General features: G+C 40.8%; 1 protein-coding gene across 1 annotated transcript; it reads right to left on the reverse strand.

Moving 5' to 3' along the window:
* Positions 1-23,650: 23,650 nt before the first annotated feature.
* LOC136877663 (pro-resilin-like) lies at positions 23,651-94,111 on the reverse strand. The gene is made up of 4 exons (XM_068228695.1): positions 94,093-94,111; positions 73,946-74,115; positions 31,164-31,325; positions 23,651-23,953 (listed from the first exon to the last, which is right to left on the reverse strand). Exons 1-4 carry the CDS (start codon positions 94,109-94,111, stop codon positions 23,651-23,653), a joined length of 654 nt encoding a protein of 217 aa, XP_068084796.1.
* Between the last annotated feature and the right edge of the window lie 50,068 nt (positions 94,112-144,179).

Raw genomic sequence — 144,179 nt, forward strand, 5'->3', positions numbered from 1 at the left:
ACAATTGCAAACAAAAAAATGCCCCTGTTCAGCAATACATTAAAAATTTACAATATAAACAATTGTCTTCTTCTTGTCCGCCTTGTGGTGTAGGGATTAGCATGACTGGGTGCCATCCTCGGAGGCCCGTGTTCGATTCCCGGCTCTGCCACTAAATTTGAAAAGTGGTACGAGGGTTGGAACGGGGTCTATTCTGCCTCGGGAGGTCAACTGGGTAGAGGAGGGATTCCATTCCCTCCTCAGCCATCCTCGAAGTGGTTTCCCACTTCTCCTCTTGGTAAATATTGGGATGGTACCTAACTTAAGGCCACGGGCGCTTCCTTCACTCTTCCTTGTCTATCCCTTCCAGTCCTCCCATCCCCCCACAAGCCCCTTATTCAGTATAGCAGGTGAGGCCGCCTGGGAGGGGTATTGGTCCTCCTTCCCAGTTGTATTCCCGACCCAAAGTCTCACGCTCCAGGACACTGGCGGTAGAGATGGGATCCCTCGATGAGTCCGAGGGAAAACCAACGCTGGAGCGTAAACGGATTACAAAAGAAAGAAAGAAAGAAAAAAAGGAAAGAATGTCATCTTCTTTATAGTACATAGAATTATGGTATTAAAATATATTATGCCAGGTGATTTTCTCGAAGTTATACTGCGTGAACGCGATTAAAATTCGATTAATCGATTATAGGCATTCAGTTAACCGATCAACATTTTTAATCGATCCACAGCTCAAATTATAATAATAATAAAAATACCGCATCTAGCGTGTAGCTGTATCAGTGGATCGGTGGTAGAACGTCCGAACCATTATCCCTTGGCTGAGTGCTCGAACCCGACGGAGACAGTTACATTTTTGAAGGGCGCAAATGTCCATACGGCACTGCATGCCGTACGGTGTCGGCATGTAAACGATTTCTGGTAACACATGTAATGTTTTTATGGCTAACAACTCAGTCATTGATTCCTCAAAAAGTCTATTTGTCACCTATATCACAGAGTAAATAGAACGTCTAAAGTGACACGCAGACATCCGAAATAGTGCCAAATCAAAATCCCTGCACTCGGGAAGTATGTCCATACGTCTATTATTGTTATTATTAGTATAATTTTATTTACAATATTCCTCATTATTAAATTTGGTATTCACTACCTCTTCGATATCATACAATGATATGGCACGGTGTATAATTACATACACTTATTTGCATACAAACTATTTACAAATATCTGGTGATGTCATGCAATGGATGTTCCATCCCCAAGAACTTCCATACGTTGTGATAGAAGACTAATATGACTGCTCTTCGAAATTCTATGTAGGTGGCGGTGTGAAAATTGAGATACACAACGCCTTTGAAATAATAACATTGCACGTTATATTTATTGGCATCATGGTTAGCTTCTTGGCTCGCCACATTGCTTTAATTTCCCCGAAAAATCAGTTGATTTGGATGTTATTATTACAATATATTTTTGAGATTTTTGAACAAATACCCGTGAGTGGACCGGACATAGGGTTCGTTATTGTCTAGACAGCCATAACAGACATTATTAGTGTGTCTGTTATGGTAAGACTTATATCTCCCAACCTCTGTCAGATTAATGTCAAATGTCTCATGCATGGTGAGAGGTGTAAAGTTGTGAACTTGTGTTTCTAGAGATAACTCCTCAACAGAGAGTGGAAGAGACTCTTGTGAAATACTTCCTACATACATCAGGCAACTTAGTGTGAGGATAAGTGATGTTCTTTAGAGTAGAATTAGCGCATTTAAAGTGAATGGTATTGATGACCGATGTTCTTCGTCTTGGATTCCTCTGTCAGACGAAACGTATAGCACAGGTTACCATCTTCGCTGGTTACAACGTGCCTCAGTAAGTTCTAAAAAATGTTTCCCGACTTCCAATTTATACCACTGAACCGAACCGAACCGAACCGAACCGTATTATTTATATTCCTACCCGTTTGGGTAGGTGGTCAGCGAAACTAGTGGCTCTTGGGCCATTGTAATGCGAGTATTGTTGTTTAGTTACTTTTTGATATTTTGTATGTTTGTACATACGTAGTGCCTTCTTATTTATTGAGTTTATTTTATCCTCTGGCGCAGCGATCACCACCCCTAACCAATGAGCACACCCAGGGAAAAACCGCGTAACACCCCACCGACCATAGAGGACGCCACTAGCCACCCGTTTCTCGAGCCAAAATGTATACATTTTTACACTATTTTTATTTATAAAGTTATGTACTGGTTTGTATTTATTATTTGTTTTCTTGTGAGATTATCTTTGTCTCTTCTTCAGATATTTCACGTTAATCAAAATTTACATATGTACAATCTTGTTGTTTTTGAATTATACACATTGCGGTATTTCCTTAGGTATTCTGAAGCTGAGTCTTTAGTGCCCCTTTTTTTGGCAATATTATTTTATAACACGTGAATTGGCAAATATTTAATTTGTGTTACAATTATATACATATTTTATACGTTATTTAATTAACATGTTATTGACACAGATATAATTTGAAATCGAATGAATGAAGAAGAGCATAAAGAATAAGAAAAGGAAAGAAAGAAAGGAAGAAAGAAAGAAAGAAAGAAAGAAGGAAGGAAGGAAAGACGTTTCGGTCTGAGTCAAAAGAGAGTTTGTCAGTTAATTTGTGTACAGTACAAAGGTTTGTTTGAGGGAAAATTGGGGTTTTGAAATTGCTATATACTGAGTCTAACTGTGTTTATTCTTTCTAATATTCTAACCCTTTTCTTAAATGATGGAAAGAAGATGCAAATCTATTGAACATCATTCTTGGTAAATTACTCCAATCCCTAATTTTTGTTCCTATAAACAAATGTTGGGCCCAATTTGTCCTCTTGAATTCCAACTTTATTTTCATATTGTGATTTTTCTTAGTTTCAAAACTGCATTCAAGCTAATTTCCCTGGTAATGTCACTCCATGCCATTTCTCCTCTGACAGCTCTGAACATACCGCTTAGTCTTCCTAGCCGTAAGTTTTGTAACTTTTGTAACACTACTATTTTTTCCAGAGTCCTCCAGAAGAAAAGTGTGCTGTTTAATCTGGATCTTGTCCAGTTTTCAAACCACCAAAATACACCTACATGGTATAAGAACATAGAATGTAGATTAATCTTTATAAATAGTAGAGCGTTGGCCTTGCGAATCCAAGTTCGAGGATTCGATATCTGCTCGGCCCGGTGGTATTTTATGACGCTCAGATTAGCAACATCGCGTCAGTACGTTTATTGACACATAAGAGCACTCCTGCGGGACAATATTTCCGGCACCTTAGTGTGTCTGTAAACTGTAAAAATGGTCAGGAGATCATAAAACAAAAAAATTATCATTATTTGACAAGATGGCTCTATGCGAGCTTGTTATTAGCACTCTAAATGCATAAGAAATTTTGGTTTCACTTCATACAACAGTAGTTCTGAAATTTAACTTTGTTATACCATGGAAAGTGATGAATATTAACACAGTACTTTATAACTGTAATCACTATATTACCATGTACGGGATCGTGGTTTCAATATTCTTTAGAATTTGTGAGAGCTTCTATTTTCTATGACTGCTTTTGTTTTGTTTAATACTAGGCTTTACGCCTCACAGACACAGATAGGTCTTATGGCGACGATGAGATAGGAAAGGGCTAGGTATGGGAAGGAAGCAGCCCTGGCCTTAAGTAACGAACAGCCCCAGCCTGATGTGAAAATGGGGAATCATTTAAAACAGGGCTGCTGACAGTGGGGTTCGAAACCACTATTTCCCGAATGCAAGCTCACAGCTGCACGCTCCTAACCGTACGGCGAGCTCGCTCCGTATGACTGTCAACAAAAGCAGAAAGGCAGGCTGCTTGGATCATGTATACCTCGTAGCAAAAAATACTACTCGTATGTTGTGCAACTTATTCTGAAGGGCAAGTGCGAAGGGGGAGAAGACGAACAACTTGCCCTAGCAATAGGCTATCAAAGACTGGACTGTTATACAGCAACTGAGTCGTGCTGTAATAACTGTGGTAACCACCATCTTCCGGGAGACTGGGTATGGTATGAGGAAGAAGAAGAAGAAGACGTCTTTGTCTCAAATTCTGCCCGAAGAGACATGTAGCTTGGTAACTAGAGATTGTTAACCTCCAACCTACTTGCTACATAATTCGTTCTAAGCTCTTCCTTCTTCGTGCAGCGACAGTGTTGATCTGATTGTCACAGTGACAGCTGATGGGCCTACCACCTTTCTCTGCGAACTTGAACAATCTCAGACGGCTTAAGGTTACGAACTAAAGCGTGTTCCTTGTTATATAATAACAGGAGAAAGGAAGTAGTTAACGCAGATGTGGTAATTGTTTACGGTCCAAGTGTGAATAGCGAGAGTGTACAGTTTCCTGTTAGCTGTCTTCAAAAGCCTTTCTGTAATGAACGATCTATCAGTTGCATGCTAATGAGTTAGAAGTGCCGCGATAAGAAACTAATAAAGTATTCCTTGTCATTGCGGAAATAAAATATCCTGAGGTCTGTTTACCACCATAAAAATCAACTCCAGTGTCGACACAACATTTAAAGTCTAATCAGTTGTCATTAATTTTCAAGCCTGCTTTCCTCTGGAAGTTTTTCATTGTGTCCGCTTCTGTGGTGTAGTGGTTAGTGTGATTACCTGGCTTTCCCGCAGGTCCAGGTTCGACTTCCGGCCCTGTCAAGAAATCTGCCCACTCAGCCACGAGATAACTGAGTAGAGGGGGTTCGATTCCCGCCTCAGACTTCCTCGAAGTGTTTTTCTCTGTTTTTCCACTTCTCCTCCACGTAAATGCCGGGATGGTACCTGATTTAAGGCCAGGGCCGCTTCCTTCCCTCTTCCTAGTCCCTCCCTTCCAATATTCCCCTCCCACCACAGGGACCCTATTCAGCATAGCAGGTCCGGCCGCCTGGGCGAGGCACTGGTCCTACTTCCCAGTTGTAAAGCTCGACCGAATGTCTCACGTTTCAGGAGGTGGGATCCCTTGCTGAATCCGGGGAAAAAACAACTCTGGAAAGTAAACGGTATTCCTCATTGTTTAGTGATTCCCAAGCAATAACATTATGCGTTTACTTACATTCGGCAATGATGCAGTTAGTGTGTTTTGCTAGTGATTGTGTGAGCGAGTTTTGGCATGTTGGTTATTCTTTCTAGGAGAATGAAAACGATGTGACGCTTCTTTTTATTTTTTTAATTTGCTTTACGTCTCACTGACACAGACTGATATTACGGCGACTATGGGTTGGGAAACTGCTAGGAATGGCAAGGAAGCGAACGTGGCCTTAATTTGCCTGGTTGAAAATGGGAAACCACGGATCTTCAGATCTACCGACAGTGGGGTACGATCCCACTATCTCCCAAATACAAGGTAATTGCTATGTGACAGAAACCGCACGGCCATTTTTTCCGTTCGTTGAAGTCTAAAAACTGAAGAAATAGGAAGACGTTCGTTCATTAAAAGAATAAAGTATTCGCTGATAAAAGGGAAGATAAATAAAGTACTCTGTACGACTCGGTGGTGTGGTGGTGATTATTGTTTTAAGAGGAAGTACAACTAGCAAACCATCCTCTATATAACACTAATCTGGAAGAACAAATGGAAGGGACCCAACACTTCGAAAAATGAAGATATCGGCCAAAGGAAGACAAGGGCCACGAAGGGCACGAAAATGAAAGAATGCCTGGACCTCGGAAACCTAATAGCGTCGGGGTCGGGAAAGAACAAGAGTTGACCAAGGAAGGTCGGATATGGTAGATGAATATGAGGAGCCTGGCAGAAGTAAGTGGAAGCAATGCGAGGACTTAGCTATGGGACCCGTGGTCGCCAACCCACGCTCCAAAGTTCAGAGCCCAAGGGGCCCCTTTAGTCGCCTCTTACGACAGGCAGAGGATACCGTGGCTGTTATTCTACCGCCCCCAACCAGAGGGGGCTCTATATGACTCGTACACCCAACACAATTGGTATTGTAAGAGAGCAAAAGTTGACCAAGGGAGGTGCAGTAAGATCGACAATAGTGAAGAGACCGGCAAGTGGAAGCGAAGGCCCTGCTTGCCACTCCACGCTTTCAATTGAGAGAGACTTGGTAATCAGTAGCGATATTTCTAGTACTGCAGGTTAAACAAGAAATTGCATGATTTAGAGTAAACATTGATTCATCACTTCGGCAAAATATAAAATCTCCTGAGAGGGTCTTTTCCATTATAAAAGCCATAAGTTAAACTACAAGGAACAACTAATGTTACGAAAGTAAGGTTACAAAGCCTGCACATTTTATTTCGTACAACCAATACAGCCAACTGATAGTGCATACATTAAGCTACTTTTGGACATAGTCTCCATAATGGTTTAACCACTTGTAGCTTCGTGTGATGAGTTTGAATATTTCCTCCTTGCAAAAATCCTATCCTTGTCACGTTGTCGCGAAGTGTTTCACCTCCTCGTCATATCCCGTAACGTGATCCTCCTATTGTCGTGAATCAGCTCCTCCACGTCCGGCTCCGTGGCTAAATGGTTAGCGTGCTGGCCTTTGGTCACAGGGGTCCCGGGTTCGAGTTCCGGCAAGGTCGGGAGATTTAATCATCATTGGTTAATTCCTCTGGCACGGGGATTGGGTGTATGTGCCGGCTTCATCATCATTTCATCCTCATTACGACGCGCAGGTCGCCTACGGGAGTCAAATCAAATGACCTGTACCTGGCGAGTCGAACTTGGCCTCGGACACTCCCGTCACCAAACATTTCAGCTCGTCCACGGGAGCTGAGTTCAAATCTGTTGATGCCGTGCTGGATCGACCACTGCAATCCTCGTCGGTGATCTCCTCTCTACTGCCCACAAACACTCGATATGCTGACGAGTTATTACAGTCTCTCAGTAAACCTCTACCAGCTGCCGGTGAATTTCAGCCGCGCTTACATGTTACCCCCATAGATACCGAATCCCTGAACGGATTTCTTTGCGAGACCCGTTTTCCAAACGAGTCGCCATTTGTATTTACCGTGTTTACCTACAACAAGCGCTGTTAGTAGTGGGTGGTTGAAACTTTGCACAGTTGCCAACGGTATGTATTAGATGACCGCACACTACTAATTTATTTCTCTATAAGAGACGAAACTTCAGGAATATCGACCTTCTAACCTTACTTTTTGATCATCGCTCGTAGTAAATTAGGAAACTATTGTTCTTAATCATCATCGCCGTGGCTCCATCTATCGAGAGATTCAGGCGCAGAATTTATGGCTCATCCACCCAATTAGAGTTTTTTTTTTTTGAGTGCTGTTGCTGAATTCTGATGTACAGTATGTTACTGCACTGTTGTGCGAAGTGAGGCCCTCGTTAACTAAATTGCACTGGTCACCTTCTATGACTTAATTAAGTTGACCTTAGGTCTCTTAAATCTGAAACCTTCGGCGGTGTAATTGCCCAGAGATGAAATAAGGGCGTAGGGTTTGGAGAACCGGGCGAGTTAGCCGTGCGGTTAGGTGCGTGCACCTGTGAGCTCGCATCCGGGAGATAGTGGGTTCGAATCCCACTGTTGGTAGCCCTGAAGATAGTTTTCCGTGGTTTCCCATTTTCACACCAGTCAAATGCTGGGGCTGTACCTTACTAATCCTAGGCCTTCCTGTCCCATCGTCGCCATAAGACCTATCTGTGTCGGTGCGACGTAAAGCAAATAGCAAAAAAAAAAGTTTGGAGATTAATCCAGAATAGAATTTCCGGGTAGTCTTCTTGATTCTAGTAATAATCTCTTCGAACTTGAGATCTGTGTGGATTTCGCGATTTCCTTGGAACCAGGAGACACATGAGATGAGGCGCAGTTCACGGTTTTGGATGCGCTGAAGCATATCAAAATTGGTTCTTGCTGCCATACCTCAGACCGGGCTGGCACATTCGAGGACTGGCCTAAGGGAGGATTTGTACAGCGTGAGCCTGCTCTCTAGATTTAGACCTTTATCTGCATTCGTTATGGGGATGATAACTAAAAGGCGTTTGTGCGCCTGAGCAGAAGGATTCTCTATGTGGTCTTCAAAGTCAGTCGTATGTCTAAGGTATTTTGTTTTGTTAGACCTCTGAATCGCTTGGCCGAAAAAGACAAGCGGTGAGGGGTCAGTTCTTAAACGTTTGGAGAAGAAAGATGCACTGCTTTTTTCGACATTGATTTTAATTCTCGTCCTTCGAAGCCGTGTTTCGAAGGCGGAGAAGGCATTCTGGAGGTAATTTTATACTCTGGTTTTCACCAAGAGACGGAGCAGATGGATGTATCATCGACATACATGTAGGTTTTCCTGTGCGTCGGTTTCGGTAAATCTGCCATGTAAAGATTAAAGTGGATGAGTGAGAAAACGCCGCCCCGTGGGACTCCCACCAATACAGGGCGGGGGTCCGACAAGGTTTTGTTAACCTCTACCTGGAATTTACAATCACAAAGATAATTGTATATCAGGTGTATCATTGTTCTGGGGTATCTGCGGAACGCAGAGGTGAAAGAAGGTGCGGGCTTGAATGGCTCTAACTACAATATCAAGAATTGAATTTAAACTTTAACAAAGGTTAGGTTATATCTATATATATAAAATAGGAGTTTTGTCTGTACATTGCTCAAAATTTAAAAAGGTTGGTATTTCTGTATCAGTCATGTCCATAGTAACAAGGAAATGCACTTTTTAATTTTCCGCAATGTCTGTCTGTCTGTCTGTCTGTCTGTCTGTCTGTCTGTCTGTCTGTCTGTCTGTCTGTCTGTCTGTCTGTCTGTCTGTCTGTCTGTCTGTCTGTCTGTCTGTCTGTCTGTCTGTCTGTCTGTCTGTCTGTCTGTCTGTTTGTCTCTATGTATGTACACGCATGACGAGAAAACGGCTGAAGAGAATTTAATGAAAATCGGTATGTAAAGTCGGGTGATGAACCACTATAATCTAGGCTATAAATTATTTTATTCACTCTGAACGAAATGGTAGTTTAGGGGCAGGCCTATCATTTTATTCGCAAATATTTCTGTTAATAGTGGTCCTATCTCAATTAAAATACAGTAGGTGTGCAAAGTCGGCGAATAAGTCGTTACAATCTACACCATAAATAATCTTATTCACGCTGAGAGAAATGGTAGTTTAGGGGAAGGCCTAGCTGCCTCTGTGGATCAGCGGTAGAGTGTCGGCCTCCGGATCCCAAGATAGCGGGTTCAAACCCGGCAGAGGTAGTCGGATTTTTGAAAGGCGGAAAAAAGTCCACTCGACACTCCATGTCGTACGATGTCGGCATGTAAAAGATCTCTGGTGACACATTTGGTGTTTACCCGACAAAATTCATTAAAATCTCAGCCATAGACGCCCAAGAGAGTTTCTGTTTACTCTGTCTGCCACCTAGTGGGGGCCTAGAGTAAAACGGAACGTCGAAATTGACGAGCAGACAGCCAGATGGCGTCAAATTGAAATGTCTCCACACGGTAGCTGAGGCCATACGATTATTATTATTATTATTATTATTATTATTATTATTATTATTATTATTAGGGGAAGGCCTAAAATTTAATTTCAAATATTTTTCTTAGTTATCCTATCTTAAATGAAATCGGTATGCAAAGTCGGGGAATAAGTCGCTACAATCTACGCCATAAATAACTGTATTCACGCTCAGCGAAATGGTATTTAGGGGAAGGCCCAAATTTTTATTCTCGAATATTTGTGTTATTAGTAGTCTTATTGACAAATACTATATAAATAAAGTTACATAGTATTAAATTTCCGATCATTTATGTCTTATACATTTTGACCGTACCGGCTATGATAACGGAGATATTCATGAATATGTGTTTTTGTTGCTAAGATCATATCAGCGCCGTCGCGAGAAAATGGGTAAACAGAATTTTATGAAAATCGGTATGTAAAGCCGGGGAATAAGGAACTACAGTCTACGCAATAATGAATTTTATAAAACGGCCTCATATTAGAGAGTCGAAAGAAAACTGAATGTGAAGGCCTACAATACAGAAAGCTCATAACATTGATCAACAATAACATTACATTGACCATTGTTTGTTATGATTTGCTTTGTGTCTCTGTTGCCACTCATCTCCGATAGATGGGATTACTGCTGTATACCGAGTTTTTTAAAAATTTACTCTACGTCGCGCCGACACAGATAGGACTCATGGCGACGATGGGATACGAATGGGCTAGGAGTGAGAAGGAAGCAACCCGAACGTTAATTACGTTACAGTCCCAATATTTTCCTGGTGTGAAAATGGGAGACCACGGAAAACCATCTTCAGGGCTGTCGACAGAGGAATTCGAACCCACTACCTCCCGGATCCAAGCTCACAGCTATGCTCCCCTAACCGCACAGCCAACTCACCCGGTCGTACCGAGTATAACAGCTTGCCTGAAAATTGGCGGGAAGTAGCTGGGGAGTTCGATAAATTTCTGATACTACTGACACGTAACAAACTGCTTCATCATAGCATTCAAGCTATTCAATTCCTACTCTGAGGGACTGATTGGAATGAGCAGTGTGCACATTTAACGGAATAATGGCAGAGAAGTGTTCACGGTTGTCTGCAGTCTGGTCATTGCAGCACTGGAACTTTCGACTGTTAGATCGGCACTGTAGTATTTTTCGTTAAAAGTGAGAAAATGTGCGGTTTATTAATTTGATCGATTATTTTATATAACATTGCTTTAATCACTACATTCCTTCTGACGACTTCAAGTAGGAAATCCACAAAGGCAGTCTTTCTGAGAATCCCGTAGCGAAGCACAGGTACATCAGCTAGTTTCTTTCAATATGAAAAAACAAATCGGGACCCCTCTGACCAAAGGTCAGCATGCTAACCATTTAGCTATTGATTCAGACGTAGGGTTAGTGGTGGTTGTAGGCGTGAGGTGCATAACTGCGTGATCATCTACACTGGATAATTAGAAAGATAAGAAACACGTGGAAGAAGGAACAAAGTAAATATAAGTAAAAGATAATAAAAAGTGGGGGAGGAGAGAACACTCCTGTTCTCGAATGCTATAATATCACCTAGCCGAAAAACAAACTACGATGACTACATGCCCAGAGCCCCTAAAACGGATCAAAAATAACATAACTCTGACCGAGTGTTGTTATTCGAGGTGCGCGTTGTCACTCTCATCCTCCAGATGGCGTTGGCTCTGCAATTTTTCAGAACCTAACCCACAAAGGACGGCTACAAGAACTAGTCCCACAGTAGAATGGTATTCCATGGATATTCGCCAGGGTGAATGACAGTCATTCTAACTGCTCTCAGCTTAAAAATTTTTCAGGCTTCATTAAAGTCTCCTAAGGAATACATAGAATACATAATCTAAGCGGGGGGTTGATTGTATTGACATTCTAGCGCGGAAACCGAGCCTCCATACAAGATCCCGTGACCAAAGTTACGGAATGTCACATTTAAATCATTTTCTCCCGCATTAATGTGTTAGTTTAGCTTTCCTTTTCATCGTAACAGTCATACGTGTTCACTAAAGTTACTTCAGAAATTCTTTTATATTACTCAGAAAATGTAATGCGTAGAGATACAATCAGGATTACGAGTTGCGGGCCCAAATACCATCTACCGTCGATTTAATTTGTAATGTTGCAAATATCAGAAATATTGAATTTGTATCTGAATTTATAGGCCATGTGATTGCGTGGTAAACTTATTGTAACTTAGTGCACTATTTGTAATGAGATATTTTTTGTAAATTTTGAGTAAATCTCTAAGTGACTGCGTTGCAATTATGTTAAGCTTTCTTGCTCTTGCCTCTCTCTAATCGTTGGATCCTCACGCTGGGAAGAAGTTTGATGAAGAGGAGAACTTGTACCTACGAACTTCCTCAAAATACGTTAGGTATTCAGGAGAACAGCCTTTTAAGGTTTTACATGAGTGGATGGTTGTAGGTTGAATTTGGTTAATGAACTGTCAGAAGTAAAATATTGAGAACGTCTCCTAAACAAGATAAGACTATTCGAAACGTAATTGGTGAGTGAAGTTACTACAACTGTCGTAATCCCATTGCCAGTTGCTTTGTAAGTCGAAAATATTTTTGCTATTGCTGTCTGAAGATTACAAGTATTTGGACGGGAAATCTCTATGAGAAATGCAATCTTCTTTGCTTTATCAAAATAGATGACTTCACTGACGGTGACATGCGTTGTAACATCTCTGTCCCGACTGAACCTTGAATTTTCAAGCTCTTTATTTCTAATACGGTCTAGGAAGCCAAGAATAATGGTCCAAGGGATTCGTCTCACTGACCATACGACGCCTCAAATCTGCAGACCTTCGGTCAATGCAGCGCTTGCTTGGTAGGCCATGGCCCTTCGAGCCTTAAGATGAATTATTTACTTTCACTGCATGCTTCTGTCGTGGATTCGCTACGATCTGACACAAGAGGGAACTGTGTTTGGATATCGGTAGATGAAACAACCGATTCGTGTGGTCGATGCATTGCAGACTTCATAGTGCGTAAATTATGTGCAGAAGAACCTGCAAATCTCATTTACTTTCGTGCGAAGTGCTAGAAAAAACAGCCATGCTACATTCGAAAGATTTGTTAACGATTCCCAGCGACTTCTGTGGCCTAGTGCACCTTTTGGTCATAGATGCATCTTCGTATATCTTGAAAGCTGATCAGTCTCTTCGAATATTTTTCCAAATCTCATCCATGTCACATGTTCGGTCCATAGACTGCATCTGTCAACAAAATAACTTCAAGTGGGAAAAATTGTTCCTAAAAGCACCTGTTCGTGTACAGTTGTACACAACTCATCTGCCTCACCTGTTCTCACAAGATGGGGAACTTTGTTATCCGTAAAAAGAATGAAATGTTATTTGCTTTACGTCGCACCGACACGGATAGGTCTTATTGCGACGATGGGATAGGAAAGGCCTAGGAATTGGAAGGAAGCGGTCGTGGCCTTAATTAAGGTACAGCCCCGGCATTTGCCTGGTGTGAAAATGGGAAACCACGGAAAACCATCTTCAGGGCTGCCGACAGTGCGGCTCGAACCCACTATCTCCCGATTACTGGATGCTGGCAGCACTTAAGCGACTGCAGCTATCGAGCTCGGTTTTGTTATCCGTAGTATGATTCTACCAGGAGAACTTTAATCAAGTGAAAGATGTAATTTAAAAAATATTGATGATAGTCATACCGCGTGTGTTCGTCAACAAAGTGTATATCAAGATATCAGTTTCATCCATGTGCATTATTCGTGGCTGTCGAAGGTGACTAAGGGCCTAGAAACTCGCGGTGCACCCCTACACGAATCCCTTCAGTTAATTCAAAACACCAGTAGTTGTTTAAATGGTGTCCCTAGTGAAACTGGAGAAAACGTTAAAAGGAAACTCATTGCGATGCTGGACTCAAAGACAAGACTGAAGAAGATGCAATCCCTAAGCAACTACGTAAATGGAATCAGGCAGTCTATGCCAGAAGAATATTCTCTGCAGTCAGTACAAGTGTACACTTATTACCTAGTTACGTCCGTCGACGTAGAACGATAGTTTTCAGAGTATAAATTAACTCTGTCCGACAACAGAAAGTCATTGACCCCTGAAAATATTGAAAAACTGTTGATAACCCACTGCCATCCATCATTTTTCAAGGAAAGGAACAGTTTATCAATTTAGCACTGGGTGAAAATTAAATAATGCGTTTGGTAAGTGTATTTTGTTTTAATTTAGAGCATATTTTCAACATAAAAATCGTATGTTATGATATCGCATATATTTCGGGCCCAAGTTAAGACACACCCTGTTTACAAAATAAATAATAATGAAATCGCAAATTCAGGCAGAAGGCCAACTTCTTTTTCCAGAGTCTTTGAAAGTTTTATAAAGCTACGATCCTTCACGTTAAAGAACTCATGTGGAACAAATTTCAACACCTCACCACCTCTTAATTAATTTATTGCAATTGGAAGTACGATAAACATGTCATTCTAATTATTGTTATTTTTTTTTTTTCAAATTAGAAAAACATTGGTAAAATCAAGATAGACAGAGGCGATTCTCAAGACAGTTTCTTGGATCTATTACTGTACATTAATAAATGCTAATGATATTAAATCTTTTTTTAAGCATATCGTGTGTTATGTGTTCGGAAGTCAAGTTGATATTATCTGTTCACAAAGAGCCTATAATTGCACGGAGAAATTTAAAAAGATGATAAAAGATAAAAATAGAAAAGATCTTACTGAAGCAGAGCAGATTAAAGAAAGGTGGAGGAAATATGTAGGCAATTTGTACAGGAAAGATCGGAATACTCCTGATGATGAAGTTACTCTGTTGTCAGAGCCAGAACCAGATATCCTAGAAAGTGAGGTCAAGTGGACCCTAGAAAGTATTGCAAACAATAAGGCAAGTGGTTATGATGGAATCCCAGCAGAACTGTTCAAAATCCTAGGAGAGGATGCTGTGAAAGTGTTACATTCAATATGTCAGCAAATATGGAAAACCCAGCAGTGGCCAAAAGATTGGAAAAACTCTGTGTTCATCCCAATTCCAAAGAAGGACAGCGCTAAAGAATGTTCAAACTACCGAACAATCGCACTTATATCGCATGCCAGGAAGGTTATGCTCAAGATCCTGCAAAATAGGCTTCGGCAGTATGTAGATCGAAAACTACCTGAAAAACAGGCCGGTTTCCGCAAAGGCAGAGAAATCAGAGATCAAATTGCTAATATTCGCTGGATTATGGAGAAAGCAAGAGAATTCCAGAAAGACCTATACTTATGCTTTATTGACTATGCTCAAGCCTTTGACTGTGTCGACCACAATAAATTGTGGCAAGTACTCAATACTATGGGAGTACCAGATCATCTTATTTGCCTTATGAGAAATCTCTACTCTGATGAGGAAGCTACGGTGAGAACCCTATATGGAACAACTGAATGGGTCAAGATTGAGAAAGGTGTACGTCAAGGCTGCATATTGCCACCTTACTTATTCAACTTATATGCAGAGTATGTGATGAGGAATGCCAAATTATATGAAACAGAAACTGGAGCTAAAATTGGTGGGATACATATAAATAACCTTAGATATGCTGATGACACCACCCTGTTGGCAGAAAGTGAAGAACAACTTAAGTATCTACTAATGAAGGTGAAAGAAGAAAGTGCAAAAGCTGGACTAAGGTTGAATGTCAAGAAAACAAAGATCATGGCAACTAAACCTATCACCTCCTGGCATATAAATGGTGAAACAATGGAGGTATTTCCTAGTTTCATCTACTTGGGCTCCAAAATAACTTGCTGACGGCGATTGCAGCCATGAAATTAAGAGACGCTTGCTGCTTGGGAGGAAGACAATGGCCAACTTTGATAACATTTTCAAGAGTAGAGACGTAACTTTAAGAACGAAGATTCGTATAGTGAAGGCTATGGTCTTCCCAGTAGCAATGTACGGAAGCGAAACCTGGACAGTAAGAAAGGCTGAGCGCCGAAGAATAGACGCATTTGAACTATGGTGTTGGAGAAAACTCCTTAGAGTTCCGTGGACTGCGAGAGATCTAATAAGTCCATATTACAGGAAATCAACCCAGGCTGTTCACTGGAAGGTCAAATACTCAGACAAAAACTAAAGTACTTCGGTCATATTATGAGAAAACATGATTCACTGGAAAAGACCTTAATGCTGGTGAGGACTGATGGTAACAGGAGAAAAGGGCGACAACGGATCATGTGGATTGATGGCATCAAGGAAGCCACGGCTCTCAATTTAGAAAGACTTCGGAAAATAGTATACGATAGGAAGAAATGGCGCACTTTGGTCTATGGGGTCACGGAGAGTCGAAAACGACTAAAAAACTAACAACAACAACAACAACAAGAACAACATATAAGGTTCCAGTAATGGCATCGTGATAATTTAACGGAAAGGAGATTAAACTAATTTATATTAACTTCACCTCACACGGTAAGAAATCCACCAGCTATAGGTGGGCTTAGCATTCAATGCATCCATGAAAATAAAACATACGACTGTTCCATTACAGGTCAATTGATCCAGAGCATAATACCCAAGATGAATAAAGTCCATAACAAAATTGACCAATAAGAGAATGGCATAAGAAGAAAAGTCCACTATACAAAATACTCCAGTGTACAAACAAATTCAACAAACAGAAAAATGAATATAAGAACAGTTCTTTCTTTCTTAATCAGTTTACCTTCCAGGGTTGTTTTCTCCCTCGGACTCAGTGAGGGATTCCACCTCTACCATCTCAAGTGTAGTGTCCCGGTGCGTGCGATTTTGGGTCAGAGGGATACAATTGGGAAAGAGGACGGGCGGCCTCACCTCCTATTCTGAACAGGGGCCTTGTGGGGGATGGGAAGAGTGGAAGGGATAAAGAAGGAAGAGGGAGGGAAGCGGCCGTGTCCTTAAGTTAGGTACCATCCCGGCATTTACCTGGAGGCGAAGTGGACAACCATGAACAACCACTTCGAGGATGGGTGGGCTGGGAATCGAACCCACCTCTACTCAGTTGACCTCCCGAGGCTGAGTGGACCCCGTTCCAGCCCTCGTAAAACTTTTAAAATTGGGTAGCAGAGCCGGGAATCGAGCGTAGGCCTCCTGGGGGTGGCAACTAACCACTACACCAAAGAGGCGGACACAAACACTTCAATAAACAAAGCAGTGCAATGTACAAGAAGTTCAATGTATAAAAAGCCCACAAACAAAACAGAGTTATAGAAAAAGTCCACGGTTTTGTTCTCTGTTTACTGCTCTGGGCTGATGACCTTAGATGTTAGGCCCCTTTAAACAACAAGCATCATCATCATCATGTTTACTGCTCTTTTTAAAATATCCCGTGAATATTTGCGAGAACCTCTCTTGTTTGTGCTCCTACTTAACTAGATAGATTTTCATTCGATTGATTCATTACGCTTTCACTTGAAGAACCTGTGATTATTTTGGTTTCGATTGCAGCTGTATTGGCGTCGTATGTTCGTTCCCTCATACCATTCTTTATTCAATAATAATGTAATCTTCCTTGGAATCGCCAGTAAAATTTGCTACCGTTTCTGCTTTTAGAATTATAATGATACGTAAAGGAATCACTCACAGAAGTTTAATGTTAAAATCATTTCTTAGCAGACAAAGTACGAGTCCTCATACTACGAAAAACGTAAAATTAAGCAGCGACCTCAATTTTTCCGAACGTTGAAGGGCTAAAGGTCCCGGATAGATTTCAAATTATGAGTCTTCAATAGCTCTATCAAACTAAAAAACAAATTTCGGAAATCACTTCCGGTCTAAATGTAGTTCCGGAAAACAACCTAAAATCGCTTGTTTCTTTACTCGTTTTCTTTTTTAAATTTAATTCCTAGCCAAATTAACTTAATTACTTTAGTTTTCCTTGGTTCAATACCCTCAGGATATTTTGAAAAATATCCACACCGAATGTACTCATGAGGGCTTAAATGAAACAATGCATTGACTCACATTAACGCTCGTAGTGGCAGGAAAAGACAAACTGCTAATCTAATCGAACACAGCCTATCGAGTTGGCCGTGAATCGACCGATAACGATGATTAAGAAAAGGCTTGTAATTTTTAGGAGTAAATAATATATTATCATACTTTATTATAATTTATTCACCTAAAATTCGTAGCTCGTATCCCTAGAATGTTTTAAACATTGAGTTGCTTGCCTGTTGATGTTTTCTTCTGAGAATATATCACGTTCGCCGAAATTTACAAAAAGTTTTTTTTTTTACTACGGACAAGCAAAGCAAAGCAAAGCAAAGTCACCTCCGTACAGGCCATGAAGGCCCTTGAAGGAGTGGAAGGTAAAGGCTTCCACCATTGTTAACCTCGACACGTGATGGGGTAGAGTGGTTAGCTCTACGCCCGGCCGCCTTTGCCCCCAGGAATTAACCTAGTACTCATTTTTGGTGTAGGCTGAGTGAACCACAGGCCCATATGCACCTCCGGAAGTGGAAATCTCGTTTCTTAAATTTTACGACTTCCTGACGGGGTTTACTACGGACACATAAGCTAAATATATAACGAGGCTTTTCTCAGCTTATCGCAGTTATTTCTGGAATCGCTGGAGCTACCCAGCCTTATTTTGGTTTTTGCCATGGGTTTAAAGCCGGATACCCCTCCTGACGCTACGTGATTTTTGAGATGAAAGACTCAGATTACGATCGTCATACAACGTAGAGAAAGTTTCCTCATGTTTAACACTGGGCAGGATGATGAAGAAAAATTTATATTCCCAACGGTTTGCTTTACGTCACACCGATACATATAGGTCTTGTGGCGACGACGTTTCGAAAGTGCTAGCAGGGAGAGGGAAACTACGATTGCCTTAATTGAGGCACAGTCCCAGAATTTACCCGGTGGGAAAATGAGAAACCACGGGAAATCATCTTCAGGGCTGCCAACAGTGGGGTTCGAATCAACTATCTCCCGAATGCAAGTAAGGAACATTAAACATCTTTGCAGTTCGGAGTGCATTTACACAGACGGTACCTTTAGTTCACACAACTAGTAACATTAAACGGCTAGGTACAATGTATTGCATTGCCACTCATATTTGCTATTACCACCAGGAAAACGGAAGACACTTGTAGCCGTATCTATGAGATTATAAAGACCAATGTAACGCAGTAAGGTAACTAATTGGAACCTAACGCTGTAATTATGGATTTTGAATTATCCGGTGTCCGCCTGTGTGGTGTAGTGGTTAGTGAGATTAGCTGCCACCCCCGGAGGCCCGGGTTTGGTTCACGGCTCTGTCACGAAATTTGAAAAGTGGTACGAGGGCTGGAACGGAGTCAGCTCAGCCTCGGGCGGTCAAATGAGTAGAGGTGGGTTCGATTCCCATCTCAGCCATCCTGGAAGTGGTTTTCCTTGGTTTCGCATTTCTCCTCTAGGAAAATGCCGGGATGGTACCTAACTTAAGGCCACGGCCTCTTCCTTCCCTCCTCCTTGTCCACCCTTTCCAATCTTCCCATCGCCCCACAAGGCCCCTGTTCAGCATAGCAGGTGAGACCGCCTGGGAGAAGTACCGGTCATTCTCCCCAATTGTATCCCCCTACCCAATGTATCACGCTCCAGGACACTGGCCTTGAGGCGGTAGAGGTGGGATCCCTCGCTGAGTCCGAGAGAAAAACCAATCCTGGATGGTAAGCAGATTAAGGAAGTAGCCTGTTTAAATGCAGCAAGTCGTAGTTTAGCTAAAAGAATGAGGCCCTATTAAAGGCTCACTATTAATGATGTTGCTGGGTGGGTTTACAGGGAAAATAAAAAGGACTGAGAGTAGATTTTCTGAAAATTGTAGACCCAATGAATACGCAAGAACTTTTATCTCTGCCTGAGGTCCAGCTCCATGGCTGAATTGTTAGAGTGCTGGCCTTTGGTAACTGAGGGCCTGGGTTCGATTCCCGTCAGAGTCGACAATTTGAACCACCATCGGTTAATTGCGCTGGTACGGAGATGGGTGTAGATGTATTCATCATAATGTTGTCCTCATCACGATTCCTACGTTGCGTACGGGTGTCAAATCAAAAGACCTGCACCTGACGCGCCGAACATGTACTCGGACGCTCCCAGCAATACGCCATTTTGTTTCATCCTATTGAACATTTCAATATTTGTATGATGAAATCGTTAAGGCTGTAGTGGATCTGTCTATATATATGTGGCCGGCTGTCCAACACAAGGGCGTCGCAGAGGCACACCACCACGAAACCCCACCAAATAAAGAAAGAAATACCAAACTCCCAAACACTTAACGCCCTTGAAAGGGCTTTGGACTGCCCAGCGACTGCTGCTCACCTAGAAGGCCCGCACATTACCAGAGGCCGTGTGGTCAGCACGACGCATCCTCTCGGCCGTTATTCTGGGCTTTCGAGACCGGGGCCGTCATCTCACTGTCAGATAGCTCCTCAATTATAATCAAGTAGGCTGAGTGGACCTCGAACCAGCCCTCAGGTCGAGAGAAAAATCCCTGACCCGGGATCTCCGGGCAAGAGGCAGGCACGCTACCCCACCACCTCTATGAAATTAATGTGATACAACACCACAGGCGGACCACAAAACCAACTACATAGTTAAACGTTTCTACTCAAGATGTCAATAGTCTTTTCTCGGCATGTGACACCGAAAGGATACGTTGATGGATAAAATTCAAAAGGAAGCTGATGTGTAGTCAACGAGTCTTCTCTCAACATTATTTAGAACTGAATCGGCAATGTGGAAGTCGGTCTTCATAAAGAGTTGCTGCAAATCAAATTTCCGAGACTGAATACTGCAGAAAAGGGACGTTTCTATGGAGAAACAACAAACCAATGACAAATGCCCAAGACCTTGAATCAAAATCTGATAACTACCTTTTAGAATCAAATTCCAACTTACTATTGGTTCTGGTAACAAACAAAAATGCGTTACAATCTGGCAAGTCAAAGATGAAGTATTCTATATGGAACTTCCAGTTATTCAACTAAATGACGTTGTTATCCCATTCTGTAAATCAGTAAAAAGCCTTGGAGACACTATAAATGAAACTTTGAACTGGGATGAGCATGTCACTAATGTATGCAGGAAAGTTCATTCATCACTTCATCCCCTTAAGATTCACCAAACATTATTACCTCTCAACTTAAAAATAAGACTGGTTCAAACACTGATACTTCCAATTTTTAACTATTGTGATGTTGTGTTGCTGGATGCTACCAGAGAACAAAATAAGAAACTGAAGAGAGCTCTAAACTCCTGCATTAGATTTTTCATTGAATTTTACCTCGCATGTATCCCCTTTTAATGCACAATTTTTCTTGGTTAAAAGTAGAGCAGCAGAGAAATCAGCATGCACGAACCCTTATATATCGACTCTTGACTGAAAATATACCTGAATATCTCTCCAGTAATTTCCGTTTTCTATCTTCCTTTCAAGACCGTGACACACGTTCTGGGTTAACAATTGCAATACCTCCACTTCGCACATCTGCCTGCCCTCCAGTAATTCTTTCCTTATGTCGGGCGCTAGAAAATGGAATGCTTTACCCCCTGAATTAGAAATTGTTCCTCAGATGGACAGTCTAAAGAAATCCTCTTGAATACGTAGGCTATATTATGTAGTTATGTATGAATGCGTGAGTGAATGTCTTGAGTAAATAGTTCCCAAACGTTTACATAAATTACTGCTATATTATATAGAGTACTTAATATTAATATTGAATTTATTTTGTTCATTTTAGACCTACAGTAGGATGTAGATCTTTTAGTTATAGTCTATATTAAGTTATATTATTATATTATATACAGTGCATTAAGTTTGCATATTAAGTTTGTATTCATTATCAAACCGCATAATGTGGTTAAGTGTAAGAGAGGGCCAAGAGTCCTAATTTCGCCACAAATAAATAAATAAATAAATAAATAAATAAATAAATAAATAAATAAATAAATAAATAAATAAATAAATAGAATTATACTACATAGCAATCTCTGGGTGATAAATACATTTGAAGGATTGATGTGGACGTACGAATAATAATTTACATTAACATTATGGGAGCTTGTAAATAGGTATAGGTAGTATTATGCGAGAATTAGCACCTCAAACAATAAAGTGATATCAGTGGGAAAAGTTTTCAAGTCTGGAAAACAAAACTGGGACTGATGGATCCTTCCAGGTATCTAGAAGCTGTATTTTTCTGAAATGGTAGTATAGTAAGCACAACTGAATCAAAGTGCAACTAGATGCTGCTATAAAGAGTAAGAAAGTAGGAACTATCCTTACACCATCCTGCTATCAGATTGTCTTTACTGATCGGAATTGGACGTAACACGAAGATATCCACAATGATTTGCTGGTACAAACAAGGTAGGAACAATGGCAAGAGGGTTCTCGAATTGACGATGTGGCCGCGGTGGTGATTACCTTTTAACAAGAAGTACAATTGGGCAAGCAACCTCTCTTAAGAGCAATAAGACGTACTGGGCTGATGCCCCAATGGTGAACTGCTGTTGAACGCAAGACATCATAAAGTCTGAAGTGCTTTAGTCTCATCCTTGAGATCGTTAGGATGGGAAACCCACAAAGAAGTACACTGTGAATCCTTACTTAAAATTCTCCATCACCGTTTGTATTTCATGTGATAGGGAGTCAATCCTAATACTAAACGATACACACTGATAATACTAAACAATGCAAACAGTTGTGTGCTTGTTTCAGGAACCTCGGCGTCACTTACCTTTTGTAAGCTGATATCTCTCTTGGTGAATAACTAAATAAAAAAGGGAAAATGGAAGAGGTCTGACAATTCGAAGAATGAAGGTATCGGCAAAACAAAGGGAAGGGTCACAAAATGAAAGACCAATCTAAGCATCGCAAACCTAATACCATCGAGGTCAGTGTTGACCACAGGAGATGGAATAGGAAAGACGAAAGTGAGAAGCAATGTTCTACACAGCTAGGGGAACCTTGGTCGCCAACACGCGCTCCCAAGATGAGAGCCCCTGGTCCCCCTTTTAGATTCCTCTTACGACAGGTAGGTGACCGTCCCCACTCACAGAGGGAGAAGAGATAAAGGTTGATATTACCAACACATTTGGTAAATGAAACTTTGCATATTAACTGGCTTTAGTGGTGGAGTCAAGTGAAGCGAATGGAGAAGGATAGATTATATGAGAATGATGGACGCGGTTATGCAGGGTAAGAGCAGTGGAGGGAGATCAAGACGACTGTGGTTAGACTCAAGTTTAAGGAGCAAATTATGAGAGGTGTAGAAGTAAAGAATGCCGCAGATCTAATTTCGAGTTCAGGGATGAGGAGGTGCTTCAGAATAAGAACATCCGTTAAAAGGTCACAAGAATGAAACAATGCAACTTTGTCGTAAATATTTATTATCAGATTTTCGTTTGATATACAATTAGATAATTCACACCCATTCAATCAGACATTTTTCTCATGCATTCATAGTGAACTAGGAAAATACTAACATAAGGAAATAAAATACAATGAGGATATTGTACAACATGCGTTGAATGACTTTTTCTTTCCATGCTCATGTACCTGGGTTCTGAATATATGCTCAGTTTGTCATCATTAACAGAGATCAAGAACAATTAAGAGAACATCATAACATAATTTATGTAAAATGTTACAATACCTACAGTATGGTGTACTGATGAATGGCAATTTCACATCCTCTTATGATGATGATAATGGTAAATCCCTGTTTGCAGTCTGTCTTCAATTAATTTAAAGCTCTTAAATTCTGGGAATTATTGTGATGATATGATGGTGAAAGACAAAATCGTACGGTCAAGTAATGGTGTTTCGTAATTTTTAAGAAATGCCTCCTCAAAACAGCAGTAAGTATAATAATTTAACGAGAACTAACCTTATTTTCTTAATTGTTTTCAGTTCACTGATACTGTAAATTAACACCGCGTTTTTGGAAAATATTCTTTTTTACGAAATGACTGGAAAATAACTTTGAAGTAAATATTTGTGAAATGTTCATGAAATGAAGTAGAAGTGTTCATGAGATGGAAGTGGAATGGATATTGAATATGGATATCGCCCTCAAATTGCCTTCACATGAATTATGTTACACACTTCTTCACATTCCATTGTCGATACATCAGAATTGTGTGTCATCACTGGTGGCCTCTACTTTCTTCCTGGCGGAAGGTAACTTCCTCCAGGTCTTCCTCCAAATCCTCCTCCAAATCCTCCTCCAGGAGCCGCGAACGCTCCGCCACCACCACCTCCAGCACCGCCTCCGGAGTACTGAACGTCAGCTACGTAGCCCGTGGCGTCGTTGGCTGTGTACTTGACGGTCTGTCTACGGCCATCAGGAAGCACCACGTAGTACGTTCCCTGGACGTTAGAACCATCGCTGCTCTCGTTCTGACCAAAGTCGTTTCCACTGGGAGCATCTTGAACGTTGTACTGGAAGCTGTATGGTCGTGGCTGAAACAGACAGTTAGGCACATTACACACGTGATGTTTTATCTGTACGTACGAATACGTTTGTCTGGTTATACAGCACCAGTTTTATGGAAAGTTATAAGGGACAGTCAAATGAAAACCGAACAGCCGCTACAACGTGACCATGGAATGATTTTATTCAAAAGTAATTGTCAAAGGCGTTAATACATTTATCCCACTGGGACACGAGGCCATCAATTCCAGTTATGTAGAAAGAGGTTGGCCGCTGACGGAGCCACAACCACAGCCACACTTGCACTTCCCCGTCCGAAGAAAACCGACGTCCACGAATGTCTTTCTTTTTCCGTAATTCCTTAGTTTTCCCAGATAAATCCATCAATCCGCCCTATCACATGAGGAATAACGGCTCGATGGGCCTGTCTCGGAATCTCCTGTACCACTCGTGCACACTCGGCATGGCCATGCAGTGTTCCCCGTGCGTACTCCTGCATTCTCAGCCTCCAGAAAACATAATCCAAGAACTGCGTGCAGCTGCTCTATGCAGTTCTCCTACCACATCGATGGCAGTATCGATACGTAACAGCAGTGTTCCCAACATTCGGGCGGACGTGTGTTATGGCGGGTGTTCGGTTTTCATTTGATTGCCCCTTATCATTGCTTTAGAGTTTTAAAAATAATATAAACCAGAAATAAAAGCTTTGCAAGATTACTTAAATGGTGGTTATGCAGAATCTTTAGGTAACTTCACGATTTTAGACTATTTTTACCGTTAATTTATTTTAACCCTTTAAGGACAACCTCTCAAACATCTGGAATAGCCTTCCCTCTTGAGATATTCTTAGCTTTTTTTTGAAACTGATTCCTTTATCATACCTAATAATCTCCCATCGCATGTGATCCTAATACATGAATTCTACAAAAGACACAAAATTACATTTCCAGTGCCTCAGTCCGAAATGTCACTACTGTTTGCCGACGAAGAGTCATTCTCTAATTTTCATCGATATCTGACTAGACACTAATAATAGCTCTGAATATTTCTTCTCCATTCAGTAAATGACTTGCAACCGCCATGATCGTTTACAAAACACGATACTTGACATTAGTCTCAGACACTGCCGTAGAGATACAGAAATATTCTCCAGTCCGAATCGATGAATAACATCAACTCGGGGCATAATTCAAAAGCAGAAAGATAGATGTCACCATATGTCGTACTGTAGAAAGGGCCACACATACACTTGAATACCAGTACCAGAAGAACACACCTACGATGACAATCATTCTGGTACGTTTTTAGTAATCAAAAGGTCAAGTACGATATTTTACTACCTGTTTATGTCACGCCACAACAAAGATATCTTATAGCGACGATGGAATAAGACGGAGCTAGGATTTGGAAGGAAGGGGCTGTGGCCTGAATTATGATGTAACCCCATAAGTTAATTTGCCTTGTGTGAAAATGGCGAACCGTCCTGTACTGGTGTTGGAACCCACCATCCCAGTTACTTTCCCGGAAACACGCAGCCAACTTGGTCGGTACATTTTACCCTATGTGTCATGAAAGTCCAATTTCATTGAAGTGGTTTTGGAAGAGAAGCAGATTTCTCATCGTCTTTCTTAGTTTTGTGTGTTACTACACTCAGCATAGTCCGTTGTTATGCTATCAGTGTGCAGCTGCTTGAAGAGTTCCTTATCTATTTCCAAGATCAAGAATTGCTATTTTAATACCAATCATATTGTCCGAGAGGTGGTAAAAGCTTAAATGAGTCGTAAAAACGCGCTGTTCTTGAAACAAGCCATATTATTACTTCCGATTTACGAGCACAACAGATGATATTGCGAAGTTGGACTTATCCGACGTATGAGTGCAAAAGTTTAACCTAACCTAATGGCCATTTTTCCAAACTTTTACTTCAATATAAAGAAATCATGGGTTTGTAATTCTCATTCGAAAGGCTAAAATAAAACCAGATAAAAATAATAATAAATTTCTAGGACACAAGTTGTGTCTTTCTAGATACTGAACGGAGTGACGAATTGAGAGAAAATTTTTTTTTTGCCAGTTGTTTTACGTCGCACTGACACATATAGGTCTTACGGCGACGATGGAGCAGGAAAGGGCTAGGAGTGGGAAGGAAGCGGCCGTGGCCTTAATTAAGGTACAGCCCCAGCATTTGCCTGGTGTGAAAACGGGAAACCACGGAAATCCATTATTTTCAGGGCTGCCGACAGTGAGGTTCGAACCTACTATCTCCCGAATACTGGATACTGGCCGCACTCAAGCGACTGCGGCTATCGACAGAGAAAAGTTGGAAATTATGTACTATTCATCGAAATAGAGAAAAGTAGAATACAATCTGATGTTTAGAACTTGTCATACGCGCCTATAAAGAACAATAATAACGTGTTATCCCCTGATATAAGCAAATATATTTCGTTTAAGAATGATAATTATAAAGTTCAAAAAGACGAATTTGGGAACTCATTAAATTTTGATAAATTACTACAATAACTTATCTTCACATCTTCTTCTATGAATATGTTATTCAATCTTCTTTTCAACGTCTTTATTAGTTGTTTTTGTTGTTTAGTTTTGTAATATATATGTTTTACATTGTTGATCACACCTGTACAAATTTCTTACATAGTAAAACAATGCAGAACTGAAAGAGGGATTATTGTGTTATATTTATATTTATATTTATATTTATATTTATATTTATATTTATATTTATATTTATATTTATTTAATGAAACAATCTCATCCATGTATGCTAGTGGCTTTACGTCGCACCGACACAGATAGGTCTTATGGCGACGATGGGATAGGAAAGGCCTAGGAATTGGAAGGAAGCGGCCGTGGCCTTAATTAAGGTACAGCCCCAGCATTTGCCTGGTGTGAAAATGGGAAACCACGGAAAACCATTTTCAGGGCTGCCGATAGTGGGATTCGAACCTACTATCTCCCGGATGCAAGCTCACAGCCGCGCGCCTCTACGCGCACGGCCAACTCGCTCGGTCATCCATGTATGCTCTTAATAAAATACTTATTGGAAGAGGAAGAGGTTGGAATAGAAATTACTTTTCAAAAAAAATTTCAAACCTTGTATGTTAATTAATTTGCCATGTTTGATGGCTAATCGTTCATACCTTGAATTATCAGAAAAGGAACCAGTCCTTACTATTCTAACTTGCTTTGAAATAGGAAATTGACAAATTGTCAGAAAATTGAAACCTATGAGACCTACAGAGGTTTTCTGTTCGAAAGGAATTGTTGTTCATATCGACAGACTTCCTACGACAGCTAAATTGTGTATGGATTATGTCTTAATGATCAACTCTTAAGGTTCACTTATTTAAACCAGTACATTACTGCTGTATACTTGCTTGTAAATCTCATCCCAGGTCGTTCAAGGAGCAATCTCTGCGTACAGAACTTCAAGGATAATGAGGGTATTAAATGAAATACCATCCGTGTACTGGAGGGGAATGAACTTGTGGAGGAGAAGTTGCTCAGCAGTGTAATGCATGGCTGTACTCCCAGCTCCAGAGTAATTACTAACTCTAACAGTATCGTAAAGCCATCAAGGACGTTTGATCTAACCGACAATACATGAATCACGGCACTCCACTACTGGCAAACGAAGCTATAGTTTACAAACAGTCTTCTAGAATACATTTCCGCGTGTATCTCTATGAGAAAAATATGACATCATTTCCCTTCTTTCCCCATGTATTTATCTAACTGCGTATTCTAGTACAGCAAGGTACAGTTTTCATGTTAGAAACATGAAGCATTAACTTTATAAGCACTTTGTACTTAAGAAACCATATCAAACCAAACCCCATGGCGCAAGAGACCCGAAGAACCCAAAAGTGTCGTATGGTTAGTACGACGAATCCTCTCGGCCGTTATACTTTGTTTTCTAAACAGGCGTGTGCTTAAAAAGCAGCGGAAATAATCGTGACAGATTGCAACAGTAATACTAATCAAATGCTATGGAATTTAAGAGATCGTGGGATGCCATAATTTTGTCCTTCAGGAGTTCTTTAAAATACCAGAAGCCAAAGACACGGATGTTATTATGATTATTATTATCAAGTGAATAATTTAGCCACAAAAACAGAATTTTCGAGGAGTATGCATAAAGTAAGGAAAACAAAAATCACAGAAATTACAGAAGGATAGAAGAATATTTTAGACTGACTGAAGAAAGGAGATAGAGGTTCGGACACTTAGAAACCTCAAATGGCATCGACTTGAAGAGGAACTGAACACGCTGTCTCGGGTGCGTAATGTGAACGGCAGCCGCACTATGGTCGGACGTGATCAGTTGTACTGATGATTGCCTTATTCTGGGCTAACATTATTCGAATTGCACTTTAACCATTCAGAGGAGCCCAACTCTTCAAGTAAATCATGAGACTGTACCTATATCTAGGCTATCTGCACTTTATTCCAAGCCCAGTCGTCTTTCATAGAAATGAACCCGTCGGAATAAACACAGACTGTCAGATACGTAGCTGATGGCTGCAACATCTACAATTTCTAAGCTTCAACAAGCCACTAAAGGACCTTAAATATAATATACGATCCAGCTGAAGCAAATATGGAAAAATAAATTGTGTACCTGTGTCGAAACAGCGAGTATCGTGAAAAATGCGAAAAGCAACATTGGACTTGTAAAGCCACTCGCTGTTGGTTGATGGAGTAGCAGAAAGCAACATCAAGTAAACTTTGGCTCAGGAGGTCTGATGGTAACCAGTACCTTGATTTGTATTAAGACACTGATTTTTTTGATATGACAGCACTGGGAACAAGCACATGGATATCACTGTGTTACTAGTTTCCTCTATAGACTAGGAATAGAAAGTCGGACGTCGGTTCCAAAGTTAGAAATAAGTCCATTCGGCACTCTCTGTCGTAATGTAATGGACTCCTGATGACACATTCGGTGTTCACACCGAAAAAACTCCTGTCATCCTGAGGCACACCCCCATGGAGGTGACAAAACTAATTAAAATGCATCGATAAGTCACGTTTAAGAGTTCCGATTTGTTTGCCATCTGGTAGAATAAAACAGAACTTCGAAATTGATCCGAAGGTAGCGTAAATGGCATGAAATTAGAATGCCTCCACAGAGTATCTGAGACCATACGATTATTATTATTATCATTATTATTATTATTATTATTATTATTAAATAAATAAGTTAGCCCCAAAAAGGGAATTTTAAAGGAGTGTGCATAAAATATGGTAAACAAAAATCAGAGAAAAAACAGAAGTAATAATAATAATAATAATAATAATAATAATAATAATAATAATAATAATAATAATAATAATAATAATGGCGTATGGCCTCCGGAGAGGGCTGGTGCACGTCTTTTTCTAGTAGACGGCCTATTAGGCGACCTGCATGTCTTTGAAGATGAGGGCCCTACCTAGGATGATTTCTAATGCTGAATACGCCACACACACCAAGCCCCCGAACCATTGGAATTAACCAATTAAGGTTAAAATCCCGGACCCTACCGGGAATCGAACCCGGGATCCCTGTGACCAAAGGCCAGCACGCTAACCATTTATGCAGGAGTATGGCTAGAAGAAGTTTAAGTAAGGAAGATGCAGATGATAGAGCATTGTAGTTGAGTGAAGTTTAATATAGGCCTACGGGTTGTAATAATAATAATAATAATAATAATAATAATAATAATAATAATAATAATAATAATAATAATTGGATATGGCCTGTGGAGGGGCCTGCTGCAGGTCTTTCGAGTTGACGCCGCGTAGGCGACCTGCGCGGAATGAAGGCCTACACAAGATGAATTCTAATGATGAAGGTAGAACAAACACCCAAAAGAAGTAACTAAGGAAAGTTAAAATCCCCTTCCGAGCTGGGAATCGAACCTGGAAGCCCTTGAATGAAAGACCAGAATGTTAACCATTTAGCCATGGCACCGGGCATGGGTTGTAAAAAACACTACTGCAATATACAAAATTCATTAAAAAACACATTATTGTTATTATCGGGTTCTGAATCAACTCACTCAACTTTGGCTCCAAACTTCAAGGCCATTTCACTAACAAATGAATTGATAACACATTCATTACTGGTATATATTTCCTCTTCCCTTGCTAGATAATGTATGCGCTTCCCACTAAGGAAACCGACCGGAGCAGACAGGTAATTAAGATACGTTAAAGTGATTATTTTTCAAGGGAATAAAAAGTGTTTCAGGTACAGCGGTTGCCTTCCCCAATCCAAGTCGATTTTCCGCTCGAGGTGACCTTGAATGCAAGGCTGTCCCATTTTCTTACTCACAGGAAGCGAACAATCGCATCTTTTGAAGTATTTATCATTGTGTATGCAGTACAGTATAGGTAGAACGCTTGTAAATAATATTTGACTTGTACAGGAAAATATTTCGAAAATGGCGCAGAATATTTCGTTTATGGGCAAATGAGAAGAAAATATTCTCCTGGGAATTTTAAGTTAAGCAGCTTCATTAGGAAACCCATCAGAGTGCTTATTTATTGATTGTTGAAATACGAATGACAACCAGGAATGAATGTGACATTTTGAACAAGGAATCTCTGGGAGGGAATTACGTTCAATGGAAAACAGTCTAACTTAAGGGCTCTGTGAACTAAGAATATAAAAGCGAACAACACGATTTATTTCTCAAGATACTTTTGAGATAAGAATGGATGTAAGAAGATATATTTTAATCCATGTATTCCCGCGAAATCAAATGAAAGTAGAAATGTAACACTAAAATAAAAACAGTGGTACATATTTGTGGGTAGTTGATATTTCTCCAGAATGAACAGATTTGTCTATGGTTTTACTCAGGGATTATGTAGACAAATGATCTATAGCCCGAAATGTTGTATTTTAGTTTCGTTTTCATTTTCACACTGACAAACTACATCAAAAATGTACTAGCAGAATTAAGCGAGAAAAAAAAAAGGTTTGTTACATATATAGCACCAATAAACACTGATGGTGCATGTGAGTAAATGTGACTAAGTGATGTCATTAAAGTAGATATTTCTTTCATGTTTTCACAACGCAACATTTAAGCCTTCGACCGAGTGAAAAGATATTTTTAGAACAGCATTTTTTAGAAGTTTTCATATGGTTGAGAACCACTAACTCTACTACAGTGAACTATGTTTACTATATTTCCTGCAGTGAATGAGATGCTAGCATATATTTACCGGGCCATCAGCTCCGGCGCCACCTCCAAATCCACCACCACCACCACCACCGGCGGCGTTGAAGAAAGCACCACCTCCAGCGGGTCCTCTGCCATAACCAAGAGCCGCTCGAGCGGTGACGTCCATCACCAGCAGAGATGCCACAAGTGCGACACACAAGATCTGAAACGAGACAAACTCTGTCAGTTAGCTGTCAGCTCTGAAGAGTTCTCTTCCCTCTCCTCTTTGACTGATTCTCTGCACTGAAACTATTATACAAAAACCTATTTGTTAAGTGCTATTTTACTGAGAACACATCATTTTGCTCGCTGTGTTTCAACCTTCTGGTGACTTTCCTTCACCCTGTGTCCAAGTGAAAGTGGCCATGTTTTACAGCCGCATGCCCTTCCCCACGCCAACGCCACGAAGGAGGGTTGTATTGACAGTCAAGTATTTCTGTGCTAATTGGTAGTATGGTCTGTACATTTTATGTAAAGAGGAGTATTCAGAGAAGCTCAAACGCGCAGTTCCCGAGCTGGAGGAATTAACCTTTTCGGGCATCAAACCTGAGCGCCCTGAAACATAGGCCACATGACTGGGCATTCAGCCAAGCAGACAGATTTGTATTAATCTTGAATGATCCAGTGGAAATACATTTCCATAGTACTTCTTGTTCATGCGATAGAAACATGGAAGATGATTACATTCGAAAATGTGTAATGAGATTCAATAGAAAAATATATTAGATTTCTTATATTATATTATATATATTATATATTATATTATAATATATTATATTCCTTATACTTTGGACTAATGGAAACATTTAACTATTTGTTAATTAGTTGTTAATATGTGATTATTATCACATGTGTTACAGCCAATATCAAAATGTACCCTCCACTGTAAATAACTTACAGGACTGTCCCGTTTTTCCACCAGTCGTTCCGGTACCCTGGCACTTAACAACTAGCCCCGCTTTTCCACAGAGTACAATTGTTCCAGTCGTTACACATGGTCAACATAATACACGATTTGCCTTGAAGTACTGAAAATATCGTTGGCTCCTGAAGTAATCTGATCTACATTCTTCTCGAGAAATCAAATCATCGAAAAATATTTCATGTATATTGACTTACGAATCAGGGGCTGCCTGGCCGAGGCAGTAAAGGCGAGCTCGGTTCGCCGGAAATACGTGGGCTCGAATCGCTGTCAGGAAGCCCTAAAATTTAAGAAAGAAGATTTCCACTTCCGGAAGTGCACATGGCCCTGAGGTTCACTCAGCCTGTACCAAAAATGAGTACCAAGCTAACCACTCTACCCCATCTAGTGCCGAGGTTACGGATAGTGGAATCCTTTACCTTCCACCCCTCCAAGGGCCTTCATGGCCTGTACGGAGAAGACTTTGCTTTGCTTTGCTTTTTGACTTACGAATTAGTTTGCCTTTATCTTTGTAATAAATGTGGATATTACTTAATTTGCACCATTAGGAGAGAGTGTTATTGAAAAACGCTTCGTATTCTGTTTTAAATATATATATTTATTGAACGAATCAATGACTTCCCGCAATTACGGGTTGGCGCAATGGACAAAGTAAAGCATATCAAGGCAGAGAATGTTTCATCTCATAGAAATATAGCAATTAAACTATAGTGTAAGTGTAAATCTAGTTTAAATAACTGCTATCACTGAGTTAAAAACTTGTTGAATGTTCAGTTGTGAGACTCACGAGGCTGGAAAACTAGATATTTACTGTTCAATGTTCGGAGTGTTGAGTTCTGTCTCGTAGAAGAAACTCATAGATGAATTAGATATCCAGCCTCAGATGTAGAAAAGTATGCTTACATCTCTGGCTGGTGAGGAAAGGCTGTGTTGTAAAATACGTTTCAGTTGTGATGGGAATATCCTAAACATCACTCACAAAATGAAAAAATGACTTAATTATGATTCTGCTCCGTGATTGGTCTGCTATTTGGAAGCAGAGGCAGTGTCATTAAGCATACACGAGAAACATTGAAAAAGCTTGGATTCCAACACACGACTTTAGAAAAAATTATAGTGATGGTATGACAATCTTAAATCCTTATACTACTCCTAAGTAATAAATCATCAAGTGTTTACTTTCTGTAATGCAATAATTTTAATATTTTCGGTTATCATCGCCTCAATTGTAAAACTTCAGGAGCCTTGAGGCCATTCACGCTTTGTGAACTGATGTCTTTTGAAAAATATATAAATATGAACGGTCACAGTGCTAGCTGGTGAAGGGAGACTGCGTTCAATACTATCTTGTTAAATATGTTCAGTCTTCAGCCCGAAGGCTGGTTTGATCCTCAACAACAACCATTAGTTGGCATAGATGGACTAAGAGTCACTGAAGAGGCGTACTAGGGAAACAAAGAGTGAGTTAAGATTTCCATTGTTTTCCTCATCGAGCCAGAAATTGGTATTATATACCAGTATGCCAAGTCCACTGAAATGCACACGCCAATCGATCCTGTGAATAACATTTTCACATCATTCTTAACAGGAAGTGACTGTATAGGGAATGGCAGACCTGAAGCTGCTATACGAAGCAAAATTTAGTTTCCTTCTTCCCCTTCCACGTCCCATCCCGTAGTACCAGAATGAAGACCCTATTCCATATTCCTTACTCCCGGCTTCCTCTCACCCAAAAGGTCCTTTTCTGTACGCATTTCAGCAATGTTTAATACCAAGAACCTAGATATCTTCGCATCGAATCCTTCATTCTGTCATGATATTTCTCGTATAACTTAATTTTCCTTCTTGTTCTTTCCTGTTTCTGCTCCTGTATTTACTGTAAATATATTTTCCTTTGTTAATGTCGTTCTTTATGTAAATATGTATTATATAGGATTTTACAGTTTTTATTGTGTAGCCTATATTTGTGTCCTGTGTAAATACTGTATTTATATATCTTTATTTTAGATTAATACCTATCGAGGGCCGATGACCTAGATGTTAGGCCCCTTTAAACAACAAGCATCAATATCTATTGTAGATAATTCGGATCTTTGTAATTCTGCGTTATGCTATTGCTGATTCTGAATAAATAAATAAATAAATAAATAAATAAATAAATAAATAAATAAATAAATAAATAAATTAATTAATTAATTAATAGTAGCGTTCCTCATACCTCAGTCACCTTCATATTGCCAAAGCCAAGGACGAGACTGTGACAGAGCTATGAAAGTAACAAAATGTTTCTATCCCACACTGTAAACACTACGTTTCGCCAGCAAAGGCACTTTTCGATATATTTCAATTATTATAGGAATATCCTAAATATTTCTAAGTGTTCAGTTTCTGAAATCGAAGGAAATATTAGTAGTAATTTAATTATGATGATAATTCGTAAGTAATATCTGTGGATACAGACCTTTATACAAGTCATGGTGCTGTCTCTTCTTGGGGGTGAATGTTGCTTGTGTGGAGAGCAGAAGCCAACTGATGTTCTGGGTAAGACGCCGCTGTCCTTATATACAGTGCACATCCTCTCCAGCGTCCTTATCTGTTTCAAGAACGTGGGATGCGCTTTAAGAAGATGGTGTTGCATAGCAAAATAGCCTTGGTGATTGAATCTTGTAAGCTGTGGGAAGGAGGGGAGAAATTTTTACGGCCATAAAAATAATCAGAGCAGGTTGGAAAGGTGTGGGTCAGGTTGAGAGGTCACAGAACGAAGCGTGATGCCTCTCACTTGCTTCATTGCGTCACGGGCGATCGGAGGAGGGAACAATGGGGCGGAGGTTGCGCCATGTCAACCACGGCTACCCGGCTTACGTGCGCCTTCAAACGGTAGCAGTTGCACGTCACGGCCGTGAGCAGTCCGCCACTTCATAGACTGGATATCACTTTTTGTCCTTTCGCAGACATTCCTTGGGCAGTATTGAGATTCCCTAGAGCAGGGATGGCGAAACTATATGATACGCAAACACGACTTCTGCGGCCCGTGAGACAACATACTAACATATTTTAATGCTTTTAACATGTAATATATACAGTAGAACCTTGATATCTCAAATTACCTCGGGAGATACATTTCATTTCGAGTCATAGAGATATATAGAATACCATTTTTGAGCACATAATTGAATCATGTGTATCTGATTACATTATTTTAACAGTAGGCCTACTTAAAAATATACTAAGAAACTCTATTTTAAGACATCGCTTTAATTATAACCCTGATTACAATAACTTTTTCAGAAGACAGGACACAGTACATACAGTAGTGAAACAAGAAACCTACCTCGCTTAACACCTTTGGAAAAAAATCCGTTAGTCTCTTTTGTTTGTTGCTGTTAACCTTTCCTCCCTTCACTTCGAAACTTCTCGTCAATATCACGCACATGAGATTCGTAAATGGAGCTTCTCATGCGCGACTTCGCGGGTTCCTTTCGTACGTGACCGGCAATAAATACACACCCGAGAAAAAGCGAGGCTTCGCCGATTTTCCGATCATTAGAAGTTTTAGTTTTTCGCTTCCCGTCATATTAGCTCCCAGCTTTATTTACTTCTTAAGTGTTGGTCACAAAACACAAATACAGTATTGCACAATTAATTTTGCACAAAATTCGAGTTACAGAGTATTTTTTGCTTCAAGGAAGGAAATGTTTGCTTTGAGAAATTCGTGTAAGGGAATTTCGAGTAATAGAGAAATAACTGCACGTGAAGAATAAGACAAACTTACTTCTAGATACTGAAAATTCGAGTAATGGAGGTTCGAGATATCGAGGATCGACTGTAGCTTATTTTAACATTTCGTTTTAACAAAGAAGTAACTTATGTGTCAATTAATTCTATGGTCATATTTTTTACAAATTTCATTAGGTCAAAGCAAAAATACACCTTATTCTTAAAATTTGCCTGATTTATAAAATGTAACTCTCAGCGATGTTTGCAAAATAAAATGATGAAATATTCAATCAAATGGATAGAAATGTAATGGAGGGTTCCATGATAGTTTTAAAGGAAAAATAAAAGTAATAAATACGCCTTTAATTAACCCGCTAGAGCGCGCCTCAGTTAACAAGTGTTTGTCCAATTCTTGTCCCATATCTCTTCGGGGTCGGGTATGAAATGAGATGAATCTCCATAGCAAGTGTTCACGACTGGATGCCCATCCTAGCGTCAACGTCATCATAGCAGTTAATGGGATTAAAAATGACGCGATATGATAGTAGGAAGGGATAGGGTGAAACCCGGTGCCGGCACATAGCCTACTAGGTTTTACGTCCCCTTCCGACGGACGAATCACCATCAGCAGCGTCAAAAACCCTGACACAACATGAGGAGTGAGGAGAGGTTTGAGATTTAATCTAATCTAGTGATTAGAAATGGTATATTATTACCCCCTTATTCCCTGCCGGTCGACATTGTGCTAGTGAAATATTTTTGACCAACGGAACTCGAACTGTGTCAGACCAAATAGACTTCACGCCTCACGCTTCAAGGCGGGCTTTAACAAGTGAAGTCTTTATTTTGTGAAAAAATAATCAGAGTTCTTTTGCTGTTTTATTTCCTGGCATCGTTACCTAATTGTCCTGGGTCGGCACTAATGTAGGTGAAGAAAAGTTTTATGCCTGGTTACCCTTCCTGACTGTGGAGACATGTATTCACTATTCCTTGTTTCTGTCGTGTTTATGTAATTGAAGACGTGTCTTCAGACGATCATAAAAACCTGGCTGCCTACCTCAGATGGTAGAGCTTATGGTGATGATTATTGTTTTATTTTTTACTAGTTACCTTACAACGTACCGACACAGATAGGTTTTATGGCGACAATGGGACGAGAAAGACCTTAGAGTGGGAAGGAAGCGACTCTGGCCTTAATTAAGGTAAAGCCCCAGGATTTGCCTAGTGTGAAAATTGGAAACAACGGAATGCCATATACAGGGTTGTCGACAGTGGGGTTCGAACCCACTATCTCCCGAATAGTGGCCGCACTTGATTGAGTGCATCTGTCGAGCTTGGTTATTATTATTATTGTTTTGGGAGGAAATTCAATTGGACAGCCATCCTCTCTTACCACTAATCAGAAGGGAGAGTGTAGAGGTCCGAAACTTCGAATAATGAAGGTAAAGTTTTAAAAAAATGGAATGGTCAGGAAGGGCGTGGAAAAGAAAAGAAAAGCACCTTAGGTCTCGCAAACCCGATAGAGTCGGGATCGGAAAGGAACAAGGGAGGTCGGACATAAGCAAGTGGAAGTTGGGGGAACAATTGTTGTCACCCAACGCTCCCATGTTCAGAGCGCCCGATTTCCATTTAGGTCGCTTCTACCGTCAGGTCACTCTGTACATCCAATTACAATACACCGTACCAAAGCATGAAATCGTGGCGCTGGTGAAAATGTCGTAGAGAGGACAAAACTTGCTTAAAATTTCACTCTGAGTATAGCTTCATATAATCTGTTCTGGAGGTGCACACAGCCCTGACGTTCACTCAGCCTACACCGAAAATGAGGACCAGGTTAATTGTTGGTGGCAAATGTTGCTGGGAATCCCACTTATTGACGGCGTTAAAGCCTTTTCTTTCACTTCTCTAAGGGTCGTCATGCCTGCACGGGGGTAGCCTTCATTTCATTTAGATATGTTTCAAGAAAAACACACTTCAAATTTAACTTTCGACATTTTATATCATGTCAGCTTCACTGATGCAGCCAGCACTGACAGACAGAATATTATGAACTTTATTATATAGAGATTTAATCCTAGTTTGAATTGTCCGGCTCAATGGCTGAATGGTTAGCGTGCTGGCCTTCGGTCACAGGCGTCCCGAATTCAATTCCTGGTAGGGTCGGTAATTTTAACCATTATTGGTTAATTTCGCTGGCACGAGGGCTGGGTATATATGTTGTCTTCATCATCATTTCATCCTCATCACGACGCGCAGGTTGCCTATGGGTGTCAAATCAAAGACCTGCACCTGGCGAGGCGAACATGTCCTCCGACACTCCCAGCACTAAAAGCCATACGCCATTTATTTATTTTTGTTTGAATTAATATACCCTGTAGAATTCTCTTCAGATTCGGCTTTCGTCAAAGGGAGATTTCATCTAATGATGTTTCTACCAATCGCTTAACTTGTTCAATGTTTATACAATTAGAAGGTATGTTCACTCTCCCACTCCTTGGCTTAATGATCAGCGTTGAAGCTTTCGGTTCAGAGGGTCACTTGTTCCCACTTGGTCGGGGATTTTGATCGTGCCTGGTTAACTCTTTGTACCAACACTTTTCTCTGCACAGACACACAACACACCACGCTACCAGGCACCACAAAAACACGCAATAGTGAAGATATCTCTGCACATACGGTTGGCATCAGGAAGGGCATCTGGCCGTAAAATAGGGTCATATCCACATGTGCTCCTATCCGCAACCCGACAGGTGTGGACAAAGAACAAGAATGTATGTCCAGTCCGTCGAGCGTAAAATGATCAGTTTTGAGTCACTCGACGGATTGGCTCAGATGGTTATGTGCTGGCCTTCTGACTGAAAGTTCACGAGTTCGATATCGGCTCAGTCCAGTGGTACTGTATTTAAAGCTGATCAAATATGCCAGTCTAATTAAAATGATTAACAGGCACGTAAATGAATCTCTGTTGGACAAAATTCCGCTTAATTGGCGACTCCTAATAAAAGTAGTAAAAACAATAACATTCTTCTTCCTAATCCTGAACGTTTTCCAGCTACCTGGTATTGGCACTACGTGTGGTTAAAGCCCAGTTTTACGGTCAGAAGCCCTTTCTGACTGTAACCTTGAATGGAGGGATGCCATTCTCTAAATCAGAACGAGTGTGTATGTGAACACAATGGCCTAGTCTTCAAGCCAGAAGATTAGTTCTCAGCCCGACTGGAAATCGAACCCTGGACTATCTGAAGCGAAGGTCACTCCGCTGAACATAGAGCTAAGAAACCAGACGAATATCATTGCTATTACTCTTTGTGGGTTTTATCCTAGGTCCAACTATGAAATTTAATTCTGAGAAAATATAAGGAATTCTACTGCAGTTTTCTTTATAAATACGCTTTTTTTTCTGTAAGAAATATTTAGCTTGTCGTGGATTCCCAGAAGAGGCATTAAAAAACTGAAGGATTTTCCTAATGATGAGTCATTGCATGGACAGGAATGGTATAAGAGCAAAAAGAAAAACACGTTTGTGCGGTAATTAATTTCATTCTCCCGACAAAGGTACTCAAGGGCTTTCAATTTCACTACCAGCCCAAGCATGACCTCCTGAATATACGACTACTACAGGTGTAGAACGAAGTTAAGGTCTGTAGATGTGTACATACTCAGAGTACACAAGCTTGGATTGGTTTCTTACTCTCTATTGTGGATGATTCCCTCTAGGTCCAAGATGGCGGTTACAAAATTCGGTCTAGACGGATGGCATGCTTCACTGTTACGTTAAATAACACCTTGTCGATGAAAACACTCACCAAGTCTTTAAAAAGATCGCATCAGTTGATGGGAAACAGGTGTAGTAATAATTGTGAGGGCATTGTATGGGGGGGGGGGACCCTACTGAGTTTTGCAAATTTTGCAATTTTCATCCGATATTCACCAAATTTTGTGAGTTTATTTACCACACCAAAATTAATATTATTATAAAATCTGGAACAATTTGGTATAATAGTTTATGATTTATGGCCCATTTTAAAGAAATAGTTTGCATAATTTTAAAACATCCCTTGCAAGCCCTTCTTGAGTTTGTCATTTGAAACGTTTTTGAGATACTTCTTAGGGGTATCTGAATAATTATTGGTATTATTATTTAAAAAAAATCACATTAGTAATGTTATTAAAGTACTTTTCCTCTCACCTGTTTGCATTTACTTAGAAATTCTCAAATTTTCAATTTTTTAAAAAATGGATACCAACTTTTATGCATATCACATGGTAATATAGGCATGCCAAGTTTAAATACAATTAGGAATGAACTGTTGCACTGAGAGCACTTTGAATACTGAAAAATAAAGTTATGAGAAAAGGCTAATTTTGTACAATGTATTAGTTTAAGTTACAATAGCTGCATTAAAACTTCCCAGCCCCATACATTTCTCCTTCCTTGGCCTTTTTCCTCTCCTCAGCAATAATTTTAGCATTCAACTCTTGTTTCTTGCAGTTTTTCTCTCCACTTTATCCTTGGTGGCATTTTCCCTCTTCCTCGCTCTGTCACGCTCCACACACAGCCTGTATGAAGTGTCACACAGTTCTCTTCCTTCATTTGCCATCTTAAGTTTATTGCAGGCACGTGCACCCATATTGAATTCCCCTACAGCATTCACAACTGCCATATTAATTCTGAATTTGGAAACAAAGGTTTGCTTAGGGAACTTTTGCCAAATTATAGAGTGTAATAGAGTGTAAGCTTTCATTTAGGTTCTGAGTCTACCTCCATGCACACTTTTTCAAGTGTTCATGATTTGCCAGTCTCAAATACAAGGGCATTAATTTTTCCACCAACTTGGGGGTCAACTTAACAGGCATGTTTTCATGACTATGTGGTGTTTTGCCCTTCGCTTTCCTATAGAAACACCACGAGTTTAACAAACACGACAGAATATAAACATCGTCACATGCTTCCTGTTAGATTTCCAATACTCATTGATAAATAAACAATATTTTAAACTAATAATACCCGAAATATCAACACTAATTAGTCTTCAGTTTATAATAAACATGAAAGTCAGCACAGTATTTATGCACAAAGTTGTCACGTGAAGAAGATTTGAATGTGACTATTTCTAATGTCTCTCTGTGCATATAACTATGGAAACTGTCTACAGATGGTAGCACAAACTAGTATTCCAGGAATAGGCGGGAATTCAACAGCAGATATATGAGAAAGGCCTACTTTGAAATTCCGAAGGAATTCATCAGTGTAGTAGGCGTGGTCTTTCGAAGGGATGTGCTTGCGTCATTTAATGCCTTAACAGGACATTTAAAAATGGTCGTATATGGAAAAAATATATCGCAATGTGTCCCAAGAAATAAGGTAAAAACCTGGATTTCTGTTCTCAGATAATTTTGGCTTAAAAACTTACTAGGGTCCCCCCTTTTAACAAGAAGAGTATAGACTACAAAATTGTATTACAAAGTTTCAAACAATGCATACCTATTGGATATGTTAAACAAAGTCCTTGAGGAGAAGAAAGCCCACTCCCGAAACTACTACTAATAATAATAAGAGTAGTTTTAAGTGTTTGGGAGAAACATTACACGAGAATTAGTTGAAAAAAAACCCCGCCATGCTTCCATGCAGCATAAACACTAGATATGATTAGCAAAGTTGGATTTGAAGATATCCGGAAGGGGAAAAAATCTGGAGAGGAAGCTGAAATCTAAGAAAGAACAGAAGGAGTGGCTGAAGTGATATTTTTCTATGGACACTTGTTGAGGATGGAAAATAACAGCTAAGAAGAGAATCTTTGAATTCTTCAGGAAGAGGAAGACAGACTGAAACGGTTTCGAGAAGTGAAGCTGGACTTGGGGCATCTGGAAGATTATATCATGGACAGAAATAGATTTAGACAACTCTTCAGAAAGTTCTGCCGTTTCCAGGAGACTGGGGAGACACTAGTGAGAAAAGGGAGATCCTATACAGAAAGAAAAAAGTAGGAGAAAGTGGCAGAGAGTGACGGCAGAGGTGGCTAAAAATAATGCGAAGATTGTCAAACATTGACGGTCTAAACTGAAGAAATAATAATAATAATAATAATAATAATAATAATAATAATAATAATAATAATAATAATAATAATAATAATAATAATAATAATAACTCAATAAGAACTCGAGCAGGTGATTTTAGTAGAAACGTGCTGGCCGACAAGGTCTGAAACTCAAACATTGCTAGAAAGTGCTCTCGGTGGATCAGTTGCGGAGTCCTAGTTCACGGGTCCGATCCTGATTGAGCTATTCGGTTTTCGAAGATCGGTCCATATCGTGGCAATCCTTGTGGTTATTGCCGTGTTAAAGATAGAAAGATCCAGCACACACAATTAAATTAACTCTGTCAATGGAACCGCCCGGTTTAATTTCACTTCCATTGCTAGAGAGCAGCACAGTGAGAATATCGAAATTAGTAGGAATGTTGCCGAGGTGGTACCACTTTAGAAATATAAAAGTCAGTAGCTGTGGCCATACAATTATTATTGTTAATACTGACAAAGGGAACCGGAAATTCTGGAGAGAATAGATACCATCTTAGATTTAGTGGTTGTACTGGTGGTGATTATTATTTTTATAGAAATTAAATAACAGCTGAGTAACCATTACCCTTAACACGAACCAGAACTGGAAGAGGTCTGACCCACCAAAGGTTGAAGGTATCGTTAAACGAAAGGGAAAGGCCACCAAGGACGTGAAAATTAAAGGCTCCCTAGACCTCGCTAACATAATACCGTCGGGATAAGAAAAATGAAAGAAAGGATACTGGCATAAATAAGTGGAGGCAATGCCAGACTCAGCTACGGGTCTCGTGTTCACCACTCCAGGATTTCATGTTAGAGTCCTTCGGGGTTATCCTTTTTACCACCTCTTATCACAATAAGGGGACATCGCGGATTCATTCTTCCACCCACAACCACAGAACGAAGTCTAGGATGGACGATAAAATAAATGAATTAATTAATCGATATCTCCGTTAGTCCAATGAAGAGTAATGTAACTGGGATTCAGAGAGGGCGATTTTTGACCGAGGGAAAAAAATCAGTGGCCACCAGGAATTCGCAAGGTTCTCATTTGTGTATGCTGAGAGAACATCAGGGCCATGTACGCTACTAAGTTTTGGATTTCGTGACGGGAAATGGAAATGACGACATTCTGGGTTAATAAAGCATGATTTTACTACGTTATTTAGGCACCTCTATTCAAAGATACACACACACACACACACACACACACACACACACACACACACAAAAGATTTAAAGATTACTAATCGAGAATAAAAATTGAGCAATGGAAGAATGAAATATGTGTTTCATTCACAATTTAAAAAGTAAGTAACGAATATAATGTGAAATTTAATGTGGAACGTCTGTCGCTCACAAAGGTTACAAGAAACTTCGGAGGTAGAAATATGTAATCGATGTTCTGCTGTGGAGCCATCGAAGTCTTTGCCCAATTACTTGCTAACGAATTGTTTCTAATTGGAGAAAGTTTCAATTTTCGTTGCGTACTTGTGTGTATGAGATAACAAATTGATTGACTTCTCTTGAAGAGGATTATGCAAATGCCGGTTTGTTTCCTGGTTGAGTTAACGTTTGGATTTAATTGATATTTCATTGAGTGGGATTACTGCACTTTGCTGTGCAGGGCGAGAGCCTGTGTGGGCCTACAGTTGTCCATTTAATTAGTCGGGTCTAATGAAAACCCTTACACTTGGATTTGTTTGGCAAAACGCTAGGCAGTAACAGACAACATACAAAACAATTGAAAGCTTTGTCAATGAGAAAAACAAAATAACGGAGTCTAGAGAAGAGTGGACTGAAAATAATACAGAGTAAAGATTTACAAGCAGTCTGATTTCCTAAAATTTAAAAATTTATCATTTAAGAATCTCTCTGGTATGTCTGCAACCGAGTTCGATAACTGCAGTCGCTTAAGTGCGGCCAGTATCCAGTATTCGGGAGATAGTGGGTTCGAACCCCACTGTCGGCAGCCCTGAAGATGGTTTTCTGTGGTTTCCCACTTTCACATCAGGAGGCAAATGCTGGGGCTGTACCTTAATTAAGGCCACGGACGCTTCGTTCCCACTCCTAGACCTTTCCTATCCCATCGTCGCCATCAGACCTATCTGGGTCGATGCGGCGTAAAGCAGCTTGCAAAAAGAAGCCTTGAGAATACACAGACGCTTTTGTTTACCGAGTGAGTTGGGCGTGCGGTTAAGAGCGCGCAGCTGTGAGCTTGCATTCGGGAGACAGTGGGTTCGAACCTCACTGTCGTTACCCCTAAAGATGGTTTTCCGTGGTTTCCAATTTTCACACCAGGCAAATGCTGGGAGTGTACCTTAATTAAGGCCACGGCCGCTTCCTACCTGTGTCAGTGCGACTTACAACAGATTGTTAAAAACACTCTTATATGTCCGGTATTCGAACGTCAAATTCCAGGCGAATTCTAATGTAATATTATCGTGGTAACCGTTGGACCACAGTTCAGTATGTCATGGAACTCTACCGTGGTCACTCCTGTGTGATGTTTTTGGTCAGTTCTTCTTCTTTTCCAACTTCGGTGAAATCCTCCATGCCTTTCATGACTCTTCTCTCTCTTTGTCAGACACCCTCATTCATGTGGTGTTTATAGTATTTGCGTACCTCCTTGGAATAATATTTTGATGGTGCTGAGAAACTCTAGGTATGTTCTTTTTTTTTTTTTTTTTTTTTACAATTTGTTGTACGTCGTACTGGCCTTAATTAAGGTACAACCACTGCATTTTCCTGGTGTGAAAATGGGAAAGCAGGAAGAAAAATCTTCAGGACTGAGGGCAGTAGGGTTCGAACCCTCTATCTCCCGAATGCAAGCTGATAGCTACGTGATTCATACCACGCGGGAACTTGCTGGGTCCTCTGGATATTATTTCAATTTGTATCTTGAATAGATTTTCAGAAGATACAGCAGAACGTATTAAAGGACGATAGCGATTATGATTACGATCGGTCATTTACGCAACGCCATATGGCTCGCATACAGTTGACTTTAACTCACATTGCAATGCAAGTCTTCTTGGATTGGTGCTCTCAAGTTGGTCGTAAGCCTCGTGCAGATATAGCAATTCTACCTCACCAAGTCCAGTTAAAGAAGATAACTTCACCAGCTAATAAAACGACAACTGCGGCAGATATCGCTTTGTTTAAGTTATGTATGATCAGGACTAGCCTTGACACTCATGCCAGCCCCATGGTGTAGGGGTGGCGTGCCTGTCCCTTACCCGGAGGCCCCTGGCTCGATTCCCGGCCAGGTAAGGGATTTTTACCTAGACCTGAGGGCTAGTTCGAGGTCCACTCAGCGTACGTGATTAGAATTGAGGAGTTATCTGACGGTCTAGAAAGCCGAGAATAACGGCCAAGAGGATTCGTCGTGCTGATCACACGACACCTCGTAATCTGCAGGTCTTCGGGCTGAGTAGCGGTCGCTTGGTAGGCCAAGGCCCTTCAAGGGCTGTAGTGCCATGGGGTTTGGTTTATTTTTCTCTGACACTCATATAGGTCTACCTGATTCAAGTTGTTTCCGACAACCCTACATATCAGGTTGAGGCGCAAATAACGAGACGCCAATTTATTGAATACTTGTGGTTCTTGATCCACTTTACACGAGAGCTGGCTTTCAGCTTAGGTCCATGGAATTTCAACGTGCACACAATTTGACAATTCAGCCTGGTTGGCTTGCAGAATACTCATGAACTACTCCTAGGCATCACTATCATCATTATCATCATCATAATCATCATTATCATCATCATCATGTCCGACTCGTTGGCTGAATGTTCAGCGTACTAGCCTTCGGTTCAGAGGGTCCAGGATTCGATTCCGGGCTGGGTTGGGGATTTTAACCTTCATTGGTTAATTCCAGTGCCTCGGGGGTTGGGTGTTTGTGCTGTCCCCAACATCCCTGCAACTCACACACTAAACATAACACTATCCTCCACCACAATAACACGCAGTTACCTACACATGGCAGATGCCGCCCACCCTCATCGCAGGGTCTGCCTCACAAGGGCTGCACTCGGCTAGAAATAGCCACACGAAATGAATTAAATTAATCATCGTCATAATCATCATTATCATCAATTTCTTACTCTAGTGAGGTGATGTGGAAATGGATAACACGTCTATCTTGTCGCCAGTTCTCATCCAGTACCATCTCCTATTGGAGATTCGGCCAGACCTGGTTCTTTTGTACATGCTTCGTCCAGCCATCTGTGCATTGGTCTCTTTTAAAGTTGGTTTTGTGGCGTTCTTATTAATTTGATGCTCATTATATTATAAAACTATTTCAATCGGAATTGTTTCAATGTCACCTACAGTCTCTCTCTAGCATGCCCTACATCGTAGAAAGCAGATAACGTAACGCCATGCAGTACGGCTGGGATTACATATGCATCTGATCACTACGATAGTTGCAAAGGCCAAATAGGAATGCTCAAACATCATAGCTCTTGTGAAGTCAGACTATAAATAGATTTGTGCAGTACAAGAACAAGCAACCTATCGAATGTAAATTAACTCATGTAGGACAACATTTCGTCACCCTGGCGCAAAGGGCCCCAAATGCCGAGAATTTGGCCAAAATATGAAGGTGCATTTCAAATTTTATGACATTTTGTGTATAGGGGTTTTCGACGTCAATGATTACAAAACTGAATTCAAATTTTGGAGAGAAATGAAGTGGTGGGAAACTTCGTTGAAATATCATGGAATTTGCCTGGAATTCAATGTACTGGGTGAGGTTTGAGTGTCGCTGATTACAAATACGAAGTCACTTTTTAAAATAACATTTAAATTAGCAGTAAGCTAACCTATAAATATCAAAACGCTCTGGCCAGTTTTACGAAACAAAATAATGTTCTGTTGTCTACGAGACTGCCTTTATTTCCATTCTAAATAACTCAGCAACAGTTCTTACAGCTGCATGTGTTCGGGAAACGATATTTCTAATTGTCGATACATTTTCTTCTAAACAAAAAGTTAAATAATCTTTTCACGTACAAACCAATTAATTGTTTCGGGATCCTGCAATATGAGTGTAATGAGGGTACGAATTGTGTTGCACATGTGGATTTGTCCCTGTTTTATGGGTGGATGTTCTCCCTGACGCCAACCCTATGTGGAGAGATGACGTATTCACTGTTGGGTGTTTCTGTGGTGGTTTTCCGGGATGAGTGGCTCAGACGAATGAGGCGCTGGCTTTCTGACCCAAATGAAATGTCGTATGGCTTTTAGTGCCGGGATATTCCAGGACGGGTTCGGCCCGCCAGGTGCAGCTCTTTCTATTTGACGGCTGTAGGCGACCTGCCAAACTTGGAAGTTTCGATCCTGGCTCAGTGCGCTGGTATTTGATGGTGCTCAAATACGTCAGCCTAGTGTCGGTAGATTTAGTGGCACGTAAAAGAACCTCTGTGGGACAGATTTCCAGCACCTCGGCATCTCCGAAAACAGTAAATTTAGTTAGCGGGACGTAAAGCAAATAACATTTTTATGTGGTGGTTGGTAGTATGGTGCTTTGTGTGAATATGAATAGCAGATTTTTATTAGTTATTTTATTGTATTGAAACCAACCCCATTACATACATAGGACTATAAGGTTTTGTTTTTCATTGGCTACATTTCCACGTTAGCCCATGCATTGGCAGCACATTTTCATAATCGATCTGGTGTGGTTGGAATAGCCGCTCCCAGCACGTCGCGTGGAACGTTAGTGAGCACATTGGTGATTATTGCTTCCAATTCATCCAAGGTTTTTGGTATGTGTCGGTACACCTGGTCCTTTGTTCACCCCCAAAAGAAAAAGTCGCAGGGCGTTAAATCTGCAATGCGAGTTGGTCACTCGTGTGGACCAGGTCAGCTAATCCATCGACCTGGGAAATAGTCAGGCAACCAATCTCGAACAACATTTACGAAATGAGTGGGTGCACCGTCTTGCATAAAGTGAAGTTGTGCAATGTTGCATTACTGGCCACACACGATCTCACATCATTTCAAGATACATTTTGCCATTCGTTGTTGTGCGAAGAAAGAATGGACCAACAACGGAAGATCATCTGATTCCGCCCCATAACTTCGGACGTTCTTGCGCCTTTTTCAAAACTAATGCGCGCATTCTCACTCGCCCAGTAATGACAGTTATGTTTGTTTACAAAATAGCCGATGTGATGCACAGCCTCGTCTGACCGCAACACATCCTCAAACAGTTCCGGACAACATTAAGCCATCCCAGAAAGATTTCAGAGAACTCCATTCTGTAGTCATGCAGTAGTATTCCGGGAACAATTCTGGACGTAATGTGGCTTCCATATTTTCCAAAATGGTTCTAACCGCATGAAGTGCCAGACCACTTTCGCGAGCACCTTCATGCAATGATTTGTGTGGACAAGTAACTAACGTCAGCACTATTGGCATCTGTTCTCGAGTTTGATGGTCCTCCGGATCTCCTAGCATTAGTGACACTACCCGTTGTTAGCGGTTTCCGATGACAATTTTTAATTTTAATTTATAATTCCAACATCTCTGCATGCGTATCACAGACTTCGAAACCTCGTATCGCACCGCTATCTTAGTTCTCTCTTCCACACTTAAATTATCCGCCATAATTCACCTGAAATGTCCCCAGAGCTTGGCGATTCCTCATTGTTACATCTTGTATGTATACTGGCTGAACACAACGCGGAGCAAGCTTTCTATCCTGAGTCCCGCCAAATATTAAACACTATTCTTCCTCTTCTACTTATTATTATTATTATTATTATTATTATTATTATTATTATTATTATTATTATTATTATTATTATTATTATTATTATTATTATTTGTTTTGTATCCTTCTTTTGACTTTCTGTAATGAGTTATTGTTTGTGAACTTTCCACACAGGTTGTATGAAATAATTTGGAATAAGTAGCACTGTGGAAGGTGGCGGTTCATCGAGCCAAAGCGCAATAATAATAATAATAATAATAATAATAATAATAATAATAATAATATATAAATACCTCAAAGTCAAAGATCAAAAGACTGAAATATTAAAAGAATTCAAACATCTCGGAGAATGGATTAGTTGGAATGCTCTGCAATACAAAGCAATGGAATCCAGGAAAAATAAACTTGAACTGGCCTTCCAACTAACAAAGGATACATACAACAAGAAATCCCTTTCATGGGGATCCAACATTAAACGTTTAAAACAGTGATTAAACAAGAAGCACTATGTGCAGCAGGCCAGGTGGAGAAACCGGAGCTAAATAAAGGAACATTTTAAGAAAGATCATACGATCAAAATTTCAGGATTTTAATATACATCAAGAATGAAATATTCTGCAAGAAAATTGAAAAAATCCCAGATACTATGTGTAAACTAAGGATACATTTTTATGGTCATCATCTCAGAATGAACTCTAATAGATTAACCAAACAAATGTTTGACTTCTTCGCTAACCACAAAACAAAACCCAACTGGTTTAAAGAAACTGAAAAATACTTAGTAGAATTAACAATTACAGAAAATTTACTATTCCATCGAATAACTGAAGTAATAACTAATGGCGAAAATGTAAAGTTCCAAGACAAATCTACATTAAAATCCATACCTATTATCTCGGAAGACGAGAGGACACGAAGAACAGAAGGGATGGAGAAATACTGGGCACTAAGAAAAGAACAACACGCAGAGAAATGAATGATTTAACGTACCCCAAAGAGGGTGAAACGAAATAATAATAATAATAATAATAATAATAATAATAATAATAATAATAATAATAATAATAATAATAATAATAATATAAGTATTCCATTTCAAGAAGTGTGAAATTACAATAATATATAGACTCTACTGTTATGTATACATGAATTTGTAGAGTAATTCTACTGAATTTCCATTCAATACCGGTTCAACTATGCCAGTACGAAGGGCGGGTTACATTCACGAAAATTTAGATGTCGCACATTCTTCCACAGCCACATTTTGTATGTAAAATATACATATTTGTATTAGCATAGCGAATGCAGAGTTTTTGTTGGGCCTTTCCCTGTCGTTCTACCCATCCACTCCCGCGCCTTCTATTAAGCAATCGTCGGGACCTTGCTCGCTGCATTCTCTCTGAGAAGATCAAATGCTAATCCATTCAAAGAGCCGGATTACACCGTTCTATCCGGAACATTCCCATGTCTTTTGACATGACATATTAAGGACAAAAACCTCACGCAGTTCCCCACACCATTCCCTTTAGGAGATCGACGCTGATTGTTGAAAGAGTGCAAGCTTGTAATTTCCAGCCGCTGAAATATTTGCAGCATTAGTAATTAACTATGATTACATACATCAGTGCGAAATGATAGGATTTGTATTCGCAAGTGACTGTGAACAATCGGTTATAAACATTTTATTACATTCAATGAAGACTGGTTACGATATGTAACCATCCAATATTTCTACGTCCAGGAACGTTGCAGCTTAATGGCGTAGTAATGTTAAAGAATAATTCGTTTCTCGCTTTCTGGAAACGTGTGGAGGTTTAATATGCTCTTTCATTAGATCTGCAATTTCGTTATGTAGTTGTACAAGCGGTGTGTACCACCAAATATGGTAAAACTCTAGAACGATGGGTGCCATTGGATTGACATGAAGCTACCGTTCCCAACCAACAGTGGTCTTTAATGTTATTTTAATGAAAAGCATACAACAGAGAAGACGTTTCCAATTACATTATATATACAAAATTAAAATATAACAGGACTTATTCTATTCAAATTCTTTTTTTAAATTTCGTGTGGCTATTTCTAACCGAGTGCAGCCCTTGTAAGGCAGACCCTCCGATGAGGGTGGGCGGCATCTGCCATGTGTAGGTAACTGCGTGTTATTGTAGTGGAGGATAGTGTTATATGTGGTTTGTGAGTTGTAGGGATGTTGGCGACAACACAAACACCCAGCCCCCGGGTCACTGGAATTAACAAATTAAGGTTAAAATCCCCCACCCGGCCGGGATTCGACCCCGGGACCCTCTCATCCGAAAGCCAGTACGCTGACCAATCAGCCAACGATTCGGGCAATCAAATCATTAATGGCGATGATCATAAGAATGAGATAGGGATAATGATAATGGAACATGAAGGAAAGAAGATAATGAGGCAAGGTTGGTAACAACTTCGTGTACTAATTACTACTGACTTAATTACTGGCTAATTATCGTATTTTAAAACACTTGTTTGTGCGTAAATTATGAGCCTGAGCTGGTGGAGGAAATTTTACTTGTTGCAGCCAAAATATAGCTCCATACATTTCACGACCATTCTGTTATACTTCTTGCGTATTCTGTGCAGTGGGGACTTACCGTGATTGGCTGTTTTCATATTTTCACAGTAGAATATAAATGACATTCGTGTCTTCGCCTGTGGGACATAGAATTTCAATAAAGAAGAAATTACCTATTATCAAGGATGTTGTTCACAAATTTGTAAATAAATATCTACGTGACCTTAAGAGATTTGAAATGGGCATTTGTGAGTAGACACTCGTAGCTCACATTCAAAGGAAATACCCTATTTCCTTACGTACAGAAATTTGAAGAAACGTTTCTGGACTCTTTCTATTGTTTCGATATATTTATTGTTACAGCCGGCCCATGGTGTAGGGGGAGTGTGCCTGCCTGTTAACCGGATGCCCCGAGTTCGATTCCCGGCCAGGTCACGGATTTTTACCTGTATCTGAAGGCTGGTTCGAGGGCCACTCAGCCTATGTGATTCCAATTGATGAGCTATCTGATTGAGAAATGGCGGCTCCGGTCTAGGAAGTCAAGAATAACAGCCAAGAGGCTTCGCCGTGTTGACCACAGTACACCTCACAATCTGCAGGCCTTTAGGGCTGAGCAGCGGTCGCTTGGTAGGCCATGGTCCTTCGGGGCTGTTTCGCCATGGGGTTTATTTTTTGTTTCTTATATTGTTACGTGGGATCAATATAACAGCAGCGTTTTTAAGTCTAGAGCGTACTAAGGTATTGTAGAGTGTAATAATTGTTGTTTTTAATTGAATGGAAATTACGCATGACACGTTAGGGCCTATTTTTTCCGGACGATGCTCGTGTCTAGTATCCTTTCATCCATTTATTTCCATCCAGGTCATTTTTGCTCAACATGATTATATATTTGAAACAAAAATTATTGTGTCATGAAGCTACAAATGGTAAAAATCAAAATTCAGCATGCATTTCGATATGCATCTTTATTCTTGATGTGAACATTCACAACATCTGTATTACATGCTTCTATTTGTAAATTATTAAGAGTTACTTCGAAAGAGTGCGTCGTTACGTTGGACATATCATTTTGGAGGAAAACATGCTGAACATAATATTCTATGAGCAAACATTCATTGGACACAATATCATGGGGTATACAGAAATATTTCGACGGGTAAAAGTTTGAATTGTGCAGAATATCCCGGAATCAAACATCTGGACACCCTTATTGACACCATGTGATTTTCCAGGTAAGAACTCTAACACTTGATCGACCGGGAATTGGTCATCAGCTCTGTGGTAATAACCTAGTTACTAAGCACCCCTCTTTTGGGGGTTTTACCTGTCATTTCAGATAATTTTCAAAAATTAATACATAATTTATTGAAAATGTGAAATGGAAATGTAGTCTCATTGCAAGTATAATTAGCTATACAAATGTAATACACATATAAACTTATAAATTAAATTCATGATTTAAAGATGTGAAACTACGTTTAAAGTTCGCAGACTTAAAAGATAGCTTGCAGCATAACTCTTAAACCATATTTTGCGTTCTTTGAATATGAAAAATATGTTTATATTCTCAATATTTACGAGGCGAGTTGACCGTGCGGTTAGGAGCGCGCAGCTGTGAGCTTGCATCTGGGAGATAGTGGGTTCGAACCCCACTGTCAGAAGCCCTGAAGATGGTTTTCCGTGTTTTCCCATTTTCACAACAGGAAAATGCTGGGGCTGTACCTTACTTAAGGCCACGGCCGCTTCCTTCTCAGTCCTAGCCCTTTCCTATCCCATCGTTGCCATAAGACCTATCTGTTTTGGTGTGACGTAAAGCCACTAGAAGCAAAAAGAAATTGAATATTCTGAAATTTAATAAACACTCAAACCAGTTAAATTTAGAAAAAAAGAGAACTAACAATAACTGCGAAAAATAAAAATACCATGAAATGTATACAATATAAACTGCATAAATAAACTTCAAAGGTTTGCAGATTCTACCACTTTGAATTACACAGTTCGGTATTTCTCTTGCCCATATGTTTGGTTGGCTAACAATTTCCTTTGCATGTGCACATCTGATATCTTTGATTACCCGAGTTGGGCTGAGTGGCTCAGACGGTTGAGGCGCTGGCCTTCTGATCTCAACTTGGCAGGTTCGATCATGGCTCTGTCCGGTGGTATTTGAATGTGCTCAAATACGTCAGCCTCGTGTCGGTAGATTTATTGGCACGTAAAGAAACTTCTGCAGGGCTAAATTCCGGCACCTCGGCGTCTGCGAAAACCGTAAAAGTAGTTAGTGGGCGTAAAGCAAGATCATCTAATGGAGTATTCCTCACGAAGTGCAAAGTAGTTCTTATTATTCGTCTGCACAATTAGTATCATACCTTCTTTGTTCCAATATTAATCCTTTTTTTTTCCCAATAAACTAGGTATTATTGTCAGAATATTCAGCGGATCAATTTATGCTCTATCCACGTTCGACCCTATCACGCAATTTTCAAATTTGCATGCTGAAAACGTACGGTTTTTTTTTTATTAGCTTGAACAATTTCGGACATTTAGGAAAAGATCTATTACCTTTACTGTAAAGGGGTGTCGATTATTCATAATATCCGGTGTATATGATGAAAATATAATACATTCAGGAATATTTATCACCCTAATTAATTGATTTTATTCAATATGCTTCAGACAGATAGAAACCTAATGACGTGAAACAAATACTAGTAAATTTGTGACCGCCTGTTGGCCGTGTTCAATAGGAACTTTTAACGGTTCTGATGAATGGCAATTGGAGTGGTTCAACTCAGCTACAGATGAATAGCAGACCCTCTTTAGTCGCCAAAACCCACCACCTGGTTTTAATCTCCCCAGAAGAACTTCGGTTCTTCTCAACAGAGTCCGTACCAATCATGGACGATGTGGGTCATTGTTGCATGTGTGGGGTATGCGTTCCTCCCCTGAGTGCGACTGGGGTGAGAGGAAACAGACCTAATGTCCTAGGAGGTCATACTCCGGTCAGCTGAAGGAGTTTGTGTGTGCTTCTGACGGGGTTGTACAATGGTTGGACATCTTGGATTTAAGTTTATGAACTGTTCTAGAGATTGGTTGATTGTTTAAGGTGTTAGATTGTTTGTTATATTTTTAAATATTTGTATGTATAGTTATGTACTAGCCATAAGCTAAATAAATAATTAAGGCCTGACACCCTGGTTAACGGGTTCGAGTCCCAGTGGTGGAAAAATTAATCACCATGAGAATATATAACGGAAGTGTAGGAGAGATGGTGGTATACAATTTATAATCACTAGATTGCGTTTCAAAAGTCTGCACTCCATTGGAAACCTCACCGTAGTGTTCATATTGAGTGAGGGCATAATTATGATACCGCTGATAGTAATTCGACCATTCGACGGAGATCTAAAGGCTTGAACAGACCCCTTGGTGTTATTCGAAAGAAGTTGGCTATGCATCGACGCCGGTCGACGTCATCATCATCATCATCATCATCATCATCCCCCCATATCCCGACGCGTTGAACACGGATGAGCGTCAAATAAAGAGAAAGGTACAAGGCAATAGGAACTTGTCATCGGACACTCCCGACGGTAGAACCCATACAATAAATTAAATAAATAAATAAATAAATAAATAAATAAATAAATAAATAAATAAATAAATAAATAAATAACGAAGGCCATTTATTTATGACTTAATTTCTCTTTTCGAGGAAATATCACAATTGTCAAACATTTGCTTCTTAATGTATGTGTGTTGGGTATTCAGCCCAAAGGCTGGTTTGATCCTCTATAGCTCCACTAACAGCTGTCATAGATAGCCTAGGTGTCACTAAAGAGGCATACTAGAGAAATGAGGAGTGAGGTAGTTTCCCGTTGCTTTCCTCACCGAATCAGAAGTTGCTATTACATATCAGTCTGCCATGCCCACTGAAATGCATGCACCAACTGGTCCTATGAGCGATATTTTCACACCATTCATAACAGGGACTGGCTGCATAAGGAACGGTGTTACTAGGATCGCTCATACCTCGGTCACTTTCATATTGCCAAAGCCAAGGATGAGACTGAGACAGGTCAATGAAAGTAACAAACTTATTCTAGCCCATACCAGAAGACATAGTGCACTGTAAACACTAGGTCCCGCCAGCAAAGGCATGCTTCTTAATGAACGTTGAATAAACTATTTATCGTATTACTATAGGTTTATCCGTTGCCTACGAGGTTTAATACACCATTACTAACTAACTAACCAAACGGCACTGCAGCCCTGAAGGGCCTTGGAGTACCAACGGACCGTTGCTCAGCCCGAAAGCCTGCAGATTACGAGGTGTCGTGTGGTCAGCACGACAAATCCTCTCGGCCGTTATACTTGGCTTTCTAGACCGGGGCCGTTATCTCGTCGTCAGGTAGCTCGTCAATTGTAATCACGTAACCTGAGTCGACCTCGAACCAGCCCTCAGATCCAGGTAAAAATCCCTGACCTGGCCCGTAATCGAACCCGGGGCCTCCAAGTTAAGAGGCAGGTTCCCCTACACCACGGGGTCCCATTACCATTATTATCCCGTTATTTATGGTGCCTTGTAAAAGAATATTTTATTTACGATCCGTTGTTCAGCATTTGAGCGGATTTATTCACTTTCAATACGGGTGTGATTTCATAGCCAACACTTGGTGTAATAGTGCCTCAGGCCCAGGTAGTGATTTAAGTTATCTGATGGACAAGACAAAGGTAATGATGAGTTATTGTACGCATTGCTTAAAAAAATGTTGCTCACCAAAATGAAAAATAATCGCTTAATATTCAAGGCCTTATGAAACAAGTGAATTGTGCTTGCAACATCAGAGGGTAACGTTATAAACTCTGTTGGTCGGCCAGTGATATGACTACTTGTATCTTAAGTAGGAGGAAGTGGCCCATTACATTTCACGTCTGTTAAGAAACGCAGTAGAGCAAATTGAGAGCTTCAACGAGCTAAGTTCTACTACTTTAGATAAAAATAGAACAAAGCAAATAGAAAGTATAATATGATAATCTTATTTGAAAAAGGTGCCGAATCCAAACGTAAAATTTGACAGGAGGAAAAGAACGGTCGGAGAGTTGAACATTCATTTTATCTTTTTATGTTTATTTCTAATACATGCATTTTGTTGTATAAAGTATTTCTGTTAAAAGGTTTGTAGTTTAAGAATTTTTTCACACCGGTCAAATGCTGGTACTGTACCTTAATTAGCGCCACAGTCGCTTCCCTCTCCTAGCCCCTTCCTATGCAGTCGTCGCCATAAGATGTATTTATATCGGCGCAACGTAAAAATAAGAATAAGAAAGAAGGAAAGAATTGTTGGGTACTTCTTGGCACTGAAACTGTGAACAGTTCCATCTGAAAAGCATACATTTCACTGCAGCCATGTCCGACTCGTTGGCTGAACGGTCAGCGTACTGGCCTTCGGTTCAGAGGGTCCCGGGTTCTATTCCCGGCCGGGTCGGGGATTTTAACCTTAATTGGTTAATTCCAATGGCACGGTGGCTGCGTGTATGTGTTGTCTTCATCATCATTTCATCCTCATCACGACGCGCAGGTCATCTACGGGTGTCAAATAGAAAGACCTGCACCTGGCGAGCCGAACCCGTCCTGGGATATCCCGGCACTAAAAGCCATACGACATTTCATTACTGCAGCCATCAGAAAACTGACTGTAATTAAATATACAGTGATCATTTCTTTTTACAGAAGGCACAAATTAGTTAAACTGAATCATCGAACACAACAAAGTGTCGTGTTGCTGCTGGTCACGTCCTCACCATATGGCTCCTCATTGGTTGCATGGATACTTTATGTTTTGTCCAATTCACCTCGTGAGATTTGGTCATTATTGGCATCAAACGTGATTTTCAACGCCCTGTTCGACATGGATTTGGGACATTTTTACTTACCCTTGTGGGTGGGGCGATTGAATAACATCCACGGTATCTCGTATCTCGTAAGAGGCGACTAAAAGGAGCACCGGGGTCTCTTGACTTAGGAGCGTAAGTTGGCGGCCAGGGTGCCCTTAGCTGAGTACTGGCATTGCTTCTATTTAATTGTGCCAGGCTCCTCACTTTCATCTATCATATCCGATCTTGGTCAACTCTTCTTCTTTTCTCACATCGACTCCTAGGCAGTCTTTTATTTTCACGTCCTTCGTGGCCCTTGTCTTTCTTTGGCCGATACCTCCATTCAAGTTCCGGATCCCTTAAAGTTTTACCCCCTGATGAGTTTAATAGACGATGGTTGGCTAGTTGCAGTTCACATTACATGTTATAAATCTCATATTTGGTCTGTATTGAAAATTTACAGTTCGAAAATAAATGAAGGTGCTCTTTAATCCACCTATTCAATACTTTAATTTCCACTTATAGTGGTTACATAAACAGACTATCAGTTACATGGGTCATGTTTCGCCCTCAATTTAGGGCATCTTCAGCCTAAAAACAATCTATCAAGAGTACACCTAGTATTAAATATGAAAGCCAAAAGTTTAGCTAGTTACTAAAATTTGGTACATAAAATGTGAAAAATGATACATTATACAAACATGTTAATGGAAACACTGTCAATGATTAAACCAAAAACTATTTTGTCAGAGACTAAAACTTCTTCCATAAAAATTCTAATTAAAATGGTTCAATTAAAATTGTTATTGGAATACCAAAGTGATAATGACATAATGCCAACGACATGAGGGCGTGAACACAAGCACCAACATGAATGTCATATATACAGCATGTTCAAGGCCGCTGATGAATTCGTGAGCGTCAGTTGAATTATAGTAGAAGTGGCCCTTAGCACCGGTAGGCAATATTATTGTCTGAAACCTTGTCAGGAAATGTCAGTAGATTCTGGTAAATATTCCATGTTAGTTGAAAGATGTTACTTGTTATCTACTGTTGTGTTGGTAGCTGCCCTTCTGTTGGCTCTGTGTCTGACGTCAGAGTAAGACATAAGAGTTATTTCCTCATTTTACCAACAGGTGTACGCCAGGGAATCGTATAAACAAAGTCAGTGCCTTGCTTCAGTCCTGTAATATCCAGCTTACTCCAGCAAGTAAAGAACTGCTTAGCATGGAAATTACTAATGATGAAATTGAAGCCATCATAAATTATCTTCCGCCCAATCGCTGTCCAGGAATCAACGGTGTCCCATATGAATTTTGTAAACAATACTGGTTTATTATCGGCAAGGAATTCTGTGACATTATCTGCACTATCTTGAAACGACAATATTGTACGGAAATAATGCCCGGTTGCAGAAAAGACAAGCAAAGTTTGACTGGATTTTGATTGGCAATCAGTGTGGGTTTGATTGGCAATCATCCTATGTGAGTTGCAGAAACAGCAATCAGTGTTTTATCGAAGATCAATCTCCCATTAGATTTGACCAGCAAATTCATGCTGATCAAGCACTGATTCTCCAATCGGTGCTTGAGGTCTTTTAACTCAAGGATGCTTTTCTTTCATTAAATATATCTGATAAAACGTTTCAATGATAAATAATTTCAAGTTCATGTAGACAGTGCGATTTGACTGACGTACTCCTTCCGTAGTCCTTATTCTCACGTATAACCTCAATCTTGAACATGAAACTAGTTCATTTACATCTATCAAATCTTGAAATAAATACTTATCTCTGGCATATTAATATCCATGTAAACCCAGAATTTTTAGAATTAATAAGCCAACGCGATAAAACTCCAACCTATCTGCAGCCTGCTTGTTTACTCTTTTGTAATTTTGTCCGCACAGAATCGGGTTTTCCTTTTAAATATATTCAAGTATCCCTCAACTATATTAAGTAAGAGGGCTCTACCATTTAATGAAAACTTTGGTCCTCTCACTTTATTAGTGGGTATATCACTCATATTGTCGAAAATTAATTAAATCAAACGAAAGCCTCAAAATCCGCCCTTTTCTCACCTTTCTCAAACACGATCTCGATCAGCTGTTCCCTAATTCACAGCCACTTTGATGACTTTGCCAGACACCAAAGAGGATAAAACAGACACCATCCTGAACCTATCAACACGGCAGTAGTCACTAATTGCGCAGTTGCCAGATTTATTTCCTTCTCGGATCTTCATTCAGTAAATTGGCCAAAGTTGATCGGGGTTTGGGTTTTCTAAAACGCACTCTGGAGTAAAATTTGATTGGCAGTCAGCTGATCTGCCATTAAGGACTAATTTTATGGACCTTTCTGCAAGCGGGCATAAGTGTTATAAACTACATTGCCGATATTACATGTTCATAAAACGTTTGAAATGGGCAGGCTAAACAATATGACTGAGATAGGATTTATCAAGACGAGTTACCTGACCAATTTACAAGGAATGCTGGGAGAAGCACGGGTCCACTAGTTATTATTATTATTTATATCATTATCATTATCATTATCATTATCATATTTTGCCCACATAGTGCTTATTCCTGCGCACGACGTGGCCATGCCAGACCTGTCGCCTTTCTTAAATTTTCTTGGATATCTCGAACACTTTAACACTGCCCTTGTGGAACTATTCTCAATTTGGACTGGTCGGGAGACACTACACATCCAATGCAGCATTTTCATTCCTGCAACCTTCAGTTTTTGACATTGTGACTTCACGGTTGGCCACGTCTCAGCTCCGTAAAACATTGCAGGTCTCAGTGTGCATTTCTAGGTTTTGCCCTTTATTTTCAAATTTATTTTTATTTTTCTGTCACGGAAGACTCCAGGCAACTTATTCCAGTTTGCTTAGCCAAGCCTATATTCTGCGAGAGATCACTAAATACAGACTGACTGAGGCGATGTATTCATCTGGGATAGGCTTGTACAATATCAGCTGATGAATGTTTCGATGATGAATAAATTCAAGTTCATGTAGAAAGTGCGATATGAGTGACGTACTATTTTGTTTCCCGTAGTCCTTATTCTCACATATAACCCCAGTCTTGCCCGGCTCCATGGTTAAATGGTTAGCGTACTGATCGTTGTTCTCAGGGGTCCCGGGTTCGATTGCCGGCAGGTTCCGGAATTTTAACCTTAATTGGTTAATATCGCTGACACGGGGGATGGGTGTATGTGTCATCTTCATCATCATTTCATCCTCATCTCGACGCGCAGGCCACCTAGAGGTGTCAAATCAAAAGACCTGCACCTGGCGAGCCGATCTTGTCCTCGGACACTCCCGGCACTATAAGCCATACGGCATTTCATTTCATTTTTACCTCAATCTTGAACATGAAACTTGTTCATTTATATCAATCAAATCTTGAAATAAATACTTATCGCTGACATATCAATATCCATGTAAACCCAGACTTATTAGAATTAATAAGCCAAACGTGACAAAACTCCAACCTATCCGGAGCATGGTTGTACGTATGTATGTTCAGTCCGTCAACGATGCCGCTGGTGGGATCCTCAACAACTCTGCCATCAGCTGTCATAGATGGCCTAGGCATCACTGAAGAGGCGTACTAGGGAAATGAGGAGTGAGGTAGTTTCCCGTTGCTTTCCTCACCGAGCCAGAGTTGCTATTACATAACAGTCTGCCAAGCCCACTGAAATGCATGCACCAACTGACCCTATGAGCAACATTTTCACACCATTCATAGCAGAGACTGGCTGCATAAGGATTGGCATTACTAGCATCGCTCATACCTCAGTCACTTTTCTATTGCCAAAGCCAAGGATAAGACAGAGACAGATCAATGAAAGTAACAAAATTGCTCTAGCCTATACCAGAAGACATAGTGCACTATAAACACTAGGTCTTGCCAGCAAATGCATATGGTTGTTTACTCTTTTGTCATTTTGCCCATACAGCATCCGTTTTATTTTCAATTATATGCATCTATCCGTCAACTATATTAAGTAGGAGGCCTCTACCATTCAATGAAAACTTTGGCCCTCTCACGTTCTTAGTTGAAATATCACTCATATTGTCGAAAATTAATTAAATCAAACGAAAGCCTCAAAATTCGCTCTTTTTTCACCTTTCTCAGACACGAACAGGACCAGCTGTTTCCTGATTCACTGCCACTTTGATGTCTTTGCCAGACACCAAAGAGGATAAAACAGACACCATCCTTAACGAATCAACTCGGCAGTGGTCACTAATTGCGCTGTTGCCAGATTTATTTCCTTCTCAGATCTTCAATCAGTAAATTGGACAAAGTTGATCGGGGTTAGGTTTTCTGCAACGCACGCTGGAAATAAATTTGATTGGCAATCAGCTGATCTGCCATTAAGGACTAATTTGATGGATCTTTCTGCAACCGTGCATAAGTGTTGTTACCGTCAATTCGTAAATCCATAAATTGTTAGATATGGTCATCTTCTGCACATAAATCCAACTGTCTCCATCGGTCACACGAGCGTAATCTTGGGAAACAGAGAACTAATATGATAACACGTGATATGGACATAAGTTGTAATATAGTTATACCGCAGGTCGTTTGTAACTGACCACGCATCACAATTCTTGTATAATTGTCGGCAGGTTATCCTCGAAATAAATTCTTCCTTACAAGCGAAATTCATTATAATTGATTTATTGAAACCTAATGAAAACTGCTGCCAGTTGAGTAAATGTAATGGAGTCAAATTCGCTTTGAATAAAGACGAACGTAGCCGTATGTACTCAACATGACGCAATCTGGAAATGCCTTCGTGTTTGTATAAGAGAGAGACAATTCACCCCATTGCTTCTCTTTTTATTCATACCTCACTTGTTGGTTGATATAATTTACCACTTCTACTGACAGATAAAATATTATGATGGATTACTGTGTACATAAAAAAACGGATATTTTGGAACAACTTCTTGAAAATTAGATTTGATGAGACTACACTATTGAATAACTGAATTAGAGATACATGACATCCCCCGTTCACCCTGATGACGATGGCAATGCGGCGCGACAGTGACACCACGAGGTACCGGAAGCGTGGGAAGTCATAAGGACCGCTCCTGCCTAGTCGAATGGAATCAAATCGAACCGAACAGAATTTGTTTTTAACGTGTGTTTGAACGGGAGATAAGGATGGCGATCGTCACGTGTGGAATCGAACCGAACGTACCAGGATTCTCTGCCAAGAACATTTTTCGACCAGTGGAGTGAAATCAAACAGAATTAGGACTTACCAACATCCGTGCATCTTCATAGACGTTCGGACGGGAATTTGGTGGTAAATGTGTATCATCTTCAGCTAAGAAGACAGCTTTTTTCTGCGTACGGTTGGGACCTCTGTAGATCTTTTGCTGCTACTTTCACCATATGACAGAAACCTGCGTGTAAGTGGAATTGGGGAAGTGTACAGTGTTGAATGTGAGGAAATGAACGTTAAGGACGACACAAACACCCAGTCCCCAGGCCAGGGATATTAATCATTTACAATTAAAACCCCCTGACCCGGCCGGGAATCGAACCCGTTGCCGCCGGGTGACAGGCGGACGCGTTGCCCTCTACACCACGATGCCGGATCTCGGGATAGTGATAAATACAAATATATAAATCAAAATTGGAGGCTTTGAAACTTGAGAGGGACTTGGGCCTGCCCATGTCTCGTTATACAAAGGATATTACAAAGTGTGATGATAATGTAGAAGAGGGTGTTTATTATTTATTAACAAATGGAGTGGCTGAAGAAGCTAATGAATGAGTTTACACCTGTCTGTCTGTTAGGTCATCAGCCCAGAGGCTGGTTGGATCCTCAAATAGCACCACCAAAAGTTATGCGGTTATAAGGAAACCGCAGAAACCAATGGCAGCACCAAAATGAGGCGTACTAGGCAAGACGAGGAGTGCGGTAGTTCACTGGTTCAGAAAGTGCTATTGCAGCACGACCGACCCTATGAGCAACACCTTTCATAACACTCAGATGCACTAGTCGTGCTCTGAATGTCATTACTCAGCACCACCCATACCCCAGCAGCTTCCATATTGTCACAGCCATGGATGAGACTGGGACTTCGGTGAAAGCTACACTTTACTCTGGCCTGTGCCAAGAGATGGATACAAAAGTACTGTAACCATCAAGAAATGGCAGCAGGCAAAGTTTACACCTATGTTTGATTATTTTTCTCATGTAAATTAAACATTAACATTAAAATAGTTTGTCTGTGTAAATAACTGCCTTTTATCACATTATTCCACTATATATTTTACAAGACATTATTTCACTGAATATTTTAGGCAAGCCTTAATCTTAATCAAAATGGTTAATGAGTTGTTCCTGGCGCCTATGTGCTGCTGGAAGTGGTACATAGTCAAAATCTGGTTCATCGTTTTCATTTTCAACAGGTTCTATGTTCATCACATTCTGATCTTGAAGTTCTCTTGAAATATTACAAAGTGTAACACAACAAATAAAAGTATTAGCTGCAAAAGTAGGGTTAACTCTAAGATGATTGAGACATGGAAATTTCTCTTTTAAGATCCCAATAGGATTTTCAATTATACGTCTTGTTGACTTACGAGCTTTATTAAAACGCATAACTGCAGGGTCATTTATATTATTCAAGACAGGTGTAATGAGCCATTCCTTAAGTGGGTATCCTGAATCACCAAGAAGAATAGCACCTGGGAATGGACGCCACCCAGCATCAAAGCGTTGAGAAAGAGTGCTGTTTCTTAGCACACGTGCACCATGCAAACTTCCAGGCCAGTTAGCACTTGCATAGTAAAACTTAAGATTTGGTCCACACACTTCCATGCAATTTATGGAATGGTTCCTATGCCTATCAGTGAAGTCATTCTCATGTCCTACTGCAGGAGCATCAATATTTATTAGTGTTCCTTCAATACATCCACATACTTGAGGCATACGAGCAATAGCATGGAACTCTCGAACAATGTGGCCAGTCAACAACTGTGGGAAACTTGACAATATTCACTGCATTCACAACGAAATGAACCGCTCTGCACACACTAGATTTTGATACACCATGCATATCACCTACTGCATGATATTGCCCTCCATTTCCTAACCAGTGTAACGCTATAAGTAACTGTTGTTTTGGAGATAGAGCACAGTTTCTGTTAGTTGCATGTTGAAGTTGATTACCTACATCTTGAAGGAGTGACTCCAGTTTCACTGAACTCATTCTAATCCTTTCATTGTATTCATAAAAGCTTGTGAAAGCCATGTTGACCCTACTTCTGAAAGTTCTTTTACGTCTTTGTCCATCCCCTATTATATCTTCATCGCTGTCACTACTACTATATAACAAATCCATATTCCACACAAAAATGAACACAATGCTTGAAAACTAATAGATTATTGGGTATTTAACAGCAAATTACACAGACGTTTATTCAACCTTACATGTCTCAAACAACTTGTAAGAAAAACTGTATTTTCTACAAGTTCTCGTACTCTACAAGTATCTTTATGAAACAAAACATGAATTTTGACTTGTTGACAAGTCTTGTAACTTGTATAAATTCACTTGTACCTACAAGTGCTTTTATGAAACAGGAATTCCTTTTTTTCCTACAACTTGTATGAAAAATTACTTGTAACTTGTAGACTTGTAGCTTTATGAAACTGCGGCTGTGAGCTTGCATCCGGGAGATAGTAGGTTCGAATCCCACTATCGGCAGCCCTGAAAATGGTTTTCCGTGGTTTCCCATTTTCACACCAGGCAAATGCTGGGGCTGTACCTTAATTAAGGCCACGGCCGCTTCCTTCCAACTCCTACGCCTTTCCTATCCCATCGTCGCCATAAGACCTATCTGTGTCGGTGCGACGTAAAGCCCATAGCTTTATGAAACAGGCCCTAGGAATTTGTTGAAGATATATTACCGGTCGTAACCATGGCAACGTCTGGCCGAGATTACAAACGTATATATGTATGATCCAGCATAGCTCTAAAGCAAATTTGGTATACATATGACTTATCAAATTAAAAAATATATATGTGGGGTAAGGCACCACTGACAGCCCTAGGGACGGGTGGAAAGGAGGTGAAATATCAAAATAATAGAAAACGACCCATATTATTGTAGAATCCATAGTTTTTAGAATAGTGACACTTCGGGTGCCATTTAAGTCCAAGTTCATACCCTATAGGAATAGGAATTGGGGGGGGGGGCGAAATGGGAAGGAGTGAAAACTAAAGTGTTCAAAATGACCGAGATTATTCATGCATGTGTGTGTGTGTGTGTTTGTGTGTGTGTGGTCCAGCATAGTTCTCAACCAAACTTGGTACACATATGACTTAGTATCTGGAAAAAAATACTATCAGGTAAGACATCCTTAGCACAGCCAGGGGAGGTAATAACATTTAAAAAGAACATAAAACGATCGAATGTGATGAATACATAGATTTGGGGGTCACTGAGATGAATATGTTGCGACACTCTAGATGTCGTTTAAGGTCAAGATCAGTAAGGAGGTTCAGAAGGGGGTGAATGACCAAGAGGAATGTTGATTCCATACTTTTCGCGGTCCCCGACTGAACAGTGACAGTCTCAAGGACAGCTGGAATCGTGTACATCATATCTGTAGCGCAATGCGTAAACACATACTATGAACAAAATGAAATGGTGTATGGCTTTTGTGTCAGGAGTGTCCGAGGACATGTTCGGCTCGCCAGGTGCAGGTCTTTTGATTTGACGCCCGTAGGTGACCTGCGTGTCGTGATGAGGATGAAATTATGATGAAGACCACACATACACCCAGCCCCAACGTCAACGAAATTAACCAATGATGGTTAAAATTCCCGACCCTGCCGGGAATCGAACCCGCGACCTCTGTGATCAAAAGCCAGCAAGCTAACCATTTAGCCATGGAGCCGGACAACACATACTATTATAACTTACTTCTATTATTTGTTTGATAGGATCAGCTACATCCTATAAAATCTGGGGTGCCACAAGGAAATATTTCATAGCGAAACTAATCTCAAATTAAAACTTAAAATTATACACATAACAATATTTCTACAAAAGAGTTCGTAAACTATCAATCAAAGTCACAAACAAATATTCACTTCAAAGAGGTAATAAAATCGTAAAATACCCGAGCAGGTAACACTACAACTAGTAGTTTAATACATTTCAGTAAGAACATTTTACCTCTCATTTGAAGTAGTTACGCATTCATCTGAACCCTGTCGACCGATCGGCAAAGTGACGAGGAAAGATCCCTAACGCCTTAGGATTTCAAGAGTTAATTGTTCTGCCAGAGCAGCTGTATCAGATGACTGACGATCGACGGGTGACCCAAGGTGATGGTGGTGATTATTGTTTTAAGAGGAAGTACAACTAGGCAACCATTCTCTATATAACACTAAACAGAGAGCAAAATGGAAGGGACCGACACTTCAAAAAATGAAGGTATCGGCCAAAGGAAGACAAGGGCCACGAAGGGCGGGAAAATGAAAGACTCCCTAGCCCTCGGAAACCTAATAGCGTCGGGGTCGAAAAAGAACAAGAGTTGACCAAGGAAGGTCGGATAGGACAGATGAAAGTGAGTAGCGTGCCATAAGTAAGTGGAGGCAATGCCAGGACTCAGACAAGGGCCCCGTGGTCGCGAACCCACGCTCCAAAGCTCATAGCTCATGGGCCCTTTTAGTCGCCTCTTACGATAGGCAAGGGATACCGTGGGTGTTAGTCTACCACCCCCACCCACAGGGGGAGGTGATCCAAGGGTTCAAGATCGAAGCAAAGTATGGACAATGAGGTGACCAGATGAAACCAGGATGGCTGGTGGTGAGATGAAATTTGTGAGAGCACAGAAGGATATAAACGGGACCACAGAAGAGACGAAGATATGACGAATGAACTAAAGACAGAACCTGCAATAAATTACACAGCAGCCTATAGGAAGAACTGGAGAGACCACGTCAACGAGTCTCAAAGTAGTTCCCAGGGGGAAACGATCTACTGGATGTCATGCTAAGAGATGGTGGTGGTGGTGGTGGTGATGGTGGTGATGAATATTGTTTTAAAAGTAAGTACAACTAGGCAACCATCGTCTATATAACAGTGACCAGAGAGATAAAATGGAAGGGATCGGACACTTCAAACAATCACGGTATCGGCCAAAGAAATATGAGGGCCACGAATTGCATGAAACTGGGACTCCTTAGGTCTCGAGTTCTCTAATACCGTCGTGGTCGGAAAAGAACAAGAGTTGACCAAGGGAGGTCGGATAGGATAGATGAAAGTGAGGAACCTGGCACAAGTAAGTGGAAGCTATGTCAGAATTCAGCTAAGGGCTCCGTGCTTGCCAACCCACGCTCCTAAGTTGAGAGGCCCTGTCGACCAGTTTAGCCGCCTCTTGCGACAGGCAGGGGATACGTGGGTGTTATTCTACCGACCCCACCCACAGGGTACCTGCTAAGAGATGGACTGAGACCGTAACAGGCTTGATTGGCAGATGAAGATGATGGTTTCAGATACCGGCTGAGTTCTTTCGCGTACCGGCAACTCCCCAAACATCGCCGAACTCAGCCAGAATCGAACTTGCATCCGGGAGATAGTGGGTTCGAACCCCGCTGTCGGCAGCCCTGAAGGTAATTTCCTTGGTTTTCCATTTTCACACCAGGCAAATGCTGGGGCTGCACGGCCACTTCCTTCCCACTCTTAGGCCTTTCCTTTCCATCATCGCCATAAGACCTATGTGTGTCGGTGCGACGTAAAGCACATTCTGAAGAAGAAAAAAAATATCGAACTGTCCACTCGGGATCATTATTCGGATACTGCACCACTGATCCTACGGAGCAGATATTTGGGAAGAACAATGAGAAGTGATCTATATTGTTTGGATGAGGTGAAGAGCAGGACTGCAATATGAAGCACATGGTACTGATGAGTGGTCCACTGAATATGGACCTTAAGAAGAGGTTAATATAGTGCTTTGTATGGATCGTTGCTCTTTAAAGGTCGGAGACTTGGACTTCGAGAAAGTAGGAAGAAAGAAGATTGACATCTTTTGAAATGTCCATGTAGAGAGAAATGGAGCAGAAAATCAACTGGCAAATCAAATGAAGGAATGAAGTAGTATTGGAGACAGTAGGTGAAAAATAGACGACAATAGAGGAAACCATTCAAAAGAGAACGAAGAATTGGTTAAGTCATTGTTTACGAAGGAAATGTTTATTAACACAGGCAATGGAAGGGAAAGTTACAGGGAGAAGGCTGAGAGAAAGAAAGAGGTATCAGATGATGGGACAGTGTGAAAGATACTGGAAGACTAAAAGGATGGCAGGGAACAGATCGGCTTGGAAAATGCATGAGAAAACCGGCTGATAGCCAGATAACAGATGATGATGATGATATTCCAGATAAAGCCTGTAAAATTGTTTTGAACAATATGTGTACTGCTCTCTTCCGTTCTCTGTACGTTGTTTCGGAAGTGGACCACGTTTACGGTCGGGTAACTTTTCAGACATTTGTTATTATAGTGGTTTGCAGTGAGGCCTGTTGTGCGTAAGAACAGCAGAAGCACCCGTCTCTCGAGGCATACAAGACCGAACACGACTAAAATTCGTGGCGCGACTGAGACTCGGGCGCTTATTTTTCCTAACCGAAGGCCGCAACGCTCACCATTCAGCCTAGGAATCGAACAGCTTAATCAATCAGGGTTCGCTGAAGTTATTCAGACTCACTTTGGAACGTGGCCGGGGGTGCCAGACATCTTCCTAAAATAAAAATAAAAATAAATAAATAAATAAATAAATAAATAAATAAATAAATAAATAAATAAATAAATAAATAAATAAATAAATAAATGGTCCCCTTGGGTGAGAAGAGTGAGGTTTACCTGGGTCATAAGAGGGAGGGGTTGACAGGTGATCATCTGGCCTTTGCAGATAACATGGCACTGATCGCTGAATCTCTGAAAATAGCACTGATCTAGGCTATGCCTTAGAAGGCAACAGCCAAAAAGGGACTTTAAGTATCGCTGAAGAAAATCAGGTATTTTACCAACATCAAAGAAGCTAACAGAGACATTGCACTAAAACGAGGTAAAATCAAGCCAGTGTAGAGTAAGTACCTCGGCGACTGGATTGAATTCAGCTCGTCAGAGAAAGACGCCCTCTCCGCGAATATTAAAACAAATTAGAACTGGCCTCTCAACTGACTCAAAACACCTACAGCAAGAGATGCCTGTCACACGATCTGAAGTTGAAACATTACGCAACACTCATCCGTCCGGAAGCCCTGCATGCCATGGAGTGTCTGTCACTAAACGGAAAAGTGATTGATGGAGATACTGTAAGTCAGAAAGAGGGACAAGAATTCTCAGAAAGATCGTAGGAATATTGTGAATGCCGGAGAAATCACAATTCAGAACTCTCTTCCCCGATACGGAGGTTATCAAAAAAAAGGTACAAGGTAAGGAAAAGGAGGGTATCGGTAGTTTTCTGTGGTGACATGGCAAGATTGTCTTCCAAAAGGCTGCCCAGTCGCCTGGAATGGTCTCCAGAGGATGCGTTGGAGTGGAGAGTGTAGTCGGTATACGTGAACTTGTCTGTATATTTTGCAAATGTCAGCCGAAAATGCTACTGGCTACAGATTGCATCCGCAAACGCAAAATAATGGAGTAAAGATCCTGCTGTATTTTGGGACCCAAAATTAATGTGTCATTCAGAGACACTCCGTTGCTAGATCGCGCAGAATCATCGAAAACTGCTCGGATTTTTATGGTGCTACTTTTAGCCTGAAAGACGGGGTGCTGAGGCAAGTAGAATACTTCCATTTCCAAATTGTCATCCTCAGGAGCTTCTTTCATGTGGCCTGGTTGTTCATATTCCGACATGAATTAATTGTAGGCAAGCCGAACATCTGGTTGTCTCTGCAGACGACGTTCCAACTGGAGCAAACTCTGTCTTGCGTGTGAGTATGATTCACCCACCGCATCCACTTCTGAGCGACGAGGAAGGCGGACAGTGTAGCGATCTGTAGAATCTCTCGTTGTGTTGTGAGTGAAATGCTCTTCACATCTCTTCAAAAGTTCGAGGTTTGTTTAGGAGGTCTCCTAGTTCGCAGAACCATTGGAGTTGATCATCGAATGAGGTTTCACCACAGGTGAGGAATGAGCGTTTTGGCTGTACAGCTGAGCACGGTGTGCTTGATGCCTCTGTTGTTCCGGACAGAATTCATCCAAGCAACGTTTCTTGTAACACTAGGTAGTTCCTTGGTCTGGTCATCTTCCAATGACCCAAAAATCAGAAACATATTTCAGTACCTAGAAGTAAATCTAATCCTCTTGACTGGTGGAAGTTAGGATCTGCAAGTTGGATGTAATGAGGGATATTTTTAATTTTTTTTTTGCTAGTTGATTTACGTCGCACCGACACAGATAGGTCTTATGGCGACGAAGAGGGATATTCCAATCATCATACCAAAGATTCACAGATGGCAGGTCTCTTGTAACACGTGATAGTACAGCATAAGTGACTGTTATCTTGTAATTAATCCTTGGATTCGAAATGAAATGCGAGACTTCTTCAACTGAATCTTCTGAACCAAGGATTCTGTGATGAAATTAGTTTGTGATCCAGAATCTAGAAGAGCTCTGCATTTGTTAAGTTGTTTCATATGATTACGAACCATGAAGATGGCTGTAGCAAGTAATACATGAGCAGATGGCTTAGGATTAAGGAAACAGTAGGAACCAAGTCCTTCGCATGAGTCCTGTGACGAATTCGACTCCATATTAAGTTCGGCACTTACTGGCGCGACAGACTGTATTTGATGCTCATGAATAAGGGTATGGTGTGCCTTGCCACACTTACGGCACACATTTCTTGAGGGACAATTAATAGCATTGTGCCCGCTAGCTAAGCAATTGAAACACAGTTGATGTTGCCTAACAATGTCTAACCTTTCTTGAACATTAATGTCTCTAAATCTTCTACATCTATAGACAGGATTACTGAGTTTACGCACTACACATGCATTGTTAGTTGAAACGTAGCTGTGCTTAGTATCTCTGTTTAATTTAGGTTTTGTCTTCTCTTACTGGACAATGTTAGATTTAATCAATTCTAAGGCTGGCATCTTTTGTCTAAGAACTGTAGAAATTCATCAAGTGATGGAGACTGCTTTATTGATAACATGAATTCGGAGCCTTTCCTTTTGTTGTATCACCCTTATATAATACAGCTAATAAATATTAGACCATTTAGCGGGCTTGACAATTTTAGTGCTTCAATGGCGTTTAAATAACCTTTACAATGACTTAATAAAATACGTAAGGAATAAGGACAATAATTAGTTGTTGCTGGTGGAGAAAATAATGCCTTTATACTGTAGATATGTTGGTTACTAAACGCGGATTATCGTATCTATCACAGATCAGATTCCAGGCAATATCAAAATTGTCAGCCGTGAACGGCAAGTTCTCAATTAACTTCGGTGCTGCACCTGGTACTGCTGACAATAAATAATAATATTCTGAATCTTATCTACAGTATTATTATTGATCATTAAAGAATTGAATGTGTCATAAAACTGTCAATAATATTGTTATTTAACACGTGCACCTTTTATAGGAGACAGATTTACATTAGCCCTGCGTGAGCCCACAGAATGTAAACTTGGAGGGAAAATACTGCCCTCTTCATCTTCCATTAAATTTGTGATGTGAGCCTGCGGATCATAATAACCTCTGAGAATTGTTCCCTGTCCCTTTCATGATGATGATTCTAGTTGCTCTTGCAATATAGTATAGTCCTGTCACGCCTGTTGTAAAGCATCAAGTTTAAACTTAACACTGAATTTTTCAATATGACCACTTCAAGAATCAGTACATTTCGTTACGTTGTTTACGTTAGATCTCGCGATCCACGCTTCTTTATTAATGACTTTCTAATTTCGGGATCCGTTGTGTGCAAGGGATTGACAAAAGGAAGGATATGAAATGAGGTTATCAGTTGTTGATTCTGTTGATGAATTTGCAACGACGTTAGACCCTGTGCCAGCGTAATGAACGTGACGTCCAGCACAAGATTGCTGATTCCATACAAACGCACGAATTCAATCACAGTCACAATACTCTGAAACTATGCGCAATCCGTTAATTTTAAAGCACACCTCCTACGCATCCGGCCGTGCATAAATTGTTGAACTTATTTTAATTGAATTATTCTAGTGGACTGTATTGGCTGGTCCTCTCCCAGGGTACATGAAGGTATACAACCAATATTACAAGATAACCTCAAAGAATACAAAACGCACTCCTCAGGTCGCCAGGTGGCGTTTGGGAGGCAATCCACCAGCACCAAAGAGAAGTCAACAGACCAATATGAAGTGGTGCTATCTACAGGCTAATATAATATTAACACGCCTGTATACCTGGAGAAACAAGAAAGTCTGTACCACCTGATTTACGGGGACTGTGAAGAATAAAAGAACTGAGGCATGAGACTTATAAAACAGGCCGATCACGAAGAAAGTCTGCGGTTTTCAGAAAAAAACCTGAAGAAGAAAGGTCGGAGGAAAGAAAGGAACTATACATGGAGAAGATGTGACAATACTGGGCGGAGATAAAAGCCGAACGATCGAACATGTGTGGTAGCAAATAGGCCTGTTGGAAAGAGGAAGAAGCATCTACACCTCCAAATACTTCTCTAAGGCCCGTATTACACTATCACATCTCTGTGTCACATAAGTTTGATAATGTTTAAGTGATAAAATATTTTACAGTGTAATACAGCACCTTTGATTACATCTAGCTGTGACACAGTTGTGTGATAAAAGTTATACTCACGATCATACCTTTGATCAAATCTGTGACAAGGCAGAAAGAAAATGGCGGGTATTTAGTGCGCATGGTCTGTGGTAACCACAAAACTTATTTCACATTATGAATCACATGAAATGTTGTACAATTCGAAGCATAAAGATTATAAAAACAGGAACAGAAGACTGAAAATTGACATAAACATTGTCTCTCTCTCTCTCGTTCTCCTTAACCTGATGATTGGTGGGTAGCATGACTGTCCTCGTCCAACGACCTTCTATCCTGAGCCAGCTGCTTGATTAGTTGATATTGACGTCACCCTTTAATGCCACCAAGGAACCCTGCTCTTGGTCGTCCTCTTCTAGTCTTGCCTTCCAGTTTCCCTTCAAGCAGTGTGGTGCACCATGATGAATGCCGGAGTAAATGACCTGTCCAACTACATCTTCTTTTCGCGATCATTTTCTCTAGGCTGATGGTTTCTTCAGCACTTCTTCATTTGTTAGCCTGTGAGTCCAGGGTATTCGTAACATTCGACGCCAGCACCACATTTCAAATGCATCTATTCTCTTCTTATCAGCCTTTAACAGAGTCCAGGTTTCAGAGCCATAGTTCGCAATGCTCCAAATTAAGCTCATAATGAAATGTTTTCTTACTGGTAGGGATATTGCCTTGCAGGTCAACAGACTTCTTTTTTATTGAAAGCTTCTTTAGCCTGGGCTATTCGAGAAGGGACGTCCTTTTCACACCTCCGATCGGATGTAATGATGCTGCCCAAGTAACTGAACTGATTTACTTGAGTCAATTTTTCTCCTTCCAACCAAACATTAACATCCTGTTTACCATCCGGAGTACATTTCATTATCTTGGTTTTTGTTTTGTTAACCTTCATATTACATTTTAGTTTTAGTAGAGCATTCAGTTTCTTTAGTGAGGTCTGTATCTCTTTCTCAGTTTCAGCTATGAGGGCAACATCATCCGCGAAACGTATTGTTTGGTATAGTTGGCCATTTATTTTTATTCCATTGGTGGAGGTGGCTGAAAACTCGTTCATTGCTTCTTTTAAATACACATTGAATAATAGAGATGACAGACCACATCCTTGCCATACTCCTTTCTTATTTTCTCGTTGATATGCTCCTTTCCTTTAAGCGCTGTCTGGTTCTTGTACAGCTGATAGATGATTTTCCGATCTCTGTAATCCACTTTCAGACTTCTAAGGGCTTTAAGCACAATATTCCAGTTAACGTTATCAAACGCTTTCTCTATATCAATGAAAGCAATTAGGACATTCTTATTGATTCTTAGGGCTTGTTCAATAATTGTTATAAGGCTCAGAATTGCTTCTCTTGTTCCTCTGTTTCTTCTAAACCCGAATTGATCCTCTGGGAGAGTTTCTTCTATTCTTTTCTCCATGCGTTGGTAAACAGTTCTTTTAATAATTTTGGAGGCATGTGTTACCAAGCTTAACGTGCTATAATCTTGACATCTCTTTCTATGATTACTTTTTATAACGTTGAGTTCAGTTGCACCGTTCTTCTGATATATTTGTCCAGAATTTTCTCGATTGCTTTCAGCGTGAAAGAGGTTAAACATAATGGTCTGTGTGCTTCGGTTTGGGCATAGTTTGCCCTTGTAGGTTTACGTATGAATACTGCTTTAGCTTTAGACCATGAAGCTAGACTAGCTCTGAAGAGGTCCGTCAGGGTATTGACGAGTATCTCCCGTCCTTCCTGTAAGAGTATCGGAGGTATCTCATCTGGCCCCGAAGCCTGGATTCATCATTGCAGTACTGTGACATGACATATGATCAAAGCTTTGACATAGTGTAACATTCAGGTGATCAAAGATTTTATCGTATTCTGTGACACAGAAATGTGATAGTGTAATATAAGCCTAAGGGTGGCGTGCACCATCTTGGAGTAAATTACTACGGAAGTAGCATTTACTAAAGTAAAGTAAATTACTACGGGAGTTATTTACTCCGGAAGTAACGTCGGAGAGTTGAAGTACAATTTACTCTTTTAGTTACTACTATGGAAGTAGCGTTTCGTTACTCGCGGAGTAGTGCTGTGTTCGTATATCTTCTTTAAAGAAATGTAAATGATAAGGTTATGGTGCGATAGGAAACGGGGGTAAAACGTAAGCGAGAAAGATAAATGATTGTTAGTAGAGATAATGACGGTCTATGCAAAGGATATAGGGTGTAGGAGACACAACATAAAGATGCTGGATAAGAAAAGAAATTCATGGAGAGCCGTGACAGAAGAATTCAATGCTTCGAGTGACGGAAAACGCAGTGAAGAGCAAGTTAAGATTCTGTGGAAGTGGGAAGGACTTAAAAGCGAAGGCCGAAGCAAAGCAGAAAGTCATGGACACACGGGTAAAATGAAAACTGATGGTGGTTTCTTCATACAGATCGCCTACATCCACAGCGAAATTGTCCCATTTTTCACACAAGGCAGATGCTGAGTCCATAATTTAAGGCCACGGACGCTTTCCAATCTCTAGGACTTTCCTATCCTATCGTTGCCATAGGACTTATCTGTGCCGGTGCGACGTTAAGCAATTTTAAAAAAAAGATAAATACTTCTTCCGATTTCTGAAAAGTTCACCGTTATCACCGAGAGGGCAAAAAATGGGAATATGCGTGCAGTCACAGTCAGTTTCACCCACGGTGTGTGGAAACCTGCCAACGTGAAGAATATCCTTTTATTTTCCGAACAATAATCATCATTTACAGGCGTACCTCCCTCTCAGCCTCAACTACTGCTTTAACCACGCGATGAAATATACGGCCAGCAGTTGTGCGGTAGACGTTAATTAGATCAACGGCAACTGTACTGGAATGTTCCGGTACGAAACACTCGTAGGGCACACAGCAACTGTAATTTGAGAGATACAACAAAATTAAGACAGGAATTCAGCTGTAAGTGATCTCCAAGTAGATTTAGAAGGGAAGTAAAGGATTCCTACCTAAGACCAAAAACGTTCCTGAAACTCTCCGTGTGCACATTATACGACTCTCGCCTTTCACGCACTGTATGCCTATGCACTATTACACTTCCCGTCGTTTTCTGCGTCGAGATCGTCAACATAATCTAAGTAATCCATAAACACGTTTGAAGCGTCTTTCCTCTCATATACGGCACGATATTAGCTTACTCCATGCACGACCTGAGAGTAAATTCTAACCTATATTCGTGCGTCATTTACTTCGTAGTAATATACTACAATATGGTGCTCTCAACATTTTACTCTTGTAGTAATTTAGTCCAGGAGTATCTGGAAGGACTAAAATACTTCGGGAGTAATTTACTCTCATATGGAAGTCGCCGAATACTGACTTCAGGAGTACTCTACTACAGAAGTAGAACTTAGTCTTGGTTGGTGCACGCCACCCTAAGAACATAAAAGCTGAAGCACCCTACGCCTCGAAGTGTCTGTTGATGAATCGAAAGAGCCCACTCAGGAAAGTAGAACTTAAAGAGAGAAAATTCTTGAGGAGGATACTAGGACAATAAGAGAGGAGGATAACATCTACACGATCAGGAGCAACAACGAGCTCTAATACATCAGGAAGACATAATCACGTATATAAGGAAAACGTGACTGAAATTCTACAAGCACATGGCCCGCCTGAAACCGTGCAGACTCACCAACAGAATCCATACAGTGTCAAGTAGGAGAAAGGTTTCCATGGCCAAGTAAAGTCGGATCTAGAAGAGCTGTAGATCCTACTAGAGAGCAGGGAGAACCGATCTCAGTACTGACAGGCTATCCAACAGGGAGTCTTTCCACAGTCCCTCACAAGCAAAAGGAGTACAGGGGCCACCAGGCCTAAGTGGACGGATGGAAGCAAGCAAACACACAGCCAGAAAATGGAAGCGTCCTGGGCCAAGAAAAAGCAGAGGACCATAACTAAGAGCTAAGACGAGCTCAGTGGTCCCTGGTAGGCCATAACGAACCAAAATATAATAAATAAAAAATAAATAAATAAATAAATAAATAAATAAATAAATAAATAAATAAATAACAGAATTCAGTACTTTAACATACGCCCGCTTTTCAGGTTGATGACTGCTATTCCGCAACTCAGTCAACTACGGTAATGAGCAGCTAGAACACATTTCACAGAACAGAGATAATCTAACACATTTCTTAACAGACGAGGCGATGCAAATTGACTATGCGGTAATACTAGTCATTTTGCCACCCACTAATAATATGCTTACGAGGTCGTGACGGAATGATATTATAATATGCTCCTTAAATAATTTATTTCACAGTTTTTTATAATTCTCTGTGGTGTAGTAACGTCTTCATATATTACTAAATGTGGATTGTCTTTACAAAAATACTTGCAGGATTTAAATTGTCAATGGTGTCAGAGTACTGCAAAAACCTGTAAATACGTCGCAAGCCTTTGTGTAATAATTCCTCGCAATTACTAGTTTGTTTGTCCAACCCTTGTCCCGTTTCCCTACGGGGTCGGGTATGAGGTGAGATGAATTTGTCGTGGCGGTTTTTTATGACCGGATGCCCTTCCTGACGTCAACCTCATCAGAGGAGTTAATGGGAGATGAAATGAATGACGTGATATATGATAGTAGGGAGAGGGTGAAACCCGGTGCCGGCACATAGCCTACTCCTGTCGAATAGCACCAAGGGGTCTGCTCAAGGCTTAACGTCCCCATCCGACGGACAAATCACCATCAACAGCGTCATATGCCCTCACTCCATATGAGCACTGCGGAGAGGTTTGGAATTTAATCCAGGCTTTTGGCACGCAATCTAGTGATTAGAAATTGTATACCACCACCTCCCCTACCCTGCCGGCCAACATTCTGATGGTGAAAATTTTTTCGACCAACGGGACTCGAACCGGCTAACCTCGGTGTTAGAACGTTTTAGACTTCAGCGCCTTAACGATCATGGCCACCAGGCGGGCTTCGCAATTACTAGTAAGATGTCTTAATAAATACCAGATTTTAAAGTGACACGTAAAGCTATTATTATAGCCATTGTACATAATAACAATATTCTCTGGGAACAGAATCGTTTTTAATGACTCTTTGGCCTAGAAGTCTCTACTTACAACAGCTGGTACTGACTCGGTGTTCATAATAATAATAATAATAATAATAATAATAATAATAATAATAATAATAATAATAATAATGGCCCCGGGAATGAACCTGGGGGGAGTCCATGTGATTCCGAAAAAAAGGGAGTGAAATGCGTCGTTGCCAGCCATTTGCAACATAACATATTGGATTCAGCAAGAGAATCCAACTAGCCTCTTTCACTCCAACTCCAGCACGTAACCTGCACGAGGTGTCCCTGCTAAACTGAGCAACCCAGTGGAGGTTGGGAAACCAATCCCAGCGGAAACTGGGTCAGTGAATAGTTAATAACTCGTTACCTTCGGGTGACCTAACCTAATCACTTGTGTGACAGACTGTATCAAACATGAAGTACACACTTAATGAACATAATACCTCAGGTGGTAGACAATCCACAAGTAGTTCATCGGATTCTGGGGGACCTACACCTTCATGTGACCCAGTCGGATCTAAACGAAACTTGAAACGAAGTATTACGTATCTAGCCACAATCAATATAAACTCCTTGATCAAGACCGGAAAGCTTAAGCATACACTTGATGTACTGAACGACAAGAACATCAGTATAGCAGCTCTCCAAGAGACCAGGTTTCCGGACGAAGAAGCCATAGAGTCTCAAGGATATATAATATATAAATGGAAACCTGGTAATAGAGTAATGGAAAATGTACCATTCCTTGGGACTGGGTTTGCAGTACACCATCGACTGGTTAAAAGCACGCTCCTACCAATGACTCTAACAGGAAGAACCCAGAAATGACAAACCAGTCCCGGGATGCCCTTGAGGAAACCCTAGACAAAGTACCAAATCACCATACGACCATATTGTTAGGAAATTTCAATGCCAAGATCGGTAGAGAACAGAAATACCGGAAGATTGTCGGAAGATATCCTGTCCATAACAGAACCAACACCAATGGGGAACGCTTAATCAGTGTCTGCACCAAGTATGGATTACTTTTGATGTCTACAGCTTCCAAACACCTTCCCAGAAAGGCAATGACATGGCGATGCCCAAATAGCATGATGGGTGAATTCCAAATCGACCACGTAGCAATAGACAAGCTGTACCACAGGGATATTATGAATGTCAAGGTGATACGAGGAGCCAACATTGAATCTGATCACTACCTGTCTCTGGTTAAAACGAACCTGAAACCACTAATAAAGACCACGGGTATGCTAGCAAAAAACATGAATATCCCTAGGTTTAACATAACCAAACTCAAAGAAGACAGCACTAGTTACCAAGAGAGACTGATTCATAACACCAACATGATTAACACATCTACAAAATGGGATCAACTTAGGGATGCCATAACAGTAGCGGCTCAGGATACAATCCCCAATAGACCTAAAGGGAACAAGCATCCGTGGCGGTCTGAGGAACGTAAGATTGAATTTAGCCAGAAAATGAAGGACTACTGGGCCATCAGGAAAGCTCGAGGTACCAACAAGAAAATAGCTGCCAAACCAACCGCTAAGAACACCAATTGTGGCAAACAACGACTATGACATCAAGAAACAGCTTAAACGCAAGCACCGTGGTCCATAGATGGCCCTAACGAAATAAAATAAAATAATAATAATAATAATAATAATAATAATAATAATAATAATAATAATAATAATAATAATAATAATAATAATGCTTGGTATAATTACTGTAAATCAAGGAAGGTCCAAATAAGCTGGTTAGAGGAAATAAAGCAGGACTTAAAAAGAAATGAATACCACAGAAAATATCATCAGGGATCGCAAGGCTTCTGGGAATCTGGTTGCAAAGCACACGTTCACGGAAAAGGCTAAAAGAACCACAGGGAAGGAAGCAATGGACGGAAGAACGCAAGAAACAGCATAGCGAGTTCATGAAGGGATTTGGGGAGGAGAAGAAGAAACTAACTAGTTCCAACGCGCTCTGTCAACGGGCATAACGAAGAAAGAAATAATAATAATAATAATAATAATAATAATCAATAGGTCTTATGATGACGATGGGACAGAAAAGGAGTAGGAGTGGGAAGGAAGCGGCCGTGGCCTTAATTAAGGTACAGCCTGGTGTGAAAATGGGAAACCACGGAAAACCATTTTCAGGGCTGTCGACAGTGGGGTTCGAACCTACTATCTCCCGAATACTGGATACTCAACTTTATTTACGTCGCAACGATGCAGATAGTTCTTACGGCGACGATGAGATAGGAAATGGCTAGAAGTTGGAAAGAAGCGACCATTGCCTTAGTTAAGGTACAGCCTGGTGTGAAAAAAGGAAACCACGTAAAACCATCTTCAGAGTTACCGACAGTGGGGTTCGAACCCACTATGTCCCAGATGCAAGCTGATGGCTACGGGACTCAAACCACTCAGACAACCTCTCGGTGCGTTTCTTGTACACTTACATTTTGGCACTATTGCAACACTTGACTGGTCATGGCTGAGGTAAATAGAGAACTACACGTCCCTTGAAGTTTATTAATCGTGATGCAAAATACCAAGTGAATTGAAAGTTGATGCCTCTTGAAATAAAATGGAAGTATTTTATCGGATATCGTTAAGTCAACTCAAGGGATTAGAGCTTTATCTCCACTTATTATTTACTATTTGCTATACATTTCATTCTCGATATTATTGTGTGCTAAAATTCTGGCTTGTATTTCAATAACATTTGATCCGCCACCATCTATGGAGGGGAAGTCGCCGTTTCCAATTTCTTGCAAAAGAAAAAAAGTAGCGAATTCCATTTTTATGCGCACATTCTTATGTAAGCGGTGTGTTTTGAATAAGATTCAATGAGAAGACAAAATACAATTATATCTAAAGAATTGTTTGGCGATAAGCATGTGAAAAAACGGGCAAAACCTTTATGAAATCTTCCCAAAACCAATAATTTTCACACCTGAAGGAATGGAATGTCGTTTTCTATGATATATTGTAGAGGACGATTCACACATATTTATGAATGACTATATTTGCCATTGGGGATTTATCCCATATTGAGCCGCTTTACGATGTCTGTCGGTTCAGAAGTTCTCTGAATATCGATGGAACAAAAATCAGCAGATATATATGTTATAGGTTTACGTCCCACTAGCCACTTTGTGGAGGCCACAAGGCTGTCGTAATTGTGTTTCGTCAAATAGATTAACCCAGGATCGAAGCAGGGTTCAGAAAGCCAACACCTTACCATCACTCCGGCCGTCTCTTCGCTAAACCTTCTGAGGTCCAGTGTGGCACTCAGTTCGACATTGAGAATACATTGTTCAGGCCCTGTGTTTGACCTCGGCGACTTAACTCTAGGGTTAGATTTCTCATAAATTTGTAATAAAATGGCGGACATGCGTTAACTTGTGTCTGTTTTGACTCTATATCCTCATATTTTAGCTGGGGAGACTCAAGATCCTGTGACTTACAAGAATCAGCTGACTATGCTTGTCGATTACAGTCGGTCTTCTGCTTCTCTGATAGAAATCTGTGTAGTTTTCTGGTGAAGCATTAAACATTTTCCAGCCGTTTAATTGCTTGTGGCCTCAAGAAATGCCTGGTGCAGGTCTTTCGGCGTGACCTGGCCGTCCATGAGGATTAGGCCATACCTAAGATGAATTCTAATGCTGCAGACGTTACAAACATCCAGACCTCGAGCAACACGAATTAACTAATGAAAATTTAAAATCTCCGATCCGGCAGTGAATTGGAACTAAGACCAGCATGCCAACCGTTTAATTATGGAGCTAGACCCAATATATCGTAAAACACGGCATCAGAAATATGTAGATAGTCAGTGCTGAATATCTAGTTCATTCAAAATTGGCATTATAGTGCTTCTTGCTGTTCAAGGAATACACAACAGTCGCCGCCAGCACCAAATTTCAATAATAATAATAATAATAATAATAATAATAATAATAATAATAATAATAATAATAATAATAATAATAATAATAATAATAATAATAATAATAATAATGTTATTTGCTTTACGTCCCACTAACTACTTTTTACGGTCTTCGGAGACGCCGAGGTGCCGTAATTTAGTCCCGCAGGAGTTCTTTTACGTGCCAGTAAATCTACCGACACGAGGCTGTCGTATTTGAGCACCTTCAAATACCACCGGACTGAGCCAGGATCGAACCTGCCAAGTTGGGGTTAGAAGGCCAGCGCCTTAACGTCTGAGCCACTCAGCCCGGCACCAAATTTCAAAGGCATGTACTCGATTTATATCTGATGCCTTAATAGTCCGTGATTCACCACCGCACAGAAAAATGCTGAGCACCAATATTTCCGTAAGTATGTTTTGTAATCTGTTTACCAGACCACTTCTTCACAATTTTAACCACCGCGTTTAGGGCAATTGCTTTATGCCACTTTATATCCACCTCACAGCTATCCTGTCTAGGAACTAATGTCCGAGGTAGATACATGAATTAAGAGCTTCAATTTGTGATGGGAAATGTAATTGGAGTGTATTAACCCCATCGACAACCATTGGCCTTGTTTTTATCATGTTTATTTCTAGTCCTAAATTACCACTTCCAGCACTGATCAGCTGAAACACGTCCCGAACTTGAGCGACATCCTTGGCCGCATTATCAGCGTATCTCAGATTATTTAACTGGTGCGGGGTTGGGTAACTCAGACGGTAGAGTTCAAGCTGGCAGGTTCGATCCTGGCTGAGTCCGGTGGTACTTAAAGATGCTCAAATACGGTAAAAATACCGGCACAACTCCTGTGAAACAAAATTCCGGCACCTTGACGTCTCCGAAAACCGTAGAAGTAGTTAGTGGGACATAATGAAAATTATTATTATTACTATTATTATTGTTAATAATAATAATACTATTTTAATTTATCACTATTAATGTCAGTTTAGTAATCTAAAATACTTTATCTCTGGTTGATATAACTTCTCGATTATTCTGATGAGGTTGGGTTCACAATCTGACAACTGTCAGAGCTGAGCCCGGAACCGAATCCAAAGCCTCTTGGACGACAGCTTGGGACACAAACCAGTGGACCAGGTAAATGACCCGTCTCTTCACCTTCTCATAGAAAACTGAAATGAGCTCTGTGTGAGGTAAGAAGGAACAATAAGAACATCATTTTAGCTGCAGTCACTGTCATCACCAATGTAATTTTTCATTCTTTGCGGTTGACCTCAGAAGGCGGTCAGGGCCGGGGAAACACTGACTGGAACAAGTTGCCAGAAAAACCAAACGGAAGATACGTTCTGCTATATGCGTCTCTGACTCTGACTTGCTGTCTCTCAACAGAAAACATGCGTACCCTTTGAAGAGACCGTAGGACGCTACGCTCCGTACTACTTCCAACTTCGCTAGTTAAAGAGAATGAACGCCAGGGACTAGTTTTACATGCGGCAACCAAGGACCATAAATCGCTTCACTTGTTTAGCGCCGGGAGAGTCCAAGGACATGTTCACCTTGCCAGTTCTGTAGCGGCTATTCTCGATACACGTCATACGCTGCTGTACCAGGGTGTAACTGTGCTGGCTAGGAATAGGAATGGTAAGGAAGCTGCCGTGGTCTTGAGAAAGGTACCGTCGTGGCACTTGCCAAGAGATGAAATGGGCAAACACGGGAAAGCATTTCGAGGATGGTCGACGGGGGATTCGAAGGCATGTTTCCCGAGTACAGAGCCGTATTTGGTTGTGCCACAAGGCATTGAGCTAATCTATTCGGTCCTTCCCCATGTCGAAATCACGTGAGTTGCATCCCATAGTTATCCACAATTAACGGCTGTCCGTGCGCATTATTGAGTTTTTACGTTTTTGTGATTCATTATCATTACAACATGCTGTATTACTGCGATATTTCATGGGTACATTAAACGAGGGAGTTGTATAACATAAACTTAGGCTTTGATGACAGCGATATGCGAACAATAACAGGAAATGTAATATTGTCCTCCATGCAGAAAATGAAACCTAACACTATACTGGTTCAGATAAGGTACTATTGAACGTGATTCGAAAAGGCGGCAACTGTTATCATTGTCAAAATAGCCTCCATAATGTTACTGACAGGATTTGTTCCAGATGATCTTATTTTTAGCGAGGACAGTTCTCATCTTCGAAGGCGGAGATAGAAACGATGTAAAAGCTTGAGACCATTATGCTCCATCATGTGAAGAATGATATTTAAGATCTTCGACGTGACTGATCGAGAGTAAATAGCCCTTAACACTTGCCAAACGGGATTCGTTACATTTCCAGGGAATTTCATAAACATTAACATTGTAGAAAGTATTCTGCGGGAAGCAACCTTCAGTTGTTTGGTTCGCCTGGAATTAAAACTTTTTACGCAGTGGACCATGGACAACAATAACTCGCCCTATACAGCTCTGTCTTTTCTCCAATGTACCGTATTAGTGACTCTTAAAAATTCTATTAACAAACAACAAAACAGAAATGCTCATAAAGGCCGGTCAAAGCAAATTTCGGTTAATTGTGAAGTTATGCACGGAGATCCGTTGTCACTGTTGTTTTTGTTTAATCTGGAGATAGAGCAAATTCCGAATGAGATGACAGAAAGATATGTTGCATAAACATAATTTTTTTTTTGCCTGTTAGAAAACACATGCAATTGTGATCCTCGGGTTTGCTGGTGATCTTGTGATAGTGGGTCGAAATAACGAACCCGTAATTTTCCTCAATTATGCCAATTATGTGTCTTCTTCAGCAAATAGGTTTTCAAGCGAATGCTCAAAATTCCAATGCAATCATTATCCAGCAAGGAACTATACAATCTGATACACTTGACATAGTAATTGTACCAATCAAAATTATTGGACAGGAGGACGGAAGAAATAATTGAGTGTCACTTTTAATCACTACATTATTTTTAATGTCAAGGAAGTGTTGGAAAATCTCGGGAAAATTCTAGACAAGTTGTGCTTCTCATGTCTTTTCTAAGCAGATCAAAATATCAACCAATTCATTGGACCAACATTATTATATCCTTTTCAAATATGTCCATTACCACTGCGTTCTTGAGGTACAGACCGTATTGTAGCAAGCGCGGGAAAGCAATCAGCTGATCGTTAGGGGGGAAGTTTAGCACGTGAATTAGCTGAGTTACATGTGCATTCTTCGCTGTTTTATTGAAATTTTTAACGTTGGCCGTATGTTTACTCAGATATGTATCAGACTGAGTCGTTATCGACTGCATTATTAATGAAAAGTCCTCAATTAGTGAAGAAAACATAGTGTTAGCGTGTATTCATGTGAGGCTATAGGTTAAGAATATCGTTATGCAGTGTTTTAATTTTGTAGTTTATTTATGTAATGTTATATCCATAGTGTAAAATGAGTTGAGTTAGTGCATTCAGCGTTTTGTTATCAACCACAATGTGTGTATAATTGAATTAAGGTTATCAGAGAGAGAAATCATCATGCTAAGAGTTGCTGTATGCCTGGCTCCAAACCAAAATTAAATAAGGAGAGTACACTCCAGTATCTGTGTTTCCTTCTGATGAAGAAAGAGTTAGGGTATGGAAGAAGGCTATTCCTAGGGAGAAATTAATAGTTAGTTACCACAAAACTTTCCTGAAGACTAAATCCTGAGGGAAATAAGCGTGCCTCGTCCTCATGGTGAGTTAACATTTCTTATTATGTCAAAAACGTGAGTAACATTATATATAGTTTAACGAAATCAGACTACCGGCTTATTTGAATTCCGTGTATTTGAAAATTCAAGTCCAATTTATTCATTTTAACATTTTAGGTAGAAATGTATTGTGAAATAACACTGCTGAGATTTTCCTATCAAATTTCGTATCATAGGCAATGGAACAGGGTTATTCCATGAAAATAATTGTATAGGCATTATTTGCTGTTTAAAAACTACATTTTTTTAAACAACAATTTAATTTCATGGCAGTGACAGTAAATGTTTTGTTGTTGTTGGAGGTTAGCTTACTCGTAATCTTTCTTGCACGTACTGAATTGGTGGTACGAAAATAATTTACATTTTTAGTATATTGTATTGGTAATTGTTTGTTTGTTTTCTATCAGTGTGTATGATGTGAACGTTCCAGTTGACTAGAACATGAATATAAATCGCAAGAATATGTCTCAAAGTTTTAGCCTGTTCTCACGGAAACGAACGGATATACGCGAGAAATAGAACGTTACGGGGAAGGATATGCATTGTATGTCAGAACTAACAAATATTTATGAATAGTTTTTGGTTTTATAAGGTGTTAACAGTTTCTTAACTAATTCAAACGAGTGTGTTATTCAAGCGGAGCAGATGCGTATCGCCTCCATTTCCCACCCAGCGTGACGTCATCATAGCTACAGTATGGCCTGTATATCACGAACGCCTTGCCATTACAAAGCATCCCAAAACGTTTCCTCAGCATGGCAGATACATATATTAAGTAGGCGGTGAAAAAATCTTACATCTGCCAGGTGACACCACATAAATACAAAGGGCTTGCAGTGAGAGAAATTCTGCAGCAGTTAAAAATAATAACCTGCAAAGTACAAGCAACTGACATGTCAACAATATCAGAGATGTTAGAGGCATTGAGACAGCATGCCTGGCAGTGTTCCAATTTACTTGTAAGGAACAGATTAACCTGCAAAATTTGAAATCTGAGGAAAAAGCTGAGGGAAAATGAAATGAAGAGTAGTGTAGATGTCCACTAAAGGGGAAAGGAGTGGCGCTATTTGCTTTACGTCACACCGACACAGATAAGTCTTATGGCGACGATGGGACAGGAAAGGCCTAGGGATGGAAGGAAGCGGCCGTGGCCTTAATTAAGGTACAGCCCCGCATTCGCCTGGTGTGAAAATGGGAAGCCACGGAAAACCATCTTTAGGGCTGCCGACAGTGGGATTCGAAACCACTATCTCCCGGTTGCGAGCTCACAGCCGCGCGCCCCTAACCGCACGGCCAACTCGCCCGGTCAAAGGAAATTTAACAATATTTGAATTGCGAGATGTGATTAAAATGATAGCTATGGTCTTCCAGCACAAACCACTACAGGCATTGCAGTGAGTTTGTAACTTTGGCTTATTTTGCTGAGAAACTGCACTCATGGTGAGATGCTGCGTATAAAGTGGATTATTATAGCTTGCCCAATAATTGCCACCTCCCTGCCCAAGGAAGCGTTAGAAGGCCACGAAGATGTTCGACAAACGGTAGCAATAGATTCATCGACATTATTGCCATTAATAAAGAAACAAAATAGAGAAGAAATCATTGATCCAATCATTCACTTGGAGCAATCGCTAACTCAGCCCAAAGAAGTGAACAATGAGAAGAAAAATATCTGTGAACCGACTACACCATACTTTGTCCAATCATATGATATGAGGCAGAAAACTGTCTCTCTTGTACATTTAGTAGCTCGGGGTAGGGCGCCAGTTGTTTTTAAACTGGTGTGTGGCAAACAAGATAGAGAACAGAATGCAACAAAATATTATAACAGTGATAATTATACATTCAGTGGCTATTCTGATGAACCGTGTGACAATGTTACTTATTTCAGACTTGTATGTACTGTATTATCTCGAGGTATTTTGTTTCCAGTCTAAACACGCCCTTCTTTTTAAGATTCTGTGTCTGTGGCAAGTCCAGATGTGGATCAAATAATAATAAATAACATACATAAAGTGATACTTGATAAATGGTCTAACGAGTGGCTCCCAGATGACTGGACCTCAGCTGTTATCCACCCGATCCAGAAGAAAAGGAACAAAACAGACCACGGCAACTACAGAGGAATATCACTCCTTGCGGTCACACATAACATATTTTGTAAGATACTAGAAGTGCATGTAACGCTACAGATGGGCAACGGGTTAGGGGAATACCAAGCAGGGTTCAAAGTATCGACATCCTGTACTGAAAATATACAAAACACGAGCCACCCTGTGGAACACCACTTCCAAAATAAAGTTCAGAGGACAGCTCTCGGGGAGTTTTCCAATTAAAAGAGGAGTGAGGCAAGGAGGATCTCGAGTAGGTTATATTATTTAAATGACTCCTGGTAAAGATCATCAGGGATTGGAACAGCCGATTAAGAATGAGGATCAAAGCAGACGACCTAAACACGACACTCAAAAGCGGATAAAACAGGTCTCCTGATCAACGTCGGAAAGACCGAGTTTATTACCAATATCAAAAGTGTCCTTAGAACGATGAGAGTAAGTAATACCAAGCGTATCAAGTACCTCGGAGAGTGGATTTCAGAATATTTTAGTGAAACGGTTGCTTTCGAAAAGAGAAGAATAAAACTAGAGAAGACATGTCATGTCTGCAGAAAACTGTACGCCTCAAAGCATCTATCGATGAATGACAAACTCGCACACTATAATGCAATAATCAGACCATCAGTCCTATACTCAGCAGAGTGCCTATCTCTAAGTAAGAAGAAGAAGTTCCTGAGGAATATATTAGGACCAAGGATTCTTTGAAATGGAAGACGATGGTACAAACTAAAACGGACATCTGTATAGAATGGTCTCCAACAGGTTGCCCTATATGATCTTGAAAGTAGCCAGGAAGGGTAACTCCTCTTGATCGTTGTAGATCGAGCAGGTAGAGAAGGATCTGGCAGAACATAATATTAAAAGTCCATCATAATTAACGGAAACAACTACTGTTCAATTATTAAAACGAGACCTTCCTAAAATCCCTTACAGAAGCAAACCGCTATAAGACCAGGAAATGGTCCGAGGAACGCAAGATAGAGATCAGCAAGAAAATTAAGTATTACTGGACCAATAGAAAAGGTGAAGGTACCAAGAAGATAGCAGCAGCCAAACCTACCATAAAGAACACCAAAAGAGCCAACATTCGGCAAGTGGTATGATCCAAGCTGTCAGTGGAGAGATGGCGTGGAATGACATCAGTAGACGAATAAGTTTGAATGATTATTTAATTTAATTTCTGGGTTGAACCGTGTTGTAGTTGTCTGTACATCACGTACAGTTTGCCGACGTTTCGAATACATTGCAGTAATTCTTGTCAAGGGGACTGAAATACCCCTACTCGATCGTAGGTAATCAGTCTCCCAGGCAGCAATTTATACTACTAGAGGGGCCCTGACCTTGGCCTTTTATATCCTAGTCTTTCTGGCTGACGTAAGCCCTGGCTGTCTCGTGAGCGTTCTGGAAGGTATGTGTCAGAGCCAGGTAGTGGGGGCTTGCCCGCGCTGTTATGTAATGGGTAGGGAGCAGATTTTTATGTAATTACATATTTTTTGCGTAAGTTTTAACGCAAGTTACGAAGTTCATTATTCCTATTGTGCATCCCCAAGTGTAAAAACTGAATCTTATTGCACATAAAAACACATATTTTCACATTTTTTAATGTAAATACATATTTTAAGAAAATCTATAATAAGCACATTAATCGGCAATATTTGTTGATCAATAAAATTTAAAATGCTTCTGTGTTATAAAACAATGCTCATATTTTCATTTTACGATTACGGTATTGTTTATAACAGTGTATTTAACATAATGTATCTGAATGTTTCGGCTATTTATGGACTTCCCTCCATAAGTTCTAAAACTTGCTGGTCACTGGCTACGTCGTTACATTTAGACAGCGATTTGATTTGCTGCACAAGATGTTTCTTTGCATGATATCATTCCAACTCTTTATGAGTCAGCCCTCTCGGGTTTTATTTATAGAATATCAGCGAAAGGCAATCACGGAGAGATAAGGTGACGTAATTCCGTTACGACATGGGAGACTCGGAAGAATATTGCCCCACCATTAGGTAGTGGAATTTCATCACTCCTAAGAGTAAGGTTAGCTGTTCGGGTCCATATATCATTCCCGTGGTCGTGTGATTTTGTATGGATTTATAGGAAATATTTCCTTCAGTGTCCGCTGCTATTCTTTTTATTGAAACAGTGATTCACCGTAAATGCGTGTGTCGTAACCTGCAAAATAATGCCAAAAGGGAAGTTGAGTACAAGGTCGCGTCTTCAACAATATATAGAGGAATTTAAAAGCATTTTCACTACCGATGGAAAAGTATTTATTTTGCCAACCATGTGGTAAAACAGTACGTGAAGATCAGCGTTCTCAAGTAATCCAGCATTTTTCTGGAAATAAGCATACTGCGGCTGCTTCGCGTGTGCGTTCGCGACAATTACTAATAGCTGAACCAGCTATTTCAAATGCAGGCCCATCTAAATACTCCCAGTATTATTTAGATGTATGCAGAGCATTTGTTTGCGCCGACATTCCTGTTGGTAAAATAAATAATCCGGGACTGAGAAATTTCCTAACAAAGTACATTAATTTTGAGCCTCCAGACGAATCCACGTTAAGGAAAAACTATCTCCCAAAATCTTACGAAGAAACTTTACAGAGAATTCGGGCAGTATGTGATAGCGAAAAACTGTGGGTGAGCATTGACGAAACCACTGATTCAAGTGACAGAAAAGTAGGAAATGTTGTAGTTGGTGTGTTGAAGAATGACAAAACTGCTTGCGAACATTCTTATTTGCTAGCGTGTAAATAAATGCTTGCTGCAAACCATGTCACTGTAGCTAGGTTATTCAATGAAGCCATACACTTACTTTGGCCAAAAGGTATAAAATACGACCATGTATTGTTTTTCCTTACTGAAAGTGCAGCTTACATGAAAAAGGCAGCCGAATGCCTTTCTGTGAGCTTTCCGAAAATGATACACGTAACTTGCTCTACACAGGTTATGTGAAACTGTGCGGGCTCAGTATCCTCAAGTGGATAAATTAGTGTCTAATGGCAAAAAAGTCTTCGTAAAAGCACCCTCAAGAATCGATCTCTTTAAAGAGAAAAACCCGGATCCTGCGCTTCTTCCTCTGCCTATTGTTACGCGGTGGGGTACCTGGCTTAGCGCTGTGGTATACTACGCAGACAATTTCGAAAGTTTTGTATCCGTTGTGAACGTGCTAGATAAAAACGACGCGTCGTCAATTGAAATTCTTCAAGAGATACTAAAAGACAGCTCTTTGAAAAATGATTTGGCGTTTATATCTGCCAATCTAAGCTTCTTGTGTAAAACTATAGACATACTTGAAAAATCCACTAACCTGTTGTCCGAAACAGTGAAGGAAGTGCGCGCTTTTGAAAATAAATTAGATTCACTCCCGGCTTCGCAGGTACAGGGACTGTTAAAGGTCAAATATCAAAATGTGTTCAGGGAAAACAGAGGATTTCAAACAATGTGCCAAATTTCTAATGTATTAGAGGGTGCTCATGTTGGCGAAATTGATGGCGTTATTGTTGGTGACATTCCTGTCTTTAACTATTCTCGTCTGACTTCCTGTGATGTGGAGCGATCGTTTTCGCAGTATAAGGCGTTCTTTAGAGATAATCGGCATGCATTTGTGATGGACAATTTGGAGATGACCTTCGTTGTTCACTGCAATTCTGAGACTACTTCTAGCAACCAATATTCCAGCGTGTGATGGGTGAGTACGAACTGGTACTATTTTTTCAAAGATGATAGGTTGCTTTTGCAATATTTAAACAAAATATTACCTTTAAAAAATAACCATTCATAATATCTACTCTGGCATATCAAAAATTAATATACCATACAGCACGTTTCCATACACAGACATAATTTTGCCTTACGGAGCACGTTTGGTAGCACCATATTCTAATACAAAACATTATATTTACTTCTTGAGCGCGACTAGTTATGTGATATTTAAAGGAAAATAATTTCAATTTTTATCACATACTTTAAAGTTTTTCAGCACATAAAAAATAAATATATTTCACATTTTTAGCACATAAAAATCCGCACCCTAGTAATGCGGTTTCGGCCCGTGTGTTTATGTTGTAGTCTGCATGTCTTAAACTATGAATGATAGGCATCCAAGAATTACTGATTTTACGTCTTTCTTCTAAATTTATGTTGTTCGGATGTTTCTTGATTTCGATAGCCCCGCGGATTTTCCTTTCCAGATTCCAAGGAATAGCTGCTAGGATCTTGGTCTTATCAAATGATATTTCGTGCCTTGTTTCGTAGGAATGCTTGGCTACCGCTGAAATATCTGTGTTTTGGTTCTTTGGTGTGACGGATATGTTCTTTTAGGCGGGTGGAGATCAGACGTTTTGTTTCACCAATATAACAAGCTCCGCAGCTATATTCAATGTGGTATACTCCAGGAGCCTGTAATTCTATTGTGTCTTTTACTGGTGGTAGATAACGAGCTAGCTTTCGGTGAGGTTTGTAGATGGTTTTTATGCCGTATTTGTCCAGTATCTTGCCGATCCTGTCTGTAGTATTTTTTAAGTATGGCAGTATCGCTGTTTTCGGGCGGGTCAGTTCTTCTTTCCCGTTGTTTTCTCCTACGGCGGCCTTTTCTTTGTTCTCTTCTGATTTTTTAAAGACTCGTCGGATGTTATTGAGCGAGAAGCCGTTTTACTTGAGGGTTCTCGTGAGGTGTTCTTTCCCTTCCTCGAGGTGCTCTGCGTCTGATATCGATATGGCCCTGTTTACCAGTGATGGTAGGACAGTCTGCTTTTGTGATAGGTGATGATGAGACGGGGCGTGTAGATACCTGTCTGTGTGTGTGCCTTTCCTGTATACTGCATGACTCAGTGACCCAATGGAGTTGCGCTTTACTAGGACATCCAGGAACGGTAGTTTTCCATCTACTTCGATTTCAATGGTGAACTGAATATTTGCTTGAATAGAGTTGAGATGGTCGAGAAATAGCTGTAGGTTGTTGCTCCCGTGAGGCCAGATTACGAATGTGTCGTCCACAAAACGGAGAAAACATTTCGGTTTCACGGTAGATGTGGCTAAGGCTTTCTGTTCGAAGCCCCCACTACCTGGCTCTGATACATACCTTCCAGAATGCTCACGAGACAGCCAGGGCTTACCTCAGCCAGAAAGACTAGGATATAAAAGGCCAAGGTCAGGGCCACTCTAGTAGTGTAAATTGCTGCCTGGGAGAGTGATTACCTCGGATCAAGTAGGGGTATTTCAGTCGCCTTGACGAAGAATTACTGCAATGTATTCGAAACGTCGGCAAACTGTACGTGATGTACAGACAACTACAACACGGTTCAACCCGAAAATTAAACTAAATAATTGTTCACACCGTGGAAGTTTCACCTCTAAAAAGTTTGAGTGATGTCTTTAAAAATAGGAAAGATCACAATATGAAGATAAAGCTGGAATTCAAGAGGTCAAATTAGTTCAAATATTCGTTTATCGGTAGGGGAGTTAGGGATTGGAATAAATTAGCAAAGGAGATGTTCAATAGATCTCTAATTTCTTTCCGATCATTAAAGAAAAGGCTGGTAAAACAACAGATAGGGAATCTGCCACTTGGGCGACTGCCCTAAATGCAGATCAGTAGTGATTGTGTGAGTAAAGCACAATCACCGTGGTTCTCAGTCACCGCAATGAACGGGGAAAAATTAATGTGTCAAGAAAAGCATACTAAATAATAAGCAAACGTTTTCTTTCTAAATGAGAGACGCAGGACTGGCATTAACACGGGTGTGTTCTCTCTATATTAAAATGTTTGTATTGTTATTACCCGATATTAAAACATATGTGCAAGATATGATGAGTTATAATAATAATTTCGTGTGGTTATTTCTAGCCCATGTAAGGCAGACCCTCCGATAAGGGTGGGCGGCATCGGCCACGTGTAGGTAAGTGCGTATTGTTGTGTTGGAGGATAGTGTTATGTGTGGTGCGTGAGTTGCAGGGATGTTTGGGACAGCACAAAAACCCAGCCCCCGAGCCACTGGAATTAACCAATGAAGGTTAAAATCCCCAACTCGACCGGGAATCGAACCCGGGACCCTCTGAACCAAAGATCAGTACGCTGACCATTCAGCCAACGAGTCGGACAATGATGAGTTTATTAAAACGTAATCAGACTAAATTTTGATTTACTGGAAGGCATCTTATATGCGTCTTGTGAACTGGAGTCTTTGAAATTTATTTTTGTTGTAAAGCTAAAAGTTATGTCTGTAGAAACATTTTTTAACTCATCATACCTGTTTTCCGTTTTCATAAATGTCTTAATGATCAAGACTGGATCAAGTCAAATGTGTGACTGAAGAGTGGATTCAGGATAGTTAAAGTAACTTGGTACATCTCTTGTGCCACGCAACTTACCTGCTCCTACAGCAACCATCCGCTGTGGGTTGGAGCCGTATAATACATCCACGGTATCCCCTGACAGTCGTAAAAGGCGACTCAACTTTTGAGTGTGGGTTGAAGGCCTTCAGCTGAGACTGGCTTTGCTTCCACTTAGGTGTTTCCTATCTGACCTTCCTTGGTCTACTGTTTTACTCTTCCGGCCCCGACGGTATTACATATGGAGGCCTGGCGAATCCTTCATTCTCACCCCCTTAGTGGCCCTTGTCTTCCTTTTGGCAATACTTTCATTCTTCTAGTTGTCTGACCTTTTCATATTTCTCCTAATTATTTCCTCTTAAAGCAGTGATCACCACCATATCTATCACACTCCAATATAGCTTTCGTAGGTATAATAAAGAATTTTTTATGTTGTTCGGAATTGTTACTGAACATATGATTGTATGTTTTAAGTTGATTATGGCATTTTTAAAGGTTGAGCGACCCCAGTGAATTGTACAAGTCGGCCTTCTAAGTCCTGTATCTCTAGATTCTTGAAAATTTTAGATGAAGATAATCATCAATTTGCTTCACTATTCGCACTGCCTAAGCGATATTCACTAATAGTGTGCAGATTTTCTGAAGTAAACCTAAAAGGGTTTAAGATAAAATTACACTAATCAATTGTGACAATATATATTTTTATTTTAACGTTTTTGGTTAATACATTGTTTAACAAATGCTGCAAACATAGTAACGTACAAGCATCGATAGAGAAGGCTAAAGAGAAACATAACTATAATCTCTAATAGAAATGGCTGTTAGAGTGATCATTTTGAAATTTCGATTCATACTAAAGTATTTCCATTTTTCGGGTCAAAATGATCTCCCTAATATTGAGAAACGTGTTATACAAGAAAGCAAACCAATGTTTACTTTGTAACCGCGGTGTAAACAACTATTTCTTAGCATTTCTCTAAGGATTGTTGTGTAACGATATAAATAGAATATGAACATGAGTCTTGTAGCGGGTTAGTCCGTTAAATACTAATTAACAAAACAATCTCGTGGGTACGTTGTACAATCATCATGGGCAGTGTTCGGGCTGGAAGTAGGCGGTGTGCTTATTTTCCAGGTGGAAGGTACACGCTGGACCCTCCTGCGCCACCGCTTCCCGGCCTGAATCCACCACTTCCACCACCTCCTTGAGAAGCCTCGCCTTCGTACTTGACGTCGGCATTGTAGCCGCTGGCGTCATCAGCGGTGTAGGTCACGATCTGTCGGCGGCCATCAGGCAGCAGTACGCGGTACTCTCCCTGGACTGTGTTACCGTCACTGCTCTGTCGATGACCGTAATCGTTACCAGACTCCGCGTCCTGCACGGTGTACTCGAAGCTGTAGGGCTGTGGCTGAAACACGCAGTGAGGAATACAGTGTCTCTATGCAGCAACCACTGGAAGTTTTACGGAAAATTGGAGTGTTTAAGAAACAACCAGTAGGTGGATTGACATTCCATGTGAGATCAAATCAAGAATTCTACGAAAAAAAGTTTGAAGTGATTTCAGTTAGTATGAGGAAAAAATGTTGATGTTCTACGGACACATGCGAAGAAAAGGACCGACAGACTGGCAAACACAATTATTCTCGGCCTGCAAGAAGAAGTGAAAATCACAACCCACATTGTTTAAGAAGATGCACCAGGACTTGAGGAAGTGGTGATGGTCATTATTGTTTTAAGAGTAGGCAACCTTCCAGTATTAGCACTAATGAGAAGGAAAATGTGAAGAGGTGTGACACTTTGAAGAACCACGACATCGGGAAAAAAAGGGTAGGACGACGAAGGGCCAGGAAATGAAAGAACTCCTTAGGTCTCGATAATGGAATACCATCGGGGTCGGAAGAGAACAAGAGATGACCAAGTGGGAGTGGACAGGACAGAACAAAATTAGGATCCTGGCACAAGTAGATGTAAGCAATGCCTGACCCACCTTGGTCGCCAGCCCAGGCTCCCAAGTTGAGAGTCCATGTCACCCTTTTAGTCGTCTCTTACTCCATGCAGGGGATACCTTGTATGTTATTCTACCGCCCCCACCCACAACTGAAGACTTGAAGAGACCGGGCGAGTTGGCTGTGCGGTTAGGAGCACGCGGCTGTGATCTTGCATCCGGGAGATAGTGGGTTCGTATCCCAATTTCGGCAGCCCTGAAAATGGTTTTCCGTGGTTTCCCCATTTTCACACCAGGCAAATGCTGGGGCTGCCCCTTAATTAAGGCCACGGCTGCTTCCTTTCAACTCCCTGGCCTTTTATATCCCATCGTCGCCGTAAGACCTATCTGTGTCGGTGCGACGTAAAGCAACTAGCAAAAGATCTGAGGAGAGCATATATTGGATCGGATAAGTTCGGGGCAGACCGAAGTTTAGGATATGCCGTAAGTGGCTCCTCCCAGAAATCGAGCAAAGATTTCAGCAGAAGAGCGGCTAAGAATGAACCAGAAATCGAAGCATCTTTGACTGTAAAGGAAAAGTCAATGGAAAAACAGGTTACAGAAAGACTGAATGGTTATTGTGTCTTCGTAGCTACCAGATGGCTGAATCGAGTGATGATGATGATGATAATAATAATAATAATAATAATAATAATAATAATAATAATAATAATAATAATAATAATAATAATAATAATATAATGGCGTATGGCCTGGTGAAGGTCTTTCGAGTTGTGACCCTATAGGCCACTAGCGCGTCTGTGAAGATGGGGGCCGTTAGATGAACTCCAATGAATTCGCACTCGAGACCCTTTGGCATGAAAAACATTTAGCCATGGAGCCGGGCTGTGAATGTCGCTGAGATATGAAGAATTTCTAAATAGAACATTATCTCCTACACACAACTGATATGGAGATGGACCTATTTACTTCCGTGTCTGATTTACAGATAAATTGCCAGCGACCATGAACTATGCACATAGAAGTCCCTTCCTCTTACTAATGACCTACTCTACACCATGATTAATCCAAAGTTATTTCTATCATTGCTATTTGTGTTCCCATCTGTTAGCATACGAATACCATCTATACACAGTGGTAGTGGACTTTGTCACGTAAGATGTTAAGCACTAGTCCAAAGACGGGAATCGTCAACGAGTTAGTTTTAACCTTGCGCAATGCAGCAATGCGCAAGATTTCTTCGTTTAATCATTTTGACATTTTGAGAAGTTATGAAGTCTATACCTTCAAGGATAGTTCATTCCTATAAGGTACTATACCACGTTTTGCTTTAAAGATATATCGACAGTCTTCAGAACGTACGCTTCTGCCTCGAAATTGGTTTCTCTCAGTGTACGCCGCTAGGCCCAGCTTAAAAACAAATTAGATATGAAGAAGACAATATAAAGTCATGAAATGTTAAATTAACAGCATCAAAACAAGTAGCAACAAAGCGAGAACATTTTTATGGGATGTCTTAGACTGAGTTATTTGAAAATGATACAATTCCAACTTGATCAGGAATATTCATTCATACTTACAGGTCCATCACTTCCTCCCTGTCCTCCAAATCCTCCGGTACTCCCTCTGGAATAGCCCTCGTTGAGTGCTGACTCCGTCAAATTCGCGGCGAACAACGTTCCCACCAAGAGTAAACTGACAACCTGAAAGGATAGATCATATACATATCATTCAACAACCATGGAAGTTGCTCTGTGATGTTTCCCTTAAAACTTAGGTGATGAACATAGGCTGCTCTCGGTGGAACGTTCTGCTCGAGAGCGTGAATCGTTGTGAAGGTTTGTCCACAAACATGTGCTTTTGCCTTCAACTTTGAATTCGATTTGCATTGCAGTCCATGTTCATTAAAAACTTGAGTTGACTGAGTGCGTCAAATGCCTGTTTCACTCTGCACTGTTAATTTTCCGTATAGAAGAGATGCTGGTGATGATGACGACAGACTCGGCTTTAATTCTCGGAGTGCAAGAGACGTAAGTGTTTTAATTGAATAAAGGATTAGTTAGAGGAATGAAATTTCGAAATTGTTCATGAAGGAAAACTAGATGAAGAGATCCTTTCCACGAAATTTACGCACTGAAATATGTTGAAAACTATCAAGCCGTATGGATTCAAACCGAAAATTCATTTCAGAGAAGCAATCTTATCCCTGACCTTTTTCAATTACATTACTTGGCATTGGTACCACATGTGGCCTTTCCTGACGGCAACCCTACGTAGAGAGATGTTTTCACTATTGCTTGTTTCTGTAGTGGTTGGTACTGAGACGGAATAATCACCCTTAGACAGCCCCCGAACTGGAAGCCATAATGCAAACCATTCACCCAAGGGTCCGGACGTTTTGGAACAGCAACAGCGGAATAAATCGATTTACTAAATGGCATAGCGTGAGAGGCAAGGTGTGTTGCACGGTCTTCCACAGTCACTAGAAATGATTCCGTTCAACCCGAGAGAGGCGAGTAAGTTTCTCACACTATGCGCTTTGTAGCCTACCATCCACGTCCGTAAATACGCACGAGTGTCGCCTTTTGTCATCCAACTGTGTCTACTTGAACCTTAGTAGTAACTCTATGTAGTCGTATGTTCAATGAATTCCCATAGACACTTTTCTCCTTTCAGTCTATGGCCCGGTCACTCAGAAAGTTATTTACACTCTGCCATGATATGGGGCATAATTCCTCTACCTCACGAGCAAGCAGGTTAAAGGACATTCGGAAAGCAGCTGACGAGAGATATGGTAGCAAAACAACATTAATATCTGACAGTTTAAAAGACTCATCATGATGACGAAAAGTGTTCATTCCTCTCCCGGAAGGGGAGGCGCGGGCCACCTAGAAGGTAACGCCGTCTCACAGGCCAGGATATTTGTTAGGTGAAGGTGATGTGCGGAGGTGATAGGGTTGGCGGTCATATCCTATACTAGGAACTGTCCCGGCATTCGCCTTGGTGTAAGAGAATGGAAACCCACGGAAAACTATTCTCAGGGCAGCCGACGGTGGGGATCAGTCTCTCTCCGTCTCCCGAATACAGAGGCGTAAATCCACGGTAGAGCCGTGGCCATCAGTCCTCTGCTCGGTTGGTCGGTCAGAGTGCACAACCGCTGAACTTAAAAGGCACAGTTTCACGTAGGGGTTGTAACGGAGAGGGCACGTAGGGTATCGTCCCAGTGTATGCGACCTTGAACAAGATTATCCATGTAATGCATGAATTTCTATTTTGGAATTTTTAAAAATGTGAAGGGGAAATGTGAATTCCCTAGCAGGGCCGCCAACACGTATATCTTGTGTCTTTGTGCGGTGCGGACACCATGTGATACCATCTGTAGTCTTTATCAAGCAGTTATTTGAATTCAAAGTTGGTGCAGTCGAAAGGTTACACTATGCATTATAGTGTTACTTGATTGGAAACGATCCGACTGAAAGCAGTACAGTTCTTTCTGAGTAACTTCGGAGGAACGAGATGTTTCACGAAAATATTATAATCTGTGGGCTAGAAAAAACGTGGAAGAAACGAGACGAGGTGTTCGAATAAGCGGTATGTTCCGACAAATGGCGTGGCATGGCGTTAGGGGAGGAATAAGCTTGAATTGGGTTTTTAAAATGAGGATATATCAAGTTGGAATTCAAGAGGACAAATTGGGGCATATATTTGTTTATAGGAGGAGGACTTAGGGATTGGAATAATTTGCCATGTGATATAAATTTCTTCTAAATTATAAAAAAAATACTAGGTAATCAATAATTGATGGACATGTGCCCCCTCGGTACAGCGGTAAATGAAAAATTTAGGGGATAATACATGTATAGTTTCCGCTACACAAAATTGTTAATATTTCCCACATTATTTACGTAGGACGTTGAAAACATGTTTGTCGAGGACATTCAAGCCAATTACCTGATATGGTACACAAACATTCCTTTTTTTTTTTTTTTGCTAGTTGCTTTACGTCGTACCGACACAGAAAGGTCTTGTGGCGACCATGGGACAGGGAAGGAAGCGGTCGTGGCCTTAATTAAGGTACAGCCCCAGCATTTGCCTGGTGTGAAAATGGGAAACCACGGAAAACCATTTTCAGGGCTGCCGACAGTGGGGTTCGAACCTACTATCTCCCGAATACTGGATACTGGCCGCACTTAAGCGACTGCAGCTATCGAGCTCGGTACACAAACATTTAGTATAAAACAACTATGTTTATCTTTCTTTTTCTCTTTCTTAGTCATTTTACTGTCAAGGGTTGGTTTACCCTCGGACTCAGCGAGGGCCTTAACCTCTACTGCCTCAAATGCAGAGTCCTGGAGCGTGAGACATTTGGTTGGGGATACAACTTGGAAGAAGGAACAGTACACCTTCCAGGCGGTCTCCCTGCTATGCTGAACAGGAGCCTTGTGGTGGGATGGGGAGTTCGGAAGGGACAAACAGGGAAGAGGAAAGCGGCCGTGGCCTTAAGTTAGGTACCATCCCGGTATTTGCCTGGAGGAGAAACTGGAAACCACAGAAAACCACTTCGAGGATGGCTAAGGTGGGAATCGAACACCCCTATACTCAGTTGATCTCCCGAGGTTAAATGGACCCCGTTCCAATCCTCGTACCACTTTTTCGAATTTCGTAGCAGAACCTTGAATCGAACCCGGGCCTCCGGAGGTGGAAGCTATTCGCACTAACCACTACACCACAGAGGTGTACAACTATGTTATTATTTAATAAAATATGTAACAATTTAATTACGTAATCGACTGAGATAGTTACGGCACACATCAACAAAAAGTGTTTGTACTCTTTTAAATTAGGGAGTGGATCCTTCTTGAAGATAAGATAATTAATGTTGGAAGAGTTCACCATGTTCTGTACTTTATAATGTACTTATGGACTTGAATATTAAATACACTTTCACTGCAATGTCTACCAAATGTGGCTACACTTGGCCATCATTGATTTCGACATTGTTATGCAAGACATGCAAAGTAGATGATCAGTTTTGATGACCGTAAGTACAGCTGAACGTCCCATTCATTTTAAACTCTGCGAATGTTCTCAGCTGTTTCTATTAGTTCTCCGCTGTGGGCTAGGAACTAGCGTAGTGAGTTGGGTTGGTTCTGGCTGGGAATCGCCTTCCCATTATTCTAGAAGAAAAGCCTTACTGCTTATCTAACTGACAGGAGCAGACGTACACGTAACGACAAATAATTATAATACTAACAGGTGGAAGGAAGACATTCATAAACAAATGGTATGGTCTAAGTACACTCAAGAGAGGGGAATTAGGGTCAGGTAGGTTGGAAAGACAAAGCCATAATTGCCGCTGGAGTTGTGAACTTAGAATTCCTGTAGAATTTCTTTCAGTGTAAAATTGCCCATTTTTATTAAACGAGTAACTTCAAGTAGTTGAGATTGGTAACACATTTATGACATCACATAGAGAAGAACGTTCCACTCATACCGGAAATGACCAAAATTACTGCTTCCGATTGAGATCGCTAAATAAAATTGAGGAAATTCAGTCCTCAAAAATTACCAGTGTTTCGCCCCAGTACGGCATTGTATTTGTTCCATTCATACGTTCAGTCTGAATGTATGTGCAGTGCTGTTGTGTTGTGTGTCTAACGCTTCACTGAAAAACCCCCATCTTCATTTTGATATTGACTGAGGATGTACAGAGACACGTACCTACGCTTGAATTTACATTAGCTACATAATCGCTTTATAAGTATTACACTCATGGTGATAATACCATTAAATTCACCGAGCGAGTTGGCCGTGCGGTTAGGGCAGCTGCACGCTTGCATTAGGGAGATAATGGGTTCGAACCCCACTGTCGGCAACCTTCAAGACGGTTTTCCGTGGTTTACAATTTTGGCACCATGCAAATGCTGGGGCTGTACCTTAATTAATGTAATGGCCACTTCCTTCGCAGTCGTAGCCCTTTTCTTATCCCACAATCGCCATAAGATCTATCTGTGTCGGTGGGACGTAAAGCCAATTGCATATTTAAACAACATTAATTTCAATACCATGTCTCCTACTCATTTTCCATATGTTAATCGACATAGCCTCAAAGTCCTCCTGGTAGCCATGACCCTTAAGGTGTGAAGTCTGTTCGGTCTGGCACCGGGGTTATCCGGTTCGAGTTCCATTGGTCGAAACAATTTTCACCGTGAGAATGTTATCTGGCAGGGTAGGGTAGGTGGTGGTATAACATTTCTAATCTCTAGATTGCGTGCCAAAACCTGGATTAAATTCCAAACGTCTTCGCAGTGCTCATATGGAGTGAGGGCATATGACGCTTTTGGTGGTAATTCGTCCGTCGGATGGGGACGTAAAGCCGTGGTGTTATTCGACAGGAGTAGGCTACGTGCCGACACCGGGTTTCACCCTCTCCCTAGCTCATTATCACTGTCATCAACATGATCCCACATCGAGACGTGCACGTGCACTCCCGGCACTACTGAGAAACGTTACATTTTCTAGCAATTTTCGTCATTCCAATTGGCATAAAATTAAAAAATTTCTACATAAGGGATTTTAAAACTATAAATGAATTTCGGTTATTAACATCATCTGCCAGGTGCAGACACTCTGGTTTGATGTATGTGTGTTCGTTTCGTGTTCTCTTTTTCTCTACCAGATGGCTGAGAACACTGTTCCGCGACCTGTGTCTGAGTTTTAATTAACATTGACACGTAAACAAGGTGCTTTTGCATGCAAGCAGCAATATAACACAGTGTCCTCCCTTAACCAGTACATCTGTCGTGTTTGACGCCGCGATCTTTGAGTCTAGTAGTCCTTAGAGGGAGCTGTTTAGGCAATCTTGTGAACATCTCGTACACAGCCAAATATCACTTGAGGAGCATATTTCCAAAACGTCCTTTCTCCACATTTTGAGGAAATTGACGTATGGGTACATTGATAATGTCCATCTCTTTCTCCGTGGAATGGTGATGAGATTGTTAGGCAGAATGTCCTTTTGATAAGCACAAAACAGGTTAAATATGAGCTATATTTCCAAAGAGTCTCTTTTCCACAGCAACATGGCTGTCTGGAGTGCATCACAATTATGTTTACAAAATGTCTCTTCTCCTCTATACTGTAAAACAAGGACTGCCATTATTGTTTCAAAGCTGTCTCTTATCCTGCAATACAATTAGATACAAAGGCAATGCAAAACGAACATTATATGCAATTTCTTTGCAAATATGGTGATAATTGTGTAGTGGTAACATTGTTGTATGACTATTAGATTTAGGAAAACAATTGAACTACAGGTTATGGTGTAATAATACATTCAAGTCCTTGTACTTCGTGTGCGTTTTTTTTTGCTAAGTTATTGTGCTTTTACGCATATTGTGTGGTATGTTTAATAAGTTTGGACATACTTTTTGTCAGGTGTTTACTGTTACATTCGTTTCCACGCAAAATAATGGCAGAAAAACAGTCAAAGGAAGATAGTGTGAAAAACAGTGTAGGCTACTACTTCCTGCTACCTTGAGAAAAGGGAGAAAACTTACTAGGAATGAAGAGGAGTGGAGGAAAAATGTTAAGAAGCGAAAACTCTATGGTCAGAAGGGACTACCACAGATGCCGAAGTGTACGCATGTCAGCAGTGTTTTGAAGTGTAAAGAGTTATCTATGCAGGATGTTCAAATGTATTTCCAAAATGCCCCTTCTCCAACTCATTTGTATTAATATCTAATTAACGGTGTGGTATTAAATGCATTCTTTGATTGTGGGGAATTATGGAATGTATAACAATTAGCTAAAAGAATGTTTGAGAGAGTCAAACTCAAAATTACATTTTCTATTCGTTTTTTCTCCGTTCTGTAAACTAGAAGCTGCTGGAGAAAGGACGTTTTGGAAATATGCTCCTCACTTTTAGACTTGCAACGTCAAGTGCATTCTGCGTTGCCTGAAACAGTTCATATTCGGTACAAGAAGACTGACACATCAGACATTGAAGCAAGTGATTCATTGTTTGTTCTTCGCCACGTTCGTGCTTGAATGTTGTCAGCATCTACGTATCGCAAGGTTGGATTTTCACGTGCCCACTCCTGTCCTCAGTCTATTTAAAGATTTCCAAACAGGCCAGTTTTTATTGCAGGTAGTGGTAATCGTTGCGCTACTGCCATCTGTCTCGAGTTGTTACGGATCTCGGTTTTCCACAAACGTATTCTTGACGTTTTAAGGTGATCCAGTTATGTTCTGTGATGTTCGCAGGAAACTTTTCCTGGACCTGAATCCTTGAACTGGGGGTGCATGGTCGTGCAGTGGATGAGCACTTAGTCATTTCAATCTAGTCCTCTCCTTGTTCATAGCTACGAGGTACGTCTCTACAAATACAGATTGGAGAAATGCCTGCACGCTGATACAGCCTGTCGACTGGAGTAGGCTTTAGGCAACTCTTCACTAAGCCACACCTCTAGAGGGTTACTACGTCCAACTTTTCGATACAAGCTGATGTACACCAAACTAGACACGCATATTCTGCGACGGAGTAACAAAGGACCGTAGCTGATGTGAGGATTGTGTGTGGTTGGCTTCTCCTCTGGGATCCAGCCAGTTTACGCAGCAGTACGGAATCTTTCATTTTGCAATTCATGCAGTTCTTCTCTCAAGCGTTACTCCCAAGATATTTTGGAGTATCACAAGTCTGTAGTATCACGGTGTGCTTCCTTACTCCTCAGGTGAAAGATACACACATCTGAGTCTGTCGAGGATTAGGTTTTTAACGGTTTTCTCTGTAAGGCTTGATAGGTATGCAAGGGAAGTTGGCAGATTTCTTTCCACCATTTTAAACTCTATGCTCTGTGTGGCCATGGCAAAGTCGTCAGTATACAATAAGTTTCTGCTACTTCAAAATACTGTCTGATCATTAGTACACATGTTGACAAGAGACGATGACAATATAACAAAAGGTTGGAGTACGATCTCAGATGGCTATCGTGTTGAATACAGCTGGCTCGAGGTAGGATACACCTTATAAGTTATGATATAAGAAGACAATGGCTTTCAATAACCCAGAGCAGTGTAATACGAATGAATAATACATGAAAACGCAAGGTGAAAGACTCCTATCAGCGCAGCTCCTCTCAAAGTAAACGAACGATTCACACAATGTGCACTAAAATGGCCACTAATGAATGAGAACCTGTAGATTAATTTATTTCTTACGAGTTTCATGTCCCTCACATTGCGATCGAGTGTGCGAGATATTGGACTTCAGAACACAATAAGCACATTGACAGAGTTCTGTAATATCCACGTACTCTTACATAGCGCTGCAAGCTTGAGTAAAATAGATGAATGTTTAATCTCCGGCTACACGCAGTCAGATACTGTTTATATACCTATTAATCGTGGGGAGAAAAAACTAGGCTAAGGTAATAACATTTCGATGTGCTAGGAATGTACTATTTAAAGATCTATTAAGGTTACATCTTCCGACAGTCAGGTGTCAATTAAATGTATACAATTAGAAGCAAGTATTCAGGAAATAAACCACAAAATTTCTACACAGATGTTTAGAGCGGGTGGCCAACCATCCTATTAACCCCGAATAGTGCCGATTTTAGCAGTAAACATCTCTCTCTGGGTTAATCCTTCCTCTCTATCCCAATGTCTCCTCTTCGAGATTTATAAATGGTTAATGTCAGATAGAGTAGCGTAAACCGTTAACATATAACAATATCATATTAAGGTTCCTACATTAAAACGTTCGTAAGCATGACAATCTTTCAATCACTACTATTAAATGTTTTCCTTCCTCCCCTGAAGGGGGAGGTGGGCCTCTTAGACGGTGACGCCGTCTCTCAGGCCGGGAGATTTGGTACGGTGAAGGAGATGTGCGGAGAAGGCGAGAGGGTTGGCGGCCGTGGCCTATACTAGTTCGTCTTAGCGTAGGAGAATGGAAAACCACGGAAAGCCATACTCAGGATAGTCGACACTGGGGACCAGTCCCTCTCCGTCTCCGGAATACAGAGGCGTAAAGCCACGGTAGAGCCGCGAGCACCCATCCTCCGCTCGGTTGTTCGGTCGGAGTGTAGAGCTGTCGGACCAGCCGAAGCGCACTCTGCAACCGCCAACTTCTTTCAATCATTGTTCCAAAGCTCTTTGTGGTTTTTGAATTAGCCTTGTGTGTGGCGCAAAGAAAATATTATTGCCCGCTAATGTGAAGGAATAACATTTAAAATTAACTTACATTCAATTCTTTGCATTAGAATTTATTATTATTATTATTATTATTATTATTATTATTATTATTATTATTATTAGGCCCTATTATTATTATTATTATTATTATTATTATTATTATTATTATTATTATTATTATTATTATTATTATTATTATTTAAATATCCACAGCCTGTCACCAGTCATTCCACCGCGTCAGAAATGGAATGAACGAAGCCCCATCTCTCGGCGAGGATAGGAATTGTGCCGGCTGACGAAGCCTGTCGCATTTCTCTGGGGCAATGATTAATGACTGACAGATGAAATTAAATTATATTGGAGTGTGTTGTTGGAATGAAAGATGACAGGAATAACCGGAGTACCCGGAAAAAACCTGTCCCGCCTCCGCTTTATCCAGCACAAATTTCACATAGAGTGACCGAAATTTGTATCGCGGAACCCAACGGTGAGAGGATGGCGCGCTGCCGCCTGAGCCATGGAGGGTTATTATTATTACTATTATTGTTATTGTTGTTGTTGTTGTTGTTGTTGTGTTTTGCTTTACGTCTCACTAACTACTTTTACGGTTTTCGGAGACGCCGAGGTGCCGTAATTCAGTACCGCAGGAGTTCTTTTAAGTGCCAGTAAATCTACAGACACGAGGCTGACGTATTTGAGCACCTTCAAATACCACCGGACTGAGCCAGGATCGAATCTGCCAAGTTGGGGTCAGAAGGCCAGCGCCTCAACCGTCTGAGCCACTCAGCCCGGCATTATTATTATTATTATTATTATTATTATTATTATTATTATTATTATTATTATTATTATTATTATTATTATTATTATTATTATTATTATTATCTATATATTAAAAGAGTTTACTAAGTACATCCCTTCTAGTAGAGCGATATGCTTCGTTTTTGCTATATTCTCTCCGGAATTACCTACCAATGATTCATGAAACAATGACCCCCTGTGGGTGGGGGCGGCAGAATAACACCCACGGTATCCCCTGCCTGTCGTAAGAGGCGACTAAAAGGGGCCCCAGGGGCTCTGAACTTTGGAGCGTGGGTTGGCGACCACGGGGCCCTCAGCTGAGTCCTGGCATTGCTTCCACTTACTTGTGCCAGGCTCCTCACTTTCATCTATTCTATCCGATCTCCCTTGGTCAACTCTTGTTCTTTTCCGACCCCGACGCTATTAGGTTTGCGAGGGCTAGGGAGTCTTTCATTTTCATGCCCTTCGTGGCCCTTGTCTTCCTTTGACCGATATCTTCATTTTTCGAAGTATTGGACCCCTTCCATATTTTCCCTCTGATTAGTGTTAAATAGAGGATGGTTGCCTATTTGTACTTCCTCTTAAAACAATAATCACCACCACCACCACAATCATGAAACAATGATAGGTCTCTAAGTTCAGCCAACGCGCAATGTATTCTCTACTTTTCAGGTTGCTAAGCGACTAACACTTTCATTCATATTCTGATATATGTGGCATTCATCCTTGCATGCAGCAATGTTCGATTACTACCTGTCAAGCCACAGTGTATACACTTCCTCTGATCACGGAAGAATACTATTCCTGCCAGATATTCTTTGACATCTAACCTTTCCCAGCTTCCAAATATATTCAGCAGGTGGCAGAGCGTTCCTAATAACTTACATGTTGCCAAGAGAGAAAAAAGTCTACGTACAAACAGACCCCATAATGACTTATGCCGTAGACATTATCTAAGAACACATAGCTACACTAAGAAGAATGAAGAGCATGTATCTTTAAAAAAAAAAAAGTTCTCTGTGTGGCAAAAATCGTTCCTTCGAGACTAACCTATGAGTCGACAAGAAAACCATTCTATATAGAGGAACTGCAATTAAAACTAACATTGCCTTCTAAAACACAATACTAAGTTTTACATCAAGAACTGCATGATTAATAAAAGCGTAGATATCTATGCGTAGATTTTTACCAAACAGACGGCGTGATGACACCAGAATGGATGCATTTTGACTACGAGCTGCGACATACCACAACGCGTTTCTTATTAAATGTTCATAAAACCATTGAAAAGGACAAGCAAAACAATGTGACTACGACAGGAATATCAAGACGAGTTATCTGACCTACTTGTAACAAATGCTGCGGAGCAACGCGGGCCCTCTAGTTATTATTATTATTATTATTATTATTGTTATTATTATTATTATTATTATTATTATTATTATTATTATTATTATTATTATTATTATTATTATTATTATTATGGATTGATATTATGAAACGTTAGCCACCGTAGTTCATTGTATTCAAATGCTACCTTGTACTTTTGACCGGTTCTGTAATGGACATTATTCCTTTAAAATTCTCATGAGAAGAGCAACCCTTTTCTTTCTCGAAGGAGTGCAAGAATGCAAGTTGAATATTAATTACAACTCCAGAGCAGGTTCTCTAATGATATCTTAAAGTAACCAAGGAGTAACAATGTTTACGTAACTTCTTAAATACTAACTCTCAGTAGCAACATATACATAAATATTTCATAAGAGTGATATTTACTTTCTATAATATCTTTGATCTTTGCTGTTCTGACTCCGTGCCTATACATAAAGTACTCTGATCGTGACTCTTCGGGAATAGATGTTAATAGATTTGAAGAGAGGCCGTGCTTACCTTCGTGTAGCTCATGACTGTGGGGTTAGTGGTTCTGTTCTTGTGTCTTCAGAAGATGACTGTTGAAGAAGACACCATTCTGTAGGTTTATATAGCAAGGAGGATGCGGCTTCTTCCCATGTCGTGGGGTCAGAGATCAAACAAGCAGTTTTCTCTCTCCACTCTGATCCATAAAGCAGAAGCATCCTTGAATGGAGAGATGAGGTGACAGACGAACGAAGTGAATGTCAAATTAGATCACATGAAGCATAATTTTTTCAAGAATATTCTCCTATACGAAAGGTTAACAGTGTAAGAATGAGGAAACTGTTGTGAAGATGAACAATGCCGGGCGATCAACTTTGCATAGAATATACATAATGGTGCTTTTACTTGAATAAGAAAAGAAGTGGAAACATCACCTGTCCTGGCGTAGGAGAGATTGCCGAATTCTTAACATTTAGTATTTAGGTCAAAGTCCCTCAAGATTCTCTTGTGACTCACAGTCTGGTATTCAAGAAGGAGTTGGTAATCTATACAAACAAAATTCATGTTTTATCGGTACATCAAGAAAATTATTATTTTGTTAAGTGAAAAGCTATTCCACGTTATATAAAGACCTCTTATTTCTTTTTTGGCTTTATCTATGTACCAGACCAGACAGCCAGCTACAAATACTGTACATTGGAATATAAAATATAAACAGTAAACATACATTTAGAATACATAGACACATGAATATTCCATAATATTGTAATTGGTATTTCGTTGTTTTAGTAGTTCTGTGTCCTTACGGAATACTCAAACACACATGCACAGACAACAAAGAAGAAATTTAAACACTGCAACTATAGTATGTTCAGTTACTTTTTCCGACGTTGCAGCAGGTCTAACTTTATAGTCTTAAATCGGTGTTTTGCAATAATATGGCGATTGCATAACACACCTCTGGTTGCTGGGATTATACAACGCACTGTGGTAGTTGGAAGTTGATTAAAAGTAAAGCTGTTATGATTTTTTTCCGTTGCGCATTATAAAGATGGCATGAGAAGAAGATATGGTTGAGGTCAGCGATTGCTTGACGGTCGCAGGAACAATCAGGCGAGTTAAGGACTCCTATCCAATAAATATAACGGCATTAGACAACACCGGTTGAATTTCTGTAGCCTACCTATGTATGTATTGTTTGTTTATTTGTTTGAGTCATCACGTGAAAACAGCAGCATAATTGTAAGAGTCATAATTTACATTTTGTTACCATCGACTGGTGATGCGTAGAAATGTATTTATTAAGGTTAATTACAGGTAGGACCAGAGGTCCTTTTGGCTGTAACTAACTGCCACTGTAACTTAAATGTATCACTTAATGTACAACATCTAATAACAAGAATATGTAAATGAGTGTAAGATACATTTTCATACTCAGTATAAATAAAGATTAAAAATTAAACCTCTAGGAGATTATAGTATTTTAAACATTTCAGAAACACAGACTGTACTAAAAGAAAGAGAACACGTAATAGAAGCCTAACATACATTTTAATGCCCACCGATCGCGGTACCTGCAGTGGCTTAAATGTGGCCACTTTCCAGTATTCGGTAGATAGTGGATTCAAACCCCACTGTCGCCAGCCTTCAAGATGGTTTTCCGGTATTTCCCATTATTACACCAGGCAAATGCTGGGGCTGTACCTGAATTGAGGCTACGGCCGCTTCCTTCTCATTCCTAGCCCTTTCCTCTTCCGTCGTCGCCATAAGACGGTGTGACGCAAAGCCAATTGTATATATATATACACATATAGTATGTTAATACTCAGAATGATTTAAGATAAAAACTAAACATATAAAATATATCTAGGAGATTATGATATTTCCTAATATTCAATTAATTTGCTGAAAATTCACTTACATGGCTTAATAATTGGAAAGGCAGCAGCATTTGAGACATTTCTTTCTGAATTTTCATCTACTGTGCTGTATTTCATATACTGTAGTTCAAGGTCTTGTGTGGTTGAAAGGCAGTGACAATAAACGACTTACTACACCTTAACGTACGATGCTGTGGAATCTGAAGGGTGTTACCTGTAAACCTGTTGTTCCGACCATGCACTTGACTCGTGTGAACAAAGGACTTGGCCAATTATCAGGGAGCATTAAATTTTTAAATTCTCAGCAGTAAGCAAGCAGATGAACAATGGAACACTCAACGACGATTCATCTCGACAATCACTCAAATGCGATTCAGTCACGGAAGTTGAAGTCACCTTTATCGCATCAACGTAGTGGACACACTATACTGATGGCCAGTCGATTCAGAGCCTAAATCATCTCTTTTACCATGTGCTCATTACCACCAACAGCAAAATATACATCTTTGATTCACGCTAAGCAACAGTTACCAACCTGTGTAGGTACACTGCTGCCAACTAAAGACAAAAGAGTGTATACTATGATTAGGAACTATGTAACAGAAACTTGCCTACAAATTTGACTGATGTTATATGGATATATCTGTGATTATAATGAGAATATTTTTTATGCTACTTGCTTTACGTCGCACCGACACAGGTAGGTCTTACGGGGACGATGGGATAGGAAAGGCTTAGGAATGGGGAGGAAGCGGCCGTGGCCTAAATTAAGGTTCAGCCCCAGCATTTGCCTGGTTCAAAAATGGGAAAATAATGAGAGGATGTGCAACATATATGCCATATATATATTCCAAACTCTGACAATGAAATATAGAGTTCAAACCAGTATTTGTAATATCCAGATGGCTGTTTGGTTTGACACTGATCTAAAGCCAATTTTTTTAAAAAAGCAAGCAGCTGAGTATGATCGTGTATCCCTGAGTTTCAACCAATCTGCGGCCTTGTAGTAAGATATTACATGAAAATCTTTACTGAAGATGAAAAACACGTACTGTAGGCATTTCGATCTCGCTGGAGTTTATATTATATTTCTCTGAGATATCTCTGGAAATTACAGCGCCGTATTGTAAAACAGGAAATACGATAGTTTGGTTCAGTATCTTTCTCTTCGAAAAATGTAGATACGGCAAGTCTCGACGAAACTGATGCAATACCAGACATTTTCTTGACCAAATGAAGGACCAGAGGAGAGTATTATCCAAAATAATACCTAAATTCTTAACACATTCATGATATTTGACGACAGAAACGTTTGCAGTTACGGTAGGAATGTCCCTAACGAAAAGATTTCATAAATTTCTTCCATTTCGTAGTAAAATAGCTAAGATTTTAATAGCAAAGTATGATTTAATGTATATTGATCTAGTCTTTCTGATGGTGATGTTGATGGTAATTATTGTTTAAGAGGAAGCACAACTCAACCATCGTCCACTAATCAGACTGAGGAAAACAGTTGGCCCGATCAGTAGTGGCGGTTGGGAATTATTAGTTGGGGGCTGGGGAGGGGTGGGCAAAAACATACCGACAAGAAACTGTACCCGAGGTTTTGGGATATAGCGAGGGGGGCGGGAATGGGGGGTATATACATCAACACTGAAAAGAACAAAACCTGGTAAGTGTTTTGATGCTCTCAGAGCTCATTTCGACAGAGAGAAAAAGGTTGACTGTTTACCAACTGAAATGCGTGAATAATAGTTTTTAGAGATTTTGATTCAATAGTGTACAATAAAATTTCAGCACAGGAACAATATTACGCATGTATCACAATTAAATATCTAAGCAAGGTGTGATTATACAATTAAAAAATCATTTACAACTTGACTAGACACTAACAAATAATTGGAAAGGCAGCAGCACTGTCAGACTGACGAATGCGAGCGGCTAGCAAGTGAATGTCCATGACCTTGGCCTTCCTCACAGCACATGCAGTCTCGACTACTTGGTGTGGTGCTACACGAGTCGGTTAGCCACGAGGAAAGAGACTTTGTGCATATTTTTTCTAATAATTTTACAATCAAACTAATTAAGGAAAGTATTAGCTGATAAGAAACAGGGCTTGTACAAACTGTTATTTTTAATAATTCCTATATTTCCTAGTTTCAGCTGGCTAAAATGGAATGAAAATACAGTACATCGGATATCGAGTAAAATCTTAAATGCTACACTGATTCTAATGTGAATCCCGGTTCACTGCAAAAGATCTAGACAGAACTAGATAAACCAACAATTCTTCAGCACTCGGGCTGTTCCCTTTAAAAACAACGAGACAAGGTATACAATCGCAAATAATAATGTAAAACATCATCCTGTAAGGGAAAAACATATAAATAACCCTTGATGTCATGAAGAAAGCAATGGGCAACATTGCCTCCTTCTGCTGCGTTTGAGCGCTCAACAGCGCGGTCATCCGTCATGTACTTCCGGGTAGATTACGGGCTGAAAAGAAATGTTGAACTCCACTATGCTAAAGATTGGATTTTGTCTCCCGAGCCCGCCACAAGGAAATACTGTCTCCTTCACACTTACAGATAAACACAGGCCAGAAATCAGCTTGCCATGAGATAACGCCTTTCATCGGCTACACGGAAACTCACGTATATTCATACCTTCTTAGCATGCTTGGGCCATTTAACAACATCAGACTCAATAGTCTGGAATTAACACTGTCCATTCTGATCACAATATACACTCAGAAGACACTAGGCAGGCACACACATCTGCACAATACTCTTTATCTTGTCAGGCATACAATCAGCCTGCACCAATACATTATAATTCAGCATGCAATTATTATCTCATTATTTCTCATGAATCCCACTGGCCTTTCCACATAATGAGACTCAGTTCGTGTCCTTGGCAGACCATCAGGCAAACAGAATCCAACTTAACTTCAAAGATCTTATTTTAACAACGGCGTTCTGCAGCTCCTTCTGGCAGCTTCTGTAAAACCATGCATCATGCAAAATAGCTATACCTGTCTCTCTGAATAACCGAAATAAAATGAACTAATACGTGTTTAACGTTGTATAAAAATGAACCTATCAATTTAGCCCTTGTAGCATATATTTAAGGAAAACTAGGAATATCCTACGCTAAATAACATACACAAATAAACAACAACTGATCCTATCAATCCCTCATTTTCCCAAACATCTAATCATAAAGCAAAATGAAAATAAAATAAACATGCATTATTCTCGTATCCGAAGCTATCATAATAACAAAATTAAACAAACACATGCCGTCAGGCTTACTTTACATGAAAATAAAAATTCTATCTACACTGCCCTAGTACCTTAACATAACTTACATATCATGCCATAAATAACACATGCGCCTTACTGTAATTACATTACGACTCTCGAGATACCAGGATAGCAGCTTACATCCCCACTGATTTAGGGATCTACACCATGTTAATCACAGCATTAACATGTGTGAATGCACTTCCTTCCTCTGCAGGCGTATCCATCATCTTGCTGGAAAATAATTCACTGGAACACAGAAGACTATAGTTGATAATATCTTCGCTGCTTAATGCTGCGAGCCGAAATACCCTTTCTCTTTACAAGATCAGCTAAACACACTGATTCACATACATATTACACACTTCATTTAAAGGGTAAGAAGACAGTTTAAAAAGCAGCACACGGTTTGCTACGGAAGTTCATCGCGAAACGCGCCCGTCGCGGAATAGTGAAACAATAGCACGTTTCCACTACACTTGTTACTCAGCGGTCACTAAACACCGTCTTTATCGATTGAAAGTAAACTCTGCCAAAATTATACTATTCCATTACTCAATACATTAAAATATTGCAACTGCTCAATTTAGAGTATCAATGAGAACCAGTTACTGTTACTGGAATAACACCACGTCAATCACGATCACCAATCAAAGTTTGTGCTTCCGCACTATCCAAGCATTTAACACAGAGATACAGAGTTGGTGCTTCCGCACTATCCAAGTCTTTAACACAGAGTGACGCTCTCCAGAGCTAGGGTTACTGAGGAGGCTTCGGTGACGCCATAATATTGGGGTTCCCGGGTGTCTGAACCAACCACCAATCAGAAAGTTCGTCATATATGATGACACAATACTTATTGTGATATATTTACAAAACATAGCTCAAAACACTAGCAAATCTCTTCCACCAATTTTTATATTACATTTCCAAAGATATCTGACTTCTGAAACTGTGGAAAACCGATTACCTACAGAAACTGACTTTATCAACTGAGCACGTTGGTCATCCTGGAATTAAGATTTGGCGCGGTGTAGCCTCCAGGTTTGCCAAATCCTTAAATTCCCATTGGCTGAAATATCTTGCTTGGTCAGCATCTAATACACGTGTCGATCCTTGCCAGCGCTTGGGTACACTATCCTTTCTCACGGTCATACGGAAATATGAAGCAATATCCAGCGATTCACTGTCTTGCTCAACATCCGGTATCAACTATCTTGGGATACGATGCTTTAACATGTTAGACTGTGACTTTTATGAATAAAGTTTACATATTCGGTCAAATAATATTCTAATTATTATTATGGGCCGGCAGGATACGGCTCAATACTATATTTGGATTAATAAACTGGACCCTCTGATTAGCCGGAAGGGTGCTATACAAACCACTCAAGCCCGCAGCGTGTTGTTTCATAAGAATAGAGTTCTCCCGGTAAAGTGGTTCCCTTTTGTTTCTGGCTCAAGAGAGACGGAACAAAGTAGCCGAATAAAAGCGCTGAAAAACAGACAATCCGCGCCAAAGGGAGTGTGGAAGTATAGTTTGACAAATAGGCCTAATCGCACAGAAACGGAAACTCGGCAAATAGAATGAAATAGATAGGCCGGTGTTCAAGAAGTGTTCCAGCAGCGAGAAAGGCAACGGTGACGATAATGTTGCGAAATGCATTTTCTGTACGGATACATATTTGTTATCAACTAGAGATGAAGGATGGATTCGTTGTTCGTCGTACTTGAAATGAGTGCAACGGCCTCAAATGTGATTTCTATGTAAGAAAACTAAACAAATTACGGAAAATAAAGTATTTTTTTTATTCTCTGACATCATTTTTGAGCAAAAGGAAATGAACAGTGTTTTGAGTAATTCAGGTGAACTCATAACAGATCCCAGGGAATCACTGGAGAGGTGAAGGGAATATTTTGAATATCTTCTCAATGTAAAAGGAAATCATCATAGTGGTGTTGCAAACAGTCAAGCTCATGGGGAGGAGGAAAATGATGTTAGTGAAATTATGCATGAGGAAGTGGAAAGGATAGTAAATAAACTCCATTGTCATAAGGCAGCAGGAATAGATGAAATTAGACCTGAAATGGTGAAGTATAGTGGGGAGGCAGGGATGAAATGGCTTCGTAGAGTAGTAAAATTAGCATGGAGTGTTAGTAAGGTACCTTCAGATTGGACAAAAGCAGTAATTGCACCTATCTATAAGCAAGGGAACAGGAAGGATTGCAACAACTATCGAGGTATCTCATTGATTAGTATACCAGGCAAAGTACTCACTGGCATCTTGGAAGGGAGGGTGCGATCAGTCGTTGAGAGGAAGTTGGATGAAAACCAGTGTGGTTTCAGACCACAGAGAGGCTGTCAGGATCAGATTTTCAGTATGCGCCAGGTACTTGAAAAATGCCACGAGAGGAATAGGCAGTTGTGTTTATGTTTCGTAGATCTAGAGAAAGCATATGACAGGGTACCGAGGGAAAAGATGTTCGCTATACTGGGGGACTATGGAATTAAAGGTAGATTATTAAAATCAATCAAAGGCATTTATGTTGATAATTGGGCTTCAGTGAGAATTGATGGTAGAATGAGTTCTTGGTTCAGGGTACTTACAGGAGTTAGACAAGGCTGTAATCTTTCACCTTTGCTGTTTGTAGTTTACATGGATCATCTGCTGAAAGGTATAAAATGGCAGGGAGGGATTCAGTTAGGTGGAAATGTAGTAAGCAGCCTGGCCTATGCTGACGACTTGGTCTTAATGGCAGATTGTGCCGAAAGCCTGCAGTCTAATATCTTGGAACTTGAAAATAGGTGCAATGAGTATGGTATGAAAATTAGCCTCTCGAAGACTAAATTGATGTCAGTAGGTAAGAAATCCAACAGAATTGAATGTCAGATTGGTGATACAAAGCTAGAACAGGTCGATAATTTCAAGTATTTAGGTTGTGTGTTTTCCCAGGATGGTAATATAGTAAGTGAGATTGAATCAAGGTGTAGTAAAGCTAATGCAGTGAGCTCGCAGTTGCGATCAGCAGTATTCTGTAAGAAGGAAGTCAGCTCCCAGACGAAACTATCTTTACATCGGTCTGTTTTCAGACCAACTTTGCTTTATGGGAGCGAAAGCTGGGTGGACTCAGGATATCTTATTCATAAGTTAGAAATAACAGACATGAAAGTAGCAAGAATGATTGCTGGTACAAACTGGTGGGAACAATGGCAGGAGGGAACTCGGAATGAGGAGATAAAGGCTAATTTAGGAATGAACTCGATGGATGAAGCTGTACGCATAAACCGACTTCGGTGGTGGGGTCATGTGAGGCGAATGGAGGAGGATAGTTTACCTAGGAGAATAATGGATTCTGTTATGGAGGGTAAGAGAAGTAGAGGGAGACCAAGACGACGATGGTTAGACTCTGTTTCTAATGATTTAAAGATAAGAGGTATAGAACTAAATGAGGCCACAACACTAGTTGCAAATCGAGGATTGTGGCGACGTTTAGTAAATTCTCAGAGGCTTGCAGACAGAACGCTGAAAGGCATAACAGTCTATAATGATAATGTAGGTATGTATGTATGTATTGTGATAAGACTTTCAACATTATTTTACATTACACTAATTCTAATTTCAGTTCTGTGTTTTACTATTATTTTGCAGCGTTAAAATAATGTTTTACTACTTTATTTAAAAGGTTAAAATATACTTTTTCTTCCTATATTCAAATTAAAAATACAATTATTGAATCAGAAGAATAATCTGTTTCGGAGCGACCAGATATCCTATATACTGGGGATAAAGTGGTTTTTATGCACGCATGTAGGAAATTGGAACTAATACACAATTTCTGATCTGCATTAAAAGGAACTTATGATTGTTGTAAAATCTTCCCGCTGCGGCTGGAGGTTTCCCAAGGACAAAGAGTATCTGGAGGAAAATAGATACTGGTGAACGTGTTACGGTTATATGAGATAGCGTGAAGTTACATAATATGATAACTGCAATGAGGGACGTCGGACATTTTTTGAGGTCCATAAGTGTGGTTCTTGCCGGCCCGTGGTGTAGGGGTAGCGTGTCTGCCTCTTACCCGGAGGCCCCGGGTTAGATTCCCGGTCAGGTCAGGGATTTTTACCTGGACCTGAGGGCTGGTTCGAGGTCCATTCAGCCTACGTGATTAGAATTGAGGAGCCATCTGACGGTGAGAAAGCGACCCCGGTCTCGAAAGCCAAGAATAACGGCCGAGAGAATTCGTCGTGCTGACCACACGACACCTTGTAATCTGCAGGCCTTCGGGTTGAGCAGCGGTCGCTTGGTAGTCCAAGGCCCTTCAAGGGCTTCAGTACCATGGGGTTTGTTTGTAAGTATGGTTCTTGATGATTATAACAATTATTGAGGGTAGTAATGGTGATGTTATATATGAAATATCTACTCAGCCTATAGGTATTACAAAGGTTGGCAAAAATGTCGATATAGTTCCTCAAGCACGTACCATCAAGTCGATTACTGACAGTTCTTTCTTTCGCTTATAATAGTCCGTAAACTTCACCCCCACCCCCCACCCCCACCCACCCAAACTTTCAATCGACTGCACCTGGCAGGCTTTCTTTGTTCTCAAATCTACTGTAATTGTGGGATCAATTGATAAAACGTTCAAAAAGGGATGGTTTAGAAACAATTAGGCCTACGGTATGTCAATGCTTCGGTTGCTGGCATTTTTGGAGATTTGGTCTGCCTTTTCATAGACATTATAAAGTTGTCCTCTCAAGGCGTTAGCTATAAATGATTTGGCTACATTATGGCTTGGATAGTGAACCACTGTGTGGACAAGCTCCCGACGTGTGAAAGAGTTCCGAACTCTCTGGCAACGCCGATGGAGGCTACTGTCCTGGGATCTACCGAGTACAGTACGCACAGTAGAGAAATTGGCACTAAGTTTTATTGTCTCAAGCTATTCATTGCAACTCAAACCTTTATGATTACGAATGCATGTACACGCCTGGGTATAATGTTTAAATAGGACAACACATTTCCCTTTATGATCTTTCTTGCTCCGGGTTTCGAAAACTCTTCTTTCCAATTCGAGTCCATCTTCCGTTGTATCTACCAAACCTTGCGTTTTATGTTGAATAGATGCAGTTGTATTCAATGCGACTAGGCTCGTTCTGATTTCTTGATAAAATTTTCTCTTTGGGTTTAAAAATTCATTATTGGAGAATAGCAGAATTTTCAATCGCTAAGTTTGATAGAGAAACCGAAATTAATACGTCAACTGTAAAATTTTTCAGCATTATTTCAATTAACGGTCACATAATTCTTACAAGACCATTTAGTCATGTATGTCCACGGTTTTGCCAGCAACAACAACATCACTACTATTGTCATATAGAAGCTTGACCTCTTTAGCTGAATTTTCCATACAACCCAAGGAAACATGTTTCAATGTATATAAAATCAGGTTGTTGGCTTTGACAAATGTACTTGATGGAAGTTGCAGGTTCATCATGCCACAAAATACCTTTCCCTATACACCTCTTTGCATAGGAAAACCTAATATTTACCTTTATAAATTCTATTTCCATTTACACTTGATGACATAGATGAATGTTATGATTTACAAATACTGCAAACTAGAATGTTACTTCCAAGACCTCTTCTACTATCTTATCTTCACACAATTGGTATTTTGACAGTATTTACACATGACATGGTTCTGAACCAAATCAGATATAACATATAATATTACACTGCAACCAGAGTTATAATTGTCTTCCTTGCTTTCCTATGACACGGGCGGTGCGTGCTATTGTTACAGTGTTGCACTTCATTAATCGTCTTTTCTTCTATTGTTCTAGTTTAATAAACCTAACATGTTTTCGTAAACATGTTAAAATCAACGATATTTGGTTGTTCGCTGTACTAATGCTTCGTAACGGACCAATAAACGCTGCTGGCTTCCAATCAAACTCAGGGGGTGTGCTTTTTTACGGTAACTCCCTAGCGGACAGCGCGGCGCAATGTACTGTACCTCAGCAGGGACGAGCATAGCATCAGGTAGCATGCTCAGCGGTATCGGTCTCAGGGAGTTGCATGAGACTAGCAAGTCCCCTGGCGAGAAACAGTTCCAAATGTCCCCATTAGATAGCGCCACTCTACGGAGACTACTTCTCCTCTAGCAAAGGTAATTTCATTTCCAGTTTTTAAATTTACAATTTTTGCTCTACGTTGCACCGACGCAGATAGGTCTCACAGCCGTGGCTAGGAGTTGGAAGGAAGCGACTGTGGCTTTAATGAAGGCACAGCCACAGCATTTGCCTGGTGTGAAAATGGGAAACTGCGGAAAACCATCTTCAGGGCTTCCGACAGTGGTGTTCGAACCCACTATACCCCGAATGCAAGCTCACAGCTATGCGACGCTAACCGCGCTAATTTCTTTTCCACGCCATGCCAGACCACCGACAATGTTACCAACACCTTGCTTCAATAAAAAACAGGAGGGCGAATGTTCAATTCAAGTTAGACAAAAGTAACTGTCCCAGGCTAAGTGGCTCCGACGGTTGAGGAGATGGCCTTCTGACGCCAACGTGGCAGGTTCTATTCTGGCTCAGTCTGGTGGTATTTGTAGGTGGTACGTCAGCCTCGTGTCAGTAGATTTATTGGCATGTAAAAATCTCCCGCGGGACTAAATTCCGGCACCTAGGCGTCTCCAAAATCCGTAAAAAGACGTTAGTGGGACGTAAAGCCAAAAACAATATTGAGAGTAACTGTAGCTATAGTGTTATTTCCTTGGTTGAAATTGCCAGATATATTTCAGTTTTAGTAGGAATGTAGTTCAGTACTTAACGATATAGAGTCTCTTGTTATTTCTGTGAGCTATAAAAATGTAACACTGAAAATTTTGGTGCAACATCCAGCTTCAGATACCACCAGCCGTCACTGGCTAATCTTTCTCTTTGATGAACTTGAACTCCACGAGTCTGTTGTTTTTGTGAGGTTAGAAGGTGATTTATTGTCTTGCACTGGTCTCAAACTAACATTCAGTGTATTTTTCGTGTACCGGTTACCTTTATGGTGTTGTTTCCTGTTGAAATTCTTAATTCGTGACATATTTACACGTTTCAAATACTACATATTCTACGAAAGACGACATAAAAGTTACAAGTTACAATGCACAACTTTCGGAGTACGTTTACTTCATGTAATAACAAAAACAAACATGTTTCTTTCACTGCACCCGTTTTGTACACGACACGCGGGAGGTACCAACTTCTCAAACGAGCCATCTCACAAGATGCTCGTGCAGTTAGTAAAGAAATTATGATTGATTGACTAAGTATGTCAATATTGGAGTTTGAACAGTGGGGTGTGGCAAAAAAGCATATAAATCACACATATGTTTGATCAGGAAGGCGTGCTTTTCAAATTAAGAGCAAACAAGAATTCTAAATTTCCATTCTATTCCCGTACTTCTGTCCTTAAGAACACATGCGGTCGCAGCTGGGGCCAAATGGAATTGCACACAATCTTTCGCAAAGAACTATCGTTGCTTACGATATTACGAAGTCAAACGAGCCTTGCTGTTTGATGCCTAGATTGCCCTCGTGAAGTAAATAAAATGGACGCAGCGTGGAGAGCAGTTCCTCAAATTGCTGAGTGAGCCAAAGTACACGTGCTGTTGAACTCGATGGCTTCATCTGAAGACAGCGGTTTCTTCTCCAATAATTCGAAATATATTTAGTCATATAAATTTTTAATTTCAAAGACGCATACTTTCAGAAAGAGAGTTATAATTGGAGACAGTTCCAAGTACGATAGGTCTCGGCCAACAAGTGGCCACAGACAGGCTCTGGTCCCTGAGAATGGTTTACCATTCTCCTGCACTAAGACGAATGCCGGGACAGTTCCTAGTATAGGCCACGGCCGCCAACCCTCTCACCTTCTACGATACAAATCTCCTGGCCCGAGAGACAGCGTCACCGTCTAGGAGGTTCGCCTCCACCTTCAGGGGAGGAATGAAAACATTTAGTAGTAGTACGATAACGATAGTCCGCCTCTGTGGTGTAGTGGTTAGCGTGATTAGCTGCCACCCCCAGAGGTCCGGGTTCGATTCCCGGCTCTGCCACGAAATTTGAAAAGTGGTACGTGGACTGGAACGGGGTCCACTCAGCCTCGGGAGGTCAGCTGAGTAGAGGTGGGTTCGATTCCCACCTCAGCCATCCTGGAAGTGGTTTTCCGTGGTTTCCCACTTCTCCTCCTGGTAAATGCCGGGATGGTACCTAACTGAAGGCCACGGCCACTTCCTTCCCTCTTCCTTGCCTGTCCCATCCAATCTTCCCATCCCTCCACTAGGCCCCTGTTCAGCATAGCAGGTGAGGGCGCCTGGGCGAGTTACTGGTCATTCTCCCCAGTTGTATCCCCGACCCAAAGTCTGAATCTCCAGGACACTGCCCTTGAGGCGGTAGAGGTGGGATCCCTCGCTGAGTCCGAGGGAAAAACCGACCCTGGAGGGTAAACAGATTACGACCGACCGACGATAACGATAGGTTTAGTTGTTCCTTTAGGAGAACTATTGTTTTTTTTGCTAGGGGCTTTACGTCGCACCGACACAGATAGGTCTTATGGCGACGATGGGATAGGAAAGGCCTAGGAGTTGGAAGGAAGCGGCCGTGGCCTTAATTAAGGTACAGCCCCAGCATTTGCCTGGTGTGAAAATGGGAAACCACGGAAAACCATTTTCAGGGCTGCCGATAGTGGGATTCGAACCTACTATCTCCCGGATGCAAGCTCACAGTCGCGCGCCTCTACACGCACGGCCAACTCGCCCAGTGAACTATTGTTTGATGAAGAAGTGAAGTAGCTTATAGGATGGAAGGTGAACCTCAAATTGATAGAATGCTGAAGGCCGAGTAAGTCAGTAATAGGTTCAACATTTTAGTGCTCTAGTTATGCCCTTTAAAGTAAAACAAAATTTAAATATGCTGAGAACATTTTATTTGTAATTCATAACAAATATACATTGGCAACAAACTACAATGGAACAATAAATATCCTATGCTAAGTCATGTCAGATAAGTGAAATTATTTGCCACATTCATTTATATTATACAATAGGCTATTCACATTATGAAGTATTTGAGATTAAATTTATTTTAAATTAAGGATTGATTGGACTCAGTTAAACTGACGGAGTTATTGCTGTCATGAATATATAGCTATAATATTTACTACGTTTCATAATATTCCTCAAAATACTGACTTCAATACAATTTTGTTTTTCATTCATATCAAATCTCAGAGAATGTAAATTCATAAATTTAATTTTATGAAGTAAGATGGCGTGAAACATTTAACCTGAATTAATTTTGGTGAAATAAAACAGTTCTTAGTTTAGGAGGGGGTCATGAGCAAAACACACTTAAAAATAAAATAGCCCTTCAGTTCACTTAAAAATTACGATATATTTTATCACTTCGTTATATTCAACATCGTAACAACGTTCCATAGTAAGTAGAATAAGTTAACATAAATCCAATAACAGTTTCCTACTTCCCGACTGGAGGAAGATAAGCTGCGCCACCTCCTCCCAGACCTCCAAACCCTCCAGCTCCTGCCCCACCTCCAAATCCACCAGCGCTGGCTCCTCCAGCACCTCCTCCATACCTTCCAGCTCCGCCGCCGAACCCTCCAGCACCACCGCCGCCGTAGTAGGCCTGTCCGGAGTACTGGACATCAGCGATGTAGCCAGTCGCGTCACTCGCGGTGTATTTTACCACCTGGTTTCTGCCGTCAGGAAGCAGAACCTGGTACTGACCGTTCACATTCCCGGCACCATTACCACTCTCATACTGACCGAAGTCGTTGCCGCTGAAGGCGTCACGAACAGCATACTGGAAACTGTAGGGTGTAGGCTGCGAGAAGAGACGTAAACTTTATCAATTAAGACACGGTAAAATGTTTCCTAAATTTGTTTTCAACAGTCCTATAAAACGAAGACTCGAAATAAGTCAGAAGATGTGAAGATGAAAGTGTTTCAAATTCTTTAAATGATATTTGTTCGGGGTGTCGACCTATAGAGGTCTATTGCCCCTGTCTTCAAAATAGAATGATTGTTCTGTCAATACTCATTAAGAAAAATCCACAGTTCTAGCCATTCAGGCAAGCAACTTATTGTTGAAAACATCCTAGGGATATGATCTACGAATTTTAGGTAAATATTAAAAATATGAGAATAGGCTATATTCTCTATTTATTCCTAAAAATTACTATCATTTTCTTATTCACCGTCATCCAGTCGATCAGATTAACAATTTGTCTTTTCTACCATTACGAGTGATAATGTGAGTCAATGCATTGTTTTACTTAAGCACCAATACTAGCTAGTTGCTTTACGTCGCTCCGACACAGATAGGTCTTATGGCGACGATGGGACAGGGAAGGGCTAGGAGTGGGAAGGAAGCGGCCGTGGCCTTAAATAAGGTACAGCCCCAGCATTTGCCTGGTGTGAAATTGGGAAGTACCAATACGAGCGCTAATGTGAGTCAATGCAGAGTTTCACTTGAGCCCTTATAACTACATTCGGTGTGGATATAAAAAAAAAAATCCAAACATGCCTGAGGATATTGAACCAACGAACACATTACAGAAAGAATTATGTAATTAAGTATCTTAATTAAGTCGAGGTCGCTTAATTGTGAGCCCTACTCATAACGTACTCCATCGTAGCCATAGGGCTTGTTAATGACTACACACGGTAGCCTTATGATTATTATTTAATAATAATAATATTAATAATAATAATAATAATAATAATAATAAAATATGTATTATATAAATAATTGCATTGATGCTGTAAATTGTCTTAGGATTGCTAGATGGTGGCACAGTAAAAAGCCCTTAAAATCACAACTATGTATGTTATGATGATACTCACTGGTCCGTAGTAATCGCCACGATATCCACCGCCACCACCACCACCTCCTGCTCCAAACGCACCACCTCCGAACCCTCCTGCTCCTCCAAAACCTCCTCCAGCTGGTCCCCTGCCGTATCCAAGAAGTCCTCCAGTGACCAGGTCGGTTGATGCTAAAGCTGCCATTACAGCAAGACACAATACCTGAAGACAAATGATGATTCTTACTTAGTTATGTACTCAAAGCTTCATCTGGCTCCTCTCTACTACTTAGATGTCGAGGATTGGACGCGCTGTGTTAGAAGATAGAGATGTTCTGCCTCGAATCAGTTCACTGACGGAGACCTTCAATAATATATCATGTAAAGCATAACTAACACTAACAACAAGCAAAATCTCAACTAATCAGCACTTCAGAAGAAAAGGAAGGGAGCTTCAGATCCACGATTTAGAAGTATATTCTGACACAAGAACTTCGACAGATGGTAGTGGTATTCGTGTGCACCGTGTTTCTGATCAGCAAAGGCACTTGGAAATTTACGCTAATTTATACAACCCAGTCCGTACGGACTAACCTAAATTTGTGCATGGAGTCATAGACTATGTAATAACCAGACTTATTGAATTAATTCCGTCGCTCCGAGTGAGTTGGCCGTGTGGTTAGGGGCACGAAGCTGTGAGCTTATTCAGGAGATAGAAGATTCGAACCACACTATCGACAGCGCTGAAGATGGTTCTCCTTGGTTTCCCTTTTCACACCCGGCTAATGCTGGGGCTGTACTTTAATTAAGACCACGGCCGATTCCTTACTTCTCCGAGACCTTTCCTATCCCTATGTTGGTCATAGTAAAGCTAAGTGTTAAAAAAGCATACAAATAATTCAGTCGCACCAAACGAGCTGGCTGGGTGGCTTGAGGCACGTAGCTGTTATCTTGTAGTACTTCCTCTTAAAACAATAACCACTACCACCACCATCGCTGCCATCCCCTGTTAGCTTGCATGCGGATGATTCTTCAGAAGTCCTGAAAACAATCGCTTTAGACTTCATGATTACAGCTACATACTGTGACCCGATACGTAGTCAAACTACCGTAATGGCAGTTCAAAATACGAACTAGCAGTTACACTACTGCCCCAGTTCATCAGTAACAAGTGGAAGCACAAACAGACACAATTCACTCCACACCGAACAACAAATAAACAAGAACATACCTTAACTAGTAGAGAGGTGTTGCGACAAACCGTGGATATTTAAAACCAACCACTATACTGGACATCAGAACACATTAAATGAGTGAAAGAATGAACACCTTTACTTTAAGAAAAATGAGAAAATTTTAATTTATAACATTAAGTGGTGAATCTATAACATCGTCCTTGTAACAAAACAGGCTTTAAATAATTTAACGGTCTAAAAAAACCAAAGGATCAAATATCAACTAGTTGTGAGCCGCTCACTTAAAAGATACAAAGATAAAATGAACCAATACTACGTTTCTGATAACATGACGACCGTGGAGGTATAACAAACTAGCATTTGCTTAGGTCACTTAAAAGGATCAAATTTCAACCTTTTTAAAATTACTACTGTGTAATCCGGTGAGTTTCCCCAAGAGAGTCCGACGCAAAATGCATACGTCAACGTAAAATGAAAACAAAACTGTCGCAAGGACAGAATTACCAACCCCGAGAAAGGAGAAAGGTTAATTAAATATCATAAAGGGTTGAGTCAAAATAACCCAAATTCCATGGTAGAAAGGGGCATAATCACAAAGGCACAAATCAACCCCAAGAAAACACAGGACACAACCGCAGAATAATAATCACCAGTACAACGGTATTGTCATGGCAACGTAAACAAACAAGGAATGCCACAAACGAACAATCCACATAATACGAAACCCAGGTCGTTATCAAAAGGCACAAGTCTCAAAATCAAAATTAAAAAAGGAAAATTTAACCATGAGAAAAGGAAACCTCAAATGTAACTTCGGACTTCTTGGTGAAAACACACATAGGCCTAAAACCAACACAGGCTTAATCCTTTGAAATTTTAGATAGGATACATTTAACTTCTTACCAAATTAATGATAATAATAATAATAAATATAATTTGATTTTTACCAAGGTAGAAACATTTTTCGAAAGTTCAGCACACGTAGTATGAAACAAACACAATATAACAAACGAAACCCGAGAATGGTGATAAGTAAAACAGACTAAAGAAAATGCCGAGAAACGCTGAAGTAGAAACTTGAGAGAAATAGTTTGCACCAAAATCCGTAATAATATGATTTCAGAAGTCAGCAGACCAGATGTTGAAGGTCACTTCCAAAGTGAATGGTTTAATTTTAATTTCGTGTGGCTATTTCTAGCCGAGTGCAGCCCTTGTAAGGCAGACCCTCCGATGAGGGTGGGCGGCATCTGCCATGTGTAGGTAACTGCGTGTTATTGTGGTGGAGGATAGTGTTATGTGTGGTGTGTGAGTTGCAGGGATGTTGGGGACAGCACAAACACCCAGCCCCCGGGCCACTGGAATTAACCAATGAAGGTTAAAATCCCCGACCCAGCCGGGAATCGAACCCGGGACCCTCTGAACCGAAGGCCAGTACGCTGACCATTCAGCCAACGAGTCGGACAAGTGAATGGTAAGGAACCTAGATTTTCCAGCAGACTGATGGGGACGCGTTAGCCCCCGGATGCAATACTCACGACATTGTTATCAGGAGGATGCAAATAAAATCCAAATTAAGAGGACGATAACAGAAGATCAGAAGATGTAAGGGTGAGAAGACACCCTTTTCAATGGAAATTTTACCCACATCCATGGTTTGGGCTTAACTCCAGCCCCTACCGAGCTCGATAGCTGCAGTCGCTTAAGTGCTGCCAGTATCCAGTAATCGGGAGATAGTGGGTTCGAACCCCACTGTCGGCAGCCCTGAAAATGGTTTTCCGTGGTTTCCCATTTTCACACCGGGCAACTGCTGGGGCTGTACCTTAATTAAGGCCACGGCCGCTTCCTTCCTATTCCTAGGCCTTTCCCATCCCAACGTCGCCATAAGACCTATCTGTGTCGGTGCGACGTAAAGCAAATAGCTAACTCCAGCCCCAGCGAAGACACCAAGCACGCCTTCGTTGCATCTTCGTCAAGCGACCCAACGTTAATGGCGGGCGACAATGGACTAAGACTCCTCCAACAAGCAACCCGAAGCACGGCTGGGAGGAAAGTCAGCGAGCCTCGGAAGAAACTCCCCCAACACTTGGCCCAACAGCAGACTAAAAGATAACGATGGAATATAACTCCGGAGACGGAGAACCAATTACAGTTAGCGACATAAGTCTCACAGGAAATAAAATTAAAACCGAGTTGGAATAAAATTCGAAAGTGATACTAATTTCAATGGCAGGTTAGCCAGGCCAAAAAAAGTGGTGGAGAGGGGCATGGTCGGACACTTGAGCGTTAGAGCGTTGGTCATACTGATAAGTGATTTGAAGTTAACCAATTAGATCGCTTCGCGGGCGAATTGAGATGGGCTGTACGAAGCGTTGTTGCTTAATCTGCTCGTAGCTTGGTCGGGCTTGAGAACTATGCGAGAAATGAGCATCAAATTATTTTTTGCTATTAGCTTTACGTCCCACCGACACAGATATATCTTATGGTGACGATGGGATAGGAAAGGCCTAGGAATGAGAAGTAAGCGGCCGTGGCCTTAATTAAGGTACAGCACCAGCATTTGCCTGGTGTGAAAATGGCATCAAACACTAAGACACCGTGCCACCGTAACGTGCTTGCTATTGGTCCTTGTTCAAGTTTATTTTCTTCTACTGGCGCTCTCAAGCCTCTCGTAAGCCACGTGCAGATTTAGCACCGAAAACCAAAACCAAAACCAATCCCCATGGCACTACAGCCCTTGAAGAGCCTTGGCCTACCAAGCGACCGCTGCTCAGCCCGAGGGCCTGCAGATTACGAGGTGTCGTGTGGTCAGCACGACGAATCCTCTCGGCCGTTATTCTTGGCTTTCTAGACCGGGGCCGCTATCTCACAGTCAGATAGCTCCTCAATTCTTATCACGTAGGCTGAGTGGACCTCGAAACCGCCCTCAGGTCCAGGTAAAAATCCCTGACCTGGCCGGTAATCGAACCCGGGGCCTCTGGGTAAGAGGCAGGCATGCTACCCCTACACCACGGGAGATTTAGCACCAACGCCTCGTAAATCCCATTCGAATTCACCCGTGAAGCGACCTGATTCGCTGACGGTGCCATATATCGACGTCAATATGACCAACACCCTAACGCTCATACACCCGGCCAACCTCTACCTTCATTGTAGACTGTTACTAATTTCTGTGTTCAGTCTGCAAGCTTCAGTGAATAAACTGAATGCCTCCATAATCCTTCACTTGCTGTGAGCCCTCGTTTAGTTCATTAGAACCCGAGTCCAAGCAACACCTTCTACTATATTTTCCCTCCATGGCCAGGTCTATTATTCTTCTCCTCCACCTCTGATAACCCCGCCACCGAAGCCAGTTTACACGTTCAAATTCATCTAACGAGGTTACACCTAACTTAGTCTTTATCTCCTCATTTCGATTAACCTCCTGCCATTGTTCCTACGTGTTCTACCAGCAGCCATTCTCACTACTTTTATGTCTGTCACTTCTAATTCATGCATAAGATATACTGAGTATACACAACTTTCAGTCCCTTAGAATAAAGTCGGCCTGAAAACAGGCAGTTTCATTCCTTCCTTCTCAAATTTCACTTTAGTATAGTACAATCCTAAGGGGCTGCCTGGCCGAGGCGTTAAGGGCGTGCTCAGTTCGCCCAGAAGGACGTGGTTTCGAATCCCCGCCAGGAAGTCGTAAAATTAATAAAACGAGATTTCCACTTCCGGAGGTGCACATGGCTCAGGTTCACTCAGCCTACACCAAACCTGAGTACCAGATTAATTCCTGCGGGCAAAGGCGGTGGGCGTAGTGCTAACCACTCTACCCCACCAAGTGCCGAGGTTACGGATTGTGGAAGCCTTTACCTTCCACCCCTCCAAGGGCCGTCATGGCCTGTACGGAGATGGCTCTGCTTTTTTTTTTTTCTATACGACAATCCTAAGATCTACCTGTTTCAGGTTCATATTCTTCACCTGGCATCTTAGGTTTCTTCTCAGTGAACTTTAGTCCTAGAAGTGCTAATTTTTATATCATACTCACTGCATACCTTTTTAAACCCCAAATATCAAAACACAGGCTTTCAACACAATCTGGCATTAAGACTAAGCCTTCGGCACAGACCAAACTGCTTACTACGTTATTATCCCATCCTTCAGTAAATGGTCCACGATAACTCTAAACAACAAGGAGGAAATAATACAGCGTTGTACAATACTCTGAAACAAAGAACGCATTCTACCATTAATTTTCACTGCGGTCCAATTTCCAGCACGGATGCCTTTCACTGCCTGTAATAACTTACCCTTAATTTCATAGTCCCTCAGTAAGGCTAACAGTTGTCTGTCTCTATTCTGTCACATGCCCCCTCTAGGTCTATGAAACATAAACACAACTGCGCGTAACACTTTTCAGTTACTTGGAGTGTATTGAAACCTAGTCCTGACAGCCCCTGTGTGGTCTGCAACCGAACTGGTTTTTGTCCATATTATTCTCCACAACTGATTGCACTCTCTTTTCCAAAACAACTGTGGACATCTTTCCTGGTATATCAGCTCGATAGTTGTTGTAATGCTACCTGTCCCCTTGCTTATAGACAGGTGCAATTACTGCGTTCGTCCAATCAAATGGTACCTTGTTCATATTCAATGCTAATGCCTATGAAGCCATACCATCCCTGCTTTACCACTATATTTCACAATTTCAGATGTAATTTCATGTTTACCTGCTGCTGTATGACAATGGAGTTTAATTGCCATCATTTTCACTTACTTAAACTTAATTCCACCGCTATCGTAGTTCTTCTCGTGAGTCTAGCATTGTTCACTCAATTGTGACAGGAACCTCAATTTCATTATATCACAGTTCGTGAACTTTTGTTCTTCTGTCCATTCTGTATATTGACACAAATATGTCTTATAGTTGGGGATCGTTCGAAAATTTGTGTAACGTAACGCAACAAAATGTGTGACGGAAGTGTAAGCATGAGGCTGTGACGTAAGGTGTGAAGGGATGGTCAGACAATGTTACCTAGCAACCGTGCAGGCTGTAACGTAAGGTGTGAATGGATGGTCAGACAATATTACCTAGCAACTGTTCAGGCTGTGATGTAAGGTGTGGAGGGATGGTCAGAAAGTGTTACCTAGCAACCGTGCAGGCTGTAACGTAAGGTGTGAATGGATGGTCAGACAATATTACCTAGCAACCGTGCAGGCTGTGACGTAAGGTGTGAAGGGATGGTCAGACATTGTTACCTAGCAACCGTGCAGGCTGTGACGTAAGGTGTGGAGGGATGGTCAGACAATGTTACCTAACAACCGTGCAGGTTGTAACGTAAGGTATGAATGGATGGTCAGACAATATTACCTAGCAACTGTTCAGGCTGTGATGTAAGGTGTGGAGGGATGGTCAGAAAGTGTTACCTAGCAACCGTGCAGGCTATGTCTCATGGCTGGTTGCAATGTGAAACTAGCAACCGTTGATCGATGGCCATGACCGAGAGACATATTTATGATAATTTGTTTTTCGCAAAGGCATAAGTAGTTCTTTTGGGTTTCTCTCGAATTCATGTCTGCTTACTGAATTTCTGAATTTTGTTTTTCCCAGTGGTTTCACCTCGCACTAATACATCGAACGTTTTCGGTGGAGCACGAATGGTTTCTTCGGCATTATTATTATTAATATTATAGTGGAGGTAGTAACATGACCTTATATACACAAGCAGAGCTTTTACCAAAATTACAAGAGTTGATATGATAATCCACTGCCTGTTTCTTGTCATCGACTGGGTCAGAATGGAATGAATGAAGGCCCCATCTAGCGGCGAGGATAGGAATTGTGTCGGCTGCCGAAGCCTGTCGCACTCCTCTGGGGCAATGATTAATGTCTGACAGATGAAATGAACTGATAGTGGAGAGTTTTGCTGGAATGAAAGATGACAGGCAAAACCGGAGTACCCGGAGGAAAACCTCTTCCGCCTCCGCTTTGTCCAGCACAAATCTCACAAGGAGAGACCGAGATTTGAAGCACAGAACCAGCGGTGAGAGGCTGGTGTACTGCCGCCTGAGCTACGGAGGCTCTTTTTACCACAGTTGTATAGTAGTTAAATTATGTTAATGAATTAGAAGTGTGACTTTTGTTTTTACAGAAATGCTAGATGTTTTGAAATATTAGTCAGGTCCCGCTGCTAATATTTCTGAGCTGTAAATATCAAGTCATATTGCTTACCTTGAAGTGATCCATATTCCGAAGTGCTGGAGAAGCCGAAGGTGACTGATGCAGTTGCAAAGTGCACCTCACCTTTTATACAAAAACCTGGTTTCCGGCATTCCGAGTCTCCTTGAGAAGTTGGTCAATAACTCGTTCAGACATGTTTAAGAGATGGGATCTGTATTATCTTGTTTTAAAAATGGAGTACGAATTCTGGCCAAGCCAGTGTGATGGGTCATAGGTTAAGAATGGCAATCGCCTAGAGCGTGATTCATCATGGCTAATTGTTACAACATCTAGGATGGACCGCCTCGCCCGTCTAGCAGGTAGAAGGACGTAACTTGAAAGCAATTTCTCGCTTCATTGACTGATCCGTTGCATCGTAGCATTTATTAAGTTCACAGCATGATCATGCTTCCTTTGTGATTTGTGTCTAAATTATCCTCTTTCACATCATTGCAAATTCTCCTATCTAGCTAATGTGGTGCCGTTAAACTAAATGAAAACTTTCCAAGAACACCAGCACATTCAGTGTACCACACTGACATGGTAGAGTAATAACTGAGGCTCACATATCTAGGACATGTCATATTTTTATCCAGGTCTCCTTTTAAAATTTTGATTTAAACATATGTATGGCTTTTATGAACTCAATTTCAATTTCTAGGTGTTCATGGGTCATTTAAATGTATATTTTACTAAAATTTTTCATTAATCGTTAACTTCTCCGGTCCGGTCCTTGAGACGGCGCGAATTCTCTTTTATTACAGAATTTCCTCTCATTAGTCAACGCGGACTTATCAGGCCCAATAATTTTATTTATTTATTTACGTATTTATTTAATTACTTATTTTTTATTTATTCCATGCCTTCATTAGTGGTTAAATTAGAGTTAAGGGTTTATCTTTCATTTAACCATATAATAATTTTATACATTTCAGGAAACATGATACGTAAATAATCGAAATTCCTACCCACATGCATACTACCATTACACAATCTGGTTATATAATATTTTAAAGAATCTCAGAAAGACCGCTTAAAGATGCTAAAGAGGAGCAATTACTAACACTAACTGGAAGGGAAATTACTTTTTGCTTTACATCGCACCGACACACATACATCTTATGGTGACAATGGGATAGGAAAGGGCTAGGAGCGGAAAGGAAGCGGCTGTGACTTTCATAGGGTGGAAGAGGAATCCATAGCCTTCCACTGGACACTTGAAGGGAACGGTTGTAGTGCTCTAGGTTGATCAAAGATGCACACGTATTGCAATTATTGTAGAAGTCCATCGTATGTTATTTTTATGAAAGGAGAAGAGGAAATTACCTAGCGAGTTGGCCGTGCGGTTAGGGGTGCGCATCTGTGAGGTTGCATTCGGAAGACAGTGGGTTTGAACACCACTGTCGGCAGACCCGAATATGGTTTTCTGTGGTTTTCCGTTTCCATACCAGGTATTAATTAAGGCCACGGCCGCTTCCTTCGCACTCCTAAGCCTTTCCTACCCCATCGTCGCCATAAGACCTGTGTTGGCGCTACGTAAAACAAATTGTTAAGAAGAGGAGATTAAACCTTGAGGAAATATACTGTTTGTATCAATAATATGAAGGTATCATAGTTGGCCAATTTTTAATCAGGAAAGTTTTTTAATAGGGAAAGACGCTTATTATGTGCTCACTCCAGCCTATGTTTCAATTATGATAATCCCCAGATTCTTGAGTGATTTCTGAAATGGTATAGCTTCACCACAGTGCAAAAGTGAAGGCAAGGATCTCTTACTTTGGGCATTTGTGGCAGTACATTGAAATACGGTAAATCCTACTGATCAATAGTTCCTAAAAATTAAAAAAAAAATACCTTTCTCCAATTTCCAAGAAAAGATCCGCAGATCCGGGAGTTAATGCCCATATTATGGCAGCCAGGTATTTAAGGGTTAAGTAGTATTAATGCCGTGGTGTAGGGGTAGCGTGCCTGCCTCTTACCCGGAGGGCCCGGGTTCGATTCCCGGCCAGGTCAGGGATTTTTACCTGGACCTGAGGGCTGGTTCGAGGTCCACTCAGCCTACGTGATTAGAATTGAGGAGCTATCTGACGGTGAGATGGCGGCCCCGGTCTAGAAAGCCAAGAATAACGGCCGAGAGGAATCGTCGTGCTGACCACACGACACCTCGTAATCTGCAGGCCTTCGGGCTGAGCAGCGGTCGCTTGGTAGGCCAAGGCCCTTCAAGGGCTGTAGTGCCATGGGGTTTGGTTTGGTTTGGTTTGGTTTGGTTTGGTAGTATTAATAATAATTATAGTAATGGACGGAAGAAAGTTAACTAAAGGGATCTCTGACTTTTTTATCCAAACCCCAAAATCACCATTCCCTGGTTTAGAAATACCAAGGAAGACCTGCAAATGCTACATATCTCAGCTGAAGTTGCCCTTTACAGAGATCGCTTCCGTAAGAAAATATTGACGAACGGGCTAAACCGAGACGAGCAACCGAAGAGAAGACACGGTGCCCCTTGGACAGAGGAGCGTGAGGAGGCCCACTCACAAAGAATGAGGGAAATTTGGGCTCTAAAGAAGGCCAAGTTCAGTGTCAAATGCAACAAGGATTAACGTGGTCCTTGATGGACCCAGCGAATTATATAATAATAATAATAATAATAATAATAATAATAATAATAATAATAATAATAATAATAATAATAATAATAATAATAATAATAACAATAATCTTAATAATAGCTGCATGTCCCAGTAACTACTTTCACGGATTTCGGTGACGCCAAGTTGCCAACATTTTGTCCCGCAGAAGTTCTATTACTTGCCGGTAAATCTAACGACACGAGGCTGACGTATTTGAGCGCCTTCAAATATAGTTTCTTAAATTTTTTGATTTCCTTCTTTCAGGAAAATCGAGCACACCTTTACAACCTCGGCCGGGCAGCTCCTGAACCGGCTAAGGGTTATTAAATCTGTGCCTTAACGAAAGATAATGGTAAGCACCAAAAGCAAAGTTTTGAGTAATGTTTAAAACAAACACAGGTATTCATACAAGTGGAGGTACATACCTCCCCTAGTGCTCCATTACTGCATTGTATCAACGGCGCGCTAGCCGCCAGCGCCTTGGAGAGGTGTAGCTATCAAACTGATGAGCCCGCTGCTACACTGGGGCGAAACGCTGGTAATATCGGGATTAAAGAGGCGTAAGGAGCTTGATAATTTTTAATATTCGCTGTCGATAAAATTAAATTACGGTTTCCTTCTAGGAACTTAATTCTGAAGATAACACAATTAATTACTATTAGACTATAGTTAATTCTGCGAAGGCTTTCCTTGCCTCCACAATTCTCTGTCTGATCTAGTTGTCCAACTATTTTTGCTCCCGGATATTTGAAGTCTGTCTGTGTTTATTAGAATAACTTGACGCTGAGATGATCTCGTTTGTTGAAGATCAATAACTTATTCTTATTAACATTTATTTTCATTCACTGGCTGTACTTCCCTCCCCCCACCCCCGTGGTGTAGGGGTAGCCTATGTGATTAGAATTGAGGAGCTATCTGACTGTGAGATAGCGGCCCCGGTCTCGAAAGCCAAGAATAACGGCCGAGAGGATTCGTCGTGCTGACCACACGACACCTCGAAAGCTGCAGTGGTCGCTTGGCAGGCCAAAGGTCCCTCAAGGGCTGTAGTGCCATGGGGTTTGGTTTTGGTTTGGCTATACTTTCCAGCAACTGTTGGAGACTGTTGAGATAACCAGTGCAAATTCAAGCAGTTCTTTTTGTAAGGTTTCTGATATCACTCAGAAAGGGCCTTTACAGTCTACAGCTGCACCATTCAGCCGCAGAATATAAAACCGACACTCGCTGCAACAGATGTGGTAATCATCACCATCACTCTCAATGCACGGTTCGACAGGACGAGGCAGAGTGCACGAATCACTTCGCCATCACGCGGCTTCGTTTCCTGGCTGTCCCTTACTCGAAAAGGCCATTAAAGCACACAACGCCAGACCCAGCTATCGCCATCTAAACAGCTCCCGCCACTTTCATTCACGTAATAATTTCGTTTTCATTCCATTAGCAATTCCCTTAGTCTTCAGTTGGACTACTTGGACATTGGCACAAGTTTTACAAGTTTTATTAAAGATGTAACGTTCCACATCTGATATTTCTAGTTCTGCCGTAGAGGAGTCTAAGTGAGGAAACTTTTACAGTTTTGGGATCAATGGCTCTTGGAGACAAATTTTTCTGCGGTCGAATTGATTGCCTACCGAAAGGCTGGACTCAAATCAAAACCTGCCCGCAGTGCGAGACCCTATGATGCTGTTGCTTGTGATTCGCTCGTCGGATGGAGAATTTAAGCCTTGAGCAGGACCCTTGGTACTATTCGACAGGAATAGGCCACATGCCGTCACGAGATTTCACCCTATACCTTTCTGTTATCGTTTGTCACATGATTCAGTTCATTCGATTTACTCCTCTGATGAGGGTGACGTCAGGAAGGGCATCCAGTCGTAAAAGCTCAGTACGGCGATTCATCTCAATTTATTCACCGAGCTCGATAGCTGCAGTCGCTTAAGTGCGGCCAGTATCCAGTATTCGGGAGATAGTAGGTTCGAACCCCAATGTCGGCAGCCCTGAAAATGGTTTTCCGTGGTTTCCCATTTTCACACCAAGCAAATGCTGGGGCTGTACCTCAATTAAGGCCACGGCCGCTTCCTTCCCACTACTAGCCCTTTCCTGTCCCATCGTCGCCGTAAGACCTCTCTGTGTCGGTGCGACGTAAAACAACTAGCAAAAAAAAAATATTCACCGCAGGGAAACGGGACAAGTGTTGGACATAATAATAATAATAATAATAATAATAATAATAATAATAATAATAATAATAATAATAATAATAATAATAATAATCCCCCTGTGAATGGGGGCGGCGGTAGAATGCATTCCCTGCGTGACGTAAAAGACAACTACAGGGGGACCTCCGACTCTGAACTTCGGAGCGTGAGTTGGCGACCATGGTTCCCCTACCTGAGTCTGGCGTTGCATCCGCTTACTTGTGGCAGGATCCTCACTTTCATCCTGCCTATCTGATCTTTCTTGTCATCTCTTAATTTTTTCTATCCCGGAGGATGTTAGCTTTCTGAGGCCTAGGGAGTATTTCGTTTTCACGCCCTCAGTTGCCATTGTACTTCTTTGGGTGATATCTTCATTTTTCGAAGAGTCGAACCACTCCCATTTTCCCCTCTGATTAGTGTTTCATGAGAGGACACATTAAAGCTGTTGTGGTGCCTCCAAAGGTCAAAGATTTAAAAAAGAATTCCGGACCTCGCTGAACCAAAAAGGTTATACCCATCAAATCTGCAAAGTTGAAGGCCGTATTACACTAACACCTGATGCTGAGGTTTTCTATAGAGCATTATAATGCACAGAAAGAAGATAAAATTGACATCGAGTTTGCAGACGATCCTCTCCCAGATAAAAATTCCCCGAGGTCGTGCTGCACTTGTCAGGCACTCCCCCGCTGAAGGTGAGCTGCACGTACTATACCAGCTCTCGTCCGACTGCTACATTTTTGACAGTATCGGGAATCCAATCCTGGTCTCCGAAGACAACAGCCAATAGAGCTAACCATTATGCTGTAGTGTTGGACTTCTCCCTGATGGCAGAGGCTAACTTTTATGTTTATCCTATGGCTTTTAGTGCCGGGAGTGTTCGCCTGGTGCAGGTCGCTCTATGAGCGACTTACTCGTCTGGATGGGGAATCATGATTATGATAATGGTAATGAGGTAGGGAGAGGGTGAAACTTAGCCTACTGCTGTAGATTAACAGTAAGAGGTCTGCTCAAAGCTTAACGTCTCCATCCGACTGAAGGGTCACCATTGACAGCAGTGTCAACAATGTCAGACCCAGCTAGGAGATTCGTATTCGCCAACCCACACTCCCGAATATCAAAGCCACTGGGCCCCATTTAATCACCTTTTACGACGGGCAGGTGATACAATTCACCAGCTGATGGACAAGAAATTAAAATGTAACGCCCCTAGCCACCGAAAATCGAGAACAATTTATACATTAAAGATAGAGTGAGATCATTTAATCTCAATATTTCACTTTGCCGGAAAACCGGGTAAACGGGCATCCCGAAAACATTCTTCGTATCATTGAATTGTTTAATTAAAACTTGGAACATCTGGGAACTCTAGATTTGAGTACTTTTCGGTAGAGCAGGAAATAATTTGTTCCACAAGTACGAGATCTGTTATCTCATTGCCCTTTTGAGGTCATATGAACTTTTCAGGTTCACATTAATACCAGCAAGACGGTCGGTAATGAACCGATGGATGGTACGTCACTTCATATTTCTATCTCGTCAACTCTGCGCGAAAATGTTGAAGTTCTCTTTATAGATAAGTGTAAACTGCTCCAGAAAGGCCAGTCCCAAACCTGTTACTTTACAGGAAAGTAAAATAGAAACCGATGGTGCAACTGACCAGTTCTCAGTTTCAGAGGGGTAGCCACATTTAGCGGAAGACGTGAACAATGATGGTTCACTGTGTAGTATTGAATGTACTGATTAAAAGTGAAGCACGGATTTCACAGAAGCATTCCACGATAGGAATCCTAAGAATCCGAGCAAGAGCGAAACACGAGAGAATTTTTGCAGTCACTGAACGTGTTTTTGTCAGAATAAACAAATGTAACCGAACTAAGTTTGCTACAGTTTTCCACCGTAAAGCCTTTCGATTTCAAATTCAAATTTAAATCAAATGTTAGTTATTTGTTTTTATTTTTTGCGTGCAACTTCTTCATATTGTGTTTAAAAGAGACTTCATGTGTTTATATGCTGTACACTATTCGTGTGGAGACTGCCAAGTGTAAAACTCAGCTTATCCAGGAAAAGTGAATTTCCGCTAAACGGCAAAATCTCCGGAAAAAAATATACTGTACGTATTTAAAGAATACGATATAGTTGCGTTTTTCGTTTATTTGATGGAGTCATATAAAAGCATATCGTCAGAAATATTATTCAAGTAATTACGACCTAAATGAATATTTAGTTTTGATAAGGCAAGTTTTGGCGAGACAAACACTGACTTTTATCACAAATTTTAGCGTGTCTTATTCCTTCCGTTGTTATCAAAATATTTCTGTTTCAGAGCACCTTTGAACACACGAATAATTGATTTCTTTGAAATCTTCCATTTTTCCTAACAAACATTCTTACGACGGAGTATAAGGCCTACTCAAAAAAAAAAAAAAAAAAAAAAAAAACATTTTTCCAAAGCATCGTGTTTATAGACACGATATAAGCTTTTTGGGATTCTTAAAGCTTCGCAGACATAGCATAAATACAAGAAGCCTATATCATGTCTATAAGCACAGGTCGTGAAAGCATTAATGGTAACAAACGTATTTAGTTTAGTTTTACAAACTTTCTTGCAGATTACTTAAGCGCCTGGCATTGCATATATGCAACACTATGTTTCCAAAGCCAAACACGTTTACTTTAGAAAAATGGATCTTCCTCAAGTAATACCCTGATTGTTAGATAATTTTGAAGATTTCAAACAATAAACACATACGTTCTTAGCTTTGAGAAATTAATGAGAATAGGAAGGCGATGAGCGTGGAATATACAAGTTGTTGTTACTTTCTCAATTATTTAGAAAAAATCTTTCATATACTTTATTTAGAAAAACTGCACAATATTCAACACTGGTAAGTTATGTTGGACACTGACTGAGTATTTAGAGCTCTCCAGTTTACTTTCGCGCAACTTCTCCGTGGTCTTACAATGATATAGCCTAGTGGACATTCTACATTTTCCTTTGCGGTATTCTGCTGACTCAGCGATGAGTATGCCACTTTGCACGGAACAGAAAGAAGCAAGTTATGCAGAGCCCAACATCACGTATTGTACACACTGTGAGAACATTGTCGAGCATTCTGACATAAATATATCTTATGGCTGGGCACCGTCCGAGAATTTGTGTAACGTGAATCGACTAAGTGTCTGACGGAAGTGTAACCACAGCAACCGTGCAGGCTGTGATGTAAGGTGTGGATGGATGGCCAGACAATGTTACCTAGCAACCGTGCCGGCTGTGATTTAAGGTATGGATGGATGGTCAGACAATGTTACCTAGCAACTGTGCAGGCTGTAATGTAAGGTGTGAATGGATGGTCAGACAATGTTACCTACCAACCGTGCAGGCTGTGATGTAAGGTATGGATGGATGGCCAGACAATGTTACCTAGCAACCGTGCAGGCTGTGATTTAAGGTATGGATGGATGGTCAGACAATGTTACCTAGCAACGGTGCAGGCTATGATGTAAGGTATGGATGGATGGCCAGACAATGTTACCCAGCAACCATGCAGGCTGTGATTTAAGGTATGGATGGATGGCCAGACAATATTACCTAGCAACCGTGCAGGCTGTGATGTAAAGTATGGATGGATGGCGAGACAATGTTACCTAGCAACCGTGCAGGCTGTGATTTAAGGTATGGATGGATGGTCAGACAATGTTACCTAGCAACGGTGCAGGCTGTGATGTAAGGTATGGATGGATGGCCAGACAATGTTACCCAGAAACCGTGCAGGCTGTGATTTAAGGTATGGATGGATGGCCAGACAAAGTTACCTAGCAAAGGTGCAGGCTGTAATGTGGGGTATGGGTGGATGGCCAAACAATGTTTACCTAGCAACCGTGCAGGCTTTGATGTAAGGTGAGTGTGGATAGTCAGACAATGTTACCTAGCAAACGTGCAGGTTGTGAGGTAAGGTGAGGATGGATGTTCAGACAATGCTACTTGGCAATCGTGCAGGCTATGATGTAAGGTATGGATGGATGACCAGACAACGATACGTATCAACCGTGCAGTCTGAGATGTAATGTATGGGAGGATGGTCAGAGAATGTTACTTGGTAATCGTTCAGGCTCTGTCTTATGGCTGATTGCCATCTAAAATTAGCTGGCGTTGATTTTTGGCCATGACCGGGATTCATATTTCATGATAATTTGATTTTCGCACACCGTCTTGTGTCATTGTCTGGAATCTGCGTGACAAGGTGGTTTCGCCCGTCATACCTTCGCGACCTTATGCGGCGCGCGACAGTGATGGGCGCTCTGCTCTTCCCATCTTCGTGCAATGCGCCACCTCCCGCTTGAATTTGAGCTGCGTCACTTCTGGCCGTGACATGCTGCTGAAATACCAAGGATTTTGCAAGCTGACGGCTAGAATCCGGGAAAAAACTCCCCTTCACCATTTTTGTTCCTAATCGCCACGCGGTATCTGTTGACGATTTCGTCCATAAGACCTGCTCCTCCCATAAATGTATTATGAATTGCAACTAGTACAGAACGTTGAAGCATAATGGGATCCCTGCCGACTCTGAAACCCTCTCGACCAGATACAACTGGTGTTCAGGGTGAATTGTGGATGTAACAGTTACGGTCATTGTTGGCGTGCCAGATCATTATTGCTTCATATGTGTTTCGATATTTTCCTTTTATTTCCTTTGTTGGAATTTTATTGAATACCTTTAGGACAGTGTTTTCTCTTACAGGTGCAGTTCCAGTGCCCGTGTACCCACATAACTTTACGATGGAAACAAGTTCATGCTCGTAAACAAGTTGCCAAAGTGGGTGGGGCGGTAGAATGACACACACGGTATTACCTGTCTGTCGTAGTAGCTGACTAAAAGGGGCCCCTGGTGCTCCGAACATTGGAGCGTGGGTTGGCGACCACGGGGGCCTTAGCAGAGTGCTAGATTGTTCCCACTTACTTGGGCTAGGTTCCACATTTTCATCTGTCCTATCCGACACCCCTTGGTGGGCAACTCTTGTTCTTTCCCGACGCCGACGGTATTAGATTTTTGAGGCCTAGGCAGTCTTTCATTTTCACGCCCTTCGTCGCCCTTGTCTTCTATGGCCGATATCTTGATTTTCTAATTGTCGGATCCCTTCCATTTTTTGTTACTGTGATCAGTGTTACACAGAGGATAGTTGCCGAGTTTTACTTCCTCATAAAACAATAATCACCACCATCAAAATAGTATTCAAAATATAACCCCATGAAGATCTCACGAATTTCATTTATCAAGTGATTCGAAGATGTTTACTGAAATTTTCATGAGATCCCGGCTTTTACCTCGATATATACGTCAAAACGTAGTTGCTCTTTACAGCTGAGCCTGGTCGGCTTGCCTCTTATAAATTGCTTGCATGAGTGTCTTCCATACTATGCTATAACTGATTCATCAAAATTTATTCGGGTAGAAACAAGGTGTTTCATACAATTCACTTTAATTTTCTTGACAAGGGGTCTCTCTCAACTTCCATAACTTCCAATTTGAGTCAAAGTCTTTTTTATCTGAGGAACTGAGATATCGCATTTTCTGAATACATATGATCCGCCCACCGCCGTCTCAATCTCTATATACTGCCTGCTCTGTGCCGCGAGAATTGCGTTTACAGCGGCATTCAGATGGCAGCAATTACCGCACCCAGAGCACATGTTGGTTAAATGAGAGTTCTTCCGTAAAGCCAATATAAAATGAAAAATAATCATTAACATGTTACTAATTGAGAAGATATTCGACATATATAAACTAACATTCTGATTTGCGCTTGGCTTAAGATATAGAAACGTAAAATATATAAAATCTTGCCATTTTGAGTAAATATATTATGATCATCCCACTGCTGCACGAATTTCAGAATTTTCTCGACACGAGTAACGGAGCACATTTTCAGTCCTTTTCTTACTGTTATTTACCAGCAGTGGACGCAAAAAAATGTCTATCACTATTTCGCTGACCCTTCGTTCATGACCAGATTTCAGGATACGTTTTACAGCACATAATGCGTGCGTCCGTCATGTCATTAAATCTACCACCCAATCTCACTGAACTAAATATTGCGTCTCCAGAAAATCATCTAGTAAGAATATAAAATAACCGTTTATGTAACCGATAAGACACACATTACACTATATATTTTACAGTTAGCGAGACATCTGCCATCTCATTAGTCAGACACTTCAGTTTTTCGCGTTTTGATTCCAACTGAATTATTTTAATGTACACGATGAAATCATCATTCAACCATCGTAAGTATTTTATCTGCTGGTGAATAGAAATGCACACAGTCTGGATTGTTTTGCCGAAAGGTACTACACTAATAATTTCTGAACTAAAAGAGATAGATCGGAGACTTCCTAAGCCTTTAACGAGGAAGTAGGCAGCAGGACTAGACAAAGAGAACTTCCTTGAAAGTCGGATTACAAGAAAACACAACAGTTTATCCGCCAGAGCAGCAGATTTTACAATATATGTGCCGCATACACCTTCAACATTGACTACTCAAACGAACTTGTCACTGGTTCGTACCTAATTAGCCATTTTATCGGCTCTCACTGTTACACTCCTCTCTGTTGGTCTGAGAGTTTTACATTCAGCTCTAAGTCTTTCCTTCACTAATTGGGAAATCCCGACAAAGACTATCAACATTTTCCATTTAGGCTACCTGTCCAGAGTACTTTGTGACGGAGCTGACACTAGACCAGGAGTCCTGCCATATTCGTAACCGTTTGGGATACTATTCCTCACGCCACATAGTACTGCGTGATTTGTTCTGACTGCCCGGATTTTGCCTTGCGAAAATTATGAAATTCATTTTTAAAAACGGTCGCTTTTTCTTTATATTTGGCTGCTTCCTTTACTTTATTCAGACAATCAATTTCTGGGTTGTCTTCGAACTGTCTCAGTAGTCTTTTAATTTCATTATGTTTACTCATCAGCTGTTATCGCAGTCTCAGAATTCTTGATTGTAGCCTCTAATGTCTCATTTTCTGATCACTGCTATTA

This window comes from Anabrus simplex, chromosome 7 (genome assembly GCF_040414725.1).
Source record: "Anabrus simplex isolate iqAnaSimp1 chromosome 7, ASM4041472v1, whole genome shotgun sequence".
NCBI lineage: Eukaryota > Metazoa > Arthropoda > Insecta > Orthoptera > Tettigoniidae > Anabrus > Anabrus simplex.

Coding starts and splice junctions, on each gene's coding strand:
- LOC136877663 (XM_068228695.1), bottom strand. Junction 31,326..73,945: donor AGGAGTATGGCAAGGATGTG/GTCTGTCATCTC, acceptor GTCTCGTTTCAG/ATCTTGTGTGTCGCACTTGT. Junction 23,954..31,163: donor GCGCCGGAGCTGATGGCCCG/GTAAATATATGC, acceptor TGTCTGTTTCAG/CCACGACCATACAGCTTCCA.